This window comes from Fringilla coelebs, assembly GCF_963513975.1.
Source record: "Fringilla coelebs genome assembly, chromosome: 9".
NCBI lineage: Eukaryota > Metazoa > Chordata > Aves > Passeriformes > Fringillidae > Fringilla > Fringilla coelebs.
Window position 1 is genome coordinate 27,896,978 of NC_140067.1, and position 139,856 is coordinate 28,036,833.

The 139,856-nt window shown below is 52.0% G+C and overlaps 5 protein-coding genes across 6 annotated transcripts; 3 read left to right on the forward strand and 2 right to left on the reverse strand.

Annotated features, from left to right (window-relative positions):
* Nucleotides 1-293: 293 nt before the first annotated feature.
* Nucleotides 294-10,620, forward strand: TDRD5 (tudor domain containing 5; the record flags this gene model as incomplete). Its single annotated transcript, XM_084211304.1, has 10 exons — nt 294-628; nt 758-996; nt 1,928-2,497; nt 3,268-3,398; nt 4,942-5,028; nt 6,296-6,501; nt 7,175-7,381; nt 8,409-8,475; nt 9,411-9,611; nt 10,465-10,620. The coding sequence occupies 10 exons, from the start codon at nt 294-296 to the stop codon at nt 10,618-10,620; spliced, it is 2,199 nt and encodes a 732-aa protein (XP_084067430.1).
* A 26,213-nt stretch (nt 10,621-36,833) lies between these two features.
* FAM163A (family with sequence similarity 163 member A) lies at nt 36,834-38,107 on the forward strand (the record flags this gene model as incomplete). The annotated part of the gene is made up of 2 exons (XM_084211097.1): nt 36,834-36,926; nt 37,703-38,107. The coding sequence occupies 2 exons, from the start codon at nt 36,834-36,836 to the stop codon at nt 38,105-38,107; spliced, it is 498 nt and encodes a 165-aa protein (XP_084067223.1).
* A 3,155-nt stretch (nt 38,108-41,262) lies between these two features.
* On the reverse strand, nt 41,263-61,250 carry LOC311156961 (ADAMTS-like protein 2; the record flags this gene model as incomplete). The annotated part of the gene is given in 19 exon segments (XM_084211305.1): nt 41,263-41,381; nt 41,494-41,638; nt 42,424-42,600; nt 44,236-44,406; nt 44,785-44,940; nt 45,524-45,737; nt 46,064-46,193; nt 46,376-46,482; nt 47,242-47,650; nt 48,342-48,765; nt 49,022-49,197; nt 49,504-49,584; nt 50,844-50,967; nt 51,187-51,332; nt 52,005-52,107; nt 52,632-52,707; nt 54,790-54,927; nt 61,082-61,224; nt 61,227-61,250. Coding segments are annotated over 19 exon segments (3,063 nt in total).
* Nucleotides 61,251-65,956: 4,706 nt separating this feature from the next.
* Nucleotides 65,957-73,511, reverse strand: TOR1AIP2 (torsin 1A interacting protein 2). Of its 2 annotated transcripts, none has more exons than XM_084211220.1 (6): nt 73,371-73,511; nt 72,382-72,582; nt 70,481-70,774; nt 70,039-70,350; nt 69,572-69,670; nt 65,957-68,743 (listed from the first exon to the last, which is right to left on the reverse strand). In XM_084211220.1, the coding sequence occupies exons 2-6, from the start codon at nt 72,413-72,415 to the stop codon at nt 67,983-67,985; spliced, it is 1,500 nt and encodes a 499-aa protein (XP_084067346.1). In that variant the 5' UTR covers nt 72,416-72,582; nt 73,371-73,511; the 3' UTR covers nt 65,957-67,982. The 2 variants fall into 2 exon arrangements, with proteins under 2 accessions (XP_084067346.1, XP_084067345.1); XM_084211219.1 differs by having other exon boundaries at nt 69,506-69,670.
* Nucleotides 73,512-76,309: 2,798 nt separating this feature from the next.
* LOC311157247 (torsin-1A-interacting protein 1-like) lies at nt 76,310-86,544 on the forward strand. The gene is made up of 6 exons (XM_084211810.1): nt 76,310-76,773; nt 77,002-77,070; nt 79,911-80,012; nt 80,866-80,925; nt 83,414-83,473; nt 84,066-86,544. The coding sequence occupies exons 1-6, from the start codon at nt 76,380-76,382 to the stop codon at nt 84,857-84,859; spliced, it is 1,479 nt and encodes a 492-aa protein (XP_084067936.1). The 5' UTR covers nt 76,310-76,379; the 3' UTR covers nt 84,860-86,544.
* Nucleotides 86,545-139,856: the final 53,312 nt, after the last annotated feature.

Here is a 139,856-nt window from a genome sequence, read left to right on the forward strand (position 1 = left end):
AGACATTGCAACAGGGTGCCCAGGGAGGTGGGGACATCACCTGAAGGTGTTTAAGGAAGGACTGGACATTAACACTCGGTGCTATGGCCTGGCTGACGTCGTGGTGTTGGGTCGAACACGATCATCTCAGAGATCTTCTCCAATCGTTTCTTGGTTTTTTGGGGGGTTTTTTTGTTGTTTTTTTTTTTTTAAGAAGGCAGGAGGGGCATCCCCCAGCCGGTCCGAGGCAGCGGAAAGCCCATCCCACCTCAGCGCTGAGGGCGGTGCCGACCGCCCCCCTCAGTGGCGCAGCAATGGCGGCCCCGGCCGGCGTGAGGGAGGCGAGGACCGGCCCCGCCCCGCCCTCGCGCCCTGAAAGGCGGGAAAAGCGCCGCGCAGGCGCACGGGGAGGCCGCAGCGATGGCGCCGTGCGTGTGGGAGCGGGGGGTCCCGGCAGGGGGCTGAGGGGAGCGGGAATGTCTGTGGGGACAGAGACCCTGCGGGGCGAACCCCCGCCTTGGGGGTCACTGGGGTTTCTGCGAGGGGCGCCGGCGGTGGGTGGGGTGTCCTCGGGCAGCAGTGTGGACGTGCAGGGGTGTCTGCACTGGCGGAGGTTTAAGGGTGCGTTCAACTCCAGGGGTGCCGGCAGGTGAATACAGGGGTTGTTCGTGAACGTGCTGCCAGCTCTCAGGGGCTAAGTGGGAAAAAGGTAAAATTCCATGTGATTACGAGCAGCTGTGGTACAAGTTGTCATCTGCTTGCTTGTGTCCCCCTTTAGTACAGAGGCATCGAAGCAGGCGCAGCTGATGGAGGTGCTGAAGAAGGAGGTGAGGGCCATGCTGATCGCTGCCAAAGCAGGCTTGACGCCAGAGCAGCTGGAGGAGCAGTACATGGCCATGGTCTGCAAACCTCTCCCTCTGCGCGACCTGGGCTTCCAGTCCACCCTGGAGCTGGTGACACAAATGCCTGAAGTTGTCCAAATCTGTTCTTCTAAGAATGGTGCTTTAATCCTCAAAGGTGAGGTTTTGTTTCCAGATGGGTGGAGGAGTTGTTTGGAGCCTCATATTGGAGTGATGTTCACATGTGCATATCTGTTAATCTGTTTCTCATACGACTCTGGTTAATTTTTTGTCTTTGATATTTCTTCTTATATTTTGATCTGTCTTTTAGCACTTCTGTGCTCTTCCCTCCTGAAAAAGTCACCCATGCTTCTAGTTATTTTTGTACACTTTTTCGCTCTCCACTTGGTTTAGAAACTGACATAACATTTCCTTATGTGTACACTAGAACTGGTAAGTATCACTTTTTCCTGTAAATGCAAACTACAGCTTGACCCAAAACCAGGGATGGGGCCTCTTGAGAGAAGCTGTGAAGGTTTCTGTACCTGACCCCACAGGAATCTTAGCCTGTATCAGAAAACCTTTTTCATTTTCTTTTTCTTTGGGGAAGAGTTGTGACAATGAATGGCAGTTGCCAAGAGTTGATTGGGAAGGGTGGAATGGTGGGGGCTTTTTGAATGCTACAGTAACACAAGAAAAAGTTGTTTAGAAGCTTGGAAAAGACCTGGGCTGTTCTCCAGGGAGACCTTTGGATAGGGGGGTGCTCTGTAATGAGAGCTTACTGTGATTCTGCTTTCCCAGCAAAACTCTCAGGAGCTTGGCTTTTGTTTGTGATCCTGCATCCAAGAATTTGACCTGCCTTCCTGCTTGGTCTGAATTTCTAGGGATTAAGGTGCAAACTGGTTGCTGGCTTTTAAAAATAATTCAGTCCAGTTTGCAAAGGGCAAGGTCGCTGGAACGATGGTTTAGTGTGATTGCTTTTGAAGGAGAAAACTGCTTCTGGAAGGGGTGTGGAGAAGAGGAAAGAAAGGAATGAAGAGGAGCTTTGCCAGTGTAGAGCTTTTAATGGTTCATTGTTCTGGTTGTCTGTTTATTTCTTTCTGTTGCAGCCATTGCAGATGACTCCACCAAAGGGATTGCCAAGCTGGTTGCCAGCCAGAAAGTTAAGACACGCAAGGCGTCAAAGAAAACTGCTATGAAGGCAAATTCTACTTTACCCGCTAAGAACTCTAAGAATCCACAGAGTTTCCAGACTCTGAGTGCTGGGACTCCTGTCCTGCCAGCAGTGGTGAAGGCTGAGCTGCAGGACCTGCTGAGCTCCTCGCCACTTCTGCTGGCAGACTTGGACAAGGCCTTCCTCAGACGCTTTGGCCGGGCGTTGCAGTACAGGCAGTACGGGTTTTTGTCTGTGTTTGAAGTCCTCAGGAGCATGTCTGATTCCATTGCTGTTGAGCAAACAAAGGCAGGTTCCTTGCTGGTCCTGAGGAAGTACTTGGCAAGCAAGATAGAACAGCAAGAGGTGCCTCAAAGTGAGGCTGAGGAAGAGGAGATGCCTCAAAGTGAAGCTGAGGAGGAAGAGGAGCCTCAGGGTGAGGCTCAGGAAGAAAAGATGCCTCAAGGTGAGGCTCGGGAAGAAAAGATGCCTCAAGGTGAGGCTCGGGAAGAAGAGCTGCTGCCAGGTGAGGTGGTGTGTTTAACTGAAAGCACATAGCTCTTCCAAGCTCTGTGGCCAAGCAGCTGCCTTTCAAGTTTCTGTTGCTGCATTTCCAGTTGCTGCAGAAGTCCTGATTCCCCTGGGCTTTGGCACAGAAGGGCTGTTGAGTGCTGCAGAGGCGGCTGTCACGAGGCAGTTGTCTTGGTAGCAGAGATTTTAACGGGAAGGTTTTTGGCACTGTTTTGTGGTGTGAGGTGAAAGGAGGGCTGATTAGCCCATTCAGAGTATGGGCTTGCTGAGTGTGTGTGTGTAGGACTGGGATTTCTAGTTCTTCCAGGTGATAGGTGAAAAAGGATCTTCTCAATGTCTGCTCTGCAGGCTGGTAGAGCTTTTGCCATACACTTCTTGAGACTGAAGATTTAGCACTGGCCTGAAAGGCATGGCTACAGTGTTCCACAATAGACAGCACTGCAGATACCCTCATCATTCCCATAAAACCTGTGGGGTGGAAAATCACAGTTCCTCCCAAATTCACAGCTTTTCCAGGGAAAATACATTTTAACGTTATTCTAGCAATGGATTTTAACCTTCAGCTTGCTTACAAGAGCAAGTGATTCTTGTTTTAACTTCCTGACCCAGTGAATCCTCATTAATGTGGCTGTGATTGCTACCAGTATTGAGGAAAACAACACTAATGCTTTCAGACTTCCATTTTTTTATGTTTTCCCTTTCTGCTCAATATGCAACACTGTATCAGTCCAACAAAGAATAACAGCCAAATTATTGTCTTTGCAGCAGCATGTGCAGCTGAGATGCCTTCTTTGGAACCCACCTGTGAGACAAAGAGCTCCTACCAGGCAGCAACTCTGATGGATTCAGAGCCAGTGCAAACACAAGCAGTAGATTTGGGTGATCACCTCAAACAGGTAAGTTGCTGGAAAAATGATCTGTAGATTTTTCATGTCAGTTTCAAGGGCTGATACTCTTTTTACTATCTTTGTTTCTGTTGAGTTTGCGTTTTTTTGAGGCACCACTGCTTCCAAACATTTTTGTACCTGTTTTAGATGTCTCTGGTGGCAAGCAGACTCATAGTGACCTGGTTGATAGCTTTATGTGCCATCCAGAGTCAGTCCTTTTTTAGTCTTGAGGTCTGTCAGCTCATCCCAGGCCAGTTAGGTGTTATCTTGCTCATTTACAAGAGTGGTGATACCTTTTGATATAGTTACTTGTAACTGGACTTGGATAACTTTGTTGTGAGACCAGTTGTGTGAAATTTCCCCTGCTGCTGTTGACAGGGCTTCAGTGTCAACCGGTTTGACAGAGCTGGGGAATGTTCCTCAGTGACCTTGATTCCTGCAGTCTCAAGTCTGCTCTTTGGTAGGAAATTATCATTATTTTGTTTTGTTTAGCAGTGTGGTTTTAGAAGGGACTGGAGAATAGTGGTGCAGAGGCTTTGAACTTCCAAATCTTTTTGGCAAAATTTGTTTGTCCCTCCTTTATTTTTTTTCTTTTGAGCACCTTTAGGCCTTCTTTTTCTCAGGAAAATCCTCCTGCTTAGAGTTGTTTCCTCTGCCAAGGTTGTCTTGTGGCTATACCCAGCTGTACAATTGGAGCTTAGAGGTAGGGAAAGAATCCCAAGGGTTCTTCCTGACTTTGGTATTTTGTGTTCTAATGAGCTTGGAAGCCTGGAGCTATTAGTTGGACTTTGTGTAGCACTTGAGAGATTTTTGGCAGCCTGTTCTGATCCTTTAAAGAAATTTTAATTTGGTGTGATGAGGTCCACAGGAAATTTCCCTGGGTCAAACCACAAGTCTGATTGTGTGAAGGCAATGAAAGAGGGGATATGGTCCATGTAGCCCCAGATTGTTCCTAAGTATTGCAGAAGGAACCCATTTAAAGATCCTAGCAAGAGAAGACTTGCAAGATGTTTATACAACTCCTGTGTGTTATGAGGTGTGCTGTTTTGTTTTTAAAAAGCTCTAAAGACAAGAAAGGCAATTTAGGCTGTGTTTGTTTGGGTGTGCAATGGACATTTGTTCATCAGGATGCTGAAAGGTAGAGGGGAAAGATGCAACCTGATCCCTGCCCTGCTGCCAGGTGTCCTGGAAGTGTTTTCAGGGTCAGATGGGGCACCAAGGGCTGAGTCCATCTGCTCAGTTCCAAGAAGGATAAAGAAGACAGAGCTGCTTCTCTCAGGAGCCTTTTTTTGCTGCCATGACAGAAAGTGTCACCCACACCCCTCTTTGCAGCTGCCAGTCCAGCCTGGGGCAAGGAGTCAGCCTCTCTTGCTAGTCATACCTCTTATAAAGCCTGATTTTACACTGTGTACACTTGCTTTATCTCTTTATAGCTTTGTTGCATTTTGTGAGTTTCTTTTCAAGTGCTCATCCCCTATGTCTTTCGAAGAAATGTCTGTTGTCCCTAACAATATGTGAGCTGGCATATAAAGCTCATGTGTGCCCTTAACAGTCTGACCTGAAGAGCTTTATCAGAGCAAGATTGTCCCTTAGAAATGCCACTATTCACAGGGACTACACAGAGGAAATTTGTGAAATTGTAAGGGGAGATTTGTGAAATTGTGAGGGGTTTTTAGAGGCAGTGCTGCTGCTCAGGCCAGAATTCCCTCAGTTGCCCCTAGACTCAAAAATGTCAACTCACTGTTTCACTCAAATGTTTTAGTCAAAATTTCTAGCTCCAAAATATTGAAGTGCATTAGGCTTTACTCAGTCTGCAGAAGGAGAGACCAGGGAAGTCATAACACCAAGCCTGCCAGAATTCAAGAAATATTTGGACAATGCTCTCTGTCACATGGTGGGATTCCTGGGATGGTCTTTTGCAGGTCTAGGAGCTGGACTTTGATGATACTTGTGGGTGCCTTCTAACTCAGAATATTCTATGATTCTATGATCAGCACCTTTACAAAGTGATTAAGAGAGCCACTGTTGCAAAATCCCATTGTCTGCAGTTGAATTTAGAAATAAGGAACAGGGAGTGTGCTGGAATATGAATTGCCCACACCTTGCCTGATGTGTATTGCAGTGATAATTTGTACTGTGCTCACAATAAGTAAAATTGAAATGGTTTTGACTTTAATCATTGGAGAAGTGTTGTCTGCTGGCACAAAAGAAAGCTCTTGAGGCAGTGAAAGTAGCTGATGTTGGATTAAGGCTCCCATCCATACTACTTCAAGTGAAATAATGTTTTCAGCAGTTAGAATAATGAAAAATTGAAAGCTGTGGGAACAGCTCACTTGTACAAATTTGTCTAAAGTGAGGAAAAGAACAGAAATTGTAGATTTTGACTGCTTTTATCTTTGGGAAGTATCTCTAGTGTGAAAGTGGGATGCATTCATGTCTTCTGTCACTTCAGAATCATTTTCAGATAGTTTTGCTGGTTCAATCATGTACTTTTTCATGGTCATGGAATATAGAAATAATATCTTTCCAGTAAAATCCAGCAAAGAGGTGGGTTGGGTTTGGGGTTTGATTTTGTTTTGCTTTTTAGACATTCACTACTTTTGTCTAAATATGTGACCTGACTTCAATTCCTCTGCTTTGTTCCTTGCAAGAATATGAGCAAGGTATTTTTGTTGCACCCCTCTTAAAACTGGAGGGAAAAAATAAGAGAGTGTGAAAATGATTGTTTCTATCACAGGGAAAGTTTTCATCCAAGTTTGCCCAATTTGTTGTGATTCTCTGATATTCAGTAATTCACAAGTGCTCAGGAAAGCAGAACTATTTTTTAAATTAATGAAAAGACCAATTATGTGTGTTCAGTGCATGATGAGACATCTGAGTACCATCTCCCCCTTATCCCCTTGTAGCATCAAGGTTTTCAGCAATTTCCACTGACTCCAGAAATCCCTCCAGATGCTGTTCAGGACAGAAGCCTTTGCAGTTTGCCACCTCTGAAGAGAAGGTGCTTGGTGGGAGTCATTGTGGAATTCGTTGTCTCTCCTAGCCAGTTCTACATCCACGTCTGCAGCACAGAAGCATCCTATAAACTGCAGGATCTGATGTTTGAGATGAGGTGGGAGCATGCTGTGGCAGTGCAGTGGGTGTTTGTGCTGAGGGAGCAGGGCACCCAGCTCTTGGTGATGGTCATGCTGGCTTCATGACTTGTTAAAGAGATGCTGGTGGTGTCCCGAAACACTACTCAAAATGTGCATCCCTTTTAACTAACAAGCAGTAAGTGTGGTCACCAGCAGTTCCTGTGGTTTGTCTGTGTCCTAGCAGTTCTGAACTTTGTAAGCCTGGAAGGGTTATGGAAAGGAGCTTGGAGGGTTCTTGTGTCTTGTCTGTGCAGCTGTTGCTAATGTGCTCAGTTCAGGCTTTTACTTCCACCTCCAATACTGCACCTGGGCCAGTACTGCAGAACCTGGTTCATGAGAAATCCTGATATGACAAGGTGATGGTAAAAAAGTAATGATTAGGATGATTGTGTTTAGCCTCTGATTAATCCCCATTAATTAACTTTGTTGGACCCCAAGAGTATCATTCAAATGTTGAAAGTTTGGGGTTGCAATTTTATTTCAGTTTTAAGTGTGGCAGAACAGAGATGTAAAGAGGCTATTGAAACAACTCCTAAAAATTCATAGCATGGGGACTTTAAAAAGTCAGGATTCTTTTGATGCCCCATATATTTCTCCTTGTTCATCTCCTGCATCCTCCTAAGGCTGGTTTCTCACTGTTATCTTTTACAGACACGTTTACTCACATAAAGTTGCTTCTGATAAATACATCATGCCTGAGTCTGCAGTGAGGCCTGGGCAGCTCTGCTGTGTCATGGTCTCCAAGTGGTGGTACCGTGTGATCATCCACCGTGTGATCAATGACCAGGAGGTAGAGGTGTTCTATGCAGACTATGGGCACCTCCAAATTGTCCAGAAGTCTTGGCTGAGGTTCCTCAAGTAAGTGAATTACCCATGGGCAGCAGAATTGCAGAACAGCTGAGGTTGGATTAGGGTTCTGCCGGTCATCCTGTCCAAGCTCCCTGCTGCAGTAGGGCAGTCTAGAATAGGCTGCCTAGGACCATGCTGAGATGGTTTTTGAATGTTTCCAAGGATTACAGTTCCATGACCTCTCTGGGCAACCCATTCCAGTGCTTGGTCACTCTCCTGGTAAAAATGACACTTTCCAACTGGTTTGCACTGTGCTGATGCTTGGTGTTGTTCTTCCCCAAGTGCAGAACTTTGTTGAACTTTGTGAGGTTCCTGTCTGTTCATTTCTCTATCCTGTCAAGAGCTATCTGGATGGCAACCAGACCCTCGAGGGCATCAGCCACTCCTGCCAGTTTTGTGTTATCAGCAGACTGAGGGCAGATTCTCCCCCATCCCCCAGGTCAATAATGAAGACATTGAGCAATACTGGACCCAGCACTGGCCCCTGGGGTACACTGCTAAATCCTTTCCTCTGTCTGCCTTCACTCTTCAGTGTGTCCTCTTGCTGCTGTCTGTCTGTCATGTCGGAGCAAGCTCCCTTGTGCTCCTTCCTGGGTTGCATGAATGTGTATATCCATTCTCCTGAAGGCACATCCCCCAGGTAGCACTTGTTTGCAATGTCAGAGGTACTTTTTCTCTGCAGCTCAGCACATTTTCCCTATTTGTGTCTTCCCCCTTGTTTGCCTTTCCTTGTGCCTGGCTGTTGGCATTTTTTGGTTCAAAAGTCAGGATTTTCTATCTGTAACTTTGTCTCCACAAGGGGTTTTGATGGTAATGTCCTTGGCCAGAGAGTGCATAAGGGACCAGTTATTATTGCTGGTTTTACTGTGCCCATTCTCTGGGTATGGAGTTGCTGTTGGGTTTTAGTCGTGAGTGCACAGTCCAATGTATGCTTCTGCATTCCTAAACTGGTAGTAAAACCCAGAAGAGGAGGAAGTTCTGCTCTTCTGCTGATTAATCCCTGCTTTTGCTGTAATGGTTTTGCTTTGTATTTTAGGTGGCACTACTTGAAGCTCCCTGCCCAGGCCATCCCATGTTCCTTGGCATGGGTAAAACCTGTGCAGGTAGGTGTCCACATGCAGTTTTGTTTATTGACATATGTAGAGGAGTTATCAAGTAAAGGTTGTCTTTTTCTCCTGCCAAGGGCAAACATTTGGATGAGGTCAGGTCCTGTTGATATTTACAGCAGAATTAGTGCTGCTATGTTCAGCAGAGTGTGCTGGGTGTCTGCTCTACAGGCAATCACCCTTTCAGTGCTTTCCTTGCCATCAAAGCATTCTTGCTTATATTCTTGCAGAAGCAACACAGCAAACTTGTTCCTCTCCCTGCCAGTTGTTCCCCAAGGTTCTTCTGAAGCCTTGGTAGCTCCAACCCCCTGTTTTAAAAACTTACTCTGTAACAGAGCTTTAAGTGAGTTGGTTAGATGGCAGTTAGCACAGCCAGAGTTACAGAGGTCATAGGAAGATTTCTGTGTGATGGGAAACTTCTTGGTCAAGAAGCCAAGAAGTACAATCTCTGAAGGAAAGCATATGAGCAGAGTTGCTGCCTGTGTGTTTTTAGGGAAGTTGCTTTAAAAAAGTTATTTCCCCTGGGTTTTGAAGCTTAATAAGTTTTTCTTGTGGTGAGGCTTAGCAGCATCTTACTAACTTTTGATACTTTTAATGTTTGTAAAGTCTTGTGATTCCAGGAATTAAAAAAGAAAACCCAACAAACAACTGTATTTTAGGCAATTGGGATAAAATCACTGGTGAATGCCATGGAACTGTGTTTGGAAGTAGGTATTCAGGGTGAAAGGGCATTCCCAGTGTAATGAGAATTGCAGGCTTTGGGGTGGTTTGGTTTAGTTTCATGCTGGGAAGTTTTTTCTGCCTGACTTTCCTCTGTTTGTCACTGGCCTGGCCTAGCTCAATGGGCTTTTGACAAGTGCCCACCACAAGGAAAAGTCTCAGGTGGTGGATATTGGTCTGTTTGTGGTAATTTTAAATTGTTTCCTCTTCAGGGTACGTGGTCCAGTGCAGCAATTCTCCTGTTCAAGCATCTCTGTCGCTTCAAGGAGCTTGTGGGCATCGTGGATGAATATGTGGATGGTGTTCTGTACCTCTTCCTGTGTGACACATCCACCAAGGAGGATGTCTACTTCCACTCTGTCCTGAGGGATATGGGATATGCTGATGTCTGTGGGGAGAACATCCCTTCCCAGGTGAGGAAGGAGGCCAGTGCTGCTGAAAGGAAGGGGAAGGGAAGGATCCCTGCTTGGGTGCCTGTAAATGGGAAGATTCTTACCTTGAAGCAAGTGGTTTTGTGAAGAGCAAAACTGGTATCCCCTGCTTTCCTGTAGCTTTTCATTTTGTGACTGCATCCCAGAGTGTCTAACTCTATGTGGAGAGCTTGCTTTTTGGTTCAGGTGGAGTCTGATGGTACAGCAGAGATGTTCAGTTTAGCAGAACAAGCTGTTTTCAGCCTGTCTTCTAGCAATGGTTTAAAAGTTGATATGGAAATGGTTTTGGTTTACAAACTCTCATATTTTGCCAGTGAAATGTACAGTGCTGGATGGCATAACCATGGTAATTGCCTATTGTCACACCAGTTGTAAGCCAGATCATTTGTGCTTTAGGCTTACCTGTGGCCTTGTTTGCATGTCTCAGCTCAGTTCCAGTAAGAACTGTGTGGATTGTGCAAACCCTTGGAAAGGTACTGCCATGATTTTATATTTCAGCAGAAAGCTGAGTTTTACAGCCTGGAGTGCTTCTGTCTGTTGTATTCAGCAGATGCAGAATGCATGTTCTGGCAGGATTAGATCCTGTCATGGTATCTTTGCATGTGTCGACCCAATTTTGGGGCAGAGGGGGGTATTGCTGAGAAATTTTGCTGCTGGCAAAAGAGGAGTTGATTTTCTTAATGAGGCCATTTCTGCAAGAATTGGGAGCTAATTCTTGGGTGTTGTGCACCTTCACCCATTTGCTGACCTGTTAAGTGATTTGCTGCATCCTTTTATTTTTTGTAGTAGCTACAATGTGAAGTTTTTTTACTGTTCTGGTTTTTATTTTTTCTAGGAATTTGAGGAACTGAATCCTTCAGCCTTGTACGTTCAGCCCAGTGGAAAGCAGGGGAATGCTGAAGTGGTGGAGCCAGACCTTCGCTTGCAGCAGGAATCTCGAGATGCAGACAGGGAAACAGCAACCTTGAAGCTGAATGGGGCTGAGCTGTGACCAGGTGAGAGTTTGGCACCGCTGTCATTCCATGAAATCAGCTCCAGGGCTCAGCCAATGTGTCTTGTTTTGGAAGAAGGCAATGCGGGGAAGACTGCAGATCTTGAGTTTGTGTTTCAAATGCAGGAATCTGGAGACTTCCTTGCCTAGCTGACTAAAGCAAGATTCATAAATGTCAGACACAGGTGGTGATTTGAAGACTAGAGGAATGTAAATGCATCCTGTCCCTCAGTGGGAATGATGTGGGTGGCAAGAAGAAATAAAAATCATCTTGTAGCCTTGTCCTAACACTCATCTTTTTTCCTGCATGTTAAGCAGAGGTTTTCAGTGGGTTGCTGGTATCCAGCTGAGTAGTTGGCTAATTGGGCTCTAGTGATGCCTGTCTTGGCATCCTGTCAGCACTGAATTCCTGCTGCCCAGCCATCCTTGCTGCTGCAGGAGTGCCTCACAGTCCCCTTGTGCCCTGACAACTGAAGCAGCCTAGAGAGCAAGTACCCAGTTTTTGAACACCTGTGGTTGAATTGCTGATTGTCTATCATTTCACTAGTTTTATCCTCCATACTGAGCTAAAAAATACAAACATCTGCTCTCATCTGTGGCTGAGACATGAGTGAACATCCCTGAAATGTAAATTTAATTTGAATTCTTAAGCAAAAATGCAGAGGGGCTTCCTCTGACTCAGCTCCTGCCTCCTTGCAGAAACTCCCTCTGTCGTTGCCATCACTGGTTCTGCGTGGGGCTGCTGAGAGATGAGACAGCTGTTAATTCTTTGCTTGGATAGGGTGCCTTGTGTCTGGTAATAATCTATGGCTCCTTCCAGCTTGCTGTGGAGGAAAAGCTGCCCTTTGGCCAGGGGGACTTAATTAAGATCAGGGCAGCTAATGAGCTGAGTGTGCACTAACTGCACCCTCTCGATATTTTTTTTTTTTTGACACACATTTGCAGACACTTCATTCTCTTGCTGTCTTAGTCAAGTCAGTGGAAGACCTTTACACCTTCTTTATTTACTCCAGGCAACCAGCAGAAATGAGACAAGATGACCCAGATCAGATAGAAAGTTTTTCCAGCAGAGCCCAACTTAGTGAAGCTGTCCATCCCACTGTTGGACCATTCATGCTGTGCTCCCTTGACAGTATGAACAGATTCATCAGTCAAAACTGGCTGGCAGAAAGTTGAGCAGTCTGTTATTGTGCTGTGAGTTTTGCAGCCCCTCTTGGGTATCCTAAGGCTGGTGCTGCTGGAACAGATGGAAATGTTGGTGTTTCTGTGGGCTGGAGATGCCACAATAATAAACAGCTGGATGCAATGTATCGGGTTGACCTTTGTGCAGCAAAATGGATTTCTAGTTGCATAATGGGAATAAAATGAATTGAGGTTAGTTCTCTCATTGTTGGGTTTTGTTCTCTTTTCTAGACTTTCCGCTGCTTGCTTGCAGAAGTATTTATTTCTCCACTCCAGTGTTCATTTCATACTGAGTCTCCCAGTCTCTCAGCCATAGCATTTTGTAAACCCTGTGAGTTCCCTGTGTGGGAGCTTGTCTTCCATCTTCCAAATGATTTAAGAATTTCAACACCCATACAAGAGTTGCTCAGTTTACAAGGTGGATTAAGTGCCTTGCCAAAGGCAGTGGCTATTTATGCCTTGGAACTTTGTCTCTAGAGTTCCACAGACAAAACCTACTGACTTCACATCTGATATCCCACCTCTGGGGAAGTGGAGGTGGAGCAGCAGGAGGAGAGGGATTTTTGCATTATGCCATGTCAGACTCATCAAACAGGTGTGCACTGGCAAGTCTTCTTTCCATGACCTGGTGAGGTCCAGGCAAAAGGGATACTGGAGCTCTTGGATTTGCTTGTGTAGCTTTGATCTTTCTTTTCTGTGTTCCTTTATGCAGATGAAGAAAACATGAAGACCAACACCTTGCCAGGAGTCTCATGGTTGGCCTCTGCCGTGCTCTGGGCTCTGTGACCAAGGGCCACCTCAGGAACTGTGTGTCCCTTCTGCCCTGCTCTCTGCAGTGTTGGCAGCTGCATGATTGGCCACTTCCCATGCCTGCTTCAGTGGCTGCCCAGCTTGAGAAGGAAGGTGTGATAGGAGGGGACAAGCTGGAGCTGCTGCCAAGGAAGGATGTCTGGAGCAGCACAGGCTCTCTGTATGACCCTGCTGTCAGGGTTTTTTTGTTCAGAAACGTTTAATCCCTTGAAAAAACCTGGAGTGTGATATCTCAGGTGTGCCCAGCATGTGTGATAAATGTTAGTTTTACTTTCAGGAGAGTAGTTTGTTTTTGTTGTACCGGTGATGTACTGAGTTACTGCTCTTTAATATAATGGTTCAGGAGAACATCCAAGTGTCACATTGTGTTATGTATCCTTTAAGTTTAAGAGAGGGAAATTGGCTGCCCTTCCCTCCTTCCTTCAGTGCATGAGCTGTTTTGACATTGTGTGGGGATGTGATTTTGGTTTTGAATACAGTGGCTGCTCTACACACTCCTTGCTGTGAGGAGAGCTGAAGAAACCTCCTTTCCCAAGAAGAAGATGCTGTGATTTGTTGGATGTCATGTGTGCAAAGTGTCAGGAATCTCATCTTAAAGATATGGAATAAAATCTGTGAGGAATCCAGTGAGAGCCTGAAGCTTGACCGTGTTTGTGTAGCTCCTTGCCCGTGGCAAGTGATCCTAATGGATGTTTATGCAGAAAAAAGCTGTGAAAGCAGAAGTGCCCTGCTTAGGAATGCTGGCATCCAGCTGCTCTTCTGGTGTCTGGAGTGTTCCTCACTTCTTCAGGGACTTCAAGAGCCATTCTGTGCCCTCCTGCAGCCACACCAGAGGTATCTTCTTCTGCAAACCACCAAGAAAAGCTGAATTATACTAGCAGTAATACTGGAATGTGTAAAAGCCTAGCATAAGACATTTGTGGATTGGACTAGTTGATCTTAAAAGCTCTCTTCCAACCCAAACCATTGTATTATTCTATTCTTTCACTTTTTTTTCCCCAGCATTTAAGGGTGGTTTGGGATGTGAAACAGCTAAAAACCAAAAATCTGTGGCTGGTTAGAAAGCAGCTCCTGGGAAAGCTAATGAAGGAGATGGAAGGAGAATGCTGAGGAGCAGGGGCTGTCCAACCCTGTGGGAGCTTCAGAGGTTTCCTGACTTCTCTGCTGCCATGTTTGGGTTGGGGCACTCACTGTACATTTTTGTTATCACTGAGCTTGCTCAGAGCTCACCCTCTGCTGCAGAACCCCCTTTTGGTTTCAGGGAGGGGTTGACAGCTGGGGCCATGGTGAGGTGTCCTGAGAAGATCCCCAGATCCTCTTTTTACTCAGGCTGCCCTGGCAGTGCCAAGTGCCTCCTGACGACAGGAAAATGGGGTGATGAGTTTTGTATCCCATGGAAAAGGGCTGGGGTTTGTGACCTGTGGCCCTAAGTGGGCTGCCACCTCCTAAAATTCCAAATGGTGCAGGATGTCTCCCAGACCCCACCTGCCACCTCCCTGTGAAGCCTTGTGAAGGCTGACCTAGAGCAGAGACTAGAAGGAGTTAAAGAATAAAGTAGGGATTTATTAAGAGGCCTCAACAGATCCACCTTGGGCAGCACAACCCAAAATGGACTGCTGCTCATGGGGTCTGACGCTTTTATAAATTTTGGCTCATTTGCATATTGGAGTTAATTGTCCAGTTACAGCTTTGGCCCATCTTTCTTGTTTTTCTCTCTTCAGTCCACCGTTGTTTGTACTCTTGGGCCTGAGATTTGGATCATTTTTCCCTGGGTCCCCAGCTAGAGAAGTAATTTTTTTGTCTCCCTGCTCTGTGAAGAGAGCTCACCATCCCCTAATATGAAGCCTAGATTTCCTAATATGAAACCTATACTTGCACACTAAAGCAGAGCAGAATCTGAAAAATATAAAACCTGAGGCATCACCTGGGCTGCAGCAGGGGCCTGATCTTGGCAGAGCTGTCAGTGTGTCCCTGCTGCTGCTGGCTCACTGCTAGGTGGCAGCCGAGGCCAGTGCTCAGCAGCTCCACTCCCTGCAGCCTCAAACTCCTCCGGGGGCCTGGAAGGGCGGGGGAGGTGAGGAGCTGAAGATCATCCTGCTCAGTGGACAGGTCCTCATTCCCCACAAGAGCTGCCTCTGTCCCACTCCTTGCCTTTATCCTGCTCCCTGCCCCCAGGCCGCCTGGGCATGCAGCTGGGAGCTTTGGGGAAGGGTCCCACTGCTGTCTCAGGAAACATAGAGTGGGGAGATGCCACGGGGTCTGGAAGGTGCTGTGGGGATACTGGGAGCTTACATGTGTGCAGAAAGCTAGCAGCAAATTTGTGGGAGGGAGCCAGCACGTGTCAAACACGTTCCTGTGATTTGGGAACTCCCAAACCTGCCAGTTTGAATATGGAGGGAGCATATTCTGGGCACATCCCTCTTTTTTCACCCTGGGTGCCTGTTGAAGGTGGGCTACAGGGCCTTGCTGCTATTCCGTGTATCTTTCCTCATGCTGATCAGGATTTCTTTTTTCTTTGAGGCTTTGCCATTCACATGTTGTCTGCTAGTGTTTGGTTAGTTTTCCATTCGCTTTCAATCAACATAAAAGGTGAAGATCTGAACCTTAACCCTGAGCCTGGACTCCCCCAGCTCTTGAGGGACAGAAAACCCACCTGGAGCTGCTCCCCTGCTCTGAGTGATCTGAACTGCTCTTCCCAGCTGTGTGACGGCATCTCCCTTCCCAGAGCAGTTCAGCTCACATTCCTCATGCCCAGCAGGTCCCTGTTTGTACATTTGTTGCCTAAGGCAGTGGAAAAAAGAACAAAGATACCTCAGGGACTGGAAAGTGATGCTGTATTCATATCCTTGCTCTTGGCCACTGCTGTGTGCCAGTGCCAGGTGGTTGGGAAGGAGGGATGGCTGTGCCAGGGATAAACCTTCTTGCCAATTTTTGGGGAGCCCAGACCCACAGAGGGGTCTGATGGAAGGAGGAGGGTGCTTTGCTCGGCAACAATCCCATCCCTTCAGGTGTCATGTCCCTCCTGGAGGGATCTGGAGTCATCCCCCTTCCTCCTCCTTGTGGAGCATCTCCATGGGGCACTGGGGAGCCTGGTGTGGATCTCCCTCATCCCGGGCTGTGCATGTAAAGGGGTCCTGCTCCTCCAAAGGAGCTTGGGGTGGAGCTGCTTTCCCCTCCTTTGCCCTGGTTTCCCCCTTCCCCATAGCTGTGGGGCAGCTGTGCTGCCAGCAGAGGTGATCGACTCGGAGTCCCTGGGGAGAGGACCAAAATGTTTAGAGGAAATTAAAAATTGAAAGGCAACGTAGCTCTGCAGCTCTCCCTAAAAGCTGGGGTTAAGCCAAACAGCAGCAAGATGTGTGCTCCAGGGATTTGCTAATGGACTCGGGGACGGGAGGGTCCGGGGTCAGCCCTGGCAGGTGGAGGGAGCTGTGGGGCTGGTGGCTCTTCCCCTGCTGGGCTGGTGGGAAGCAGGTGCTGGAAATGCGGTGTTCCTGCGGCTGGGGCCACGCACGGGAGAGCAGAGCCACACCTGCCCCACCTCAAGAAGGACCCAGGTACCCCTGGCATGAGGGTGGGTCTGGGAAGGGTGAGCAGCGGTGCTCCAGGCAGGGATTTTGGTTTGGGGGGGGTGTTTATGGAAGAGTTTCTCCCTCTGCCTGGCCGCAGAGGTAATCGGGTACTTTGAGTTTTAAACGGGATGTCAGGAAGGATTTGCCTGGAGAGGAGGATGGGAAGTGACAGCTCGCTTTGGGTGAGCAACGTGCAGCAGAGGTGGCCAAACACCTCCGTCCTCCCTCCCGGCGCTGCAGCCAGGCAGGAGCGGAGCTCGGGGTTCCCTCCGGGCACACGGGCGGTCCTGCGCTGGCCCTGCAGTGGTCGCTGTGGCTGTGCCATCCCAGCGAGGGTGGCATTTTCCACATCGATGCCTCAGCCCACCCCTCCCCACCGCTCTGCGCTTCTGAGTCAAGCCATGCTTTGCAACGTGGGGTTCAGTTGAGAAAATCGTTTGGGCTTGAAAACCGAAATTGAGTGCTTCTGACCCTAAAAACATTTGTGGTTTTATTTTTAGATGGGATTTTTTTTGAGATGGAAATTGAATCTTTTCCTTGTTTGGGGAGGATAAAAGTGCATTCAACCCTGCATCAGATTGTTTCACTTGACCCACGAGTAAATGCTTTTCTTTCCTCTGACCTGGAAGGCTTTCTTTTTCTTTCCATTTGGCAAGAAAAAGGGAAAAGCCAAATCTTGGTACAGGTCACTGCAAAATAAGGTCTGGAGCTGGAGCTTTTCAGCCTAAGCGCTGTGCCAAGACCCATCAGCTCTTCCCACCAGTCCCTGGAGTGGCTCCCTTTTTCTTGCAGTAAAAAGCCCTGGTTTTGCCTTGCATTTTGCTGGGATAAAATGACTGCCAGGCAGGAGAGCAGCCTCTGGCTACTGGGTTTTGGGTGAGCAGAGATGGGGACAGTGCTTGTGCCTTGCTGGCCTGTTGGAGGACATCCCTGGGATGGCTCATGCAAGCTGGCCAGCACTGCATCTCTGCAAAGGCCCCTTTGGGTGGCTTTGGGGGAAGTGCCAAGATATTCCTGTGGCAGGAAGGAATGGGAAGGAAACATGGGGCAGCAATTCTGCTGCAGCATCCCTCAGGTGGCAAATGGGTCAGCGCTGCCTTTTGGTTGGACCAGGGCTGTGCTCTGGGGTTTGGTGTTTGCTGCAAGGATCTGTGCACACCCTGTCCCACAGAAACAGGGCTGTAGGTGTCCTCCTGAGCACCCCTTGCATCCAGGTGAGGTCTCCTGTCTTCTCTCCATCTTGGACCTAGCTGCTCAGGTGTTTCCAGTGTCAGTGGCACCACTCCAAGCACAGCATTCAAAGGAGAGGGAGAAAGGAGGGAGCTCCTTGTGGATGCTGTGGAATGTTTTGACCTCGCAGGCAGCAAGAAGAAGGGGGGCAGATGGTGTGGGCTGTTCTGCCTCCAAAGTTTAGGACAACTTGGAATTGGGACTGCTGTTGGTGAAACCCTTTGCTGGTGCTGCTGCAGGAGGGGAAGATTGGCTCCTTCCTAACTGATAATGAGTTGCCAGGGCAAGTGAAGAGGGTCTGGGATGGACGAGGTTCCCCCTGGCCCCTGCTGCCCTCACCCTGCGTGGGCGGGCTCCTCATCCCCTCCCTGCTGCCAGGAGGTTTCTTTTCTGATTCAGCTCTTCCAGGGCACAAGCTGATTGCAGAGGGGTTGCGATCTCACTTGTGCTTTTAATCCCACTGCTGTCAAGCTCCATTAGGAGGTTTGGCATCATCTCACTACCTCTGGGGCTGGGCTGCCGTTTGCCCGGCCTGAAATGAGGACAAGCCTGGGTTACGCTGGAGCGAGCAGGGGCCGGGGAGCCAGGGATGCTTTAGAGGCCGTGGCTGCCCCCACTGCTCTCCCCAGCACTTCCAGACATGGGAAGGGGCTGCAAGAAGCGTGAGACCAGCTCGTTTCGGTGGCCTGGCCGCTTTGGGAGCGGGATGGAGAGGAGCTGGGATGGCGGCAGGAGCCACTCCCCAGGCACTGAAGGTGCTCGCAAACCTTGCGGCGCTGCAGCCTCAGCCCACGCGGTGCTCCAGCTGCATTTGGGTGACCCGGGGCCGACCTCTCCCCGCTGCCGCCGCACACGTGTGGCCGTGGCCGGGCTGCGTGCGGAGCCGGGCATCCCTCCCCTGCTGCCGCATGCGGAGGGGAAGCTGAGGAGCCAGGAGCTGGGGCTGTGCGTCCTTCCCAGCCTCGCAAATTAGGCTGCAGGGCGAGGGGAAGGTGCTGTCACTCATCTCTGTCCTGGCCACCGATGCCCCATGAGTAGCTCCCTGGATTTCCAGGTCCATAGGCTGCAGGAGGCTGTTATTGATGTATGGTTAATTCATGCTATAAGTAAATATGTGTATGTATAAAATATTACACGAATCCACCGCATGCCCTTGACCGCTCCAGCCGGGCCGGGAGCATAGTCCTATTTTTATTCAATCAGTTCCCGGACGACACTAAAGATAATATCAAGTCCTTAGCTTAAGAATGAAGCCTTGCCGGGCCATGAACGTCGTCTTCCTTGAGATGATTAAGCCTTTCAAGAGAAACTGCGCCAGGAATTACATCAGTCATCCCGAAGCACCGGCACCACCCGAGTATGTGTGAAAGACAGCTATACAGACATCGAGGCACGCCTTTTGCATCTGTATGGACAATATTGGAGATGGTCGGGGTGAACCACCGGGGAAACGCTGGCACTCTGTCAGTCGGATCCAGGTTCACCCAGCGCCAAATTCTGGAGCTGATGCTGTCTTAGCTGTGGCAGATTTTTGATAATTTGTAATTAATATAATAAATCTTTGTCATTTTTTAAATTTGGCTGCAGATTCAATCATTTATAACAAGGCCATCATAGGACCGGCTCTTTCTGGGCTTGTTCTCAGCAGTTTTGAAGTTCTGTCTGCCCATGTGCTTGCAGTTACCCAGAAGGGAGCTGACATATGAGCAGAATGTGAGGAAGGGCAGGGAAGGTGGGAATGCAGAGAGCCAGAGCCTGGGAGCCTCCTGGGGGCTGTCTGGGTGGTCACTGGGGTAATAGCTCAATCTTCCCTGATCTCCCTCTCACCTGTGTCAAAGGAGAGAAGAGTCAGGCTTGGCAGCCCACGGCCAGTGCCAGGGTTTGGGCAGGCACTGCTGTCTTGATTATGGCCAGAGTGTGACTTTGAAAGGCTCCTGTGCAGCCAGGAAGGTTGGAGAGGGCTCTTCCCCCCAAAGAAAGAGGGGAGGAAACCTTCCAGTGGAGGTCTTAGCCCTGCCCTGTGCCGGGGCTTAGGAGTGCTGGTTTGGGTTGGGGTGGCACCCCTGCACCCCTTGCTCCTCACTGATGGCTCCTGAAGCTTGCCAGTATGAGCCTGGCTTTGTCCCTGTGGCTTTGTCCCGTGCTACCCTGTCACATGGATGGTCCCTGGGAGGATGTTCCACCCAAACCATGGACCTTGTGTTCCCATGAGCCTGGAGGGGTGGTTGGTGTATGTGTGGTGAGGTCACACTTGGCTGCAAGGAGTTAATTTTCTGCTCTGTCCGTCTCTCCTACTCCACTGAGCACCATCCAAACTCCCCCTTTAAGGCTGGGATGGGCTTTTCCCTGTGCCTGCTGCTGGTCCTGCTTGGAGCCACATGAACCACAAATCCCACTGGGCATGTTTTCCCCACCAGCCCAGTGCTGTGTCTGTGCCCACAGTGATTGATGGGCCTCTGCCAAGACAGGCAGGGCTGTGGCTTGGCAGGCACAGAGACCCTTCAGCAATCGATGCACCAAGGAAATCCCTGGCTCTCATGAGAGCCTCACCTCCCTGCAGCCCATCTCCCCCAGCCAGGGGAGCACTGGGGCAGGGTAAAACCTCCTTGCTGGAGAGCCCCGGGTTGCTCACAAGGTGGGGCATTTCCTTCCTGGAGCCAGGAAAAGCAGTTCAGCTCCATCAAATATTTAGGTTTCATGTTTGTGTGTGGGCAAAAGGAAAGCTGTGTCTCATGCCAGAGCTGTATCCACTAGTGATGGAAAGGGCATCAGCACTTTCCCCATGGGATCCCTGTGTTGGCTGGAAAAAATCCTGCCTCCTCACATGTGCTGGGCAAGGAGGATGAAAATCAACAGGTATTTTAATTTATCCAAGTTTTCTATGGGCACCACCATTCTCATAGCTGTCCCAGTGGATACAGCTGGTGGTGCTGTCCCTTCCCCCTTTTTTATCCCAGACTTGCCCAGACTCCATGTGAGGGAGCCTGCTCCCTTTGTGTGGCTCACTCTGTGTCTCCTGGGCAGGATGAACCAGGAGGGAGGTGTTTACTCAGCTCAGGGCAAACATCCCAGTTTTAGACTGAACAGCCCAAACTGTAATATGGGATATTTTCCCCACATCTGAACTATCTCAAGGTAAGGGAAAGTGCATCCTTAGCTCCTGGCAGGGCCTAGGAGCACACAGGTGAAGTACCCCATGGGCTACCCAGATTTACCCTCCACAGCTTTAAATCCTGTCCCTTGATCCCCCTGGGCTTTTGAGCTTCTTCCCATGCCTCTGGGATGGGGAGTCTGAGCCAGCTGAAGAGGGGAAGCAGCTCTTGCTCCCAGGCTGATGCTCTGGGAGTGCAAGGGGTTAATACTAGCCTGCTGCCTAATCACAGCCCAAAGCTGTAAACCCCTACCCCGGGGGAGCATCATTGCAGCTCTGGATGTAAAATATTCGAGCTTGAGTTTAATGATCTTTATCTTTGGGAAGGAGAAAGCATAACTCTTGGCTAATGATATTAGCCAGGGCTCCTTCTGTCTCTCCTCCAGCCCAGACGGATGGGCAGCCCTGTGTGTCCTGTGTGTCCCTGTGCAGTGTGGGCAGCCCTGGTCCTCCACACGCAGGCTGGAGTTCCTAGAGAGCTGTAGTGATGGGGAAACATCCTCTTCTGGGCAATGCACCCTCCCTTCACCAGCTCCTGCGGGAAAACAGCCATCTGCCCAATCAGTGGGTGTGCAGGTGCCACAGCACAGCTTTCCCCCACCCACTGGTTTTGGGGGGGTCTCTGCAGTCCCCCAAACCCATCAGACTGGGGGGGTGGGAGTGCAGGCACACAGAGAGCCCCCTGTGACACTGGTGCCTGGCTGTGTGTGATCCCTGAGCACATCCCTGGGCACATCCCTCGGATAAGGGAGGTGCTGAATGTTCCTTGTGTGGCTGAGCTCGTTTTTCAGTGTTTGTGCAGGCCAAAGCAAACCCACTGAGGTGTCCCATGGCTAATGAATGCACATCTGGCATGGGAAATGTGCTGCACGGGGGGAAGCTGTGCATTATGAGCTCCCCTGAGCTCTCTCCAGCGAGCAGGCAGCCTTGGGAGGCTGTGGCCATATGCTCCTGGGTGGGGATGAGAGGGGTGAAGGTCCAGCCAGGGGTGAGGATGTCACAGGATCATGCTGAGACACTGAAACCTACACATACACTCACCCCCCAATCAGAGATGCAGAAACATGCTCTGGCTGACTCCTGAGGACCTTTCCATGTGTTAATCCCCCATTTTCAGCCCAGAAGCCCTGATGTTGAGGGCACAAGGCAACTAGAGAGCTTGCAACCTGTGAGGAGCAGGCTAGATGCAGGTAAGGACAGAATTTGACACTGTCAGGCTTTTTCTGATTGATACAGCAGCCTTGGGTTCTGCTAAAATGAAAATAAAAGCAAGATCTAGCACAGAACGAAATAAATTCTCCTGCCAGCAGCTGCAGGTTCAGCTCCTGAGCATCCTCCAGCATCAGCATTTTGGGCTGGTAGAAATGCTGGCCTGAACAGGAAGGAAATGATTGATGTGCTGGAGTGCAGGGGGTGAGGTGTACCAAGGCAAGGGCACCCAGGAGCAGGGCTCTGCAGCAGGGCTGGGGCTCTGTGCACACACCTGGGTATCTCGTGGGGTTTGCATGTGCAGATATTGTGGAAGAAGCACCTAAATTGAGGATTCGCTGAGTTATTTACCTGAATGTTCATCCTCATGATTAAGGGTATGGAAAGAGAAGTCTAGGAGCTTAGATATTTTTACAACAGAGAAAAACCCAGAAGGAACCAAAAGTATTTTATGGTTTTGTTTTAAAACTAGTCAGTGAAATCCTTTCCAGCACAGGAAAGATGGAATTTCATAAAACCCACAAGAACTTCCTGTGCTGAATCAGGATTAGCTGCAACACTTAAAAGGTTTCAAGTCATTTGTGCAGTGGGTACTGCAACATCTGAGGGTGGCAGAGGGTGAGAGTCTGGCAGGCTCATGATCCCTCTATTGCCAGAGTACCTGTGTACCTGGGGCCTGGCACGCTGAGCTGTTTGTGGTGCCCTGGCAGCGGCTGATCCCGAGATGCCAACAAGGCAGGATGCTTTGCAGGTGCTTTGTGTTGCTCCTGCCCCAAAACAAACTGAAATAAGAACTTGACAAGTATTTTGTATCGAACTGCTGCTTGATTTGCCAGTAGTGCTAACCTCAAACACTTTGAACATGCCAGCTGAGCCTCCCAAACCGTGTGTTTTATTTAAAACCACATCAACTGAAAACAAAAACTTCAGCTTTAATTTTCTTCCCCGTTGCGGAGCATCTGGCGCTCCTGTTCCTGAGCTTTTCCCAGCCACCACGAAGTGGGAATCCCACCTTCTCTGTTCTGTTTGGTCACCCATGCATTGCTTTAAAAAATAATGTAACAACAATAGGAAAGACAGCTTGAGGGGGAAAAAAATGAGACCAGCATAGGAATCAGGCGAGCCGATAACCTGCTCGCTGGAGCGATGCTGCTTCACACTGGCTTTGCTGTGCTCTCCTGCAGCGCCTGCCAGCTTTGGGTGATGGAGGAGCATCATCTGGATCTGGGCACTCTCAGCTCTGTGTAAAGCCAAGTGACTCCTTAAGCCCAAAGAAACTCTTTTCCATGTCCATCTATGGAAAAGACAAAATGTCAGATCCTGAATTAGCTGTAATAATGCCTCCCATGGCCCTGGCAGCGCTTGCTGAGGGGAGAAGTGGCTCTCCCTGCATCCTGGGCTGTCATCACCTCCTTGCATCCTGCCCACAGCAGCCCAGGAAATGACTTTGTCACTTTTCCTGGCCTCCTCCTCCTTCGTGCTCGCCTGGATGTCTCTAATTCCCATCCCTCCAGCAGCTCTGAAGCCCAGCTAACGGGAAAATGCATCTCTGCTACCCTGCGCAGAAACACTCGGCGTGCTCCGTGCTCCTCTGTATTTGCCAGCCCCCTGATGTGCTGGAGTGGATGATGTGGATTCCCCCACCGGCAGGGGAGTAGGGAGGCTGTCCCTGGCCGGGCTGAGTGCAGGTGTTTGTGTGCGCCACGCAGCCCTGCATCCCACAGCAGCCCTGCATCCCACAGCAGCCCTGCATCCCACAGCCGGCAGGCGCAGAGGGTGAGTGCTGTGGCAGGATCTACTTATCTGGCCTTTGCATTTCATAATTCATCCTGCCCTTTTGCTGAAGGCACAGAGCCCTCTGCGTCCAAACGAGCGTTCATTTCCTCCTGCCTCAGCTCTGCTGCTGGATCCCGGGGAGCAATCAGCGGCTCGGGCTCCTGGCATCACAACCAGCAGCTGCAAGGGCTGGGCTGGAAGAACAGAGAAAGCAATCCGTGCCCAGCAGGATGCCCTGACGGACGGCAAGGTGACGGAGGAGAAGGTGAGTGGTGTTTTCTGCCCAGCTTTATAGCTTGCTCTGCAGGGAGGAAAAGTATCAGTGGTGTCTTGTCCTTAGGAACTGAAGCACAGGAGAGTTTGACTGCCTCGCTGTAGCAGAGGTTCTGCATTGATCCCACCAAGCTGCACTGCCTTGCCGTGGCTTTTGTGCCTGGTTGAGACCAAAATCAGAGAGAAACAGGGAGCCACATGTTCTCCAGGCACAGCAATCCTCACACTCGCAGCGGTCAGCTTGTGGTGCAAGGCATGAGATTCAATTATCTTTATCGTAGCTCGCAGCAGTGAGCAGCTCTCTGCTTCCAAAGGCAATGCCAACTGCAAGCTGTACCTTCTCCAGCTTAAACTCTTGCTTTGGAGCTACAAAGCTTCCCAGCAGCTGGAAACACTTACTGGGAACAGAACTGTTTATGTGTGTGTGGGTTCCCAGTGCCAGCATGGGCTTGGGGCACACAGCCATGGGCCAAGCTTGCAGCAAAGCCAGCAGTGCCTCTGGCCTCGCCCTGGGGAGCCAGTGTCTGCTAAGGGAGATGTGTTTTACAGGGAGTCGTGGGGAGGGGAGGTTGTTCTGTCTGAAAAATGGTGGACAAGCTTGGCATCCCCACCCCTGGGCCTGGTTTATCTCTGTGGCAGTGGTGTGTGGTGGGTTTTTCTCCCGGCTGTTTGCAGAGGCAGAATTGTAGTTGGGACATGGTGAATGGATCAAGCCAGACCCTCCGGACACCCACCATGGGGCCGAGGGGGCAGTGACATCAGGAGGCACTGTTAGGGATGGGGTGCTCAGGGGACTGCAAGAGTGGTTTTGGGGTGGCTGGGGTGCTGCAGGACCTGGGCATGGGGATGTTGCAGGTTTGACAGCGACTGGGGCGCTGCAGGGCTTGGCTTTAGGGGTAGCCTGAAGGTACCCAGGAGTTCGAGGGTGCTGCCAGCGTGTGCTCCCCCGGGAGAGGATTAGGCTTTGTGTGTGTTGAGTGGGTGTCCCCCCTCTTTCCCCTACCGTGGGGCCGGGGGCGGCGCTGGGGGCGGCAGCTCCGGCCCCGACAAACTCCTCCCCCGCGGCCGGACCCGCCTGGGCGCTCCCGCTCCACCGCTCCGGTGATTATTCTTCTTCCTATTATTTATTATTCCCGCTGTTATTGCTCTTGCCCTCCTCCTCTTCCTCCGGTCCTCCCCCGCCGTCCCGGCCCGTCCCCGCTCCAGCCGCCGCCGCGCTCCGGACCCGCCGCCGCCGCTCCTGCCCGGCCCGGCCGCCCAGGTAGGGCTCGGGCACCGTGCCGCCTTCCTCCCCCGCTCCGCGGTTCTCCAGGGGAGTCAGGGCCAGGGAAAGGCTCTGCCGGGGATTGGGGCTGCGATGGGAAGGGGGAAACCCGAGTGGTGGGGGGCGCCGAGCACAAGGGGCTGGGATGCTCGGGTGGGATGCTCCCAGCATCATCCTGCTCCCTGCATCCCGGGGCTGCTCCGGGTCCCTGCGCCACAGCTTCGTCTGGGCAAAGCTCCGGGGCTGTGGTGCCCTACAAGATCCTGACTCGTTTTCTCAGGGTTGTGTGGTCCAGCTTAGCGCTGTGCTGGGTTTGTTCAGTCCCCGTGAACTCTGATGGCAGCTCGGGTGGGTAGGACAGAGTTTTCCCGTCTCTAAACCTACTTCTTTGCAGCCACTTGAAGTTTTGGAAGTCCCAAGCCAGGGGCTTAGCCTCCTGCTCCCTCTCCTGGGGCCCAAAGCTTTGCCATTCATCAAGGACATGTCAGCCCATCAAGTCCCCAAGCTCACCACCAAACCTCTCCAGAGAAATGGTGGCTGCCTTTGCTGAAGTGGAGGAAATCAAATCCTTTTGTTTATTCCGAAGGATCTCTGTTTTATCTCTCATTGGGCTGCAGTAATTAAAGGAGACCTCTGCTTGAGCTATTTGCCTGGCTTTTGTTTTCTCTTAAGGTTATCTTGGAGGATTTTATTCCCTCCAAAAGGGCATGTGGAAACATTTAGTGTTTTCAGCTGTATTTCATTTGTGTACTATTGATTGTCTCTCCAGGAGAGAGATTTTCTAAGGGGTGGTGGAATATTCCACCCCAACGGAGGCTTGTGTTTCTGGGGCTGGTTTTTTCCCCTTCCCCAGCTTTGCCCCTTGCTTCCCTAAGCCTCAGAATTCCCTGTGATGCTGTTTGAAGGATACTGTGTGTACTGGGGCTGCTGGTTGGCGTTCAGCTTTGTTCCTGCAGGATCGAAAGGGTTCTAACCTGGGCTTTGCCAGGGGTTAGGAGAAAAGGCTTTTCCTAGCAAGGACTTTTTCACCTGTTGAAAGTCCAAGAGGGGGGAGCATCAGAAGGCTGCCATTCTGGATGTGATGGGGAATATCAGATCAGTGAGTCTGATCCTATTCCAGCACCATCTCTGCTGGGATGTGAAATCCTCATCCATCTCTTTCCAAAGTGCTGGATTTCAGCCTGGCCATGGGCCTGAGGGCAGCCAGTTCCTGCTTAGGAGAGACAGCCCAGCCCTGCAGTCTGTTTCAGCCCAAAAGACCCTTTGCAGGGTGGAAGTCAGGTGGGAAGGATTTTCCACCTTGGCAAACCCTCCTCTGTGGAGAAATGCAGAGCATCTTCCAGCCATTTTGCATGGGGAATTTTGGGCTCATGGACGGACAGGAGAGCTGGCAGCTGTGTGTGTCTGCTGGGAAGAGTCAGGATGGAGCATTGAGCTGCTCCCAGCCAGTGCAGGATCACCCAGCTTAGCCATGGGCACAACAGGAGATATGCTCCTATTTCTGGGAGCTGCTTTGTGGTCATGCCTCAAATCTGACAGCCCCCAGGGCAAGTGGCAAACAGAAATAAGGTCAGGCTGTGGTGTTCTCTTTGTTCTCTGCCTCCAACCTCTCCCCCTCCATCCTCCATCCCTGCTGCCCCCTATCGTTCCTGGCATCTCTGCCCTCCTAACCTTCCCTGTCACTGCTTTCCCACCAGGATGAAATATTTATTGTGGCTCTGTTACCCTTGTTTTCTTGAAAATGAGTTTCACACTTCATTTGCAGGAGACATTTAGAGACTTCACATTGGGTTTTCCTCCTCACTGGGTGTGTGTGGCAGTGTGTGCGTGACCACTCCGGCCAGCCCCGCTCCTGCCTGATGGGGCTGCTGAGGTGGAGCATCCTGAGTGATGGATGAGTCTGTAGCCCTGCTGTGTGATAAATCAACAAGGAAAAAAAAAAAAAAAGGTCTGAAATCCAGCAAAGAGTTTAGCTCTGCAGGGCTGGCCCACCCGTGCCTGGTTGCATTGTGGCTGCTTGCTCTGCAGGGGTGAAAGGAGTGTGAGTAGCAACTGCAGGTGAGCTTTTCCCATGGCTTTATGGAAAAGTCAGTCCTGGACCTGATCCTGAAATGCCTCCACTTGGATTTACCACAAACAGGGGGGTTTGGGTCAGATGCTGTGCCCTGTGTTTGACCCCAGAGCCAGCTGTGGCCCCAGCTTTCCCTGGTGTGTGCAACCATGGGGCTGGGGTCCAGGATCCCAATGGATGGGCCATCTCTGAGAGATGGATTCCTGGTGGCTTGGAAAGCAGAGCTGTGGCTGGGTGACCCTGTCCATCCCATGGGGTGTCTGCTTCCAGATGGGCTGTCCTCCCACAGCACGCTGTCACCATCATTGTGGGTATTGGGGTGTCTGAACTGCAGAGCAGGAAAGAGAACCCATGGCTTTCCCATTCCTGCAAGGGGCAACTTTTCAGGAGGAGAGACCCTCAGGTCAATGTGAGAGGATTCACTCTGGTGAGTGAGGGGGGCAGGAGGGGCTTCTCAGCTTGTGTCCTGAGGATGGGGATCTCTGGAGGTCAGAGTGGCTGTAAGCCCTTGTTGCCATGGGTGGTGTGGCTGCCCCTGGGTCTGCAATCCCACTGGGAAGGATGAGGTACATGGGCTCCTTGTGGGTGGTGTCAGATTCCCTGGGTTGCCAGTGGTGGGGTTTGGGCTGGCTCCCCTCCAGGCTGGCTGGTTTTCAGCCTGGCCACTTCGTGGTGCCCTCAGGATGGGAGGAGCAGCTCATCCCTGTGACATGTCCACCTCTTCTCTGCCAGGGTGACCTGCAGTGGCTCCTATGCAAATCCCACCCTGCTCCTGCTATTGCTTCCTTGGAAGCCCACGGGGAGGTTACAAACATTTGTGTTCCCAAGGTTAGAAAATGATCACCCAGAGGCCCTGGAGATGGGCATCCAAGCTCTGGGCATCCAAGCTCTGGGCATGTCATGTCTCCTCCCCAGAGCTCAGGGATGAGCAGCTGGTAGCAGCTGCCACACTGGGGAGACAGAGGCAAATGAAGAGAAGATCAGAGAGTTTTCTGGGTTGTTTTTTGGATTCTGATCACAAAGCCTCACTTCCAGAGCCAGCAGCTGGCCCTGATGTCTGGCCCCAAAAAGAGACAGTCTGTCTGCCTTGTGCTTTCGGGGAGGCTCCGAGAGCCCTCCCGACTGTAGTACTGGTGCACGTGGGAGGCTCCTCTCTCTGTATTGCTGCCTGAATGCAATTAGGCTTTAATGAGTCATTAAAATAAATCTCTGTTTCTACTCCAAGCAAACATGCTGGGGGGATGCTGACAGTCAGAGCAGCAGGTCTTGCATCATGAGGAGGAATAGGTTGCTCTTCCCCGTGCCTTCCTCCCCTGGGCTGGCACCCCCATCTCCCTTTCCCTTGGAAAAAAAGACATTTCCCAAGCATCATGCAGATTCACAGCTCCTGTGAGAGTGGAATTAAACTATGACCAGCCCTAGGGTTGGGGTTTTTGCTGGAGGAGCTGTGATCTGGGGGGTTGTCTGTTCCCTGGTGCCAAAGGGCACCTGGCCAGCTGGAAGTGGGCAGAGATGTCCCTGGTTTGTTAGAGATGTTGATGGCCATGTCCTCTTTAACCCTTACCTGGATCTGGTAGGCAACTGGAAGAGATCTCAGCTGGCCCCGTGGCTGGATGGAGATGATTGTGAGGCAAGCAGCAAAATGTGAAAGGGAAAGTGCAGTGATTCACCGATAGGGATCCACGTAGTTTTCCTAACTGTAATGTAAGTGGGATTTACAGACCACCTGAGCCAAGAGGGGTGGTGGTGGCCCCTCACCTTATGGGCAAACACAAGACTCATCTCCTGTCATTCCTCTTAACTGGCAAACAGTGCAATTACCCCTAATGATGTCTGTGCTAATTGAATCCCTCCACAGTGGCTGTCTAGCTGGCACACTTGCAGGCAGGAGGGCAGATGCTGGCAGGACACAGAGGGACATCCCCTGCGTGTCCCAGAGGAGCAGCACCTTTCAAACGCCTGTCACTGTTTCAGCCAGCAGTCCCCAGGCTGCAGGAGGGCACGGGTTAAACCCAGGGGGTGAGACAGAGAATTTATTTTGTGTTTTATTTTAGCAAAACACGTAAATTGGGTGACGCTGCGGCACAACGGATCCGCCCTGGTGTGCCCTGCCAGAGGGACTGGAGCTGATGGGATTACAGAGGCTCCAGCCTCATCCAGAGCTTTTCCCCTGGGCTTTGCTTTCGGGAGCAGAGCTTGCTGCTGCTACATGGAAAGGTTTTGCACAAGTTGTGTTTCATGTGGCAGGCTGGGAGGAACTGGGATAGGGCAGCAAGGACAGATCCGTGTGGAACTGGGAAACTGGGGAAAGAGTTTTCATGGGAATAGTAGAAATGAGGTGAGATGGCATCGATGTCCAGGGCAAGAAGGGTGACAATGAAGTGGTGCCTTGGAGAGGAAGTTGTTCTAGGGAAGCTGCTGAGAAACTGGCTTAATGGAAAAAAAATCTTTGGAGGGAAACTCACTGCTCTGCTCGGCTGGATCTTGTCAGGGATGCTCTGTGGGGTTTCTCTGAACAATGCTTCTGGGATTGATGCTCCTCTTCCACTGTGCCTGGGATGAAGATGTGTTTGGTGTCCCTGAGTCCTGGTGATTCCTGGTGGAATCCCCCCCCACTGGAGAGCAGAGCATGCACCTTCCTGTGGGGGAGGAGCAAGACAATCAAACCAGGGAGAAGATCCACAGAGTGTGTTTGCAGCCCCCAGAGAATGGAGGGATTTGGCCGAGGTCATCGTGTCCTTGCCCTGATGGGAAGAGCCCACCGGCGTGCGAGGTTGAAGGTTTCATCTTAAAGCAATGAGAGTGCTGGAGAGACCTGCCCAGGGCTGGGAATGAACAGTGGAGCATCCTTGATGGGAGGCTGGCTCCATCACACTGCTGGGGAGGGTGCTGGGAATGCTGGCTGGTGATGGGGAATACCTCTGCTGTGTTGGTGCCTTGACACAGGGTTAAATCAGTCATGGGATACCCAGAGCAGTGCAAGGTGCTGGAATCAGGGTGGAAGCAAATAAGCTTTCCTGCTCCTTTTCTACCTCACAAGGATCCATGTCTTTTGCTGGATGTTGTAAGCGCCCATTGTGACAGGGGCAACGTGGGGTGCAAGTAAGATCCAGGTCCTTGCTCTCCAGGTCTGTGTCCTCCAGGGATCCACAGTGCAGCAGGATCCAGCCTGGGCTCTGGCTCTCCTCAGGCCGTGGCCATAGGCAAGGTCCAGAGCTTTTAGCACACGTGTGTGGGAAAACTCTCCAGCTTTTTGGCGAGGGTCAGTCTCACCTGGGACACACCCAGTATCCTGGCTTGCTCCATTGCCGGCTGCTGCAGCTGCTCCTCACGGGAACGTGTGGGTGCTGGGAGGGACGGTGCCTGCAGCAGGGATGCTGGCCAGGTGCTGCCTGTGGGGATCTGACGTGCAGGATAATCTCAAAAGCCTTTCTCTGTGTGACCTGGCTTCATGCCACCGGTTTTGTCCCTGGTTATTTTGGGAGCGCGGCGGAGCGGCTCCCCAGCACACGTTCCTGGCCTCTGCCACGCGGAGCTTTTGCCAGGAGCTGCCCCGGGAGGAGCCCTGGGCACAGCGGCCGGAGATGAGCCGTGTGGATATTCCCATCCTGCATCCCGCTCTGAGCTGCCCACGTCTGACGCCTTCCCTGTGTCCGGGGCTGCTCACCACCCTTCCCGGGACTGCGTCCGCCCAGCCTGGCTCTGGGCTGGGCTGCCTGGGAGCCGGCTGAGCAAACCCAGCGGGTAGGAGACGGGTGGGGGGATGAGGAGGGAGCTGCCATTCTCCAGCGCTGGGTTTTAAGCCGCCCTGCAATGAGGAGGAGCTGCAAATGGCGTTGTAATTAGACAGAAACTTGCCTTGATCCAGGTGTAGCCCTGGCTGAGCCCACGGGGTTGATGTCTCTGTGTGTTTTTGGGGACAGGGCGGGGTGACAGTCCCTTCTGTGCCCCTGTGTCGTATCCCTGGCTGCAGTTAATCCACGCAGGCGGGATCTGAATAGTTGCTTAAGGAGATAAAGGGCAGATGAGATGCCCAAGTAACGAGATACCAGGATAATCCCTGCCTGAGACGTCCCAGCCTGCAAAGCTGCCCTTCCTCCAGGAGTCTGAGGAGTGCTGGGAGGTCTCCCAGGGAGAGGAATGCAGATGTGCCAGCTGGTCCCAGGATGTGCCAGGGCTTCACACACCTGGACAGAGGTCGGAGGGGCACGCTTGGTCCTTGGTGGCTGTAAAGACAAATTGCTGTTGGCAGGGAAGTTCTCCTGGGCACCCACAGGGCAGGATGAGGCCTGGTGTGGGAGGCAGTGAACCTGGGTGGTCAAGAAGGTGGTTTTTGGTTGAGTTTGATGGCCAGAAGAAGGGATCTCCTGGGCTTAGAGGGTCAGGAGCATAGTGTTACAGCAGGAGTGCAGCCCTTCCGCCCACCTGGGAGCTGGGGTCTGGCTGGTAACTTCCACCATTGAAGGTGTTTGATTTTTTAAAATTGAGATTAATATCTTGCCTTTTCCACAAAGCTTTTGCAAGAAAAGAGCTGGTTTCACATCCTTGGCATTTTGTCTATCCCATTCCTGGGCTGGGAAGAGGCAGTGGGGAGCCTTGGGGAGCTGGTCCAAGTGGTGGAGGGAAAGCAAGGGCAGACTTACAGCAGGGCACAGAATTTTTGGTTTTGATGACTGACTGTGACTCACTGGAGCCTCAGCTGGGGGACAGTGTCACCTCTGCAACCTGGCTGCCCTTGTGGTAGCCGGGAGCAGGGTGTTGGCTGCAGCAAAACTGCTGGGAAAACCCCACGTGGCTCAAGGCACCAAAGGCATCACAGCAGGAAAAAGCTTGGGCAGGAAATGAGCCACATAAAACATCCTTTCTGCTGGGAAAAACCTTATCTGGAGTTCTCTGCAGCAGGCAGAAATAAAAGTTTTCCCAATTGCTGCTGTGATTTCTGTCTGCAGACTGGTCCGGACTCCAGTGTAACTCCAGCAGAACCAGCAGCAGGTTCAGCTGATTGAGCTTCACAGTGACCCAGGGCAGGAAGCCTAGGGGCGAGCACTGGGACCAGAGGGAAGCTCTTGGGGGGCTGCCAGCTGCATCCCACCACACTGCCATTGCTCTGGGTAAAATTAATTTCATTTGGCTCAGCTCGTTTGTGTAGTGGGCTCTCCTTGGCTGTGCCCCCCCCATGGCTTGGTTTGTGCCCTCATGCTTTGAAGTACAGAGCACCTGACATGCAGGGAGTTTGGGGGACCCCAGCCTTGCCTGAGCACCCATCCTGCCCCGAGGCTGGGGGTTTGCAGCAGAGGGTTGATCCCCCTGAATCTTGCTGGGCTGGGTCCGTGCGGGGCAGGTCGCAGCTGCCTGGGAGCTGCCCTGTTGCTTGCTGCCATAATCTGTTTTGAAAAGGAGGCCCCTGATGCTGGTTTTTTCCAATTAGGCCCTGGGAGATGACTCTGGTGAGGCAGCGGCCGGGCTAATTTACCAGGCAGACATTTCATTGAATTATCCCGTGAGCTGCAGAGCAAAACCAGGAGAGCAGAGCTTGGGTTAGGGCAGGACTTGTGACAATGTTTGGCACGATGCTCTTGGTATATAACCGTGCCTGTCCCAGCCTGAACCTGCTCCCGAGCTCTGGTGGGAGTGCTTGACCCCTGCCGTGTGTCAGGGATGAGCAGAGGCGGTGGGGACACCCGTGCTGAGTAAGGATGGCAGTGTCTCGGCTGGGCTGGGAGTGCTGCCTGCTGGCAAAAGCCTCGCCATGGACTTGCAAACCGTGTAAATCTGCAACGGATGTCATTGAAGGAGAACAAATATAGAAGCCTGGGATGCCACTCGTTCCCGGAGTCACTTTTCATGCCCTAACTTTGAGCCGTGAGGCAACATCAATTAAAGAAAATGTATCTCTGCAGCCAGCGGAGGAGTTCGATAGAGCCACGGACCCGCCCTCCGCCCCCCCCCCCCTCCGCCCCCCCCCCCCGAGCGCCGGGGACAGAGCGACATCGCTCCGATCGCTCCCCGAAAGGAAAGGCAGGGAGTACGGCAGCGCAGCTCGTGTAAATCCTGGTTTTGTTCCCATGATCTGTGTGCTCACGCTCCCCGTGCCTGTCCCGAGGCACCCGGGAGCGGGTGAGCAGCGAGTGGCAAGGCATCTGCTCGACCTGGGATATTTAAATATTTAAATAACTCTCGACTCCCTTTTTAGAGCCAGAAGGAGAAATGGGACTGTGCCTCGGGGAATTGGATTTGTGCATCCCCCTGGGATGCCGATGTGTCCTATCCCGCCCCGGGACAGCTCACCTCACAGTGCAGACTGGGATTTACAGGATCCATAAAAATGAACGGCCTTCTGTTGGGATGGAGTGGTGGGGCTGTGTGGAGCTGAGCCAGGGAAGCCCAAAATGCTCCTTTCCCAGCAGGCTGGGATGTGCTTGGGAAGGGTGGATGGAAAAGGGGTATGGGCTGGTTCCTGGTGGCAGAGATGTGAAAAGGCTGCTGTAGTTGTCCTGCCCCTTTCTGGACATACTGAATTTGTAATTCCCAAAACCCCAGTTACTCCTGAGACTGTGGCTCTTGCTCCTTCCCTGCGAGGTGTTACATTCCCTTCTTCATCCATGCAGGAGAGAACTGTGGGCTCGAGAAAGCTATTTTATAGTCACAAATGTGGTAGGAAATGAATTTCTGTGCTGCTGGTTGGTTGGGTTTGGGGAAGGGGAGAAGGGCAGGAACTTCCTCCTCTTAAAAAACACCCCCTCCAAAGAGAAGAGGAAAGGCAGCGCTTCTCTTGTGCTTCATTTTCATTTTTGCCTTTGTTTAACATTCACTTTTTTAATAAGGAAGAGCTCAGTTCCTGAGCGGGGCTAAGTGAAATGCTGACCCCAGCATTCCCAGAAATGGGAGCACCAGAGAGGGGGCATGAGGAAATCCAGCTATCCTCTGAGACCTGAGTGTCTCAGAGGTGACCAAAAGAACCCCAAGGCCAGTCCCTCCTTACCCGGGGTCATTCTCCAGGCCTGCCTGCTCACTCCAATCCTTAGGCTAATTGGATGCTGCTCTCTGAGCTCTAAATCAAATCACAGCTCCCATGAAATGAAGTTTTCTGGATGTGAACAGCTGCCTGCATCATCCATCACCGCCCAGCTTGTGGCGTGTCCGTCTTGGGGTCATCAAAGGTCAGTGTTTGCCATTTTCAGCCGCACACTGCCACCTTCCCCTGTTAAGGAAGGCACCTGGGGAGGTGGCAACTGCACCGAAGGCTCCCTGTGTGTGTCTCCTCACACTCCTGGCAGCGGTTCAGGGTACAGTTTGGTAACAGGGAGCAGGAGCTGAGTGTGTTGGTCTCTATTATTAGCTCTGTGCTGGGTCTCCTGATGGATAGAGATATTAGCTGGGTTATGGACATATTGATTCCTTTGGGTTTTTTTTTTTCCTTTGTTTCGTGTGTGAGAGCAGCTCAAGGAGGAAATCCAATGCGTGCCCGCCTTTTGGCTTCCTACAGGAACTTGCCATGAGCTGAAAATCAGATTTGTGGCAGGCAGGATGTGCAAACCACCGCAGCAGAGTGAGGAGGGTGGGTGATTTTTTGGGGAGGAGGGTTCCACACTGTGCCTGCTGGGACGTGCAGCGGAGAGGGGCCAGGGCAGAGTTGGGAAGGTCTCTCCTGGAAGCTGCCACCTCTCTCTGTTAATTAGGGCCGCGTGGTGAGCGGGTAATTAGATCTCCTCAGCTGCAACGGGCTGGCACTTGGGCCCTATCAATTATCCCTGCTCTGGACGAGGCACAGAGGGACACGGGGGCCAGTAATGAAATGCGGCTGCGCTGCTATCGGCGGGGGTGATGGGGCCGTGGCTGCACCCAGTTGTGAAAAACATGTATTATATGATTGGCTTTTCACAAATATTCAAATGAATATTATATGTGTTATGTTAGAAAGTGGTGCTGTATTCATTTTCTTAAGTAGTGTGTTAAATATAGTTTTAGGTTATAACATAATGTTGAAACAGAAACTATGCTATGTGAGATACTTTTTTTAAAGAAAGGACTCGAACTGAGATAGCAGCCACAGGACACCTGAATCCTTCAGAGAAAGAGAATTTATTGCTCTCTTATCGAGTTCTTCCTGCCTCACTCAGTCCTGAAGATGCTGTTGGGATTAAGAGTAAGAAGGTGACACTGCCCAGACAGAATCTTGTGTTTGAATGGAATTTATGCATCATGTATGAGCTGTATGAATATGCAACAGGCTGTTGCTTTTAAGGGTTAATCCTCTGTTAACGTGAGTCCATTTTTGGGCTTATTTTGCCCAGAAAGAGGTACCTGGACTGTCAGTAACTCTTTGTTTTTATTGTCTCATTGTCCTAAATCCTAATTGTCCAAAGTTTTATCACTCTAATTATATTACTATTTTTATAACCATTTTGTTATTATTAAACTTTAAAAATTTTAAAAACAAGTGATTGGCGTTTTTCACACGCTTCTTGCTACAAGTCCCCAGTTTTGGTGAAATGGCAGATTTGGGACATGGCATCAGCCTTTCCTGGCAGCTTGCTTTACCCACCTTTGCAGCACCCACCTTTCCTGACAGCCTGCCTAAAAAAAACCAATTTATTTAGCCCCACTGCGGTGACAGAGGTGGCATTGGTGGGGATGGGGACACTGGGCAGCCCCTTTGGGAAGGGGGATGAGATGACAGTGGAGTTTTTCTCCTTGTTCTCCCTCCCAGGGCCGCTGAGTCTCCCCGTGGCCATGTGGTGCTGCCTGACCCCACCGTCCGGCCCAGGGCCAGCGTGACTGCGACATCCTGCCTGTCCTTTTCCGGGTAGGTGTCCATGGGATGGGGTGGGATGGGGTGGAGGGGGATGCTGGGCCTTGCCTGTCCTGGAGGGGATTGAGGAGAGATTTCGTTTCCCAGTGGCACCTAAAACACCAGCGCGATGATGCATCCGCCTTCCTCGTAATAAATTTTAAAGTGGAAAAGGCCAAGTGCTGACTAAGCCAGGCCTGCGCCCTGTTCCTGCAGAGCTTGGGAAATGCCTCTTTCCCCTGCTTCAAATTAGAGAAAATGGCACGGGGGTGAAGCAGGGCTTCCCACACATCCCAAATCAAGGCAAATTCTTGGGAAATGGGGAAAGGCAGGCAGGTCAAGGGTTGCTGTCAGGCTGTGTCTAACCTCTCCCTCCACTTCTTCCAGGTCCAACGCCTCGGTCACTGAACGTGAGTATCCCCTGGGTGCCATGGCACAGGGATGGGGGTGGGGGCTGCTTGGTAAGTGTCTGACAGGCAGCCAGGGTGCCATTTTTGGAGTTCAGAGACTCCCCTTTGGCTTTGTCTGGTGAAAAGTCCAGGTTTGTTCCTGCATTTTGAAGCAGAAATTGGATTTTCTGCCAGAAGTGTGGAAAGCATCCTTTTGGCTCAGTAAGGGTGAGGTTTTGCCAGTGGGCTCTGGGGTGTTTGACAAAGACCCCAAGCCAGACCAGCAATAACAGTGTGATGCTGCATCTCAGGTGTCCCCTCACTAAGAGGAGAAGGAGGAGGATAATACTGGATGATGCTTTTCCCGCTGGGTAGAAGGGAATGAGGATGCAATATTTTGGGATGCCTTGTGGGCATCACGTCCATGATGTGATGACAAAACCAGGGAAGGTGAGTTTTGTGTCCCTGCCTTGCAGAGTTTGATGGAGAATCGGTCGGATGACAGCGGGAACTGTTGTTATCACCGGGGGAATCCTAGCGGCGGTGATCCTACTGTGCATCATTGCTGTGCTCTGCTACTGTAGGCTACAGGTGAGTGTCCTCTGCCTTGCCACTCCCACCTTGCACCTGGGCAACGGGCTCCCCAGGGCACTGGTCACAGCCCCAAGTCTCCCAGGGCTTAAAAGTGCTTGGACAATGCTCTGAGGCACATGGTGTGATTTTTGGGCTGTCCTGTGCAGGGCCAGGAGATGGACTTGATCCTTCCAGCTTGGGATATTTTAGCATTCTGTGCTCCCCAGGCCAAGGTGCTGCAGTAGGAAGGGTCTGGATGGATGTCCTTTCCTCCCCTAGGTGTGCGGGGTACTGCCCTGAGGCTTTTGAGGCTCTGCAGCACTTGCTAACTGAGGTGCAGGCTTGGCTGGGTTTGAAATACCAGATGGAGATTTTTATATATTTTTTTTTTCCCCTTGTAAATTAACCGAGGAGGCTTTCAACAACGGCTAGCTACAACCTCCTGCTCTTTAAAAGTTAATGTGAAGTCTGTGCTGTGCAGCAATGCCCGTGTGATGAAAAGCACAGCGCTTACTTGGAGCAGTTTTCAGCTGGCAGGATGAAATACCTTCCCCTTGCAAACCTCACAGAGGGATGAGGGTGAGCTCCCCAGCAGGTGCCTCCTGCAGCACGCTCAGGTCCAGGTTTTGTCTGGCTCCTGCTGCTTCCCAGGACGCAGGAATGATGGAGCAGATCAGCGAGAGGCCCCGGAGGGTTCCTCTGGCAGGGGGATGAGGGGAATGGGGATGGATGTGGCAGGGCCGCCCCACCGGCTGCTCCGCTTCCCCTCACACAACCCCTTCCCTCTCCTGCAGTACTACTGCTGCAAGAAAAATGACTCCGATGAGGAAGAGGAGGAGGAAGAGGAGGAGGAGGAGGAAGAGCCCGACCTGCCCACGCACTCGCACCTCGTCATGTGCAACGCCTGCAGCTCCCGCATGGTGGACGGGCAGGGCAGCCCCGCGCCGCCGCCCGGCGAGCTCAACCAGCACGGGGCTCACACCTACTGCCCGACGTGCTCCCCCTACGGCTCCCCCTTTTACATCCGGACTGCCGACATGGTGCGCAACGGGGGCGAGAGGGTCACCTACACCCCCGCGTGCTACAAGGAGATGGGGCCGCCCCTCAACATGGCCTCCCTGCAAAGCTACACGCTGAGCCGCCACGGCCTCCTCCGCGACGGCTTCCCCAACCCGCGGGCCATCAGCACGGAGGTGTAGTCACCATTGCCGCGAGCACAGGGTGCCCCCAGCTGGCGCCCGCTCCAGGGAAGGGGCTTTTCACTTGTTTTTGAGGAGAGGAGCCCGGAGCCCAGCCCGAGGCCAGCGCGGCCCTGCTGAGGCGCCCAGCACGGCCGAGCCTCGCGGGCCAGAAGGCGAGTGAGACCTCAAAGGGCAGCGCTGAACCGGCCACCTCCAAACCCATCATAAGTGTCATTATTATCTACTCTCTCTCCCAAAGGGACTTGTCTAACGAGGGCTATGTACAGTACAACCTAATTTAATTACCCCCGGCTCCCTGAGCCCAGTGAGGCCTTCGGTGTCCCCACACAGCCAGCCGAGGTGACGCCCGCTGCCTCCGGCGCACGGAGCAATGGGCTGATCATCCGGGGCCAGCTGCCGTCCCCCGTGAATCCCAGTGCCCAGCAGGGCATGGCAGCACTCCTCAGCCATGGGGAAGGGAAGAAGGGAAGATCCAGGTCATCCTGCTCCCCTCGTACTGCGTCAGCTGCCGCTAGCAGTTAGCTTTTCTTTTCAAGTGTAAGATAGAGCACCGTCTCCCACCTGCTTCGGTCTTTGCACGTGCTGAAGAAGTTCAGGACATGAATTTAGGTCACTGCCGGGGGAGGCAAAGCTCCTCGCAAAAGAGCTCACCCACGCCGACAGGCACAGGCCAGTCCTTCTGCGGCCAAAGCCCCCACCTCCTCTATTCTTCACAAGCTTTCTTAGGAACAATTTTAACTTGGACCCATGAATATGGCAAGATTTTACTTATGGGAAGAATTGAATTTCTAAATAACCGCAGTTTTGGTCACCTTCAGCTTTCAAAGCCCCACCCTGACAGCTCTGACAGCCAGAGGAAGGTTGGCTTTAGGATGGATTTTGCTTTTGACAGCAACAGCAGAGCCCACTGGCTCATGTCTTCTTTGCAGGGCACTCCCACTGGAGAATGATCTTCAGGTGGTTGGGGTCCCCCTGCTTTTGCTTCTGGAAGAAGAGGGTGCAAGATCCAAACGTGTCTTGAACATGTTGCGAACGTGGGTTCACAGGCACTGCAGCCAGCAGTGACAGCCAGTGACTCTGCCTTTCTGCAAAAATGAATGTGGGAAAGTTTCTTCTTCCTTCATAAATCAAATTAGGTGAAAAATTACTAAAGGGACATCTCCATCATTCCCAGGCACTTCCATAGCAACCAGTGCAGAACTGCTCTGCTGAGCACTTCCCATTCACGGCAGGGAGGACGGATGGGGACAGCAATGATCCCTGCAGATGCTGTTGGAGGCAATGGCAGGAAACCCTTGCCATGCCTTTGCAATATAGGGTAGGACTGCTCAGAAATGTGAGTGGTGGGATTTTATTTTCACCACTGCGATTTGGAAATCATCCCACTGCTCACAGAAGGATTTGGACTTGACCTCCCCACTCACACACAGAAAAAGTAGGTCTCAGCACAGAGGCACACAGTGCACCAGCCTGAAATGTCCACGTTACCAGGCAAAAGGCTGATGTACACACTGGACCTGCCCCCGCCTTGACACTTCTCTGAAGAAAGGAGCCAAAACATCCCAAAACATGGTGATGATCCTTGTAACCAAACACACTGCCCCAGCCTGCGTTTTACACACACTTCTGAGCAAATGTTATGCACCATCTCCCCCACCTCCAGCCCAAAAAGACATTGTATTTCCATTATCTGGAGACTTGGTCTGGCTGCATTGCTTTTAGAGTCTCTTTCCATTCTCCAAATAGTGATAGCAGGTTTTAATGTCCTCTCACATTAAGGGCAGGCAGGAGGGAAGATGAACGTTACCAGCAGCAAAGCTCTCTGGATTCCGCTGGTCAATAGTCCATAGCTCCTCCTGCCTCGTATCCAGCCAGTTCTCCTCCCTGAAAACATGGTCTGTAACTGGAAGAAAATCTTGGCTAACTTGATAAATCCCGTTCTTTCCCACTAGAGCATCTGCTCAGCTAGGTCTCACCGTGCTGGGAGCCAGGAGAAGTTAATGTGTCCCAGCGTGGTCTCTGCCAGACGGCCCCGTGATGCCGTCCCCATGGCAGGCGCAGAGCCAGCACACGGACACGGCGGCTCCCGGCATCCAACTCTACCTCTTGGCACACAGAAAGCCTTTCCACCACCATGGCAGCGCCATGGCCTCCAGAGGGTGGGAGTAACACACTTCTGGGGGTCACCCTTGTGGTTGAAGGAAGGCCACTCCATTGTCATCTCCGTCACAAGCAAATTAAGCGTGACCTGTCGTGGGCTAACGAGGCGCCAAGGCTGGGGAGGCAGTTCCAGAGCAGCCAGATGGCCAAGATGAGGGTTGGCCTTGCAGCCAACACACACCCTGGGTCTGGCATGGTTACAGGGAAATGGGTGAGTCTGGAAGGGCTGAAAACACGGGGGATGCAGCTGAGAATTAGAGGGTTTGGGAGCTGGTGGAAGAACAGGATGGGGTAGGGGCAGGGATCCCAGGTTTTTTTCCACTTCAGATTCCTCCTGTTACTACTCTGTGTCTTTGTTGCTCAGCTATGGGTCCAAATTTAATGTCAGAAATAAATGAGGACTTTGAAATACAAACCAGGAGTGGTTTCTGTTCTTTTGGCAGGCAACACCAAAAGGGCTTTATCCAGTGCTGCCTGGAAGCTCTACTGGTGCAAGGATTTTTCCTCCCCACCCTTCCTGCTCCTGCTTTTGCTCCTCTTGTGTCCCCTGCTCCTCCCTTGGCCCTGGCCTAGGCACATGCATCCCAAATCCACAGTTTTATAGTGTATCTCTTTATTGTGACACAATTTTTCGGTGTGTTTTGGCAGTTGCCCTGGTAGTGGGAAGCCTGCAGGGCAGAGCAGAGGGATGCTGCTGTCCCTGCCCTGACGCAGGCTGGCCTCCGCACCCTCGGAGACAGTGACAGCAGGGACAGGCTCTCCCAACTCACTCCTCAGTAGCTTTCTAGGCACTGATGGTTTGTCTTGTGTAAAACCCTCTCGGTGGAGAGGGAACAGTGATGACTAAATTATAAAAATCCTTCCTTGCTGAGCAGGCTGCTCTACAGGGATTGGCTCCACAGCCAGGCCAATTGGGGTGGCTTCAAGTGGAAAGTCTGGGTTGAGGGGGCTGCTGCCCCTGAACTTGGAAGGAAAGTAGAGCCTGGCAGCGCTCAGGATGACTTGAGGCGACAGGACCAGCAGCAGGCCTTCCTGTAGTACCAGTGTGAGCACAGCTTCACCTTCAGCACCAGCACGCAGTTGGCCGTCGCTTTGTCTTCACAGGCATCTTCTGGGGAGCAGAAGCGCACACAGAAGGGATTACAAAGGAGATGTGCTTCCCCAGCATGGACATCACGGACCAGGCCGAGGGTTCCTCCACCTCCCTGCCCTCCCAGGTGTACCTGGTGCCTCTGTGGGGCACGGCTGGAGTTGGCACGCCTGCCTGGCCTCTGGCTTGGCAGAGGGGTCACAGCCCTGAGCCAGTGCTTCCCCCTGGTAGCACTTCACCTCCCGCAGTCGCACGCCAGCACCACACGTCTTGCTGCACTGTCAGGGTCAAGAAACAGCAGAGAGAGCATGAGAGGCATTTTCTGTTTTTCTACAGCTCCCAGGTTCTATGCTCTACTGAGGTCTCCTAGTCTCTGCTTTGGATCCATGGTCTTGAGGAGGTTTGGGCCAAATGCCACACTCATCTCAAACTTGCTCTCCCTTTTTTTTTTTTTTTGCTGGAGGAAAGCATCCCTGAGTTGGGGTTGGGGCAGAGCAAGGGAGAGTTTGCTTTTCATCTCTTTGCTCCAGCTCAGAACTATTTTTGTTTGGAGTATTGATGCTGTGACAGAAAATGGAGAAAATGGAGAAAGTGGCTGCTATAAGCCAGACACAGCTCCCCAGTCTTTCCATACCCAAAATGTTCACCAGTTACTATTAAGGGAAAGAGGGAAAGACAAAACTGGCAGTGGAGGCTTCTGGCAGTAGAGCAGACACAGCTTTATCCTGCATGCTTGGAGTGTGGTGCATGATCTTCTTGAGGCAATAACCCCCATGCTCCAAGATGTTGTCCAGCCTGCATGTGCCAGTCTCTCATCCTGCTGCCTGTTCTGCAGAAAAGCAGAACTTGGGGTCCCATTGAGACCTGGCAGACCCTTGGGAGAGCAGAACTTGGGGTCCCATTGAGACCTGGCAGACCCTTGGGAGAGCAGAACTTGGGGTCCCATCCAGACTTGGCAAATCCTTGGCTGAGCAGGCTGCCAGAGAGCCTCAGCACAGGTCCTGCTCCACCAACCAGGGCTACGGAGCCTCCCCTGCCCCTTCCCCACCACCCCCAGCCCTACCTGGGACCAGGAGGTGGTGAACCACGTAGAACACGGCCTCCTGAAGCAGACAGCTTGTTCCTCAGGCTTTGGAGAGGTCTCACAGCGTTTCTCAGGGTACTCCCTGTACAGCCCGTTCTCCAGGCCCACGCACAGCACCAGCCGGGTCTTCACCCCTCGCCCACAGCTGGCGTCACACTGCGAGGGAACAGAGCAGCCTGGTGACAAATGATGCTCCAGCTTCAGGCAAGAGGGCATTCTGCTCAGAAGGAAGGCTTAATGCCTGTGCTAACACCAGTCTAACAGAGGGAAGTGCTGCCCAGGCCACAGGAGCAGGGAATGTCTCCAGATTTCCCAGGGAGCAGGGACAGATGCTGGTAATTAGTGTTCAGCTGAGTTCACCTTGGCTGGCCTCGAGAGCAGCTACCACAGGGCACCTGGAGCAGCCAAGCTAAGACTGCAAGAGGCTGTTCCTGTCTTATTTTATGTGTAGCTCTGTTCTGAAAATCCAGATAGCAAATGCATGTAGCAATCTGCATCTTGGAGTCCTGCCAGGCTTTCTGTGGGCCCAAGGGGACCCAAGTGGTGCAGTGCAGGTGATGTGCACAGACACACACTGCTGAACCCAGAGTTATGCAGGCTGAGCTGGGAGAGTTCTCTCCCTCAGGACACCAGCAGGAAAAGCAGCAGGAGGCAGGATCTGCTCCCTGATGCCCATGCAGGCAGTTGCCAATTTGAGATTTCACTGCTTTGAGTCTTTTTTTCACCACAGTAGGGCCAGCACAACTGGATTGCATCCGCCCTTAGTCATCCTGAAAACTCAGAACTCATCAGTGGAGAGAACACAGCAAAGAAGCTGGCATAGGCAGAGGTGGGGAGCTCAGCTGGCCTGTCAAAGCTCTGACAAGTTTCACAGCCAGGTCACAGCTGAAAATGGTGCTTCATGACTGTGTGTGACCCACATGGAGGGCTACAGAACAGCCAGGTTTAACCAGCCCGTGCTTGTTACTGGTGCTGGAGGAGGCCTAGCTGAATGCAGTCAGCAGCTATAAAGGGAGCAAAGTGAGAAGAGAGGCTTAGCCATGATTGGAGGGAAGAGGGTTTGGCTGCTTCCCTTATTTCCTAGAAACCTTCTTCCTTAGTGCTATATGGATCCCTGCTTTGCTCAAGACTTCAAAGAAAAAGCCCAAGCCTCACAACTGACTCAATGTGTTTCTTTGGGTATTCTGGGATTTGGATCAGCATGTATGGCAAAGCATAAAGTCTTCTGGCCTTGAGCAACAGAAAGAGAGTAAAAAAATGTGCAGAGACTGAGTGTTGGGTGGAACAGAGTACCTGGACCACATTCACTGGATAGTAATCCCTGAAGCAAATATACTTTTATGGTCTGGATGTGACTTCCAGCACGGGGATCTGGGCTGTAGCTCAGGTTTACCTTTGGCTGTGACTTATCAGAGATGAAGCCGGTTTTGTTCAGACTTTCTCTTTACTGGTGTGAAACTCGTGTCCTCTGTGGGGGTGAGTGAACACGGCTCTGCTGAGGAGCCGGGGGGAGAGCAGTTTCCTCAAAGTATTGCTGCCCTCCCGTGGAGCTCCTTGGGAAGGCAGCAAATGCCACAAACTTTGGGGTTTTTATGGGGTACGGCAGGGACAAGCTGGGATATTCACTACTCCTTCCCCCTTTCTCAAAGGACCTGGGGCAAGGATACAGATCCATGTCTGGAGGTCACGCTGTACAACTGTGCCCTGCCAAGGGAACCAAGCTCCCACCACATCCTGTGGGATATGGGGTGAAAAGGAGCTCTGAGGACACAGGGCTGGGCTGGGCTTTACCTGCTCCCACTCCTGCTCCACCCAGTGTGCGGGGCAGTTCTTGTCTCCACACGGGTGGACAGCCAGGGGCTTGGTGGCCGGGTCACACTGCGAGCTGGAGATCACCTTGCCCTCCAGGTTGCGACACGCGATGAAGCGGCTCATGCGCCCCTCGCCACACGAACCTGAGCACTTGGAGAGCAGAAGGCATTTAGACACATCAGAAAGCAGAGAATTGGACAGGTCAGGGGTGGTGGTGCCAGTAGAGTCCAGAGTCCAACCCTGACACTGGGACTGTTGCACTGGATCCCAAGGGGCTTTAGAGGTTCATTTAGTCAGGGGCTTCTATTCTCCAGGTGCTGTGAGCTTCCCAGATTATTGACTAGAGCTCAGCTCACACTTAATCAAAATATACAGCAAGGAGAGCCAAAACCAGGGGTTATTTTAGTTTCTGTAGCTTGGCTCTGCCCGAAGTGAGCCGACAGACATCTATCTGCAGCAGATCTGCCCAGCCGCTCCCACCCTCCAGCCCGGCGCTGGGTGCCAGAGGCGCAGCACGCCTGGACTCACGGGGCCCCAGTCGGAGGCGGTCCAGCGGCGGTCGCAGGGCGGGCCCGTGCACTCCCTCTCGCTGCTGGGCTTGCGGGACTCGTCGCACAGCGGCGCTTCCACGGAGCAGCGCACCTCGCGCTTCATCGTCCCCGCCATGCCGCACCGTGCCGAGCACTGCAAGGGCCACAGCGAGTCAGCTCCGGCACTCAGAGCACAGAACAAACTGGGGAAGCGGCTGTGCCGCCTCCTGATTTCCTCCTGCTGCTCCAGGAGGGAGGGGAAGGGCTCCAGCCGGGATGGAAAAAGGTGTGTCTACCTCTACCTTTGCTGCTCATTTCTTTTGGGACCTAGAGCTTCAATGCATCAATGTGCTGATGCTTAAACTGCTGTTCAAAGTCACTGGGCTACAAGCAGAGCAGTGAGTCAAAGGGACTGCAATGGGCTTTTAGTTTTTTTATATCTCCATGGTACTGTTTCCCAATTGCCCCTCAGTTTGGATCCTCCAGAAGAGGAAGCTTCTTGCTGGCAGGGCTTTCACTTGGTCACTGTCCCACTTTAGAAGTGACCTTAGAAAAAACGTTTTGCAGTGGGCTTTGGCTGCTAAGCAGTGCTAGAACAGGGCGGCCACAGATAAAGACACTCCTTGTTTCCCCAGGGTGCAGTTGGCCAGGGGCTTCTTCAGCACCCAACACCTGCCAGCCACCTTCCTCCAGGCCTCCCCCAGCCCTGGCTGCTCAGCTCTGGGAGCAAAGCCTACCTCGGACCACTCGGAGAGCTCCCACTGGGGCCCACAGGCCTTGTTCTTGCAGGCTTTCCTCTCCATGGGCCTGGCCAGCCCCGCTGCCTCGCAGAGGTCATCGTAGACGGAGCTGTCAAAGCCCGGCGCCAGCATCTTCCAGCAGCGCACGGTGCGGTACTGGGAGCCCTCGCCGCAGGTCCGGGAGCACTCGCTCCACCGGCTGGTCTCCCACCTCCACGAGCAGAGAAAGCACAAAGGAACACCCAGGTAAGGGGGACCGGGGGCATGGGGTGGCAGAAACACAGGGCTGCACACCCAGGGCTCCCTCACCCAGCAGCTGCTGCTGTGGCTCTGCTCATCACATCTGAGTAAATGTGGTTCTGCCCTTTAGCTGGCAATTTGGGTCCCAGATTCTTCCCCTCTTTTTGCTTACAAGGGGATATGAGGTCTTCTTAATTTAAGAATACCTTTCAGCCCAAAAATGGCTGTATGCCTTGAGCAGAAAATGATCCTTAGAAAGATATCTCCCTGTGGACAGCTGATGTCACTTCCACTCACCTAGGCTGGCAGTCTCTCCCTGTGCAAAATTCGTGGGTAGGTTCTGGTCGGGTCAGGGCATCACAGTAGGATTCATCCACTTCCACTCCATCATAGCGCACGCACATGGCATAGGAGGTGCTGATACCTGCTGGGCCAGCAACACCCTCAGCCGTGCTCCATCAGAGCCAAGAGCCTCCTCCCACCAGCATTAAACAGCTGGAGTGCTCACTGCATCTGAAACTCTCCCTGTCATATAAAGAAATAGCAGGATTCTCTCCCTCAACAGCCCAAAAGGACCTCACGTGATCAGTCACCTGAAGCCAAACCTACCTGAAGTGCAGGTGGAACTGCAGGGGGCATAAGCTGAGACTTTCCACCGATACATGTCAGCCAAGCTGATGTCGTCGTGGCCCATGGGGCTCACATCAAACTCATTGCTGTGGAAAAAGGAGGTGGTGTGAGCTAAAAATGAAAAAATTAGCTGCAAACATGCAATATAGGGAAATTCCTCCTTGCTGTCTTTGAAGATGGAGAGAAAGCCAATGTTTCTGCTTTCCATTTCCCCCACCTTGGGCAAGGCAGACCGCTGATGAACAGACAGTGCAAAGCCTTGATCCACCTCCCGAATTCAACTAGCAAGGAGGAAGCATCATTCATAGTGAGTCTCGTGTATATATATCATGGTTTGCCAACCACGGGGGTGTCCTCAGCCTCAGCTTGTACCTCACCTTGAGGCATTATTTGAGTTGGAAAGGGAAGCTCAAGCAAGGTCCCTCTCATATCATATAATGTGGTGGGGAGAGTTCATATGTGGCTTGCCAGAAATATTTAAAAGCTGGTCCTCAAGTCTCCCACCAGATGTTTATAGATGCTTCAGAAGCTTATGTGCCTGGAGGAATGGGACAGGGAGGGTATGACAGGATGGTATATGTGTATATGTGATATGCCTTATGTGTATATGTGACATGGATTCCTGGCCTTGTTTACAGTCACACCAGGTCCTTCAGCACCATTTAAATGGACCTGAAATATATTCCAGGAGCTCCATGTCAGGCCAGTCGTAACAATCAGTCCTTGGAGGAAACACCTACAGCAGCTTCCATGGATAGACACTGGTGAATGGGGACATCAAGGACAGCAGGGGACTGGCTCGGCCCTCCCTCCCCAGCCAACCATGCTGGAAAATCAGGTGCCACCTTTCAGTGCCAGGGGCTCGCAGAGGCTCTGCCTGGCTGCTGTTGGCAGTCGGGCTGGCCCCGAGCAGAGGGCTCTGCGCAGATGCCATCGTGCTGTAGTTGGCTGCTTCCCCCTGACTCCCAGCAAACACCTCCACCTTCAAGCCCTCCAGCGAGTTCTTGCGAGCCAGGGCTCTGTGGAGGCCCTGGGGCCAGTGGGGCCAGAGTCTGGCTGTGGAGTTCCTGGGGACCAGCCTGGCTGCCAGGGGCTGCAGCTCCCTGCAGAAGGCATCGTTGTGGGGGTCTCGCTGACAGAGGCGCCTGAAGAGACGGAGCCTGGAGGACGTCCCACGGCTCTTCTCCGACAGCTCGGGTCTCCTCATGCTGTAGGGCATGGCTGTGCTGATGGAGATTTGGTTGAATCTGAGAGCTGGAATTAAGATACAAGCTTTAACTATATGGGATGGCTTGTATTTCAGCGTGTGGCATTTAACAAGGCAAAAATCATTCCGTGTTCAGCCTAAAAATCAAAGATTTCTACCAGGGAACATCAGCAGGCTTTAATTACTCTGGCCAAGCCCTCACTCTGTCCGCCCACTACTCTGGAGCCCTATTTAAGCTCCAATCTGGGCCTTCAGTCCTGGGCTGCACAGTGTTGCACGTGTTCTTTGCTCCTGAATTGTTGTATGGTTCTCCCAGATCAACCTCGGGTTGGACATTTGACTTGTCCCCTTGCTGTCCCCTGATGATCACTGGACTGTTGCCAGGCCCTGTTGCTGTCACGGCCCTGCCTGCCATGCTCAGGCCCCGAGTGAGTGCCCTGCCTAACTTGTGTTACAGGATCACAGAACCACAGAATGAACCAGATTGGAAAAGACCTTTGAGATCATCAAGTCCAACCTATGACCTAACACCTCCTCACTATGGCCTCCCTCTCGCAGCCTCCCCTTCCCTCATAGAGCTGCTGGCCTTTGCTGCTCCCTGATAATCTCCACCCCACTATTTACCATCCTTCCCTCCTGTTTCACCCTGATGCTAAAGCCACCTCAGATTTCAAGAATCACTGCAGAATGTCTGCTTCCAGTCAATAAAATGGGGGAAGGAAAAACAAAGCAACCAACCCAACTCTGCTTCTCCACCAACCGCTGCTGCTTCCTCCTCCTCTTCCTCTCCTGCTGTGTTTGCATGGTAGACCTGTCTGATCTGAAAGTCGTACTTCTCTTCACTTTGTTCCCAGCCCCAGTCCTGGGTCTGACTGGTAGTGTTGGTCTGGAAGAAGTGCGGGGGACCAAAGTCTAAATCTTCTTGCCCTTCCCTTAGAGGAAGTTGTTCACTGGTGTCATCTGGTGACAGGGAGAGCCACGTGGCATTGAAGTCTGTCTGGGCAGCTCTGGAGTTGGCTGGAATGGGATGGCTCTGGCTGGTCACTGGTAGGTGGTGATAGAGAGGCCTGGCAAGAGCAGGGGCTGCAGTTTGGAGGGGCGGTGTCCGTGGCACGGTGTAGTCGTAAGTTACGTGAGGCATTTTCCCATTGAAGTTATAGTACTGGGGGAAACGGGGAAAGAAAACAAAACTGCTTTTAATTAAGGGTATGAATTTCCCAAAAGCCTTTTCTAGCCACATCTATTTGGTGATGGTTGTTAAGAGGAGACAGCATCCTCATAAATCCAAAAGGAAAGCCCCCACCCACCTGTCTGGCTTCCTCAACCCACCTACACCCAGGTTTGGCAACCAGGTTATATTCCTGTTATCTGAGGGAGGCAGGCCAGACAGGAGAGCCTAAAGCTGGTTCCCCACATACCATGGCATTCAGAGACTGGTTAGTGGGCCCATGAGCTATGATATACTCCAGCCCATCCGAGTTCAGGCTCGGGGGCCGCCGGTACTTGAAGACGGTGCCGGCCACCCTGAAGTTCTGAGGGTTGTCAATGGCAGAGTTGCCGTTGAAGAAGAAATGTCCAGATTCATCAGCAAGTGCTTCAAAGAGAGAGAAAACAGACAAATGGGACATTCTGCAGAGCTCTGGCACTGAGGAGAGCAAAGAGCCCACAAATGAGGAAAGCGCAGCAGAAACAGAACCCCAGGCCCTGCCCATAGCAAACTTGAGTTCCAAATGTCTCTCCTAGCCTCGGTTTTTGGCGAGGTGAAGCACCCATGTAGCTACCCTGGAGGAAATGGCTCTCAGTAGCTCTCTCACAGCACAGGTGGGAGTTCAGAGAGCCTCCTCCCAGCTCCCAGGCAGCTGCACTGGGGTCTCCACACCCATCCAGCTCCTCTGCTCACCCAGGATGTTTTCTGTTTTCCTGCGCTCAATGATGAGGATGTCTGTGGCACCAGCAGGGATGTTGGTGATGAACACATAACCTGAGGAACAGAACAGAGCGTGAGGAGACCCCCCCAGGGCAGAATAGAAAGGTCTGGGTGGGGAGAGCAGCTCATGGGACAAATGTGTTTGTAGGGAGGCAGCACTGCCCTTCAGGAGCAGGGTGCCAAGGACCTAAATGCACATTGCACCAGTCTGTGAGCTCTCATCCCAGATCTCCTCCGAAATCCCATTAACAGATCACCATTTCGGATGTCAGTCTGAGCACTGCTGGGGTTGGAGTCGGGAAGAAGCTGCACAAGGAAGCAGTCTGGCTTTGGGGGTGTGGATGAATGTGCTTTCACACTCTTTCTGGCAAGAGCACAGAAAAAAAGCTTAGGAGTGATCAGGGCTGATGCTGAACAGAGGGTGGAAAAAGAGCATAGGTCCCCTCAGCTCCTGACTCCATGGAATTTGTCTCAGGAGTAACGTAAAAATTGACCTTTAAAGGGAGAGGAAATCAGAGGCTTTTAAAGTTTCATGGTTTGGCAGTTTGTGTTTCCCGCTGGAAACACAGGTCCTGTCTGTTCTGTAAGATATTACGAGGGCTGGAATGGGAGCCCAAAACTGTACCCATACTGCTACAGGGGGTAAGACCATTACTCCTGTCCTGGACAGGGGCCTGAGTGCTTTCCTAGGCTGCTGTTTGTAGGGAGTGAGGCAAACTAGTGAAACAACATCAGTGTGAAATGTTGCTCCAAAACATCCTCAAACCACCGTTCATTAATTACTTATGAGCACACCGCAGTCCATTCCTCCTGTGGTTGGAGGACAGGGCCACCAGGCTGCAGGGAACCTCAGCCCAATTTCAGAGAGGTATGTCCCTCAGCTGTGCCAGCCACAGGACTGGAGAAAGCAGGAGATTAAATGCAGGTTGAAAAAATGCTGAGACCCTCATCGTAGCTGAAGTTTCAGATGAACACGTAGCACAAATAAAAGAAGATGCATTGATCTCTTCACATTATCTGAGGTGGGCAAGATGCCAAAATCAATAGGAACAAATAGATCCCCAGCTACTTCCTATTCTAAACAGGTGAAGGGAAACCTTACCAGCCTAATATAGAGCACATTAAACCAATCTCCTCTGATGATTAAGTGAGAAGGACAAAACACAGGCATTTGGGCAGGGGTGGTGGCACTCCTCAACTTTTTCCACCAAGCAGCTGGGAAAGCTCCTACCCACGTTCAAGCCAGTCCCCCTCCATGCCAGCTGATGGTGAGAAGTAGCAGGTGAAGTCTCCAGACTGGTAGCAGGGAGTACCTATCTGTGAGATTGCCTTTCGGAAGGTGCCCGAGACACGGTGGCAAGTGCTGCCGTCCCCTCCACACACCCTGCATCTGTCCATGGTCCGGGGCGAGTACAGGCTCCCATCGCACCCAACTGGCTGCAAAGGACAAAACAACAGAGGGTTTCCTGGGCCAGCTTATCTCCACAGGGGCAGGGTCTTTCCCTGTGTGCTCTTTCAGGGAGGTTCTGGGGGGTAGTAATGAATGAATCCAAGGCGAGGCCTCTGTTTCAATTCCCCTTGGCTTTGTGATGACCAGAAGGTCCAGCCAAGCAAGTAAAATCCCAATTTCTCTATTGCTTCCTGCCAGGGCCTCACCTCACACTTCCCATTGATGCAGACCCCTTGGTAGGTCCTGTCCTTGCAGGAGGTGCCATCCTGTGCTCGGGCCATCAGCTGCCTCTCTCCACTGCGGGTGGTGCACTGGAGGTCACACGGCTTGTTGGAGATACTGGTGTAGTCATCTGCAGGGACAGAGGCACAGGGTCACCAGGCAGCTCAAGGTGCCCAGAGATGGGCAGCAAGGAGGGGGACCTTCCCCTTGTCCCTGCTGATGGTTTGATGTCACCCTGGATGTTCCTGCCACTCGCAATGACGCCCCAAGGCCACAGATTTTACAGCAGGGAAGGAAGGGGTCACGGCGTGAGGCTGCACTGGGGACTGTGCCAAACAGAAATAATTCCTGCTGGCAAACCCTCTTCCTTGCCATGCCCTTGTAGTGCCATCGCTGTGCCCAACATGGGAATGTGCATCAGCAGATCCCAGCCTGCACATAAATGCACCAGAGTAAAAAAAGGGCTGTAAGAGGGGCACTGACTGTGTGGAATAGTGGCCAGCTCTGCCCTGTCCACCTGAGCAGCTGCAGGTGCAGATGTTCCATGTCCCCTTGGCAGCTAATGGAAAAACAGGTGAGTCCAGAAACAGGGTAATATCTAACTCAGTCTGGGCCTTAAGGGACAACTGGACACCCATGTGAAGTCACTGTGTAGGAAAAGGATGAGCATCCTGTTCAGAGCAGCCCAGAGCAGCCAGGAGCATCCATCTGTTGTCCCCTAGGACTTTACTTTTCTGTGCCCAAGGAGATTCTGTGGCTGTTTTCTGACCCTCACCCCTGGTATGAGGTTGTGAAAACCCACCTGGATAGAGTGGCATCCAGTGGTAATAGTGCTTCCCAAAGGCTTTGGCATTGAAGCTGGAGCACTGCTGCTGCTTGAAGCTTGCTGTGTTGGCTGGGCAGGGCTGTGGAGGGAATAAATGCAATCAAAAAGCTCCCTATCTCACAGCCATTCTTGTGACAGCTGCTTGTCCCTGCTCCATCCTTGCAGGATGAAAATGCCCTGTCCACCCTGGAAGGAATTGGTGATGGACTTGGAGGTCCCCTAAGAGAGGCAGAAAGGCCAGGCCTTCATTGCCAAGGGCCTTTCAAACAGCCGCATTTAACAGCCCTGCAAAAATTCCTTCCAGCAATGGGAAAAGCAGCAACAGGAAAAGCACACTGGAAAAACTTAATCCCTCCCCTCACCCCACAACAAATGTGCTTTTACATCCTTTTGTCCCATCACCCAGTCCCAAAGAACAGAGCCCATCTTCCACATCCCCAAAGGCACACCGTGCACCTCCCCAGGAGAGGATCATACCTCTTTTCTCCATCCTCTGAGGGACCAATCCCACCCCCAGTGCTGGTGATTTTGCAGCTCCAAGTAGGACCCCCTGAGTCCCACACCCTCCAGCAAGGACCAGGCAGAACTGGAAGTGGTTCTCACCTGCTGCTGGCACAGTTGGTAGTGCTTGGCTTGACCAACACACATGGTGCTATTTGTTCCCTGAGGCATCTGGAGCCTGAAAAGCAGAAGTTTCCAGACATGAGCTGGAGGTCTATGAAGTACCCAGGTACTGAGGATGACACAGGAGTCATGCCTGACTTAAGTGGGAGGAACAAGGCAAGTGTTTCACCAGAGCAGAGCTTTCTGGATCTAGACTGGCCAACATCTCCTCTGAAACACATCTTCAGTGCTTTTAGGTGGGCTGTGATTTTAGGCTGGTCTTGTTTTGGGGTAGGTTGAGCAGACAGGGAGCAATTGCAGCATTGGCACCCCTGTGTCCCTTCACCTCTGAGCTCCAGAAGGGCTGATGTGACCAATAGACAATAGAACCTGATGGTCCATCATTCCTAAGGACGTGCCCAGGACTTGCAGTGACTGGGGAGGTGATTTCAGAATCCACTGTGCAATAGGCAGAGAGATGGTGCCTGTCAGGGGGACTGGCCACCCCAACAGATTATTAGAGAAGGCTTGGTACAGGTGATGAGCCAAAACCATAGGAATTTCTCAACACTTGAATCTTTCACTCTGGCCAGCGTGAGCCCTCCAGGAGATACTGGGCTGATGCAAAGACAGAATTAATTCTTGAAAGCTGTGCAGATATATGGAGAGTGGCTGAGAGCACAGGTTAAGGCAATGCAGTAACGATATGCAAAATAATTTAGGCAATGTGTAAAGATCTGCAGCAGACAATGTGTTAACAGCACTGAGAACTGAGGATACAAGATCACCATAAGCACATTCAGGCTGGCCTGGCTGGAGGTACAGCAGCTGTCCCTCCAGTGCAATGCTTTACATCACACAGGCAGAGCCTAAATTTGCAGGAAGACTTCAGAAGTACCATGCCTTTCAGAAGCAGAGGTTTCGTGCAGACTCAGACAGAAATTGTTTCATGGCCATACCTGGCTCACACTTAAGCCATTCACCTTAAAGCTGCAAAAACCTTTGGGCTGGGATTTCTCTTCTTTTTTTAAATTCAGATTTGATCCCTGGACTAAAACACCACAGCAAACTCTTCCCTCCCTGGCTGTGCAGTCAAAGATAGAGCTGGCATCAAATGGAGAGAAAAATCTCTCTTCTAGAAGCAGGCAAAGGGCAGAAGGGCAGCTCTGGCTGTAGGGGTGCAGGACTGCCCCAGGCTCCCTCCCTTCCCACTGCTTTCCCAGGCTGCTGGAGAGGAGGAGGAGCAGCAGCAGAGACATCCAGAGGGAAGGTCCTGCAGCACATCTGGACCTCCACCATGCTGTCAGCCAGCTCACCAAAAAGAAGTTTTCTGCTGCAGGAAGGAGGGCAGGCTGGGGCCCTGCTCTGAGCTCGCTCGGCTCAGGAGTGCATTCACGCAGAAGGGAAAGCTGGCTGTGCTGCAGGGTGCCTGCTCTCATTAACAGCCCACCAGCCCGGGGCAGCAGGGTACAGAGGTGCTGGAGGATGAGGGGGAATTGGTGTCAAGGTAGCCCAGAGAGGACAGCAGAGGCTGAGGCAGCTGTAGTTCCCTGCTCTCCCCACTCCCACAAACCCAATCCCGCTGATCCCAGCACCGTTACAGCTGTAGGGACAAATGCAGATGCTGTCAGGTGACAGCCAGATAAATGACAGAGGGGAAAAAACTTGCCAGTTCTGCAGGGAATAAAGAGAGGAAACTGCTGAGATGTGGCTGAGCTGGCTGCTGCCAGGAGTAAATCAAGTCCCCATAAGGTGTCTGGCAGTATGTGCCCACATCCATCCTGAGCACAGGAACTGGCCACAAATCAGGGCTGGGCTGGTCAGAGCAGCCATGGCAGTGAAGGTTTGTGAGGAAAGGAGAAGAGGAACAGGGCCAGCCCATAACCCTGTCCTCTGCAGGACTCCAAGAGAGGACCAACCCCTTGCTCCCCATCAGACAAGTCAAGCTGAGTGGGTGCTATGTTCAGGGAACCTGTCACCTGCCCGCTGCAGCGTGCTTCTGCTGTCACCACTGCCCACACACAACAGCTGCCTTCCTTTCTCAGAGGCCACAGATGAGGGAATGGCTGACCCTGCAAACCCAGGAGGTTCAGCCCCAAAACACAGCTCTGGGGCACCCCACTGCCCTGGCCACAGGCTCAGGCTGGCCACAGCTCACCTCTGTCTCAGGCAGTGCCTCTCCCGGGACGTGACTCCCCCTCCGCAGGACCGGGAGCAGGTGGACCAGGAGCTCCACTCTCCCCACCACTTGGTGACTTCTTCATCCCAGGTGCCAGCTCCATCTGCTGCCTCACTACTGTCCTGACAGAAACAGAGCATTGTTAGCTGGAGAACCTGACTCTTCACCACCAAAGGCAGCTGCCCTGTCGCCTGGATGCCTCCTGAAGACCCAACAGTGGGACAAACGTGCCAGGGTCTGAGTCCTGTGGGGCCACACCAGGATCTCAAAATTAAAACTTAGCATCACTCCCAGCACAGCTCACACCTGGCTCAGGAGAGAAGAGGGAGAGCTGCAGTTCTTGGCTGTGCAGGGAAGCTGGGAGTACACAGGTGTCAATCCTCAGAGCTGCATTCCCATGAATAACCTTCCATTTGTGACTAAAGCAGCTCAGATCCAGGCTCCTCATCCCCCAATAATTTTCAAGAGAGCTTCAGAATCAGAGCCTCTCCCCACAAGCCCCGCTATGTTCAGAGGCGGAATGCTCCCTCTCCCAGCACACCTTGCTCGTTCTCAACCTTTAAATTTGGCAGACCTGAGCTCCTCTGGCCCCAGCAGGGTCCTTACAGTAGGCTGCTGCTGGCTGTGCCTCCACAATTCCCAGCAGGTACGCAATTCCGTGGTTTAGTTGTTTTTTTTTTTTTTTTCTGGCAGTATTTTCCTGTTTAGTGTCTGATGGTCTAAAAGCTCCCAGGGACTTTGGCAAACTTGCCTGTGCAAGAACTAATCTGCTGTTTAGTGAAACACAGCCACGAGTAGTGTTGAATGCAGCCCTGAGTTTAACACAGGACAGTGACTGGAAGGGATTTATCCAGCTAAAATGCCAAGTGTTTAAATATTAATGAACAAAAATTAACACTCTGTGTGTGTGAAGTGTGCTTTCTTAAAGCAAGGGCTCAGGGAAGTTGTATCAGTGCTACTGTTAGCAAAACATGCTGGGTTTAGTTGCTCCTGTTCTAAACAACCCTCTGCAAAGCAGAACTGATGGATGGGAGAGAAAACTCTGCACGGTTTGCTCATCTCTAAATGTGCTCTGCTCACTGCTTGGGCTGTCTCTTGGCTTTTATGCTCTTTCAGGGTGTAATAAAGCCAGAGTGCTCTTCTTTCTGTCGAGTAATTCCTGCCTGAGAACTTGTGTTTCCTCAGTGCCTGCCAACAGAACAGCCTCTGGGCAGAGGAGATGCAGCTGCTTTATGCAAATGGTTTTAAGTTGTAACTTAAATGGTTGAAAAGCACATAGTGCCTCTTTCTGATGGCCAACTCTGCTGCAAAAAAAAGCACTGTGCTACCTGATGCTTGGCTCTCCAGTGACTGCAATAACTGATTTCAAAAACAAGATAACAAAACTGTTGCACTTCGGTGTTCTGGCTGGAGCTGACAGGGACCAAATGCTGTGGCCAGCAGCTGAGCTGCTCATTAGGAAAGTGAAATTAAAAGAAACAGACACATTTTCAAAAATACCTTTTTCTGTTCTTCCAAACTATCATCTTAACTAATTTCCTATGAGAGTTTTTGTCTCACTGTGTATTATCAGACTGTAAATGGAAATTCTGACTATGCAGCTTCCACATTTACAAAGGAAATAAACCAAAAGTCTCTCATAGTAAGGGATTTTCAGCTAAAATCTTGCCCTGACCACTCCTATGCTTCTTTGTGACACATATTTCAAGGCTGGGGTGGAAAAGCTCTTCACAGCTGTCAGGAAGGAGCATTCTAGTGATTTATCTGGTGTCTGAGTGGAGAGCTCAGCACAAAATTGATTCTCCCATAGCTGGAGGAAAACCCAAAGCTGGTGCCTTACCCCTTCCATGAGGCACATGGACTGCCTGGACAGCAGATAAAAACATGAGTAGCTGTAACCTACAGGGTAGTGCTGCCCTGAGGATCTTGTGATCCCAACAGGTGAGAAGGGGCAGGAGGAGAAGGTGAAGTGAAATAATCTGCTCTGCTGATCTACCCCACATACAAAGCAGGGTTTGTGTGTTTGGAATGGAGAGAAGCTGCAGGCTCCTTTCCAGGGTTCCTGTTCTTGGGGTGCTTTGCCTGGGTGCAAGGAAATCAGGGATGTGGGGGCACAGCTGAGGTTTGGGGGAGGTCAGCATCCCTGCCTTTGTGAGCTTCTTTCTGTGAGAAATAGGATAGGACACATCTCTGCACTGCACCTCCCTGACAGGATGAAGATTTATTGAAAGATGCTGGTCAGGAAGATTTGTTCTTTTAATAGAATGTGTTCTCCCATATCCATAATCCCTGCTCCTGCTTCCTCTCTGGGCTGGAGGAATCAATCACTTTTTAAGTAGATTGATTTGGCTCTCAGGTTTTCCATGACCGAGCTCCCTCACCAGACCTTCCCTAGGAGCATTTATTTTCTTGTGTAAGCAAGGACAATGCTGAGCTGTCCCCTTGGCCATGTCCCTTATGGCTTGACTGCATTTGAGTCCTAGACCTGGACTAGGAGTGGGACCTTCAGGTACTTAGAGCTGGGGCAGCTGGTTCCAATCTCTGCTGAATTTATTGTATTGTCAGAAATAAGTCTGCATTGACCACAACACACAAACGGTTCTTGTTTTTAATTGAAGATATATGCATTTTCCAAAAGTCTAGATAATAAATTAAGGACTGTGGAACAGACTCCAGATTAGATTAACTCCTAGCTTCAGTTTCCCAAGCCTCTCAACAAATCCCAACAGTGAATTCTGGACAAATGAATCCCCCTACCCACCTACTCCTCACAGAGGGAGAAATAAAAGGGGCTGAATTTTGAACTCTTTTGCACTGTCCTGGTTATGGGAAATGCTGGAGCTGCTCTAATTTGCACTCTGCTGCAGAATCATGGAAAAGGAGCAGGCTAGAAGCACCAGAGCACAGGAGATGCACATGGGTCCAGCCCTTGATAAGGCTGGCTCTGGCCAAGGGCTCTGCCTAAAGCAGCTACGATTCCTTAGGTGATGGGAATTTCCATCCCTAGAAAAGACAGACCATATTCCAGCTCAGCCAGGTGCTCCCCACAAGAATTCCCCTGCGGTGCCTGCGGTTTGGCACCTGGTGGTTGCAGAGCTACAGCTTTTCCTCTCTGAGGCTGACCAAGGAATTCCTGTGCCTGCACACCTGTGGGAGGGCTGCCCTCCCATCCCCGCACTGGGGCAGCAGGGCTGGGAACCCAAACCTGCAGGGAACTTTTCCAGGATAAAATGCCTGTCCCCAGACTTGCCAGTATCAAAGGAACTCCACTCTCCAAGCCAGTGCTACTGAAAGCTCTTTCTGCCCAAGCCAAGGCCCAGCAGCTGCTTCCCCTCTCCCCCCTGCCAAACAAAGGCTGCCACAAGCAAAAAATGCTTCAGCCCTGCACTGAAGGGTGGGCCTGGCCTGACATCCTATCGGATTTCCAGGCGGCCTTTCTGAAGTTTAAAGGGATAAAATAAATTCTCCACTGCCTCTCTGTCATGCCCTGGGCCAGCTCAGAGTTACTCTGGGTTTCCCAGAGACCTGGGAATAGCTGCAATTACCGTGTCGGTGGCCCAGTCCCCTGTGTTGCTTATTGTTGTGCCTAATCTTGAGATTCATTAGAGCCTGGCTCCTGGAAAAAAAGCTGTCTGGGAAGAGAGACCACAAACATGCCTCCTTAATAGAGGAGCTGGGGGAAAAGGCTCTCCCTGCAGCCTTGAGGGCTGGGCCACCACTGAAGGGCACAGTAGCTGTTGTAAAATGTTCTGCTCAACCCTGTCTGAGCGCGCAGGACAACTCGAAACAGCAGCTGAAAATGAAATAAATTCTTCCCAGACCTTTTCTGAGGCTGTTAACTGTATGTCCTCTACCAAAAATTTCCACTATCCCTTCACTGAAGGGCTTCTCTCTACAGCAAACCCCACCACTTAGTGAAATACTAAGTAGCTTCAGATGTCTGAATGCCTGGAATGAATGGCAGATTATTATCCGGGAATGAAAGACCGTGTTCAACGCCCCTGGTTTGGGTTCCCCATCTCATTCTCTGACTAAAGCTGTGGTGCTACACTCCACCAGAGCCCTGAGAAAAAAAAACAATAGCAGTTGCAATTATGCCCCGATGTTTCACAAAAGAAATGGGGTTTGTATAAAGCTATTTCTCATCCTGTCATTGTTTTACGCTGTTTGTGTAGACTAAATAGTCTGTGTGAGAGATTCAATACTGGAAGCAGACACAAACCCAAAGTTTCTCTAGAAAAGCTGAAACGAGGTATCTGAGGAGTTTTTCATAGGGGCAGGTATCTGAGGTAAAACAAGCAATGCAGAATAATTTTTAAGGGATCAGGAAGAACAGTAATCTGTGGGAAAATGGAAGCTTGTAAACGATGTGGAATTGCAGCAGATAAGTAACAAAAATCTGGACATGTAATGAGGCACAGATGAAAAGCAAATTAGAAAACCAGTGAACAGAAGTCAGTGGAGAAACTACCAAGTTCTGTTCATAATCCTGCCATGACAGAAAGTTCACAGACAAGTGCTGCACGTCATTACAAAACACTGGGTCCAAGTCAGTTAGGTCATTCCCTGCAAGCAGGACAACTCTTATCCTGGGGCAAGCTGCTAGAAAGGATAGAAAACTGGGGAGGGAGAGGAGGGAGCAAACATGAGACACGTCTATCACCAGGTTTTGCACAAGCGTTGAATGCAGTTAGGAAGGAAGTTAGTTCGGAAGTTGCTTGTCCAAATTATGGGTTGAGGTTTTCTGATGGTCTTTGTAAAATGTTTTATATGGACAACGGGAGGGCAGGGGGAACCACGGGTTAGTTCCCCAGTGGGCATTTTGTGTGCTGCCTTGCACTGGAGACCGACAACGATCAGTGCCGGCAACCGGGACAATTCACAGCACATCATCTGTGATCAGAGTGCACTTGGGGAGCAAGGGAATCTTCAGGGCAGAGCTGCACACAGCGCTGGTGTGTGCTTGTCCTGGGGAGCCCTCCTCCCACCTGGGGATGCCCTTGTCTGAGGTGTTGTGCAAACACAGCTGCCGGGGCAGGGAGTGCACGCGTGTTGATGCAGCAGTCCATCCTGGTCGGTCCCGAATGAAGGATTTCACATCTGTCTGGCTTGACCTGGCTTGCTCTGCCTGAAGCTCCTGACTTAGCCCTGCAGCTCAGGGTAAACAGAACAGGCAGCAGATGTGCAGGGAGGTAAAAACAAAGTGGGGATGAGACACTTGAGCATCAAAATTAAGACAAACCCCAGAACAGGAGACACTGCTGCTCCTCAAACCTGAGTTATCTCCAGTAAATCTGCAGTGTCTGGTCTTCTCTGTGTCTGAAATGGCTCACGTGGGATTGCTTTATCCCAGCCATGAGTCTGGGGGTGGGAAACACAACCCAAAACCCTCTTCCTTTAGCAGAGCAGAATTCCTTAGGCAGCAAAGAAATCCGGCCGGGTTCCCCTCGAGGAAACGGGAGCGCCGAGGCACAATGCAGGCAGTGACCCGTGGAGCCAGGGGCACTGCCGGCGCCCCGCGAAGTCGGGATTTCTGCCGGGAACACGGATTTCTGCCGGCCCTGCCACGGGAACGGGGGCCATTCACCCCGGCTGGGCCTCGGGAAGGAGACGGGACGGGCACAGGGGTCTCGGTGCTGCGGTGAAACAAGTGCCACGGGAGGAGGGCCAGGTTGAGGGGTCCTTTGTGGAGGAGAGAAGAGATGAGGGCAGCGCGGGGCTCTTGATGCCTGGACAGGCACCCCATGGTAGTGGGGAAAGCAGCTGCCTGAAGCCGTGCTCGGGCTGGCGGGGGGCGACAGGGAAGGGAGAAATCTGTTTGTTTCCAACCCTAAACTTGAGCCAACCGTCTGCCAGGGACGAAGGATGGGAGGGATGAACGTGGTGGGCAGCTTCGGGCGAACCCCCAGGCGAGGAAAGGCGCCGCGCCCCCGTGGTCCCTCTGGTGATGCTGGGACCCTCTTGGTGCATCCTCACACCCCCATCAGCCTTTTGTTAGTGCCAGGCACGGCAAGCGGGCAAAGCCTCGGGGTCAGCCTGGGGGACAGGCGACGAAACCCCCTCGCCGAGCAGCACACGAGTGCGGGAGGGAAGCGCGGGGTTCCCGGAGCACGGGAACCTGAAACCTGCGGGGAAGGGCGAGGGGCCGCGGGTCGGACCCCTCTCCGTCCCTGCCCCGCCGCGGCTCCCCGAGGGGAGGGAGGACGGGGAGGAAGGCAGGAGGGAGCGAGCGAGGGAGGGCGCGGGGGGAGGCTCGGCGGCCGCCGCTTACCTTATCGCCGAGGGGGGCGGCGGCGCGGAGGAGGAGGAGGAGGAGGAGGCGGCGGGGAGCGGCGGCCATGCCGCGCTGCTGCTGCCGCTGCCGCGGAGGAGGAGGCGGTTCGGCGGCCCACCAGCGGCGGCTGCGGGCGCGGCGGGGCCCGCGGAGCGCGGCCCGGCATGGCTGGGGGAGTTAATGACTTTACAACCTGCCGGGTGGCGGGCGGCGACCCGCGGCGCGGCCGCTCGGCGGGGGAGGGATGGAGGGATGGGGTTGTGATGAGGATGGGATGGGGGCCGGACGCTCCTCGGGCCCCGCCGCGCCCCGCCTGCCCCTCGCACCGCCCTGCCGCCGCCGCGCCCGGGGCTCGGAGCTCTCTCGGCGCTCTGTGCGATCCTTTCCGAGCCCCCGCGGCGGCCCCGGCACCGAGAGGTCCCTGCGGAGCCACCCGCGCTGCCCCTCGCTCTCGAGCGGAGCGCTCCGCTCGTTTCCCCCCGCACAAACCTCTTTTGCTGCCCGATTCCTCCTTCCTGCCCTCTGTAGGCAAGCTCTGCTTGCCGGGGCATCCCTCTGCCCGCGCTGGAGCAGCCTGAGCTCCGTGCTGGGACAGAACGCAGCATCCCCCCAGGACACGGGGAGCTGCTCTTGCGGGGTGGTGGTTGAATTACAGAATCCTAGAATGGTTTGGATTGGAAGGGACTTTAAATACCATCTTGTTCCACCCCCTGCCATGGGCAGTGACAGCTTCCACTATCTCAGCTTGCTCCAAGCCCTGTCCAACCTGGCCTTGGCACTTCCCGGGATGGGGCAGCCACAGCTTCCCTGGGCAACCTGTGCTAGGGCCTCCCCACCCTGACAGGGAAGAATTTCTTCCCAACATCCCGTCTCACCCTGCCCCCTGACAGCTTCACCCCATACCCCCTTGTCCTGCCGCTCCATGCCCTGAACCAAACCTCCTTCTCCAGCTCTCTTGGAGCCCCTTCAGGCACTGGAAGAGGCTCTCCGATCTCTTGCCCTTTCCTTTCTGGGTCGCTGTGCTGGTGGTCAGAAGGCAGCTTTTGGCAGGATGCTGCCAGGGGCCGTGCTGGCACACCTCGGCCCTCCCGGGAGCTGCCTGCTGTGATCCGTGGCCACAGGCTGTGCAAGAAATGGCATCAGGTGTCCCCGGCCGGGGCGGGCAGCGGCGGCTGCTGCCTGCCAGATGTGCTGTAATTAGTGCGGGGAGGCGATCGAGTCCTCAGCGCTCCCTCACCGGGGGTTTCAGCCTCCAGGTGGAGGGAGGGAGGGAGGGAGGGAAGAGGAAAGACAAGGATGTCAGCAGGAGGACTCCTGATCAAAGCTGTCTGCCGGCCCGAAGGGGCAAGGGGAGGAGGAGGCGATCTGCCTCTGACCCAGCCGGGGAAAATGAGGGAGAGAAGCACTGACAAAGAACACGGTTGTGCCTGCAAAAGCAGGGAGAGGAGAAAAGCTTCAGTCCTGCCCTGCTGCAGCCCCGTGTCATGTTCCTCCGGAGCCAGCTCCTGCCCCGCAGATAAGAAAAACTGTGGAGGGGCAAGGAGGTGGGGGAGAGGCTGTGCCTAAGCAGACGAAGGAGCTGGCTGGCTCCAGCTGAGCGAGTTTCATCAGTTTTAGCTCATTTTCAGCATCTGATTTTCTTCAGCCCCTCTCCAGAGCAGTGTCCGAGAGGAGCCCTGGCAGGCAGGAGGAGGCTGTGCAGCACGGATGGTTTGGACAGGGGGATCTGCCTGTGAGGCTCTGCGGGAGCCTGGCGGGGCAAATCCAGGTGGCCTCCGGTGCTCTCCCCTCCAGGGCCCCTCCGTGCCCCTCTCTCCTGACCCTTCTTGCTAGTCCTGCTTTCATCCCCTTTCATCACTCCTGAGCCTCCTGTGCTCACAGGGGTGATGCAAGTGCAGTGTGGAAGGCAGAAGGACAGTGTTTAAAATGCGGCTCTTGTCATTTCACATCCTGAATTCAGGCAGTGTGGTTGTTTCCTCGGGGTGCAGAGGAGGTTTTGAATACTCCCAGCCAATGTGGGAACAAGGATAGAGGAGATAAGGGTCCCCTTGTAGTCTTGAGACACCCCCAACATTAACCTGTGTCTGGGCAGGTTTGATAACTCAACAGATTAAATACATCTTAAATCTTGTTAACAAAGCCACCACAACTTACTCCCAGCCTCCTACTAATTTCCAATCCAATTCTGTCAATTAATTTTTTTTTCCCTACTGTCTTTATTCAGACCATAAAGTAAAGCTGCCACTTTGCAATTGGGCCAGCTGGTTCTGCTGTGGGATAAGTTATGTGTGAGCAGACTGAGCCTGGCAGATGCAGCAGCCCTTTGTGGCCTTGCATTCAGCTCTGCCATCACAAGAGGCTTTCCCCTTGTTGCTTTCCAGTTTCATGTGTCCTGTTAACAGAGAGCAGGTCAGTCCTGCCACCAGGCAGGGTTTAAAGATTCATGAGTTTGAGGATCTCCCCATGGTTTCATCCCAGCTGTCTCTCCATAGCCAGTTTTCCATTATGGGATGCCAATCAGTTTGGGACTGATTCACACTCATCCCCTGCCCTCTGGAAGTTGCCTGGGATTATTTCAACCTCTTGTTTCATTGAATTTGGTTCCGTCAGCCAACAGTTTCCCAAAAAATCTTCCAAACACAATCAGGAAGGGAACCACAGGCCTCTGGAATCGAGAAGCTGCATTTGTGGCTGCTGTTGCATCAGGTCCTGATGCATTCTGCATTCCCAACTCACCTGTCACAGATAGCAGCTGCCTTCTCATGGGGAAAGTCTAGGGATCATAATTATAGAGGTTGAGAGTTAAGAAAGATGTATGTGAGACTGGCCTGGTGTGGGGAGGTCTTTAGGCACCTCTTTATTTCCCTGTGTGTGCTCCTGCTGCTGCCCAGCCTGCTGGAGGGAGCCTGGTGCTTGCCCCAGGGCAGGAACAATTTGGACTTTTCTCTCCCTGTGAGGAGGGACCTGTGTGATCCAGGCACTCTGCAGACACAAGCTCTGCCCAGGACTGTGGCTGATCCTTGTTTCTACTGCTCTGAGCAGCCTTAAGGATTCAGCTCTGTTAACACAGACATCAGGGGCTTCCTTCAGCTCAAGCTGTCATTGTCTGGCCAGGTCTGCTCCCCTGTGGACATTGCCTTGTCCTGGTTTTTGTTTCCCAGAGGGGTCTGAGTGGTCCCTGGGCTGCTGGGGCAGGGGATGGAGCAGACCTCAAAGGACTGTGAGCTTGTGGAGGCTGTTTCCATCCCTTGTGCTGTGCTGTCCTGGTACCTCTGCATTGGCTCCAAGAGGATCCTCAGCTCTTGAGTGCCCTCAGGAGGGATCTGCAGAGCCTCTCCTCAGCCTCAGCACAACTGCACAGTCCAGCTACAGCAGGGAGAGGCCAGGGGGATGCCTGCCATGGCTTAGCCCCCTCCCTCTGTGGGGAACACACTTCTAAGCTGCATTCTTTGAGCCTTTTCATGAATCCACGTCCCACAGGCTTTGTGTGATTCATTGTACAGCTACTTCCCCTGCAGAGACTGAGGTGGGAAATAAACACAGCTTCCAGCTCCCAATATCTGCAAATCTCAATTACAATGGAAGTTCTGTGGGCCAGAAAGTGGCCCCCGAGGGAGCAGCCCTGTGCATGGAGCTGCAGGAGGGGTAAAGCTGCAGATGAGCTCACAAGAGAGATGTGGCAGAACTGGGTTCACTCCTCCTCCTCCTCTTTGTACCCTGCCTTCTTCCAGCTCCAGCCCATGCTGATGCAAAAAGGTGAGAAAGGGTGTGGCAGGAGTGTCCCTGTGGCAGGGGCAGGGGTGCTGCAGGGTGCCCAGGGTGATGTGCCACTTGGCTTTAAACGCTGAGGAGGACAAAGCTGCACCAGCTCCAGGACAGCAGCACGTGCACAGGGATAATCAGCACTGATTTTGTGGTGGAGGAGACCAGGCTGGCCTTGCAGGACTGGTTTTACCCCTCAGTTGCGCTTCTGTGTCATTTTCAAGGTAATTTTTAGGATTGTTGAGCACCTCGTGGCAACACATCCTTTCCTGCAGATTGGGACTCAAAAAACCCCAGCAGTGCACCTTTCTGCCTCTGAGTTTGTTCAGCTGCTCTCTTTGGACTCACTTTTGGATTCATTTGCAAGATTTAAAAAAGCAGCCTGGTTTTTGCATCAAAAAACAGTGCTTTTGGCATAAAAAAGCAGCATTGCTGTACCTGGGGACACTGGATTTTCATGTCAAGCTGTGGGGTAAGACCAAATCTTCTGCTCTGGCATCAAACAGGAGATGGGTGATGTTGACTTCTGGCAATCAATCACATGGACATCCATGTGAAGGCAAGTGCCACTGTTATGGGGACTGAAGAAAATCCAAACCAACAGGGTAAATCCTTTCTTTTCCAGACCTCTCTCTGTTTAGGCTAGAGCTGGGCAAAATAATTTATCACAAAAGTAAAAGTTTGAGTGTGCTGAAGTGGTGGAGTATCAAGTGGAACCAATCTGTTGAAATGAGAAATATTTGCTTTTCTTATTTCTGAAACATTTCAGTTGTCAGTGGATTTCAGCTTCATTTATTATCATTAAACATTATGCAAACCCCAGTGTACTTCAGCCTGGGTTGAATCCAGCAGCTCTTTGGGGGTTTGTTTTTAATTTTGCCTTGGTTGAAAAAGCTGCAAATATTTGCCCCCAACAACTGAGAAAAACATTGTTTAGAGTTTTTCCAGGAAAAGCAAATATTCACTTTGTTTGCACAGCTACAACCTTGATCTAAAGAAACCTTTCCCTAATATGATGATCTCTTTAGCTTAACGAAAATACCTGAGAAAAAAGAATGGAATACAGTCAGACTCCAGTCTCACTTTGCTGGCTTCTTTCACAATCTCACCATTTATTTTTAAATAGAAATCCAGAAGCAAGCAGATATTTGTCTTTAGAAGGCCATAAAAATATCTCTGTATTGGAAGAACTCAGGTGGGTGACACTTTCAGCAAGGGGGAGTTGCCTTTACATACCTGGGCTATGCACTGCAAACACAGTATGCAAAATGGAGAGAGAGAACAGTAAAATACAGATTTCCACCAAAATACTGGCATAGCATGATTAATGCTCTGCTGGGTCTTGCATCAACACCCTGCAGAGCAGGATACAGTGTTTTCTCTCACCAAAGTAGTGTACAGCAATAGAAGAGAGGGAGAGGAGGAAGCAAGCTCTATCTTGGATCAAACCGTGCCCTGGGCTCCAGCAGGTGGTTCTCACATTTAGCCCAGTGTTTATCACAGTTAAAACCCCTGTGCTCTTGTCTTCACATCCCCAACCCACCAAAAAGTCTGTCCTTTGGCCAGAACACGAACAAATAACCCTCCCTCTTCCTTCATTTTGTCCCCTCCTCCAAGTTAAGGGCCAATAAGCTCCTTGGACAGGTGAAGGCACACGGCAGGGGGAAAGAAAAGAGACAGGCTGTGGTTTTTAGGGTGCAGGGCTGCACCTCCCCAAGCCCTTGGTGGGGCAGATGAGCAAGGCACTGTTGGCAGGAGACCCATCCAACACCAGGGTCCAGCTGCTGTAGGGAGCACCGTGATGTGCAGCTGCTAAAACCCACTGTGGTGCTGTGGATTTGTTCTTGTTTGGACACAGAGCCTGGCTCTGCAAGGCCACCATCTGCCACAGCTGCACAGGCACACGGGGCCGGCCCCTGGGGCTGCCCTTGGGTTACAATAAATGCTGTGACCTGCACCTGCCCCTCCAGGTGTTCTGAGGTGGCTGCCCTGCCCCGCAGCAGCTGCAAAAACACAGTGTGTGGAGAAGCCACAGTGCTTCCAGGACTTGGATTTCTCTTCCTAGGATGCAAAAGAGGAGGCACAGAAAGAAATTACCCTGCTTTGTCAAGGAATTTTAGTGTTAATGGCAGAGATTTGGTCTTTACCAGCTAACCCAGCTCTTCTCCTACTTGCTTTGGGAGATGCCAGAGCTCCATCTGCCTGGCAGGGAGGCAAATGTACCCTTGGAGGGCAAGGACCTGGTGTGCTAGCCTGTCTGGTTTGAAATACCAACGTTAACATCGACATTCATCAGTAAAGTCACCTGGGCAGAGGCTGGGACAGGCTGCCAGCCCTGCACACAGACCAGAGACCCAGGGGAAGAACAAGCTGTTGTGTGGGACCAAAGCATTAGCCTGAGGAGAGAGTCACAGCCTTTCTGTAGCAAAGGGATTGAGTGGACTTGTTTTAGAGAGGAAGCATTACATTACATTGTATTATTCATATTTTTACCTGTGTAATCCCTTGAGGTTTCACACTGTCACTGTGACAGCAACTGTTTCATTGCTCTCTGGTTTTCTGGAGCTTGTTCTCTGGCACCTGGGAACCCCTCATGGGATCCCTGCCATCAGGGTAGTGTTCAAGTGCTGACAACCAGGAATTCCTGGTAATTGATGTTTAGGGGACCTCTGAATTGCAGGTTGGGCCTTGAGGAATTTGACCTGTGTTCCAGCAGCTCCCTGGATAAAATATATTGTGAGACTGATGTACACAACTTTAGCAAGCTGAGGGGCAGGGGGGGATGAAAGAGCTGCTGAATCCCAGCATCTTTCTGTCATACTAACTGTGAACATGATTTGTCTATTTCTTGATAGAAACGCTACCTGTCAGGCCCTGTGTTCCCTCCTGCCTCCCCACACATTGATGTTCTCTTGTGGAACCCTAAAACACCCCCTGTTCCCATCTGCCAGAAGGAAGTGTGTGTATCACCTCCAGGACTCAGCCGCCCAAATATCCCGGATCACCTGTCAAACTCTTCCCAGGAACCCACAAGAAACAAACTGAAGAGAAGTAACACCGGTGGTGCCTCTGCCTACACCAGAGCCAGCCAGGACCATCTTTCCAACCCTCCTCGGGGCTCTGGCCCCTTCTGTCCCTAGGCTTTGGCAGAGCAGCCTCCTTCCTCGATGGTCTGCACCGGGTGAATGGGCAGGACCAGGTGGGAGATGCGGCTCCACAGCCCGCTCAGCTTGTCAGAGTCCATGCTGTCGTAGGAGCCGGGGCTCCTGGTGCCGGTGAACTTGGCCCAGAGGAAGTCCCGGACCCTCTCCTCCACCTGCTGGAGGCTGATGCGGCTCTCCAGCACCTCCTCCTCCAGCAGCACCGTCAGCAGCAGGGCCACGTCCTTGAAGGCGGCGGTCTCGTGGTCGCAGTACTTGTAGAAGATGAGGGTGGCCCCGGCGGGCAGCAGCTCGAAGCGGTGAACCACCGCCGCCCGGCCGCCGGCCTGGAAGGCCGCGCTCAGCTCCGAGTCCACCTGCAGCTTGGCCTGGTCGCTGTGGAGCCCGGCCTTGTCCCTGCCCTCCACCTGCACCGTGCTGCCGTGCAGGGCGGCCGAGTAGCAGTCGGCCAGGCGGGCGCTGAGGCAGCGCAGGGTCCGCTCGGCGCGGCGGGCGGCCGTGAGGATGATGATGGCCGGCTGCGTGGGCCGGGACGCGTTCAGGTGCTTGCGCAGGAACTTGCGCCCGCGGAGCCACAGGTCGGGGCTCTGGCCCGGGAAGCTGAGCTGCAGCTGGTCGAACTGGGACAGGAATGCCTCCACCGTGGGGTTCTTGCGGGGCTGCTGGGAGCTGGAGGTGGGGCTGCCGAAGCAGAATATGCAGAAGCCCAGCACTGTGAGGCCCAGGATGAAAAGCCCTGTTCAGCAGGGAGAGACACAACACGGGGAACAGGAGTCAGTCCCAAGTGACCCGCAGTGACATGCTGGAAAGTAGCTACAATGGCTATTTCTCCCCTCTCAGAGCTTCCCCCCTGCACTAGGAAAGGGGAGCAAGTTGGTCAAGAAAGGTGAAAGGGCTGCTGGCTCCCACTCCAATATGCCAGGTGAGGAGGCTGCAGCTCCAGGGATGAGGGCAAGGATTGTGCAAACCTTCCTGAGGAAACTGCAGCTGCCCACAAGCTTTCTTCTTTCCTCCCTCTGCTGTTCTCTTTAGGTTTGTGGCTGTTCAGAGCACCACATATAGAGTGTCTCACCCAGGTAAAGTGCTGCTTTCACTGCCCTCCCCCATGCTATGAGTGAACAAAGGCCACCGTGCTTCTGCTCAGAAAACAGAAGGTCCAGACACAATGCCTTGTGTCCCTCTCCATGGCAAAGCAAAGTCTCCTTCTAACAGGAGAAATGTGTTGATGCAGATGTTCCTGCTTAGAGCCCCAGGACAGAGCAGGGCTGGGGAGGGAGACCCTCAGCATAGCAGACCCCCAGACCTCCCAGGACATCCCAGGGCACTCACAGCATGATGACCACAACGTGCCAGCTTTTGAGGCTGAAGAGCTGGAGGGGAAGCTGCCACTATAGGCTCAAATTGACCCTGTATTTAAGGGGATGTTTTATCTCTCAAACCCTCAGAAGAGGCTGTGAAAGGTCTCGAGAGAGAAGAGTAATTAAATGTGCTTCATTACTTGCTCCTGGAGGATCAGTGCCTTCTGGTCGATGAGTAACATGCAAGGGAAGCTTCTTTTCCTCACCTTTCCACAGGAGGGACTTTTTGGCCTTCTCCTGCTCTGTGTTTTGGGTGGTGATGTTCTGCAGGGAAGACAGAGTCTCTGGGTTTGGGGCTGTGTCCCCTGCAACAGGAGAAAAGAAAAGTGCCACTCACTGCTGAGGAAACAGGTAAATTGAGCTGTAGTAAGCAAAGCAGGAGCTCCCAGCTGAGGAAATACTGCTTTGGGTTAATACTGCCCTGAGTCTTGGCTCTCTCCTCTTGGGCTGGGCAAGGAGAAAGACAATGCAGAGTGCAGTGTGGCCTCATGTCTTTCAAAGCACAACAGGAGCAAAGGCAAGAGAAAGAGAGAAGCCAATTAATTTCTTATACCTTCTTTGCTGCTTGACTCCAGGAAAGTGACAATGGCTATGAGAGATCTCATCCCATTGTTCCAGTGCCTGTGGGAAATGTAGGAAGAGGAAGAGCAGCAGTGTGCAGCCACCAGCTCACCTTTTGGTCTTTTCCTTAACGTGCCTTGGGACTCGCTCTCCTGTGTTTCTTGCCCTCTGTGTGCCTCTGGCTCCCAGCCTGGGACAGTGGCACTGCTCCTCTCTGCCAAGTGGCCCCTGGGGACATCTTCCATGCCAGTCACGTCCAAATGTGTCATTTCACTGTCAGAGCTCTGTGCCTTGCTTGTTGACGAGGTATCTTCATCTTCCTTCCAGAGACTTTCATGCTGCCCAGTTGTCTCCTGGTGCTCCCGTGTTTCCTGGTGGACAGGGCTGTCTCCTTTGCTTTCCACATTCTCATGGCCCAGCCCAGCTGTGGGGAATAAAATTCACAGACCTACACTTCGTCTCTTTTAGCCCAAGAACCAACAACTCTTTCTCCTGCTCTGCCTCCTCTAAGCCAAGGCCCAAGTTATCAGGCCCAAGGGTGGGGAGAGACTCACCTTCATCCAAGTCCTGTTTTTTCAGGGGTCTTTCTGAGACACCTTTTCTTGTCTTGTCAGATTCTTCTGGCAATACTTCAATTTCCTGGGCAGGTTTCTCCTTTGGTGTGGGACCAGCTGGACCCAGGAGTGTTGTCTCTTCCCCATCAACAGCTGATTCACACACTGAAGAGTCCTCCTCTGGTTTGCAGGATGTCTCAGGGCCCCTGCTTGTCCCTTGGTGCTCAGGTGTTTCCTGGGCGGGCTGCACAGGATGCTCTGCTGTGTTCCCCACCTCACCCTGGGCTGGTCCAGCTGTTGGGATCAGAGTTCACAAGCCCAGTGAGCCACACAGGAGTCAATAATGCCCAGTGCTTTACCACCACTCACACAACTCCCAGTTCTGGCACTGCAGAAACATTTAGCCCCAGTGAGATGGGAGAGAAGAGAATGACCAGAGGTGAGAAAACTCTTGGGTTGAGATCCAGACAGCTGAGTGAAGGGAAGGAGGGAATCAGGATGCAAAGGCACTCACTCACCACCTCCTACAAGCAGACTGATGCCAGGCCAGTCTGCAGCAATGGCCACCTTGGAAGCCACCTTCCCTTGCCCCAGTTTTTGTTGCTGAGCACGATGCTATATTGTGTTCAACAGCCCTTTTCCCACCTTGGCTCCCTGCCCAACCTTCTGCCCACCCCAGGGTATTTGCTGGGCAAGGGCAGAAAGCCTTGATGCCGTGTTCAGCAATAGCCAAAACACTGCTCTGTTTTCAACATTTTTTCCTCTAAACCCACAAATTCAAACCACAGACCTTACAGCTGCCATGCTAAAGCTTGGCAACCCCAGCTTATGTCCTAAGTGGGATGGGCAGGGAATTCCTTCCTTCAGTGGTAGGATATGTTACCACATCTTCCACAGACAGTGGATTTTCACAGATAGTGATGGATTTGAAGAATTCCTAAGGCTGTTGTTGAGTACAGTTATGCCAATGCACTTCAAGCATCTGTCTGAATGTAAATGATAGTTCTGCTCATGCTCTGTCTCTGTGTTTCTGTCCTGGACCTGCTCTCCCAGAGAGCTATGGCAACATTTAATTAGAAACAAACACTGGAGCATAATTCAATAGAGAGACTCTGCGACTGAACAGTGTTTGTGACATATTCTGACTCTCACAGAACCAAAGTGCAGCTCAAATTTCAAGCACTATTTGTGAAAAATTGCTTATGAATGATCAAGCACTACATAAATGATTATGCTATAATTAGAATAAACACTGATTAAAAGGGCGAGGAACTCCCTTCTAATTTGAAAACAGAGAAAAAGCTGCACTTGTCACTTGTCAGAACATGATTTTTACATTTTTTTGTTGCTGATTATTACAGTGACACTTCTGACTATCTAGGACAGACCTGAGCTGGTGATGCCATCACTTTATCACTGACCCACTCATAGGTACTAGTCATAACAATGCTCCCACAGAATGTAAGTACATAGCAGAAACTGAAACATGAGGAACTTGGAGATATCCTGCTGTTCAAGCTGGGCACAAACTACTCCCTGCCCTGCCTCTTCCAGAGTTTTTCCAACCAGAGGTGGTGGAAAACTGGAGTATTATTTAAGCATCTGCTGATGGGAAGCACAAGGATGTAGAGAAGAAAGCTCTTCCAGTCTGGATCTCTCTCTTCAGCATTCCTTGTGCTGCCATCTTGGGACACAGAGTCTAAACCTGTTTCAGATCAGAATCTAAAACTGAAAGTGACTTGTTCGCCTCTCATCCTTTAAAAAATGATGCTTTCCTTGGCCTGGAAAAGATGGGATTCTTTTACTGGTTTCTTTTTCTTCTGCGCAGATTTCTCATGTCACTGCTGAAAACTGGCAGCAAAAGGATTTTCCTAGATGGAGTGAGCAAAGGATTCACTTACCTCCAAGCAGATCCACGCTTGGATTCCCTTCCATGTTTCTTTTCCCCTGGAGCTCTGGCTTCGGCACTGTTTGGTTTCACTTTCTCCGACGTTCATAGGGAGCTGTACCTCCCTGCTGTTCCGGAGGTTGACCGAGTCCTGCCCTCCTCACAGCCACCATCCCGTCCTGGTCCGGCCAATTCCAGCTACACGCCCACAAAGCTGATAAGCAGAAACACGGGAGCCGTGAATCACGGTGGAGGAGGCTCCTCCTCCGTGATTCCCAAGGTGAAAATGGGCGGATGTCGGCCCTAACCATGAACCTTCAGCCCGTGGGCTGTCAGCTATTTTGCTTCCCGTCAGTGCAGGGGTTAATGCAAGCCGCAATTATCTTGGGACATGCCAGGGGGGTGAGGCACTGCTGTCTCATCCCGGCGGACGCCAAGCCAGAGTCTGGGGCTCGGCAGGCTGCCCCTTGAGCTTTTGGGCACCTGGTGGCTCGCAGCCAGGCCGACACGGAGCAATGACCCTGCTCCTCCTGTCGCTGCCCCCGCCTGTCCCCAGCGTGTCGATCGGGAGGCGATCCGGCAGAACCACCCCGAGGGCTCAGCCGGACCCGGGGCCGCAGCCGGAGCCCTGCACGCCTCCAGCGATGATTCCCCCCGGCTAAAGCCCTTTGGGACAGGGCACAGACGGAGATGGGCTCGCCGGTATAACCCAGGCGTTCTCAAGCACAACTAAGAGGATGGAAAACTCCCAAGAAACTTTCCCCGCTGGAGAGCGGTCCGTGCGGTTTTCCGTACAGGAACCTCCAGCCCAGCCTCCGAAAGCAGCAGCATTTCGGCACCGGGGGACCCCTCGCCCCCCAGAAGTGTCTCCACACACGGTTTGGGGCTGGGGGTGCATCGCCGCCCCGCCGCCCGGAGCTCGTCCCTCCCCTCCCTGTTCCCCGTGCCAACGCTCCGGCAGGAGAAGGAGATCAGCAGAACAAAGTGGAGCCGGACGCTTACCCAGGCAGGTTAAGAGCTGGTCAGGGCGGCGATCAGGAGCAAAAAGGTTGCAGGAGGAGGCCAGCGCTGGCCTTTCCCCTCGTCCTCCGTCCCACAGGCCCTTTGGTGGCAGGACACCAGCGCACACCCTGAATCCTCCGCTGGAAACGTGACGGTGAACCCTGCCCTTCCCAGGCTCCCGGCTGCCTGCTGGGAGCTGTAGTTTTCCTTCCCGCAGTCATTCTCGGGAGCCTTCAAGAAACATTAACTTCCTTTTTTCGGCTGTGTTTCCGCGACTCTGTGGCTCTGCTCTTTTTTTCCAGGCGCTCTGTATGACCGGCGGGTTCCTGCATTCAGTAACAGTGTTGCTGACTGAAGCAAGGAAACGATAGTGAAAGGAGGGAACTGGTCTGAGAGTTGATTTAGGAAAGGTACTACAAGAAAAGTAACCCAAACACACAGGCAGCAGAGTCCAGAGTGGAAATGTCACGTTGCCAGTGCAGGGAGGCTGGGGAGGATGTGACATGGAGGGCGTTCAGCATCAGCCTGGGGGGAAAGGGATGCGGAGCCCGCCCGCTGTCCCCTGAAGTGGGGAGAGGCTGCAAAGCAGGGAAAGGTCTGAGAGAGAGAGTGTGTGTGTGTGTGTGTGTGTGTGTGTGTGTGTGTGTGTGTGAGCCCTTGGCCTCATTTAGGCAAGACTTTTCCAAAAAAATCCTGTTCTTACTTGTGAAAAAGGCCAAGCACATGTTTTCGAAATTTTAAAAGTTTAATAGTACTAAAATGGTTATAGAAATAGCAATACAATTAGAGTAATAAAAATTTGAACAATTGAGATTAGGGCAATATGAGGCAGTAAAAACAAAGAGTTACTGACAGTCCAGGAACCTCTTTCTGGGCAAAATAAGCCCAAAAAAGGACCCACATTAACAGAGGATTAACCCTTAAAAGCAACAGCCTGTTGCATATTCATACACCTCATCCATGATGCATCAATTCCATTCAAACACAGGATTCTGTCTGGGCAGTGTCAGCTTCTTCCTCTGAATCCTAAAGGTGTCTTCAGGGCTGAGCAAGGCAGGAAGAAGTTCATTTCTTCTGATAATGGAGCAATAAATTATCTTTCTCTGAAAGACTGAGGTGTCCTGTGGCTGCTATCTGGTGCAAGTACCTCATTCCTTTCTTAAAAAATATCTCACATACATAATTTCTATTTTATGCTGGCCACTACACCTCACTTCTGACAGTGGCTTCCTCTGTCACCCAAAGAGCCTGGGAGGAGACAGTGGCCATGGAGACTCAGCACATTCTCTTGTCATGATCAACCTCTCACCAGGTACAGCAGAGGCTGTAAAACCAGGAGAATGGAAAAGCAGGAAGGAAAAAGTCAGCGTGGCTGATTCATGGGGGCCAAGGTCACCTTGAGGGCCCTGCTCCTGGCTGCCGTCAGTCTTGCACCACGATTTGATCTCCCTCAGTAAGGAACAGCAGAGAGGAGCTGCAGGTGGCAAGGGTTTCATGAAAATCCAGGCATTTTCTATCCCTCTGTCCCTAAAACCATCCAGTCCCTTCAACACAGTGGGGGCTGAGGGGCCGCCCCTTTCCACGGAGGCACAAGTGTCACAAAACTGGTGGCAAGTGTGTGACTAAGGGGGGCAGGCTCCCTTCAGCCTCTCCAGGTTGAGAACCTGGTTCCCAAAAAGTCATTTGGCGGGAAAATTAACTGGCTGGCCTAAGTCATCACAAAACAGTTACCAAAAAGGATCTTGCCATTGTTTTGTTGATTTTCTTTTCCTGATGTCGTAATTGTTACATCCTCTTTAATTTTTGCTTTAGGAAACAATGATCAATGTGTGTGTTCTGCTTTTGGTACTGAAAAGAATAACAATATTTAGTGCTGGTACAGTAGGAGGTATGTATAACTAATCTCACAAATATTCACTTGCTTTTGGGTGAGACTGCAATACTTACGGTGTGTTAGTAAAGAACTTAGGGTATTTTTTGTTATGAAATCTTTGTACAGAGAAAGCACAGAAGTGGAGGCTGAGTGGCACTTCCCTCATCCAGCCTTCCTGCTGGATTGCGCAAAGTGCCAGACTCTCCTCAGTGACCGGACAAGGAGCAGTGGCCATAAACTAAACCACAAGAATTCCACCTAAACATGAGGAAGAATTTCTTTAAATTGAGGGCGGCAGAGCACTGGGAAAGGCTGCCCGGGGGGGGGGTGGGGAGTGGAGTCTCCCCCTCTGGAGACATTCCAAACCCACCTGGATGTGCTCCTGTCACCTGCTCCAGGTGACCCTGCCTTGCCTGGGGGGGTTGGACTGGATGATCTCCAGAGGTGCCTTCCAACCGGAACAATTCTGTGATTCTGTGAATTTGTAAAAAGGTCTCTGTTTGCTTAGCAACTCATCTCCACGCTGGTCTTGAGCTGCTAGGGAGGGAGTCTAGAGGAGACCTGGTAGTCCCAACAAATTGCATCTTGAAAACTTCCAGCCATAGGAACTCTACCACATGCCTGGGTAAAAAAGCTTTATCAAGAATGCAATCAAACAACCAGTTCATCAGTAACTAAACTGAACAAAGAGCTAAGATAAGTGAAATGCCTAGTGAGATATTCCAGATGTGATTAACCAAAATGATTCCCACACTAAGGAACAGAGTAGTGCAACATTATCAGTGCCACAGTATCTCACGTCCCCCGAAGTACCTTCAAGTTTCCTACTCTCTGCTACCCAGCTGCTATTTGTGCTTATTTTACAGCCTTTTCTGCCTGCGAGAAATGCAAAACCATTTTTTGCGCTACGATCGGGCCGCACATATAAAGTCCGGCGGTGGGCAGCGGAGGCGCCGGGCCCGGGCTGCCCTCAGGGGCCGCCCCCGCGGGGCCCCGCGCCCGTCCCGCATTTTCTTCACTGGGGGGCAGCAGCCGCGGGGCCGCCGGACGGGCGTTGCAGGGGCGGCTCCCGCCGGGCCCGATCCCGATCCGGGCGCCGGTGCGGGCCCCGCGGGCGGTGCGGCGGAGCCGGGGCCATGGCGGACCGGCCGCGCTACCACGTGACGCCGCGGCGGCCGCTCCGCGCGCGGGCGGAAGCGGAGGGCGCGGGACCCGCCCCGCGGGAAGTGAGGCCCGCGGAGCCGCCCCCGCCGCCGCGGGAAGGCGGCGGCTGCAGGCCCGAGCAGGCGGCGGCGGGCGGACGGGGAAGAGGACGGGGACGGGGTCGGGGCAGGCGACGCGGCGCGGCGGCGGGCGGCATGGTGGGCAGCGGCGACGACGAGGCGGCTCCGCCGGACGGTCCCGGGTTGGCGCCTCCGGACGGCGCCGGGGTGAAGCGGCGGCGGAAGAGCCCGCGGCTGGCGGCGGCGGCGCGGCCGGAGGAGCTCGGGGACGAGGTGGACAGCGCGGCCCAGCACGGCGCGCTGCAGGGTGAGCGGCGCGGGCGGGCGCAGCGGCCCGCGGTGGATCATGTGGTTGAGGGCGCGGATGGGCGGCGCGAAGCGGGGCGGGCGGGCGCCGTGTGGCTCCTCCAGGGGTGTCGGGACGGGACCGCGCCGCTGGAAACGTCCCGGTGAGCCTGGTGCTCCTGGAAGGCTGTCAGGCCGGTGGGCTTGAGCTGAGTTGCCGGCTGTGCTCCTCACCCGTGTCTCGTTTCAGGGGACGAGCATCACTTCGGGACCCCAGATTCCCTGACGCGACCCCCTATAAAAGCGTACAGATCGCCAGGTAGGCTCCGATCCCCGAGCTCCCGGAGGGGCTGGAATGGCCCATGCTCAGGGAAATGTGGTTTGTTGGGTTCTAGCTCCTCGGCAGGTGTTACCGTGGCACATGGGTGAGGAAATCCCGCTGTGGCTCTTACCCCATAGGCGAGGAATGGGAGGAGAAGCGATCCTTTTCAGCAGGGCACCCCGAAACCCTCCGGTGGCTGTTTTCTCCTAGGGCATCACTTAGAACAGTACCACAGCACTCAAATTTTACTAACACTGCTTGGTTTTGAAAGGCAGGATTTAAATAAGATGTGCTGAGCTACAGGAATCGATCCCTCAGTGGCTGTGCTGTACTGGGAGCAGCATTGTTTAGGAAAAAATGCATAACTGGGGTTTTCCTTCCTTTGAAACACCAAGGATGCTCTGGGACTTGCTGTAGGACACTGGGCTGGACAAGCTGCTGTGCTAGCGATGTGTGGCACTCGCTTGTTGCTTTAATTGGTGAAACTTGTGTCTTTCTCCAAGCTGTAGAAACATGCTAGCTAACTCAGTGTAACATAGTCATGTGGCTTTAGCCTGTCATTCCATCAGGAAACTGTGAATAAATTGTACTTCCTTCCTCTTTTCTCTGTTTTGGAGTGTGGCAGTGCTCAGGGCTAGCCTGGGACTGTTCTGCATTCCCATCTGTGTTTTTGTCACCAAGAGCTGTCTGCCTGTATTCTGCTCCAGAAGCACAATTTCCAGGAGACATGGAAAAAAACCCAACTCTTTTCTTGAGGAAGGTTATGACTATTTCTTTAGGCAAGTACAGAGGTTTGTCTATTAAAAAAGCTCTTGCTTCCACATGGTGGCTAACAGGGTACTGTAGGCTCAGTGTTTCAAACGTGGCTGTGCTGCTTCAGAAGGTACAGCTGAAGGTTGGGTTTTTAATTAGATGGCTCTAAAAATGAGGCTCCTCTCCCTCCCACCCTCCCCAGCTCTTAACAGCTGTATTGGATTATAGGCACAACAGGTGTAACAGTATGATAACAGACTCTTCATTGTTTATATAGCAGCAGAGGATTAGTTTCCCCCCGCCCCCATCTGTAGATGTGCAGTATTTTGCTTTTCCTGCAGAGTTTAGGGGATGGTCAGTGAGGCAGGGGAATAAGCAGGCTGGGTTGTTGGGGGAGCAGAATTGTCCTGCTTCCCTGAGAACTGAATGGAAGCAAAACCACACCTTGAGAAACTGGTTCCTGGCTTCTGCTAAGGGGTTTTAAATACAGGTTGGGCAACTTGCCTGGGGAGCTGGAAAGCTTTAAGAAGAGCTTGCAGAGTTTTAAGAGCCTAAAACCCCCTGCCTTGAATTAGGGCAGCTTCTAGATCAGTGAGCTGAAGATACATGCTAGCATTCTCCGTGGAAGTTGTCTTACATTGACCTTTCTTTTCTACAACTTCTAAGAAGTCTCTGTAACACAAAAAATCGTGATTGATGCCAAGAAGGGGAGAGGAATGAAGAGTAGGGACTGCTTGAGTAGCCCTCTTTAGATTCATAAATCTTAGTGGCCTTCTGGCCACAATTGCTTAGGAGGTTTTCCTTGTAAAACCTGGGTACATGGTGAAATAATATGGATAGGTAGCTTGGCATTCCTGAAAATAAGTTAGTGAGAAGCTTTGTGGGAAATCAGTCACTTAACAGCTTTTTAAATGGGTTTAAAACATAGGGCCCCATTAAGCATGTGCAAATACTTAACTGTTCTACCTGTGACTTATCATAGTTCAAAACTTTCAGCTTTTTCCCATTTTTTGTGGTTTGGATGGGTCTGGTGGTTTTGTTTTTTCTCCTTGGTATGTTTGACACACACTGATTTGCTGAAGCTGCCAGAACACATTAGAAAAAGGCTGTTTCCTTAGTTGAAGTAAAATTAATAAACACTAGGTGGCAAGCTTTGCATTGCCCTTGGCATGTGGTAAAAGAGCTACAGAAACACACTGAACCCAGCAGGAACCTGGGCTGTTTAAAGAGTAAGAGGGCCCAGGGTGAATGTTAGAAAAACATTACCAATTGCGTTCTTCCCTTTGCTGTTTGCTGATAGCTGTGCCACAATCTCTGCTCCCCAGCTGTTCTACAGCTTTTTATTCTCTACCTGAGCTTTTTCTTGTCAGCCCCTTGGTTCTGGCATTGCACGTTATCCTTTCCTGCATTTGGTTTCCCAGCCCTGACCTTTCCTCTGTGACCTCTGATACCCCACAGGGTTTACTCTTTCTAGTCAGTGACATTAACCAAGCTGGGTTTCACAGGTGAGTGACTCTCTAATTTGGCAAACAGCTGAAAGATGTTGGCTTACATTCTTCCCACCTACCTGAGGACTGAAATTAGGTTGCTGTTATGGATTAGAAGAGAATGAGACCTAACTAAAGGATGGCTTGGACTCCACTAATAGGGAACTTATTTTCTGTACCTGCTTCTGTCTCTGATTTCCCCTCTGCCCAATGCTGCATAAGACAGCACAGTTATTGTTGGTAGGTTGTGGGAAAAACTCTCTGTACTCCCATGGTGCTTACACTGAATCCCCTTGGTGTAAGGAATTTCTTGGCTCCTAATATTCATGTTTTTAAGCCAAGAACTCCTAATTTATTTTTTTTTTTTAAGAAAAAATGGTGTGGTGGTGTAGACAGCTGTATTTCTAGTGAACTCAAATTTACCATAAGCATTTCAAGTCTTAGTTGCTTTTTGTTGCACTTAGAGAGAGTAACTTCTGGGAGTTCACAACTTGGAAAATCACTGATTTAGGTAATGGATGTTCTGAAACTACAACTTGGTCCTTCAGATTTATGTCCTTGCCAATCCTGTTTTTATTCTTTTTTTGCTCCTGACAGGTGGTACTACAGTTTACTTTGAAGAGAATCCAGTAAAGGAAAATGCAAAGGCTCATGACAGTAACAGAACTGAGAAACCAACCATTTCTGCACCATTAAAAGGTAACAGCTTTTACCAGTACTTCCTCCATGGTGTAACAAATGATTGCTTAAATGTATTAAAATGAGTCATTCAGTTCCTTTAGAAAAGGGAGAGTTTTTGAGTTGAAATCTGAATGGATGAAAAAGGGTTTCTTTTAAAAAAAATGAAGTTTCAGTGTGTACTCCTGCCTGAGCCAAAGTGAAACTGGTTATAATATTATGATAATCTGCTTGGGTGAAAAACCTTAAAGTTCAAGAAAAGGCAGATTTCAACTTTGATAAATATCCAACTGTGTGGTTTTTGAAAAGCAAAACAAAAAGAAGAGTAATATCATACCTGCTTCAGAAAACTTATGAGAGTGGATCTTGAATTGCCCCAGGCAAAGAAAACCAAAACTCTTCTTTTTCTGAAGAGGTGAATTATCTTTGACTGTAGCAGGGAGAATGACTATGCCAAGTAATTTCAAGGTGAGGGAGCACTTTGCTCATTGCTCAGAGAATTTTCTCCATGTGTATTATAGAAGCAATGGGGAGATAAAATAAGAAAAAAATTGGATAATTTTTAGCCTCAGAAGGAAGTTACATGTCTTCTAAAAAGAAGCCATAGGAAGAATGATTTGTCATATTGGCAGAAGCCTCGGGGTGAAGTGCCCAATTAAACCCTTTCTAATAGATAACAGTAACTTTCTTCAGCTCAGAGGGGTCCGAGGGGCTGTGCACAGGCTGCAGGCTTGGTTTGGCAGCACAGCATATCCTCCTGCCCTGATTAGCCTTGAGGATTTCATAGAAAGAGCTAGAAGCCTGTATGGCTGGTGTGTCCTGTTCTGACCTCTGATGTGGTAACTGGGTTCTTCTGTTGGTGCTTTGCTTCCAGAAATAAGGGCTGACTTCCTTGAGAAAAATCAAGAGTGCTGCTCAACTTCTGTACCACAGAGTAAGTAAAACAAGAGAACCTGGTCTTTCCCTGTCATTAGATGAAAAGTTATTTTCTTTTCCTCTGCTTCTGGTTTTTCTTGTGCTCCTGGGACACTGTCTGGGAAGATGGGCATGCACTCAGGAGGCAGATTCAAACAGAAACTGGAGAAGGCAGCATATTCCAGTCAGAGCCTTTCTGTGAGGTTATTCAGCTTGCTGACCTCACAAAATGCTCCACTTTCTCTTTCATTTTTCCTTTTGGAGTTGACTCATGGGACAGTAAGTGCAGAGCATGGAGTAGAGGCATTGTGTGGGGTCAGCTGAGGAGGGGAACAAAGCCTTCACCTTTTGGTGGCAGTGAATGTTAGCTTGTACACAAACCTTCCCTTGGATCCTTTCCCTGAGAAGTGGTGGCTTGCTGTGATTGAATTAGTTGTCCTATACTCTTGAAAAGGAGCAGCATTTTTCCTTTGCTGGCAAAATCCAGTCTGCTCATCTAATGACCAGCTCCCAGTGTTTCAGACTTTTGGAGTTTTTTTTGGATTTGCTTTTTTGTTGGGTTTTTATTCCCCCAGTTGGTAGAATACTTGAAAGAAGAATCAGAAAATGTTCTGAATTCTTAGTAAAATCTTGGTGCTTGTTTTTATCCTCAACAGGTATAGATACAGATAAATGAAGTTTTCTAAATCAGATTTCAGTCTGAACAACCTGCAGGGTACTTGTTTCTGTTTGGTTTTGTTGTTTTGGTTGTTTGGTTTTTTTTTTTAAAACCATGGTGCTGTCAGGAAGAGAAGTTCATCTTGTGGTAGCTGCACATCTGTGAAAGGCCTTTGAAAAATTAATTGGTGCAGAGAGTTCTATCTTGTCTGATAATTCTACTTTTTTGTGTCACTCTGGGTGCTGCAGGAGTGCTTAATTGTGTGTAGGGTGAAGAACTTTGGAAGATCACTTAAAACTGTGAAATCTTTAAGTTGTCTACAGAAGTTAGACTTTTTGAATTAAGCAAGACAAAATTTACTGGGTCTTTTTGCAAATTGTGTTGTAAACAATGCACAATTCTTAGGCAGAGTAAGATTTGGTTTTGGACTGTTCGTTGAATTATTTTTTCCTTTACTGTATGAGTGACAGCTGCCACCTAAATATGAAACCTGCTCTGTGCCAACAGAGCTGCACTGTGATGTATTACAGAACTGAGGTGATTTTGAGCTGTTAACTCTTAGAAGATTGAGGCAGGCTTAGCCAGGACAAGCTTCATGGCTGTGCCCTTTTGGGGTAGGGGGTTGAAATTACAGAATAGGGCAGTTCATTAAGCCAGCTAAGCCCCAGCTTAAACCAGAGCTGCTTTTAGCACCTTCTGCAATTACATTCATACAGAAACAAGGTTATGGAGTTTATTTCAGTGTCTTTAAATAACTACTGCAGGGTATGTTTGTTCAATTTATTCTCAATAGTGCCATTGACAGTGTCTTGATTTGGTTATATACTAAAGAGCCTTCAGCTTTGAACCAGTTGCTGTTCAAAAAGGAGCCATAAATTCTCCTGTCTTTTTAATTAACTGGCTAAATGTAGAAAACATGCTGACTAAAAATTACACAGTATATATTCATACTGATCTCTTGGGAAAGTTGTTCATAAAACTTCATGGATAATGCCTCTTGTACTTTTCCCATTTAAATAGACCAAAAGTATATTTTGGAAGTTGAAAGCTTTGCTTTAAAAGCATAATTCATCCCAAGAAACTGACTGCTGATGAAGCAGGCCTCCAACCCAAGCTACATGGAGAGGGAAAAGAAGACTGAGCATTTCACATTTTGCTTAGTTTTTTCTATTTCTATCTTGCATTACGTTGTTTATCTATTGTGTCCATTAATGAAGTTTCCATTTTTATGCCTCTCAAATTCTTGAGCAAAATTGGGAAACTTAATTGGGTCATGGAATCCTCGTGCAGAAAATAACAGCTTGTTAAATCTCTTCCATTTTATCACCCTGTACTCGAAATTGAGTTTTATTTGCGTAATTCTTCAAGAATTGGAAATCTTTGGGGGTGATTTGTGGTAGGCTGGGGACTTGTGCTTTCTAGGCAAGGTTGTGAGGATGGCTGGGGAACTGGCATTTGGCAAAGAGCAGAGGTTGAGATTTGCTCTGACATTTGAGTGAGACTTCTTAGGCTGGTGGCAGTGGTGAAGGTGTTGTTTTCCTTGTTCGAGATGATTCTGTTCAGCACAAGGGGGAGAATGATCTGGAAAGGAACTGAAAATCCTGAACTTGACCCTGCCCCACCTGGGGGTGGGGGTGAGGTGACAGCCTCACCTTTGCTCCAGCTTAGCAGGACTGGGTTTGGTTCAGCAGGGTGCTTTGTTACCCTTCCTGTAAACTCTGTGGAATTCTGCATGTAAAAGTTTTCCTTGAAAATAATGCAGTTTGGTGATTTCAACTCCCTGCTGGAAGATTGGTCATAATTGTTGTCCTAGTGTTCTTCTCATGTTCCTTTCCTAATTTCTTAACAGGCAGAAGTAAATCTCGGTATCAGTCCAGTACAGAGAAGCAGTCACAGCCTTTGGCCAAAAGTAAGACTTCTGCTTTCACTTCTGTTTCATGCTTGTGTAACGTTTAACCATTTTTATGCCTTTCCAAGTATTTCAGTTCCTGGCAGTTGGTGTTAAGCTGAGGGTCTTTGCTAGAGCAGATGATTTGCATGCTTAGGATGTGTCATCAGCATGGAGCAAAGGAAGGGTGTTGTATAATGGATAACATTTTCACCTGAATTTGAGGTCCTTTCTGCAGGCTGTAAATGTAGGAGAAGCTTTGACCTTTTTCAGAAACATTTTAAGCTCTTAGTTTGGATTGAATGGAATACTGGTGAACTTTTACAGCTCCTTTTTCAGGAGAAGGTCTGATTTAGTCTCAGTCAATGTGAAAACATGTAAAAATGTTCTTTTTTTTAATGTTGTCACTTCACAAAGGGGCTTGAGTTCAGAACTGTGTTCTCTGTTTTGTGGTTTGGTTTTTTTTAACTAGATTATCTTTTCTGTGCTCTTCAACTACTGTACCAGTATTGAGAATGGGGTCACTTCACTGTTTCCTCTTATTTTCCTTTCACTTGTTGACTTCTGATACCTTTTAAAACATTGTTTTCTTGTTTGCTCCATCTCTCTATAGATGACAGTGAAACACAGAATGGATTTCACAAGATGTGGACTTTGTTACCAGTTCTGTTAATTTGTGTCCCACTGCTTTATGTCCTGTGGAGTGGAATTCAAGATGGAACCTCCTCAAGGAGAGATGCTGAAATTCTGCAGGAGTTTCGGGCCCGGATGGAGAAACTAAAAAATACTTACCAAAGCCAGGACCCCAGACTGTGGAGAAAAGCCCGTGTGTCCCTTGAGAAGCGTCTTAACTCTTCCCATGTGCATCTGGAGCCTGCTATCCTGCTGCTCACAGCTGGCCAGGAAGCTGAGAAGGCCCTGAGGTGCCTGAGCAACGAGATTGCCAATGCTTTTGCCTCGTCCCAGAATGCCACCACAATCAGCATTGACGGGGTGGACAAGGCTGTGCTGGACAGTGACATTGTCAAGCTGGAGGTGGACACAGAGCTCAGCTCTGGGTTCAGTGGAGGCAAGAAGGTGGCAGTGGTGCATCGATTTGAGTCCCTGCCTGCAGGCTCCACCCTGATCTTTTACAAGTACTGTGACCATGAGAACGCAGCGTTTAAGGACGTGGCCCTTGTGCTGACAGTTCTCCTGGAGGAGCAGTCGCTGAGAAAGGGCCTCACCTTTCAAGAAGTGGAGGAGAAAGTCCGGGATTTCCTCTGGGCAAAGTTCACCAGTTCAGATGTTCCTAGTTCTTACAATGGCATGGACACAGATAAGCTGAGTGGACTGTGGAGTAGGATATCTCACCTTGTGTTGCCTGTTTGGCCTGAAAAGGGCCTCCCTCTAGAGGGGTGCACATAAAAGTTGCTGGAGAGCACCTGGGGAAGGAGGAAGACACAAAATGTGTGTTGCAAGGCAGAACAGGGAAGATCTTAGTGTGGCTGCCGAGCTCAGGCAGCAGCAAACCAGTCCTTTCTGTGCAGAGCCTTTGCACCAACTGGCAAAGTTGTTTCTGCCAAAGTAACTGGGACTTCTCTAAGTAAACTACAGAGTGTAAGCAAGGAACTTACTGGTTGCTGGTAAATTGTGTTCAGTGATGCTTTCAGCCTTGGTGTCCTGGAGCTGAGCATTGCTGTGCCTCAGTTCAGAGTCACTCATCTGCCTCTGAACCTGTGTTGAAGCACTGTTGGCTTTGCTGTGAGGATCCTCCTCTGGTGGTGCATGAAGGTGGTATCACATTTGACAAGGTAACAGAATGTAAAACCATCACCTTCATCTCCCAGAATTGCTTACTTTACTTCTAACATAAGAAATAAACTGAAAATGACGATAAAGTGATGTGAGTCTAAGCACAAGCTTCTTCCTGATCCACTGGATCACAACATCAGTGTCAGCTATCTCTGGCCACTTGCAGAAGTAGCAAAATTGCTTGAAAGATCTGTGACCTGTAGAGAACTATTCAGCAAGCATTTCTTCCTTAAATGAGCCTGCCCCAAACAGTTCTGGGGAAAGAGAAAAGATGAGGTACAAAGGTTGCTTAAATTTGGTAGTAAAGTCAGTTAAATAATTCCTCAGTACCTCTTTGCCTGGCTGCCTGCAGGAGTTGTCTACTCTTTTTCAAAGTTTTGCAAGTCGTAAAATTTGGATGGAAATGATAAAATGTCATCCCCGTGTACATACTATCTCCTTTCCAAACAAAACTTTAGGAAGACATAGTTTATTTCTCCTTTTACTGAGATAATTATTTTTGCATTGAGAGAATCTATTTATTTGTGGTACTTGATATCCTAAAAAAAATAACTTCTGCTTGCTGTAAAAATAACTGGCTGCTTGCTGTGTAAATTTCTAGCAAAGAACAGATTTGCAGAGCATGCTTTTAAAATGTTTTTTAGTCTGTCATGTCAAGAGTTCCTCACAACAAGTACCTGTTTCTATTGTTAAGTACTTTGTGTAAAAAAATAAAGAGAATAGCAGCACTTCTATTTCATTGCTGTTACTTCATGCTCTGAGCTGTTGGTCCATGTCCATTTGGTTTTACTGAGTATGAAGGAATGTGCGAAGATGCTCTCAAATTAATAATTCTTGAGGCAGCTGAGAGATTTGGCCCATCCTTCATGCACAAGCCCTTTGAACTGTCCTGTTGCAAAAATAAAGGAAAAAATAATTTTCAACCAGGAAAACCTGTGGAGGAGCTGGAGCTTCTTTCTGCTAGGCAAGGTTGGGGGTGTTAAGTAGAACTGACCAAAATCACCTGAAGCATATAGAAGAGCAGAGTTTGGGAGACACAGAGCTGTGGCCACTTAAACCAGAGGTGGATTTGTTCTAACAAATTCTAATTCTAATTGAGAGCCAGCGATGGATAATGCTTCCTGTTTGGGTAGAAATAAAAACAGCAAGAAGACGGGGAAGTGCTGGTGTTCTGGATGTTTAATAGCTCAGGAAGGAAAAGATGGCATTTACATTTTGAACATTTCACTGGACAAATGCTTTTTATTAAAAAAAACAAAAAACAACTGTGACTTATTTTCAAATTTGTCTTCATAGCATATTGGTTTGTATATTATGTATACTATTTTAGTATTGATTCAAAATAAACATAATTGTTTGTTTTATAAAGCTGTTTTAAGACTTGAATTTTAAGTGGTCACACTTTTTTTCCCCCATGTTTAAATTGCTCATTTCACCTTTGACCAACTACAGACGCCTAAAATACAACCTTCTGCAAAATTCAGAACTTTTAAGAAACTTGAGTGGAGTGGTAGACACTGGGATGCAGATGCATGCATTTCATAATATCAGGGCTTTTGTCTGACAGGGAACATGCCAGGAAATGCCTGTGAATTGTCTTTTACTTGGTGTTCCTGTACCAATTCCCCAGTTCTGATTTCAGCTGGAGCTAATGATAAGATATGGTTCACTTGTTTCATTAGCCCAATGCAAGAGTCAGCAGCTGACAAAAGGGATGACTTCATCCTTGTTCCACTCCTAGCTGCATGTTCTGTACTTTTGGTGTACAAACCAGTGCACTAGGAACTGATTGGAGAGACAGTCTTACTGAAAAGTAACTTAAAAAAAATTATCAGAACTGGCCACTGCAAAGAAGAAGACGAAGTTGCAAGGCGAAGACAGGAGATTGCACACATATACAATTAAAACATTTAATACAGGTTATTTTCTGTTTCTTAAACTTCTCTTCCTTGTGGGTATTGAGAATTATTAAAGAGGTATTCCTGGTTCAAGAGAAAATAGGAAGGTGTGTGGAAACTGAAGACTTAATGTTGTGCTAGCCAAAGGAAAATTGTGTTGTTGTGAACTGTGGGGAAAGCCTACAAAGCTGTACTTCCAAATACGTTGTGCTGCTTAGTCTGAAGAAAATTAAAAATAAGATTATATAGTCAATTACCCCTTCCCTAGGAGGGGGAAAGGCTCAGGATTACAAGACTCTCCCTGCTCTTTTGTAGCTGACTGTGGCTTTGTCCTTAAAAGGCTCTCATTAAATATCCACAGGTACTTAATGCAGATCTCATTAAGCACCTCCTGCTCAGCCAGAGGTGAAGAGTAATGTCTGTCTGTGTTCCTCACAGGCTGCTTTATCCCCCAGCATCGCGATATTGGCTGAGAGCAGGGTTAGTGAACCACCAGGAATTTTTCCCCAGAACATCAGGAGAAATCTCCCACTGAAATGCCAGTGCTGGAGATTAAATTTAGCCAAGAGGCACAGCGGGTAAGATGTTTGCCCTGACAGAAGGCAGCCATTCTTTCTTGCAGTGCCTCTGTTCCATGTTTGATCACTTTTAGGAAAGACTCCAGGAATCTGCCAACATCTTGTAAATGTCTAATTACCTGGGGTTCCACAAACACTTAATTTGGTGCCTAGCTTCCACAGAGTGACAAATACATTGAGGTGCACAGGAAGATCTGCTTGTTTCAGGTTAAAGTACTTAACAAAAGTACTTAACACTCTCGTGTTAGGATGCAAGCCTTTGTGGGGAGCAAGCAGAGAACACATTCCTGCCTCAGTGGCTCAGTTGTGTCAGCTGGACTCCAAGAGTTCACCCACAGGGCTTGGCAGCCTGGCTGAGCACCTCCAGCCATCATGCTGGAAGTCACCCAGGGGCCCAGGGAGGGAGCCATGGCAAACTCCAGGGGCTGCAGCAGGACCAAGAGGCAGCTGTGAGGGCAAGATCAGATTAAAGCTCTGCCTCAGTTGACCAACCCAAGGCAATGGGCATCAGTTCACGCAGAATTTGTGTTGTTGACATTTGCACGCTGCCCACTGATCAGCCCACTCTGGGGATCTGCCACCATCCTCCCTGTCATGAAATGGGACCTTAATTCTCTGCAGTTTTTGATCCTTAGATTTAAGGATTTTTCTTTTACAATAAGTAAACAATTCTCATACATTTCAGCTATAAATGTCTCCATAAAGTAGGGCACCCATTAAAATGATTTGTTGTATGTGATTTTTTCAGAGCAAAGGCACTGGTGGAAACTCACAGAGTCCCAATGCTTGAAGCTGTCAAGGCAATTACCCCTGAAATCCCATCCAGCTCAGCCCTTGCACAGACAGAACAGTAGCTCTCTTTGACTTGGCTTAAAAAATTCCTGTGGCTACTGATGTAGTTGGCAGAATGCAAGCCAGGCCATGGTGTGTCTGGGTGGTGAGCATCTCCCAGACTGCTCTACAGCTGTGGGCATCAGTCTCTATGGCTTTATACAGCCCCAGCCCCTGAACCACAGGCTTCCCCACAGCCACCAGGCACAGAGCCACTGCTGGCTCTCTGAAGTCCTCTCTGCCTGCCTGGAGGCTGGACCAGTTCTCAGGAGAGGACATCACTACACCCTGAGGTGGATGGATCAGGACTGCCTGCCAGGGGGTGGGAGTCAGAGGGAATTATCCCCACACTAGGATGTCTCTGCTCCAGGGGGAGGGATACCCATCATTTCAGGAGGTATCTCAAGAACTCATCCAGCTGGCAAATCCAGGATAAGTACATTCCAAGTAGCAATGCTCTGTTTGAACTGCGTGGGACAGGCATGGAAAAGTGGCATCAAAAAGGGTGGTTAAATGTCTTGACACTCCAGGCCATACCTTGAAGCTTGGCTGGGGGGATGCAGGAGAAGGAGCATCTCTGCAGGTAGGTGGTCCCCAGGGGGCAGGAGAACTCGGCGTAGTTCACGTGGGACTGGTCGGGGACACGGCAGTCAACAGGGGCACAAGTCACAGATCTGTCCCACTGTCCCCAGCTGCACGTCAGCACCACCTCCTGCTGCAGAAAAAGCAAAGCTCCATCAGACTCCTGAGGAGAGCTTTGATCTACAGCTGTGCCACCACAGCAGAAAGGTCCAACCAGGCTTCAGGACGAGGAGAGCTCTCCAACATCTTTCCTTCCCCCCCGTGCCCTTTCTCCCCACTCTGGACAGTGAATCGTGAAGCACTGACCAGTTCACAGGGAGATGTGTGGGGTGTGAGAGCAGGAAATGTGCCTTGGGGTAACAATCCAGCCACTGTGCATGCCACATTGTGCAGAACCAGCCCCCACTAGGGAAAAAAGGAAATTCCCTTCAAGATTCACTGAAACCTCTTGGGCTCGGCTGTTTCCAGCTGTATGTGCTGCAATTTCCTCCCCTAAAAGATCAAGTCTTACTTCAACTGTTGTCAGAGAGCTCTTCTGTTGATTGTTTTTCCCCAAATGTACCAATTCCCTCATGCCTCAGCCCACAGACCCCAATGAAATTATATAACCTCATTTAGAAATCCTAATTATACAGCCCTTCTTAATCAGAACTGCCCAAGATCAGAAACCACCATGGTCCAACCACTAAATGTGGTCAACACGTGCTACAGACTTCATCAAAATTGAGGGGGGGACGATGGTTTGCTATGAGCAACCTGGTTTAGTGGGAGGTGTTCCCAGCCACAACAGGGGGTGTCAAAGACATATGTTATGAAAAATCCATTTGCAAGGATCTTGTCTTCTGAGAAGCTCAGAGGTTTCAGAAACGAAGCGTAAACAATAATTACCAGATGGCTGAGGAATGTGGTCTGGAGATGTTTTACAACAGGTGAATCTTGGATACGTCTAATGTGGTTGTTTTCAATTAATGACCAATCAGAGGTACAGCTGTGTCAAGCCTGTGAGCAGTTAAAAGATTTCATGATTCATTCCTCTGTTTGCAAGCCTTGAGAGGTCTCCTATCTCTGTTTCTTAAGATTAGTTAGTGTTAATATATAATTTTATAAAAATAAAAGATAAAATGTAAAAAACAAGTCAGGCCTCAAAAACAAGAAGTAGAGATTCTCACCTCCACCTCATCCTGGGTACGCATAAAACACCACCACGGGACCAGGGAGGGTAAAGAGGCATCCTGGGGAATACAGAGAGTCAGTAAGCTGCCGGAAATTCAGGACCACAGACAACTAAAAAAAACTTTTAGCCTATTTCCCAGGAAATAAAATTCACCAGACCAAGCTCCTGGTGCCAGATTCTAACAGGCACTAGGGACAGTGAAAAACCGCCAGGTTGGCACGGGGACCACCTTGCGACTGAGAGGCATCCTGGAGGGAAAGGAATTCCAGTAGTCAGCCGGCCATTTTTGGCCTCAGGCCCCTGAACAACTGTTCACACCTTTTCCCTAGAAAACAAAACTCACCAGACCAGGCTCCTGGTGCCAGATTGCAGAAGCCACTTGGCACTATCAAACCAGCCTAGGTTGGCATGGGGGCCATCTTGCGTCTGAGAGGCATCCTGGAGTATAAGGAATTCCAGTAGTCAGACGGCCATTTTTGGCCTCAGGCCCCTGAACAACTGTTCACGCCTTTTCCCTGGAAAACAAAACTCACCAGACCAGGCTCCTGGTGCCAGATTGCAGAAGCCACTTGGCACTATCAAACCAGCCTAGGTTGGCACGGGGGCCATCTTGCGTCTGAGAGGCATCCTGGAGTATAAGGAATTCCAGTAGTCAGCCGGCCATTTTTGGCCTCAGGCCCCTGAACAACTGCGCTGCCATTTCCCAAGAAAACAAAACTCACCAGACCAGGCTCCTGGTGCCAGATTGCAGAAGCCACTTGGCACTATCAAACCAGCCTAGGTTGGCACGGGGGCCATCTTGCGTCTGAGAGGCATCCTGGACTATAAGGAATTCCAGTAGTCAGCCGGCCATTTTTGGCCTCAGGCCCCTGAACAACTGTTCAGGCCTTTTCCCCAGAAAACAAAACTCACCAGACCAGGCTCCTGGTGCCAGATTGCAGAAGCCCCTTGGCACTATCAAACCAGCCTAGGTTGGCACGGGGGCCATCTTGCCTCTGAGAGGCATCCTGGACTATAAGGAATTCCAGTAGTCAGCCGGCCATTTTTGGCCTCAGGCCCCTGAAAAACTGTTCACGCCTTTTCCCTGGAAAACAAAACTCACCAGACCAGGCTCCTGGTGCCAGATTGCAGAAGCCACTTGGCACTATCAAACCAGCCTAGGTTGGCACGGGGGCCATCTTGCCTCTGAGAGGCATCCTGGAGTATAAGGAATTCCAGTAGTCAGCCGGCCATTTTTGGCCTCAGGCCCCTGAACAACTGTTCACGCCTTTTCCCTGGAAAACAAAACTCACCAGACCAGGCTCCTGGTGCCAGATTGCAGAAGCCACTTGGCACTATCAAACCAGCCTAGGCTGGCACGGGGGCCATCTTGCCTCTGAGAGGCATCCTGGAGTATAAGGAATTCCAGTAGTCAGCCGGCCATTTTTGGCCTCAGGCCCCTGAACAACTGTTCAGGCCGTTTCCCTGGAAAACAAAACTCACCAGACCAGGCTCCTGGTGCCAGATTGCAGAAGCCACTCTGTACTATCAAACCAGCCTAGGTTGGCACGGGGGCCATCTTGCGTCTGAGAGGCATCCTGGAGTATAAGGAATTCCAGTAGTCAGCCGGCCATTTTTGGCCTCAGGCCCCTGAACAACTGCGCTGCCATTTCTCAAGAAAACAAAACTCACCAGACCAGGCTCCTGGTGCCAGATTGCAGAAGCCACTTGGCACTATCAAACCAGCCTAGGTTGGCACGGGGGCCATCTTGCGTCTGAGAGGCATCCTGGAGTATAAGGAATTCCAGTAGTCAGCCGGCCATTTAAAGACTCAGGCCCCTGAACAACTGTTCACGCCTTTTCCCTGGAAAACAAAACTCACCAGACCAGGCTCCTGGTGCCAGATTGCAGAAGCCACTTGGCACTATCAAACCAGCCTAGGCTGGCACGGGGGCCATCTTGGGTCTGAGAGGCATCCTGGAGTATAAGGAATTCCAGTAGTCAGCCGGCCATTTTTGGCCTCAGGCCCCTGAACAACTGCGCTGCCATTTCCCAAGAAAACAAAACTCACCAGACCAGGCTCCTGGTGCCAGATTGCAGAAGCCACTTGGCACTATCAAACCAGCCTAGGTTGGCACGGGGGCCATCTTGCGTCTGAGAGGCATCCTGGACTATAAGGAATTCCAGTAGTCAGCCGGCCATTTTTGGCCTCAGGCCCCTGAACAACTGTTCACACCTTTTCCCCAGAAAACAAAACTCACCAGACCAGGCTCCTGGTGCCAGATTGCAGAAGCCACTTGGCACTATCAAACCAGCCTAGGTTGGCACGGGGGCCATCTTGCCTCTGAGAGGCATCCTGGAGTATAAGGAATTCCAGTAGTCAGCCGGCCATTTTTGGCCTCAGGCCCCTGAACAACTGTTCAGGCCTTTTCCCCAGAAAACAAAACTCACCAGACCAGGCTCCTGGTGCCAGATTGCAGAAGCCACTTGGCACTATCAAACCAGCCTAGGTTGGCACGGGGGCCATCTTGCGTCTGAGAGGCATCCTGGACTATAAGGAATTCCAGTAGTCAGCCGGCCATTTAAAGACTCAGGCCCCTGAACAACTGTTCAGGCCTTTTCCCCGGAAAACAAAACCCACCAGACCAGGCTCCTGGTGCCAGATTGCAGAAGCCACTCTGCACTATCAAACCAGCCTAGGTTGGCACAGGGGCCATCTTGCGTCTGAGAGGCATCCTGGACTATAAGGAATTCCAGTAGTCAGCCGGCCATTTTTGGCCTCAGGCCCCTGAACAACTGCGCTGCCATTTCCCAAGAAAACAAAACTCACCAGACCAGGCTCCTGGTGCCAGATTGCAGAAGCCACTTGGCACTATCAAACCAGCCTAGGTTGGCACGGGGGCCGTCTTGCCTCTGAGAGGCATCCTGGAGTATAAGGAATTCCAGTAGTCAGCCGGCCATTTTTGGCCTCAGGCCCCTGAACAACTGCGCTGCAATGTCCCAAGAAAACAAAACTCACCAGACCAGGCTCCTGGTGCCAGATTGCAGAAGCCACTTGGCACTATCAAACCAGCCTAGGTTGGCACGGGGGCCATCTTGCGTCTGAGAGGCATCCTGGACTATAAGGAATTCCAGTAGTCAGACGGCCATTTTTGGCCTCAGGCCCCTGAACAACTGTTCACGCCTTTTCCCTGGAAAACAAAACTCACCAGACCAGGCTCCTGGTGCCAGATTGCAGAAGCCACTTGGCACTATCAAACCAGCCTAGGTTGGCACGGGGGCCATCTTGCGTCTGAGAGGCATCCTGGAGTATAAGGAATTCCAGTAGTCAGCCGGCCATTTAAAGACTCAGGCCCCTGAACAACTGCGCTGCCATTTCCCAAGAAAACAAAACTCACCAGACCAGGCTCCTGGTGCCAGATTGCAGAAGCCACTTGGCACTATCAAACCAGCCTAGGTTGGCACGGGGGCCATCTTGCGTCTGAGAGGCATCCTGGACTATAAGGAATTCCAGTAGTCAGCCGGCCATTTTAGGCCTAAGGCCCCTGAACAACTGTTCAGGCCTTTTCCCCAGAAAACAACACTCACCAGACAAGGCTGCTGGTGCCAGATTGCAGAAGCCACTTGGCACTATCAAACCAGCCTAGGTTGGCACGGGGGCCATCTTGCGTCTGAGAGGCATCCTGGAGTATAAGGAATTCCAGTAGTCAGCCGGCCATTTTTGGCCTCAGGCCCCTGAACAACTGTTCAGGCCTTTTCCCCAGAAAACAAAACTCACCAGACCAGGCTCCTGGTGCCAGATTGCAGAAGCCCCTTGGCACTATCAAACCAGCCTAGGTTGGCACGGGGGCCATCTTGCGTCTGAGAGGCATCCTGGAGTATAAGGAATTCCAGTAGTCAGCCGGCCATTTTTGGCCTCAGGCCCCTGAACAACTGTTCACGCCTTTTCCCTGGAAAACAAAACTCACCAGACCAGGCTCCTGGTGCCAGATTGCAGAAGCCACTTGGCACTATCAAACCAGCCTAGGTTGGCACGGGGGCCATCTTGCGTCTGAGAGGCATCCTGGAGTATAAGGAATTCCAGTAGTCAGCCGGCCATTTTTGGCCTCAGGCCCCTGAACAACTGTTCACGCCTTTTCCCTGGAAAACAAAACTCACCAGACCAGGCTCCTGGTGCCAGATTGCAGAAGCCACTTGGCACTATCAAACCAGCCTAGGCTGGCACGGGGGCCATCTTGCCTCTGAGAGGCATCCTGGAGTATAAGGAATTCCAGTAGTCAGCCGGCCATTTTTGGCCTCAGGCCCCTGAACAACTGTTCAGGCCGTTTCCCTGGAAAACAAAACTCACCAGACCAGGCTCCTGGGGCCAGATTGCAGAAGCCACTCTGTACTATCAAACCAGCCTAGGTTGGCACGGGGGCCATCTTGCGTCTGAGAGGCATCCTGGAGTATAAGGAATTCCAGTAGTCAGCCAGCCATTTTTGGCCTCAGGCCCCTGAACAACTGTTCACACCTTTTCCCCAGAAAACAAAACTCACCAGACCAGGCTCCTGGTGCCAGATTGCAGAAGCCACTTGGCACTATCAAACCAGCCTAGGTTGGCACGGGGGCCATCTTGCCTCTGAGAGGCATCCTGGAGTATAAGGAATTCCAGTAGTCAGACGGCCATTTTTGGCCTCAGGCCCCTGAACAACTGTTCACGCCTTTTCCCCAGAAAACAACACTCACCAGACGAGGCTCCTGGTGCCAGATTGCAGAAGCCACTTGGCACTATCAAACCAGCCTAGGTTGGCACGGGGGCCATCTTGCGTCTGAGAGGCATCCTGGAGTATAAGGAATTCCAGTAGTCAGCCGGCCATTTAAAGACTCAGGCCCCTGAACAACTGTTCACGCCTTTTCCCTGGAAAACAAAACTCACCAGACCAGGCTCCTGGTGCCAGATTGCAGAAGCCACTTGGCACTATCAAACCAGCCTAGGCTGGCACGGGGGCCATCTTGCGTCTGAGAGGCATCCTGGAGTATAAGGAATTCCAGTAGTCAGACGGCCATTTTTGGCCTCAGGCCCCTGAACAACTGTTCACGCCTTTTCCCCAGAAAACAAAACTCACCAGACCAGGCTCCTGGTGCCAGATTGCAGAAGCCACTTGGCACCATCAAACCAGCCTAGGTTGGCACGGGGGCCATCTTGCGTCTGAGAGGCATCCTGGACTATAAGGAATTCCAGTAGTCAGCCGGCCATTTTAGGCCTAAGACCCCTGAACAACTGTTCAGGCCTTTTCCCTAGAAAACAAAACTCACCAGACCAGGCTCCTGGTGCCAGATTGCAGAAGCCACTTGGCACTATCAAACCAGCCTAGGTTGGCACGGGGGCCATCTTGCGTCTGAGAGGCATCCTGGACTATAAGGAATTCCAGTAGTCAGACAACCATTTTTGGCCTCAGGCCCCGGAACAACTGTTCAGGCCTTTTCCCCGGAAAACAAAACTCACCAGACCAGGCTCCTGGTGCCAGATTGCAGAAGCCACTGGGCACTATCAAACCAGCCTAGGCTGGCACGGGGGCCATCTTGCCTCTGAGAGGCATCCTGGAGTATAAGGAATTCCAGTAGTCAGCCGGCCATTTTTGGCCTCAGGCCCCTGAACAACTGCGCTGCCATTTCCCAAGAAAACAAAACTCACCAGACCAGGCTCCTGGTGCCAGATTGCAGAAGCCACTTGGCACTATCAAACCAGCCTAGGTTGGCACGGGGGCCATCTTGCCTCTGAGAGGCATCCTGGACTATAAGGAATTCCAGTAGTCAGACGGCCATTTTTGGCCTCAGGCCCCTGAACAACTGTTCACACCTTTTCCCCAGAAAACAAAACTCACCAGACCAGGCTCCTGGTGCCAGATTGCAGAAGCCACTTGGCACTATCAAACCAGCCTAGGTTGGCACGGGGGCCATCTTGCCTCTGAGAGGCATCCTGGAGTATAAGGAATTCCAGTAGTCAGCCGGCCATTTTTGGCCTCAGGCCCCTGAACAACTGTTCAGGCCTTTTCCCCAGAAAACAAAACTCACCAGACCAGGCTCCTGGTGCCAGATTGCAGAAGCCACTTGGCACTATCAAACCAGCCTAGGTTGGCACGGGGGCCATCTTGCGTCTGAGAGGCATCCTGGACTATAAGGAATTCCAGTAGTTAGCCGGCCATTTTGGGCCTCAGGCCCCTGAACAACTGTTCAGGCCTTTTCCCCGGAAAACAAAACTCACCAGACCAGGCTCCTGGTGCCAGATTGCAGAAGCCACTTGGCACTATCAAACCAGCCTAGGTTGGCACGGGGGCCATCTTGCGTCTGAGAGGCATCCTGGACTATAAGGAATTCCAGTAGTCAGACGGCCATTTTTGGCCTCAGGCCCCTGAACAACTGTTCACGCCTTTTCCCCGGAAAACAAAACTCACCAGACCAGGCTCCTGGTGCCAGATTGCAGAAGCCACTTGGCACTATCAAACCAGCCTAGGTTGGCACGGGGGCCATCTTGCGTCTGAGAGGCATCCTGGAGTATAAGGAATTCCAGTAGTCAGCCAGCCATTTTTGGCCTCAGGCCCCTGAACAACTGTTCACGCCTTTTCCCCAGAAAACAAAACTCACCAGACCAGGCTCCTGGTGCCAGATTGCAGAAGCCACTCTGCACTATCAAACCAGCCTAGGTTGGCACAGGGGCCATCTTGCGTCTGAGAGGCATCCTGGAGTATAAGGAATTCCAGTAGTCAGACGGCCATTTTTGGCCTCAGGCCCCTGAACAACTGCGCTGCCATTTCCCAAGAAAACAAAACTCACCAGACCAGGCTCCTGGTGCCAGATTGCAGAAGCCACTTGGCACTATCAAACCAGCCTAGGTTGGCACGGGGGCCATCTTGCCTCTGAGAGGCATCCTGGAGTATAAGGAATTCCAGTAGTCAGCCGGCCATTTTTGGCCTCAGGCCCCTGAACAACTGCGCTGCAATGTCCCAAGAAAACAAAACTCACCAGACCAGGCTCCTGGTGCCAGATTGCAGAAGCCACTTGGCACTATCAAACCAGCCTAGGTTGGCACGGGGGCCATCTTGCCTCTGAGAGGCATCCTGGACTATAAGGAATTCCAGTAGTTAGCCGGCCATTTTTGGCCTCAGGCCGCTGAACAACTGTTCAGGCCTTTTCCCCGGAAAACAAAACTCACCAGACCAGGCTCCTGGTGCCAGATTGCAGAAGCCACTTGGCACTATCAAACCAGCCTAGGTTGGCACGGGGGCCATCTTGCGTCTGAGAGGCATCCTGGAGTATAAGGAATTCCAGTAGTCAGACGGCCATTTTTGGCCTCAGGCCCCTGAACAACTGTTCACGCCTTTTCCCCAGAAAACAAAACTCACCAGACCAGGCTCCTGGTGCCAGATTGCAGAAGCCACTTGGCACTATCAAACCAGCCTAGGTTGGCACGGGGGCCATCTTGCGTCTGAGAGGCATCCTGGAGTATAAGGAATTCCAGTAGTCAGACGGCCATTTTTGGCCTCAGGCCCCTGAACAACTGCGCTGCCATTTCCCAAGAAAACAAAACTCACCAGACCAGGCTCCTGGTGCCAGATTGCAGAAGCCACTTGGCACTATCAAACCAGCCTAGTTTGGCACGGGGGCCATCTTGCCTCTGAGAGGCATCTTGGAGTATAAGGAATTCCAGTAGTCAGCCGGCCATTTAAAGACTCAGGCCCCTGAACAACTGTTCACGCCTTTTCCCTGGAAAACAAAACTCACCAGACCAGGCTCCTGGTGCCAGATTGCAGAAGCCACTTGGCACTATCAAACCAGCCTAGGTTGGCACGGGGGCCATCTTGCGTCTGAGAGGCATCCTGGACTATAAGGAATTCCAGTAGTCAGCCGGCCATTTAAAGACTCAGGCCCCTGAACAACTGTTCACGCCTTTTCCCCAGAAAACAAAACTCACCAGACCAGGCTCCTGGTGCCAGATTGCAGAAGCCACTTGGCACCATCAAACCAGCCTAGGTTGGCACGGGGGCCATCTTGCGTCTGAGAGGCATCCTGGAGTATAAGGAATTCCAGTAGTCAGCCAGCCATTTTTGGCCTCAGGCCCCTGAACAACTGTTCAGGCCTTTTCCCTGGAAAACAAAACTCACCAGACCAGGCTCCTGGTGCCAGATTGCAGAAGCCACTCTGCACTATCAAACCAGCCTAGGTTGGCACAGGGGCCATCTTGCGTCTGAGAGGCATCCTGGAGTATAAGGAATTCCAGTAGTCAGCCGGCCATTTTTGGCCTCAGGCCCCTGAACAACTGCGCTGCCATTTCCCAAGAAAACAAAACTCACCAGACCAGGCTCCTGGTGCCAGATTGCAGAAGCCACTTGGCACTATCAAACCAGCCTAGGTTGGCACGGGGGCCGTCTTGCCTCTGAGAGGCATCCTGGAGTATAAGGAATTCCAGTAGTCAGCCGGCCATTTTTGGCCTCAGGCCCCTGAACAACTGCGCTGCAATGTCCCAAGAAAACAAAACTCACCAGACCAGGCTCCTGGTGCCAGATTGCAGAAGCCACTTGGCACTATCAAACCAGCCTAGGTTGGCACGGGGGCCATCTTGCCTCTGAGAGACATCCTGGACTATAAGGAATTCCAGTAGTTAGCCGGCCATTTTTGGCCTCAGGCCCCTGAACAACTGTTCAGGCCTTTTCCCCGGAAAACAAAACTCACCAGACCAGGCTCCTGGTGCCAGATTGCAGAAGCCACTTGGCACTATCAAACCAGCCTAGGTTGGCACGGGGGCCATCTTGCGTCTGAGAGGCATCCTGGAGTATAAGGAATTCCAGTAGTCAGACGGCCATTTTTGGCCTCAGGCCCCTGAACAACTGTTCACGCCTTTTCCCCAGAAAACAAAACTCACCAGACCAGGCTCCTGGTGCCAGATTGCAGAAGCCACTTGGCACTATCAAACCAGCCTAGGTTGGCACGGGGGCCATCTTGCGTCTGAGAGGCATCCTGGAGTATAAGGAATTCCAGTAGTCAGACGGCCATTTTTGGCCTCAGGCCCCTGAACAACTGCGCTGCCATTTCCCAAGAAAACAAAACTCACCAGACCAGGCTCCTGGTGCCAGATTGCAGAAGCCACTTGGCACTATCAAACCAGCCTAGTTTGGCACGGGGGCCATCTTGCCTCTGAGAGGCATCTTGGAGTATAAGGAATTCCAGTAGTCAGCCGGCCATTTAAAGACTCAGGCCCCTGAACAACTGTTCACGCCTTTTCCCTGGAAAACAAAACTCACCAGACCAGGCTCCTGGTGCCAGATTGCAGAAGCCACTTGGCACTATCAAACCAGCCTAGGTTGGCACGGGGGCCATCTTGCGTCTGAGAGGCATCCTGGACTATAAGGAATTCCAGTAGTCAGCCGGCCATTTAAAGACTCAGGCCCCTGAACAACTGTTCACGCCTTTTCCCCAGAAAACAAAACTCACCAGACCAGGCTCCTGGTGCCAGATTGCAGAAGCCACTTGGCACCATCAAACCAGCCTAGGTTGGCACGGGGGCCATCTTGCGTCTGAGAGGCATCCTGGACTATAAGGAATTCCAGTAGTCAGCCAGCCATTTTTGGCCTCAGGCCCCTGAACAACTGTTCAGGCCTTTTCCCTGGAAAACAAAACTCACCAGACCAGGCTCCTGGTGCCAGATTGCAGAAGCCACTCTGCACTATCAAACCAGCCTAGGTTGGCACAGGGGCCATCTTGCGTCTGAGAGGCATCCTGGAGTATAAGGAATTCCAGTAGTCAGCCGGCCATTTTTGGCCTCAGGCCCCTGAACAACTGCGCTGCCATTTCCCAAGAAAACAAAACTCACCAGACCAGGCTCCTGGTGCCAGATTGCAGAAGCCACTTGGCACTATCAAACCAGCCTAGGTTGGCACGGGGGCCGTCTTGCCTCTGAGAGGCATCCTGGAGTATAAGGAATTCCAGTAGTCAGCCGGCCATTTTTGGCCTCAGGCCCCTGAACAACTGCGCTGCAATGTCCCAAGAAAACAAAACTCACCAGACCAGGCTCCTGGTGCCAGATTGCAGAAGCCACTTGGCACTATCAAACCAGCCTAGGTTGGCACGGGGGCCATCTTGCCTCTGAGAGACATCCTGGACTATAAGGAATTCCAGTAGTTAGCCGGCCATTTTTGGCCTCAGGCCGCTGAACAACTGTTCAGGCCTTTTCCCCGGAAAACAAAACTCACCAGACCAGGCTCCTGGTGCCAGATTGCAGAAGCCACTTGGCACTATCAAACCAGCCTAGGTTGGCACGGGGGCCATCTTGCGTCTGAGAGGCATCCTGGAGTATAAGGAATTCCAGTAGTCAGCCGGCCATTTTTGGCCTCAGGCCCCTGAACAACTGTTCAGGCCTTTTCCCCAGAAAACAAAACTCACCAGACCAGGCTCCTGGTGCCAGATTGCAGAAGCCACTTGGCACTATCAAACCAGCCTAGGTTGGCACGGGGGCCATCTTGCGTCTGAGAGGCATCCTGGAGTATAAGGAATTCCAGTAGTCAGACGGCCATTTTTGGCCTCAGGCCCCTGAACAACTGCGCTGCCATTTCCCAAGAAAACAAAACTCACCAGACCAGGCTCCTGGTGCCAGATTGCAGAAGCCACTTGGCACTATCAAACCAGCCTAGTTTGGCACGGGGGCCATCTTGCCTCTGAGAGGCATCTTGGAGTATAAGGAATTCCAGTAGTCAGCCGGCCATTTAAAGACTCAGGCCCCTGAACAACTGTTCACGCCTTTTCCCTGGAAAACAAAACTCACCCGACCAGGCTCCTGGTGCCAGATTGCAGAAGCCACTTGGCACTATCAAACCAGCCTAGGTTGGCACGGGGGCCATCTTGCGTCTGAGAGGCATCCTGGACTATAAGGAATTCCAGTAGTCAGCCGGCCATTTAAAGACTCAGGCCCCTGAACAACTGTTCACGCCTTTTCCCCAGAAAACAAAACTCACCAGACCAGGCTCCTGGTGCCAGATTGCAGAAGCCACTTGGCACCATCAAACCAGCCTAGGTTGGCACGGGGGCCATCTTGCGTCTGAGAGGCATCCTGGACTATAAGGAATTCCAGTAGTCAGCCGGCCATTTTAGGCCTAAGGCCCCTGAACAACTGTTCCGGCCTTTTCCCTAGAAAACAAAACTCACCAGACCAGGCTCCTGGTGCCAGATTGCAGAAGCCACTTGGCACTATCAAACCAGCCTAGGTTGGCACGGGGGCCATCTTGCGTCTGAGAGGCATCCTGGACTATAAGGAATTCCAGTAGTCAGCCGGCCATTTTAGGCCTCAGGCCCCTGAACAACTGTTCAGGCCTTTTCCCCAGAAAACAAAACTCACCAGACCAGGCTCCTGGTGCCAGATTGCAGAAGCCACTTGGCACTATCAAACCAGCCTAGGTTGGCACGGGGGCCATCTTGCGTCTGAGAGGCATCCTGGACTATAAGGAATTCCAGTAGTTAGCCGGCCATTTTTGGCCTCAGGCCCCTGAACAACTGTTCAGGCCTTTTCCCCGGAAAACAAAACTCACCAGACCAGGCTCCTGGTGCCAGATTGCAGAAGCCACTTGGCACTATCAAACCAGCCTAGGTTGGCACGGGGGCCATCTTGCCTCTGAGAGACATCCTGGACTATAAGGAATTCCAGTAGTTAGCCGGCCATTTTTGGCCTCAGGCCCCTGAACAACTGTTCAGGCCTTTTCCCCGGAAAACAAAACTCACCAGACCAGGCTCCTGGTGCCAGATTGCAGAAGCCACTTGGCACTATCAAACCAGCCTAGGTTGGCACGGGGGCCATCTTGCGTCTGAGAGGCATCCTGGAGTATAAGGAATTCCAGTAGTCAGACGGCCATTTTTGGCCTCAGGCCCCTGAACAACTGTTCACGCCTTTTCCCCAGAAAACAAAACTCACCAGACCAGGCTCCTGGTGCCAGATTGCAGAAGCCACTTGGCACTATCAAACCAGCCTAGGTTGGCACGGGGGCCATCTTGCGTCTGAGAGGCATCCTGGAGTATAAGGAATTCCAGTAGTCAGACGGCCATTTTTGGCCTCAGGCCCCTGAACAACTGCGCTGCCATTTCCCAAGAAAACAAAACTCACCAGACCAGGCTCCTGGTGCCAGATTGCAGAAGCCACTTGGCACTATCAAACCAGCCTAGGTTGGCACGGGGGCCATCTTGCCTCTGAGAGGCATCTTGGAGTATAAGGAATTCCAGTAGTCAGCCGGCCATTTAAAGACTCAGGCCCCTGAACAACTGTTCACGCCTTTTCCCTGGAAAACAAAACTCACCCGACCAGGCTCCTGGTGCCAGATTGCAGAAGCCACTTGGCACTATCAAACCAGCCTAGGTTGGCACGGGGGCCATCTTGCGTCTGAGAGGCATCCTGGACTATAAGGAATTCCAGTAGTCAGCCGGCCATTTAAAGACTCAGGCCCCTGAACAACTGTTCACGCCTTTTCCCCAGAAAACAAAACTCACCAGACCAGGCTCCTGGTGCCAGATTGCAGAAGCCACTTGGCACCATCAAACCAGCCTAGGTTGGCACGGGGGCCATCTTGCGTCTGAGAGGCATCCTGGACTATAAGGAATTCCAGTAGTCAGCCGGCCATTTTAGGCCTAAGGCCCCTGAACAACTGTTCCGGCCTTTTCCCTAGAAAACAAAACTCACCAGACCAGGCTCCTGGTGCCAGATTGCAGAAGCCACTTGGCACTATCAAACCAGCCTAGGTTGGCACGGGGGCCATCTTGCGTCTGAGAGGCATCCTGGACTATAAGGAATTCCAGTAGTCAGCCGGCCATTTTAGGCCTCAGGCCCCTGAACAACTGTTCAGGCCTTTTCCCCAGAAAACAAAACTCACCAGACCAGGCTCCTGGTGCCAGATTGCAGAAGCCACTTGGCACTATCAAACCAGCCTAGGTTGGCACGGGGGCCATCTTGCGTCTGAGAGGCATCCTGGACTATAAGGAATTCCAGTAGTTAGCCGGCCATTTTTGGCCTCAGGCCCCTGAACAACTGTTCAGGCCTTTTCCCCGGAAAACAAAACTCACCAGACCAGGCTCCTGGTGCCAGATTGCAGAAGCCACTCTGCACTATCAAACCAGCCTAGGCTGGCACGGGGGCCATCTTGCCTCTGAGAGGCATCCTGGAGTATAAGGAATTCCAGTAGTCAGCCGGCCATTTTTGGCCTCAGGCCCCTGAACAACTGCGCTGCCATTTCCCAAGAAAACAAAACTCACCAGACCAGGCTCCTGGTGCCAGATTGCAGAAGCCACTTGGCACTATCAAACCAGCCTAGGTTGGCACGGGGGCCATCTTGCGTCTGAGAGGCATCCTGGAGTATAAGGAATTCCAGTAGTCAGCCGGCCATTTTTGGCCTCAGGCCCCTGAACAACTGTTCACGCCTTTTCCCTGGAAAACAAAACTCACCAGACCAGGCTCCTGGTGCCAGATTGCAGAAGCCACTTGGCACTATCAAACCAGCCTAGGTTGGCACGGGGGCCATCTTGCGTCTGAGAGGCATCCTGGACTATAAGGAATTCCAGTAGTCAGCCGGCCATTTTTGGCCTCAGGCCCCTGAACAACTGCGCTGCCATTTCCCAAGAAAACAAAACTCACCAGACCAGGCTCCTGGTGCCAGATTGCAGAAGCCACTTGGCACTATCAAACCAGCCTAGGTTGGCACGGGGGCCATCTTGCGTCTGAGAGGCATCCTGGACTATAAGGAATTCCAGTAGTCAGCCGGCCATTTTAGGCCTAAGGCCCCTGAACAACTGTTCACGCCTTTTCCCCGGAAAACAAAACTCACCAGACCAGGCTCCTGGTGCCAGATTGAAGAAGCCACTTGGCACTATCAAACCAGCCTAGGTTGGCACGGGGGCCATCTTGCGTCTGAGAGGCATCCTGGAGTATAAGGAATTCCAGTAGTCAGCCGGCCATTTTTGGCCTCAGGCCCCTGAACAACTGTTCACGCCTTTTCCCCAGAAAACAAAACTCACCCAACCAGGCTCCTGGTGCCAGATTGCAGAAGCCACTTGGCACTATCAAACCAGCCTAGGTTGGCACGGGGGCCATCTTGCCTATGAGAGACATCCTGGACTATAAGGAATTCCAGTAGTCAGCCGGCCATTTTAGGCTTAAGGCCCCTGAACAACTGTTCAGGCCTTTTCCCTAGAAAACAAAACTCACCAGACCAGGCTCCTGGTGCCAGATTGCAGAAGCCACTCTGCACTATCAAACCAGCCTAGGTTGGCACGGGGGCCATCTTGCCTCTGAGAGGCATCCTGGACTATAAGGAATTCCAGTAGTCAGCCGGCCATTTTTGGCCTCAGGCCCCTGAACAACTGTTCACGCCTTTTCCCCAGAAAACAACACTCACCAGACGAGGCTGCTGGTGCCAGATTGCAGAAGCCACTTGGCACTATCAAACCAGCCTAGGTTGGCACGGGGGCCATCTTGCCTCTGAGAGGCATCCTGGAGTATAAGGAACTCCAGTAGTCAGACGGCCATTTTTGGCCTCAGGCCCCTGAACAACTGTTCACGCCTTTTCCCCAGAAAACAAAACTCACCAGACCAGGCTCCTGGTGCCAGATTGCAGAAGCCACTTAGCACTATCAAACCAGCCTAGGTTGGCACGGGGGCCATCTTGCCTCTGAGAGGCATCCTGGACTATAAGGAATTCCAGTAGTCAGCCGGCCATTTTTGGCCTCAGGCCCCTGAACAACTGTTCAGGCCTTTTCCCCGGAAAACAAAACTCACCAGACCAGGCTCCTGGTGCCAGATTGCAGAAGCCACTTGGCACTATCAAACCAGCCTAGGCTGGCACGGGGGCCATCTTGCCTCTGAGAGGCATCCTGGAGTATAAGGAATTCCAGTAGTCAGCCAGCCATTTTTGGCCTCAGGCCCCTGAACAACTGTTCAGGCCGTTTCCCTGGAAAACAAAACTCACCAGACCAGGCTCCTGGTGCCAGATTGCAGAAGCCACTTGGCACTATCAAACCAGCCTAGGTTGACACGGGGGCCATCTTGCCTCTGAGAGGCATCCTGGAGTATAAGGAATTCCAGTAGTCAGCCGGCCATTTTTGGCCTCAGGCCCCTCAACAACTGCGCTGCCATTTCTCAAGAAAACAAAACTCACCAGACCAGGCTCCTGGTGCCAGATTGCAGAAGCCACTTGGCACTATCAAACCAGCCTAGGTTGGCACGGGGGCCATCTTGCGTCTGAGAGGCATCCTGGAGTATAAGGAATTCCAGTAGTCAGCCGGCCATTTTTGGCCTCAGGCCCCTGAACAACTGCGCTGCCATTTCTCAAGAAAACAAAACTCACCAGACCAGGCTCCTGGTGCCAGATTGCAGAAGCCACTTGGCACTATCAAACCAGCCTAGGTTGGCACGGGGGCCATCTTGCGTCTGAGAGGCATCCTGGAGTATAAGGAATTCCAGTAGTCAGACGGCCATTTTTGGCCTCAGGCCCCTGAACAACTGCGCTGCCATTTCCCAAGAAAACAAAACTCACCAGACCAGGCTCCTGGTGCCAGATTGCAGAAGCCACTTGGCACTATCAAACCAGCCTAGTTTGGCACGGGGGCCATCTTGCCTCTGAGAGGCATCTTGGAGTATAAGGAATTCCAGTAGTCAGCCGGCCATTTAAAGACTCAGGCCCCTGAACAACTGTTCACGCCTTTTCCCTGGAAAACAAAACTCACCCGACCAGGCTCCTGGTGCCAGATTGCAGAAGCCACTTGGCACTATCAAACCAGCCTAGGTTGGCACGGGGGCCATCTTGCGTCTGAGAGGCATCCTGGACTATAAGGAATTCCAGTAGTCAGCCGGCCATTTAAAGACTCAGGCCCCTGAACAACTGTTCAGGCCTTTTCCCCAGAAAACAAAACTCACCAGACCAGGCTCCTGGTGCCAGATTGCAGAAGCCACTTGGCACCATCAAACCAGCCTAGGTTGGCACGGGGGCCATCTTGCGTCTGAGAGGCATCCTGGACTATAAGGAATTCCAGTAGTCAGCCGGCCATTTTAGGCCTAAGGCCCCTGAACAACTGTTCCGGCCTTTTCCCTAGAAAACAAAACTCACCAGACCAGGCTCCTGGTGCCAGATTGCAGAAGCCACTTGGCACTATCAAACCAGCCTAGGTTGGCACGGGGGCCATCTTGCGTCTGAGAGGCATCCTGGACTATAAGGAATTCCAGTAGTCAGCCGGCCATTTTAGGCCTCAGGCCTCTGAACAACTGTTCAGGCCTTTTCCCCAGAAAACAAAACTCACCAGACCAGGCTCCTGGTGCCAGATTGCAGAAGCCACTTGGCACTATCAAACCAGCCTAGGTTGGCACGGGGGCCATCTTGCGTCTGAGAGGCATCCTGGACTATAAGGAATTCCAGTAGTTAGCCGGCCATTTTTGGCCTCAGGCCCCTGAACAACTGTTCAGGCCTTTTCCCCGGAAAACAAAACTCACCAGACCAGGCTCCTGGTGCCAGATTGCAGAAGCCACTAGGCACTATCAAACCAGCCTAGGCTGGCACGGGGGCCATCTTGCCTCTGAGAGGCATCCTGGAGTATAAGGAATTCCAGTAGTCAGACGGCCATTTTTGGCCTCAGGCCCCTGAACAACTGCGCTGCCATTTCCCAAGAAAACAAAACTCACCAGACCAGGCTCCTGGTGCCAGATTGCAGAAGCCACTTGGCACTATCAAACCAGCCTAGGTTGGCACGGGGGCCATCTTGCGTCTGAGAGGCATCCTGGAGTATAAGGAATTCCAGTAGTCAGCCGGCCATTTTAGGCCTCAGGCCCCTGAACAACTGTTCACGCCTTTTCCCCAGAAAACAAAACTCACCAGACCAGGCTCCTGGTGCCAGATTGCAGAAGCCACTTGGCACTATCAAACCAGCCTAGGTTGGCACGGGGGCCATCTTGCCTCTGAGAGGCATCCTGGACTATAAGGAATTCCAGTAGTCAGCCGGCCATTTTTGGCCTCAGGCCCCTGAACAACTGCGCTGCCATTTCCCAAGAAAACAAAACTCACCAGACCAGGCTCCTGGTGCCAGATTGCAGAAGCCACTTGGCACTATCAAACCAGCCTAGGTTGGCACGGGGGCCATCTTGCGTCTGAGAGGCATCCTGGACTATAAGGAATTCCAGTAGTCAGCCGGCCATTTTAGGCCTAAGGCCCCTGAACAACTGTTCACGCCTTTTCCCCGGAAAACAAAACTCACCAGACCAGGCTCCTGGTGCCAGATTGAAGAAGCCACTTGGCACTATCAAACCAGCCTAGGTTGGCACGGGGGCCATCTTGCGTCTGAGAGGCATCCTGGAGTATAAGGAATTCCAGTAGTCAGCCGGCCATTTTTGGCCTCAGGCCCCTGAACAACTGTTCACGCCTTTTCCCCAGAAAACAAAACTCACCAGACCAGGCTCCTGGTGCCAGATTGCAGAAGCCACTTGGCACTATCAAACCAGCCTAGGTTGGCACGGGGGCCATCTTGCGTCTGAGAGGCATCCTGGACTATAAGGAATTCCAGTAGTCAGCCGGCCATTTTAGGCCTAAGGCCCCTGAACAACTGTTCAGGCCTTTTCCCTAGAAAACAAAACTCACCAGACCAGGCTCCTGGTGCCAGATTGCAGAAGCCACTTGGCACTATCAAACCAGCCTAGGTTGGCACGGGGGCCATCTTGCCTCTGAGAGGCATCCTGGACTATAAGGAATTCCAGTAGTCAGCCGGCCATTTTTGGCCTCAGGCCCCTGAACAACTGTTCAGGCCTTTTCCCCAGAAAACAACACTCACCAGACGAGGCTGCTGGTGCCAGATTGCAGAAGCCACTTGGCACTATCAAACCAGCCTAGGTTGGCACGCGGGCCATCTTGCGTCTGAGAGGCATCCTGGACTATAAGGAATTCCAGTAGTCAGCCGGCCATTTTTGGCCTCAGGCCCCTGAACAACTGTTCACGCCTTTTCCCCAGAAAACAAAACTCACCAGACCAGGCTCCTGGTGCCAGATTGCAGAAGCCACTTGGCACTATCAAACCAGCCTAGGTTGGCACGGGGGCCATCTTGCCTCTGAGAGGCATCCTGGAGTATAAGGAATTCCAGTAGTCAGCCGGCCATTTTTGGCCTCAGGCCCCTGAACAACTGTTCACGCCTTTTCCCCAGAAAACAAAACTCACCCAACCAGGCTCCTGGTGCCAGATTGCAGAAGCCACTTGGTACTATCAAACCAGCCTAGGTTGGCACGGGGGCCATCTTGCGTCTGAGAGGCATCCTGGACTATAAGGAATTCCAGTAGTCAGCCGGCCATTTTAGGCCTAAGGCCCCTGAACAACTGTTCAGGCCTTTTCCCTAGAAAACAAAACTCACCAGACCAGGCTCCTGGTGCCAGATTGCAGAAGCCACTTGGCACTATCAAACCAGCCTAGGTTGGCACGGGGGCCATCTTGCCTCTGAGAGGCATCCTGGACTATAAGGAATTCCAGTAGTCAGCCGGCCATTTTTGGCCTCAGGCCCCTGAACAACTGTTCAGGCCTTTTCCCCAGAAAACAACACTCACCAGACGAGGCTGCTGGTGCCAGATTGCAGAAGCCACTTGGCACTATCAAACCAGCCTAGGTTGGCACGGGGGCCATCTTGCGTCTGAGAGGCATCCTGGACTATAAGGAATTCCAGTAGTCAGCCGGCCATTTTTGGCCTCAGGCCCCTGAACAACTGTTCACACCTTTTCCCCAGAAAACAAAACTCACCAGACCAGGCTCCTGGTGCCAGATTGCAGAAGCCACTTGGCACTATCAAACCAGCCTAGGTTGGCACGGGGGCCATCTTGCGTCTGAGAGGCATCCTGGAGTATAAGGAATTCCAGTAGTCAGCCGGCCATTTTTGGCCTCAGGCCCCTGAACAACTGTTCAGGCCTTTTCCCCGGAAAACAAAACTCACCAGACCAGGCTCCTGGTGCCAGATTGCAGAAGCCACTTGGCACTATCAAACCAGCCTAGGTTGGCACGGGGGCCATCTTGCGTCTGAGAGGCATCCTGGAGTATAAGGAATTCCAGTAGTCAGCCAGCCATTTTTGGCCTCAGGCCCCTGAACAACTGTTCAGGCCGTTTCCCTGGAAAACAAAACTCACCAGACCAGGCTCCTGGTGCCAGATTGCAGAAGCCACTTGGCACTATCAAACCAGCCTAGGTTGGCACGGGGGCCATCTTGCCTCTGAGAGGCATCCTGGACTATAAGGAATTCCAGTAGTCAGCCGGCCATTTAAAGACTCAGGCCCCTGAACAACTGTTCACGCCTTTTCCCTGGAAAACAAAACTCACCAGACCAGGCTCCTGGTGCCAGATTGCAGAAGCCACTTGGCACTATCAAACCAGCCTAGGTTGGCACGGGGGCCATCTTGCGTCTGAGAGGCATCCTGGAGTATAAGGAATTCCAGTAGTCAGCCGGCCATTTAAAGACTCAGGCCCCTGAACAACTGTTCAGGCCTTTTCCCCAGAAAACAAAACTCACCAGACCAGGCTCCTGGTGCCAGATTGCAGAAGCCACTTGGCACCATCAAACCAGCCTAGGTTGGCACGGGGGCCATCTTGCGTCTGAGAGGCATCCTGGACTATAAGGAATTCCAGTAGTCAGCCGGCCATTTTAGGCCTAAGGCCCCTGAACAACTGTTCCGGCCTTTTCCCTAGAAAACAAAACTCACCAGACCAGGCTCCTGGTGCCAGATTGCAGAAGCCACTTGGCACTATCAAACCAGCCTAGGTTGGCACGGGGGCCATCTTGCGTCTGAGAGGCATCCTGGACTATAAGGAATTCCAGTAGTCAGCCGGCCATTTTAGGCCTCAGGCCCCTGAACAACTGTTCAGGCCTTTTCCCCAGAAAACAAAACTCACCAGACCAGGCTCCTGGTGCCAGATTGCAGAAGCCACTTGGCACTATCAAACCAGCCTAGGTTGGCACGGGGGCCATCTTGCGTCTGAGAGGCATCCTGGAGTATAAGGAATTCCAGTAGTCAGCCGGCCATTTTTGGCCTCAGGCCCCTGAACAACTGTTCACGCCTTTTCCCTGGAAAACAAAACTCACCAGACCAGGCTCCTGGTGCCAGATTGCAGAAGCCACTTGGCACTATCAAACCAGCCTAGGTTGGCACGGGGGCCATCTTGCGTCTGAGAGGCATCCTGGACTATAAGGAATTCCAGTAGTCAGCCGGCCATTTTTGGCCTCAGGCCCCTGAACAACTGCGCTGCCATTTCCCAAGAAAACAAAACTCACCAGACCAGGCTCCTGGTGCCAGATTGCAGAAGCCACTTGGCACTATCAAACCAGCCTAGGTTGGCACGGGGGCCATCTTGCGTCTGAGAGGCATCCTGGACTATAAGGAATTCCAGTAGTCAGCCGGCCATTTTAGGCCTAAGGCCCCTGAACAACTGTTCACGCCTTTTCCCCGGAAAACAAAACTCACCAGACCAGGCTCCTGGTGCCAGATTGAAGAAGCCACTTGGCACTATCAAACCAGCCTAGGTTGGCACGGGGGCCATCTTGCGTCTGAGAGGCATCCTGGAGTATAAGGAATTCCAGTAGTCAGCCGGCCATTTTTGGCCTCAGGCCCCTGAACAACTGTTCACGCCTTTTCCCCAGAAAACAAAACTCACCAGACCAGGCTCCTGGTGCCAGATTGCAGAAGCCACTTGGCACTATCAAACCAGCCTAGGTTGGCACGGGGGCCATCTTGCGTCTGAGAGGCATCCTGGACTATAAGAAATTCCAGTAGCCAGCCGGCCATTTTAGGCCTAAGGCCCCTGAACAACTGTTCAGGCCTTTTCCCTAGAAAAAAAAACTCACCAGACCAGGCTCCTGGTGCCAGATTGCAGAAGCCACTTGGCACTATCAAACCAGCCTAGGTTGGCACGGGGGCCATCTTGCCTCTGAGAGGCATCCTGGACTATAAGGAATTCCAGTAGTCAGCCGGCCATTTTTGGCCTCAGGCCCCTGAACAACTGTTCAGGCCTTTTCCCCAGAAAACAACACTCACCAGACGAGGCTGCTGGTGCCAGATTGCAGAAGCCACTTGGCACTATCAAACCAGCCTAGGTTGGCACGGGGGCCATCTTGCGTCTGAGAGGCATCCTGGAGTATAAGGAATTCCAGTAGTCAGCCGGCCATTTTTGGCCTCAGGCCCCTGAACAACTGTTCACGCCTTTTCCCCAGAAAACAAAACTCACCAGACCAGGCTCCTGGTGCCAGATTGCAGAAGCCACTTGGCACTATCAAACCAGCCTAGGTTGGCACGGGGGCCATCTTGCCTCTGAGAGGCATCCTGGAGTATAAGGAATTCCAGTAGTCAGCCGGCCATTTTTGGCCTCAGGCCCCTGAACAACTGCGCTGCAATGTCCCAAGAAAACAAAACTCACCAGACCAGGCTCCTGGTGCCAGATTGCAGAAGCCACTTGGCACTATCAAACCAGCCTAGGTTGGCACGGGGGCCATCTTGCCTCTGAGAGACATCCTGGACTATAAGGAATTCCAGTAGTTAGCCGGCCATTTTTGGCCTCAGGCCGCTGAACAACTGTTCAGGCCTTTTCCCCGGAAAACAAAACTCACCAGACCAGGCTCCTGGTGCCAGATTGCAGAAGCCACTTGGCACTATCAAACCAGCCTAGGTTGGCACGGGGGCCATCTTGCGTCTGAGAGGCATCCTGGAGTATAAGGAATTCCAGTAGTCAGACGGCCATTTTTGGCCTCAGGCCCCTGAACAACTGTTCACGCCTTTTCCCCAGAAAACAAAACTCACCAGACCAGGCTCCTGGTGCCAGATTGCAGAAGCCACTTGGCACTATCAAACCAGCCTAGGTTGGCACGGGGGCCATCTTGCGTCTGAGAGGCATCCTGGAGTATAAGGAATTCCAGTAGTCAGACGGCCATTTTTGGCCTCAGGCCCCTGAACAACTGCGCTGCCATTTCCCAAGAAAACAAAACTCACCAGACCAGGCTCCTGGTGCCAGATTGCAGAAGCCACTTGGCACTATCAAACCAGCCTAGTTTGGCACGGGGGCCATCTTGCCTCTGAGAGGCATCTTGGAGTATAAGGAATTCCAGTAGTCAGCCGGCCATTTAAAGACTCAGGCCCCTGAACAACTGTTCACGCCTTTTCCCTGGAAAACAAAACTCACCAGACCAGGCTCCTGGTGCCAGATTGCAGAAGCCACTTGGCACTATCAAACCAGCCTAGGTTGGCACGGGGGCCATCTTGCGTCTGAGAGGCATCCTGGACTATAAGGAATTCCAGTAGTCAGCCGGCCATTTAAAGACTCAGGCCCCTGAACAACTGTTCACGCCTTTTCCCCAGAAAACAAAACTCACCAGACCAGGCTCCTGGTGCCAGATTGCAGAAGCCACTTGGCACCATCAAACCAGCCTAGGTTGGCACGGGGGCCATCTTGCGTCTGAGAGGCATCCTGGAGTATAAGGAATTCCAGTAGTCAGCCAGCCATTTTTGGCCTCAGGCCCCTGAACAACTGTTCAGGCCTTTTCCCTGGAAAACAAAACTCACCAGACCAGGCTCCTGGTGCCAGATTGCAGAAGCCACTCTGCACTATCAAACCAGCCTAGGTTGGCACAGGGGCCATCTTGCGTCTGAGAGGCATCCTGGAGTATAAGGAATTCCAGTAGTCAGCCGGCCATTTTTGGCCTCAGGCCCCTGAACAACTGCGCTGCCATTTCCCAAGAAAACAAAACTCACCAGACCAGGCTCCTGGTGCCAGATTGCAGAAGCCACTTGGCACTATCAAACCAGCCTAGGTTGGCACGGGGGCCGTCTTGCCTCTGAGAGGCATCCTGGAGTATAAGGAATTCCAGTAGTCAGCCGGCCATTTTTGGCCTCAGGCCCCTGAACAACTGCGCTGCAATGTCCCAAGAAAACAAAACTCACCAGACCAGGCTCCTGGTGCCAGATTGCAGAAGCCACTTGGCACTATCAAACCAGCCTAGGTTGGCACGGGGGCCATCTTGCCTCTGAGAGACATCCTGGACTATAAGGAATTCCAGTAGTTAGCCGGCCATTTTTGGCCTCAGGCCCCTGAACAACTGTTCAGGCCTTTTCCCCGGAAAACAAAACTCACCAGACCAGGCTCCTGGTGCCAGATTGCAGAAGCCACTTGGCACTATCAAACCAGCCTAGGTTGGCACGGGGGCCATCTTGCCTCTGAGAGGCATCCTGGAGTATAAGGAATTCCAGTAGTCAGACGGCCATTTTTGGCCTCAGGCCCCTGAACAACTGTTCACGCCTTTTCCCCAGAAAACAAAACTCACCAGACCAGGCTCCTGGTGCCAGATTGCAGAAGCCACTTGGCACTATCAAACCAGCCTAGGTTGGCACGGGGGCCATCTTGCGTCTGAGAGGCATCCTGGAGTATAAGGAATTCCAGTAGTCAGACGGCCATTTTTGGCCTCAGGCCCCTGAACAACTGCGCTGCCATTTCCCAAGAAAACAAAACTCACCAGACCAGGCTCCTGGTGCCAGATTGCAGAAGCCACTTGGCACTATCAAACCAGCCTAGTTTGGCACGGGGGCCATCTTGCCTCTGAGAGGCATCTTGGAGTATAAGGAATTCCAGTAGTCAGCCGGCCATTTAAAGACTCAGGCCCCTGAACAACTGTTCACGCCTTTTCCCTGGAAAACAAAACTCACCAGACCAGGCTCCTGGTGCCAGATTGCAGAAGCCACTTGGCACTATCAAACCAGCCTAGGTTGGCACGGGGGCCATCTTGCGTCTGAGAGGCATCCTGGACTATAAGGAATTCCAGTAGTCAGCCGGCCATTTAAAGACTCAGGCCCCTGAACAACTGTTCACGCCTTTTCCCCAGAAAACAAAACTCACCAGACCAGGCTCCTGGTGCCAGATTGCAGAAGCCACTTGGCACCATCAAACCAGCCTAGGTTGGCACGGGGGCCATCTTGCGTCTGAGAGGCATCCTGGACTATAAGGAATTCCAGTAGTCAGCCAGCCATTTTTGGCCTCAGGCCCCTGAACAACTGTTCAGGCCTTTTCCCTGGAAAACAAAACTCACCAGACCAGGCTCCTGGTGCCAGATTGCAGAAGCCACTCTGCACTATCAAACCAGCCTAGGTTGGCACAGGGGCCATCTTGCGTCTGAGAGGCATCCTGGAGTATAAGGAATTCCAGTAGTCAGCCGGCCATTTTTGGCCTCAGGCCCCTGAACAACTGCGCTGCCATTTCCCAAGAAAACAAAACTCACCAGACCAGGCTCCTGGTGCCAGATTGCAGAAGCCACTTGGCACTATCAAACCAGCCTAGGTTGGCACGGGGGCCGTCTTGCCTCTGAGAGGCATCCTGGAGTATAAGGAATTCCAGTAGTCAGCCGGCCATTTTTGGCCTCAGGCCCCTGAACAACTGCGCTGCAATGTCCCAAGAAAACAAAACTCACCAGACCAGGCTCCTGGTGCCAGATTGCAGAAGCCACTTGGCACTATCAAACCAGCCTAGGTTGGCACGGGGGCCATCTTGCCTCTGAGAGACATCCTGGACTATAAGGAATTCCAGTAGTTAGCCGGCCATTTTTGGCCTCAGGCCGCTGAACAACTGTTCAGGCCTTTTCCCCGGAAAACAAAACTCACCAGACCAGGCTCCTGGTGCCAGATTGCAGAAGCCACTTGGCACTATCAAACCAGCCTAGGTTGGCACGGGGGCCATCTTGCGTCTGAGAGGCATCCTGGAGTATAAGGAATTCCAGTAGTCAGACGGCCATTTTTGGCCTCAGGCCCCTGAACAACTGTTCACGCCTTTTCCCCAGAAAACAAAACTCACCAGACCAGGCTCCTGGTGCCAGATTGCAGAAGCCACTTGGCACTATCAAACCAGCCTAGGTTGGCACGGGGGCCATCTTGCGTCTGAGAGGCATCCTGGAGTATAAGGAATTCCAGTAGTCAGACGGCCATTTTTGGCCTCAGGCCCCTGAACAACTGCGCTGCCATTTCCCAAGAAAACAAAACTCACCAGACCAGGCTCCTGGTGCCAGATTGCAGAAGCCACTTGGCACTATCAAACCAGCCTAGTTTGGCACGGGGGCCATCTTGCCTCTGAGAGGCATCTTGGAGTATAAGGAATTCCAGTAGTCAGCCGGCCATTTAAAGACTCAGGCCCCTGAACAACTGTTCATGCCTTTTCCCTGGAAAACAAAACTCACCCGACCAGGCTCCTGGTGCCAGATTGCAGAAGCCACTTGGCACTATCAAACCAGCCTAGGTTGGCACGGGGGCCATCTTGCGTCTGAGAGGCATCCTGGACTATAAGGAATTCCAGTAGTCAGCCGGCCATTTAAAGACTCAGGCCCCTGAACAACTGTTCACGCCTTTTCCCCAGAAAACAAAACTCACCAGACCAGGCTCCTGGTGCCAGATTGCAGAAGCCACTTGGCACCATCAAACCAGCCTAGGTTGGCACGGGGGCCATCTTGCGTCTGAGAGGCATCCTGGACTATAAGGAATTCCAGTAGTCAGCCGGCCATTTTAGGCCTAAGGCCCCTGAACAACTGTTCCGGCCTTTTCCCTAGAAAACAAAACTCACCAGACCAGGCTCCTGGTGCCAGATTGCAGAAGCCACTTGGCACTATCAAACCAGCCTAGGTTGGCACGGGGGCCATCTTGCGTCTGAGAGGCATCCTGGACTATAAGGAATTCCAGTAGTCAGCCGGCCATTTTAGGCCTCAGGCCCCTGAACAACTGTTCAGGCCTTTTCCCCAGAAAACAAAACTCACCAGACCAGGCTCCTGGTGCCAGATTGCAGAAGCCACTTGGCACTATCAAACCAGCCTAGGTTGGCACGGGGGCCATCTTGCGTCTGAGAGGCATCCTGGACTATAAGGAATTCCAGTAGTTAGCCGGCCATTTTTGGCCTCAGGCCCCTGAACAACTGTTCAGGCCTTTTCCCCGGAAAACAAAACTCACCAGACCAGGCTCCTGGTGCCAGATTGCAGAAGCCACTTGGCACTATCAAACCAGCCTAGGTTGGCACGGGGGCCATCTTGCCTCTGAGAGACATCCTGGACTATAAGGAATTCCAGTAGTTAGCCGGCCATTTTTGGCCTCAGGCCCCTGAACAACTGTTCAGGCCTTTTCCCCGGAAAACAAAACTCACCAGACCAGGCTCCTGGTGCCAGATTGCAGAAGCCACTTGGCACTATCAAACCAGCCTAGGTTGGCACGGGGGCCATCTTGCGTCTGAGAGGCATCCTGGAGTATAAGGAATTCCAGTAGTCAGACGGCCATTTTTGGCCTCAGGCCCCTGAACAACTGTTCACGCCTTTTCCCCAGAAAACAAAACTCACCAGACCAGGCTCCTGGTGCCAGATTGCAGAAGCCACTTGGCACTATCAAACCAGCCTAGGTTGGCACGGGGGCCATCTTGCGTCTGAGAGGCATCCTGGAGTATAAGGAATTCCAGTAGTCAGACGGCCATTTTTGGCCTCAGGCCCCTGAACAACTGCGCTGCCATTTCCCAAGAAAACAAAACTCACCAGACCAGGCTCCTGGTGCCAGATTGCAGAAGCCACTTGGCACTATCAAACCAGCCTAGGTTGGCACGGGGGCCATCTTGCCTCTGAGAGGCATCTTGGAGTATAAGGAATTCCAGTAGTCAGCCGGCCATTTAAAGACTCAGGCCCCTGAACAACTGTTCACGCCTTTTCCCTGGAAAACAAAACTCACCCGACCAGGCTCCTGGTGCCAGATTGCAGAAGCCACTTGGCACTATCAAACCAGCCTAGGTTGGCACGGGGGCCATCTTGCGTCTGAGAGGCATCCTGGACTATAAGGAATTCCAGTAGTCAGCCGGCCATTTAAAGACTCAGGCCCCTGAACAACTGTTCACGCCTTTTCCCCAGAAAACAAAACTCACCAGACCAGGCTCCTGGTGCCAGATTGCAGAAGCCACTTGGCACCATCAAACCAGCCTAGGTTGGCACGGGGGCCATCTTGCGTCTGAGAGGCATCCTGGACTATAAGGAATTCCAGTAGTCAGCCGGCCATTTTAGGCCTAAGGCCCCTGAACAACTGTTCCGGCCTTTTCCCTAGAAAACAAAACTCACCAGACCAGGCTCCTGGTGCCAGATTGCAGAAGCCACTTGGCACTATCAAACCAGCCTAGGTTGGCACGGGGGCCATCTTGCGTCTGAGAGGCATCCTGGACTATAAGGAATTCCAGTAGTCAGCCGGCCATTTTAGGCCTCAGGCCCCTGAACAACTGTTCAGGCCTTTTCCCCAGAAAACAAAACTCACCAGACCAGGCTCCTGGTGCCAGATTGCAGAAGCCACTTGGCACTATCAAACCAGCCTAGGTTGGCACGGGGGCCATCTTGCGTCTGAGAGGCATCCTGGACTATAAGGAATTCCAGTAGTTAGCCGGCCATTTTTGGCCTCAGGCCCCTGAACAACTGTTCAGGCCTTTTCCCCGGAAAACAAAACTCACCAGACCAGGCTCCTGGTGCCAGATTGCAGAAGCCACTCTGCACTATCAAACCAGCCTAGGCTGGCACGGGGGCCATCTTGCCTCTGAGAGGCATCCTGGAGTATAAGGAATTCCAGTAGTCAGCCGGCCATTTTTGGCCTCAGGCCCCTGAACAACTGCGCTGCCATTTCCCAAGAAAACAAAACTCACCAGACCAGGCTCCTGGTGCCAGATTGCAGAAGCCACTTGGCACTATCAAACCAGCCTAGGTTGGCACGGGGGCCATCTTGCGTCTGAGAGGCATCCTGGAGTATAAGGAATTCCAGTAGTCAGCCGGCCATTTTTGGCCTCAGGCCCCTGAACAACTGTTCACGCCTTTTCCCTGGAAAACAAAACTCACCAGACCAGGCTCCTGGTGCCAGATTGCAGAAGCCACTTGGCACTATCAAACCAGCCTAGGTTGGCACGGGGGCCATCTTGCGTCTGAGAGGCATCCTGGACTATAAGGAATTCCAGTAGTCAGCCGGCCATTTTTGGCCTCAGGCCCCTGAACAACTGCGCTGCCATTTCCCAAGAAAACAAAACTCACCAGACCAGGCTCCTGGTGCCAGATTGCAGAAGCCACTTGGCACTATCAAACCAGCCTAGGTTGGCACGGGGGCCATCTTGCGTCTGAGAGGCATCCTGGACTATAAGGAATTCCAGTAGTCAGCCGGCCATTTTAGGCCTAAGGCCCCTGAACAACTGTTCACGCCTTTTCCCCGGAAAACAAAACTCACCAGACCAGGCTCCTGGTGCCAGATTGAAGAAGCCACTTGGCACTATCAAACCAGCCTAGGTTGGCACGGGGGCCATCTTGCGTCTGAGAGGCATCCTGGAGTATAAGGAATTCCAGTAGTCAGCCGGCCATTTTTGGCCTCAGGCCCCTGAACAACTGTTCACGCCTTTTCCCCAGAAAACAAAACTCACCCAACCAGGCTCCTGGTGCCAGATTGCAGAAGCCACTTGGCACTATCAAACCAGCCTAGGTTGGCACGGGGGCCATCTTGCCTCTGAGAGGCATCCTGGACTATAAGGAATTCCAGTAGTCAGCCGGCCATTTTAGGCTTAAGGCCCCTGAACAACTGTTCAGGCCTTTTCCCTAGAAAACAAAACTCACCAGACCAGGCTCCTGGTGCCAGATTGCAGAAGCCACTCTGCACTATCAAACCAGCCTAGGTTGGCACGGGGGCCATCTTGCCTCTGAGAGGCATCCTGGACTATAAGGAATTCCAGTAGTCAGCCGGCCATTTTTGGCCTCAGGCCCCTGAACAACTGTTCACGCCTTTTCCCCAGAAAACAACACTCACCAGACGAGGCTGCTGGTGCCAGATTGCAGAAGCCACTTGGCACTATCAAACCAGCCTAGGTTGGCACGGGGGCCATCTTGCCTCTGAGAGGCATCCTGGAGTATAAGGAACTCCAGTAGTCAGCCGGCCATTTTTGGCCTCAGGCCCCTGAACAACTGTTCACGCCTTTTCCCCAGAAAACAAAACTCACCAGACCAGGCTCCTGGTGCCAGATTGCAGAAGCCACTTAGCACTATCAAACCAGCCTAGGTTGGCACGGGGGCCATCTTGCCTCTGAGAGGCATCCTGGACTATAAGGAATTCCAGTAGTCAGCCGGCCATTTTTGGCCTCAGGCCCCTGAACAACTGTTCAGGCCTTTTCCCCGGAAAACAAAACTCACCAGACCAGGCTCCTGGTGCCAGATTGCAGAAGCCACTTGGCACTATCAAACCAGCCTAGGCTGGCACGGGGGCCATCTTGCCTCTGAGAGGCATCCTGGAGTATAAGGAATTCCAGTAGTCAGCCGGCCATTTTTGGCCTCAGGCCCCTGAACAACTGCGCTGCCATTTCTCAAGAAAACAAAACTCACCAGACCAGGCTCCTGGTGCCAGATTGCAGAAGCCACTTGGCACTATCAAACCAGCCTAGGTTGGCACGGGGGCCATCTTGCGTCTGAGAGGCATCCTGGAGTATAAGGAATTCCAGTAGTCAGCCGGCCATTTTTGGCCTCAGGCCCCTGAACAACTGCGCTGCCATTTCTCAAGAAAACAAAACTCACCAGACCAGGCTCCTGGTGCCAGATTGCAGAAGCCACTTGGCACTATCAAACCAGCCTAGGTTGGCACGGGGGCCATCTTGCGTCTGAGAGGCATCCTGGAGTATAAGGAATTCCAGTAGTCAGACGGCCATTTTTGGCCTCAGGCCCCTGAACAACTGCGCTGCCATTTCCCAAGAAAACAAAACTCACCAGACCAGGCTCCTGGTGCCAGATTGCAGAAGCCACTTGGCACTATCAAACCAGCCTAGTTTGGCACGGGGGCCATCTTGCCTCTGAGAGGCATCTTGGAGTATAAGGAATTCCAGTAGTCAGCCGGCCATTTAAAGACTCAGGCCCCTGAACAACTGTTCACGCCTTTTCCCTGGAAAACAAAACTCACCCGACCAGGCTCCTGGTGCCAGATTGCAGAAGCCACTTGGCACTATCAAACCAGCCTAGGTTGGCACGGGGGCCATCTTGCGTCTGAGAGGCATCCTGGACTATAAGGAATTCCAGTAGTCAGCCGGCCATTTAAAGACTCAGGCCCCTGAACAACTGTTCAGGCCTTTTCCCCAGAAAACAAAACTCACCAGACCAGGCTCCTGGTGCCAGATTGCAGAAGCCACTTGGCACCATCAAACCAGCCTAGGTTGGCACGGGGGCCATCTTGCGTCTGAGAGGCATCCTGGACTATAAGGAATTCCAGTAGTCAGCCGGCCATTTTAGGCCTAAGGCCCCTGAACAACTGTTCCGGCCTTTTCCCTAGAAAACAAAACTCACCAGACCAGGCTCCTGGTGCCAGATTGCAGAAGCCACTTGGCACTATCAAACCAGCCTAGGTTGGCACGGGGGCCATCTTGCGTCTGAGAGGCATCCTGGACTATAAGGAATTCCAGTAGTCAGCCGGCCATTTTAGGCCTCAGGCCTCTGAACAACTGTTCAGGCCTTTTCCCCAGAAAACAAAACTCACCAGACCAGGCTCCTGGTGCCAGATTGCAGAAGCCACTTGGCACTATCAAACCAGCCTAGGTTGGCACGGGGGCCATCTTGCGTCTGAGAGGCATCCTGGACTATAAGGAATTCCAGTAGTTAGCCGGCCATTTTTGGCCTCAGGCCCCTGAACAACTGTTCAGGCCTTTTCCCCGGAAAACAAAACTCACCAGACCAGGCTCCTGGTGCCAGATTGCAGAAGCCACTAGGCACTATCAAACCAGCCTAGGCTGGCACGGGGGCCATCTTGCCTCTGAGAGGCATCCTGGAGTATAAGGAATTCCAGTAGTCAGACGGCCATTTTTGGCCTCAGGCCCCTGAACAACTGCGCTGCCATTTCCCAAGAAAACAAAACTCACCAGACCAGGCTCCTGGTGCCAGATTGCAGAAGCCACTTGGCACTATCAAACCAGCCTAGGTTGGCACGGGGGCCATCTTGCGTCTGAGAGGCATCCTGGAGTATAAGGAATTCCAGTAGTCAGCCGGCCATTTTTGGCCTCAGGCCCCTGAACAACTGTTCACGCCTTTTCCCCAGAAAACAAAACTCACCAGACCAGGCTCCTGGTGCCAGATTGCAGAAGCCACTTGGCACTATCAAACCAGCCTAGGTTGGCACGGGGGCCATCTTGCCTCTGAGAGGCATCCTGGAGTATAAGGAATTCCAGTAGTCAGCCGGCCATTTTTGGCCTCAGGCCCCTGAACAACTGCGCTGCCATTTCCCAAGAAAACAAAACTCACCAGACCAGGCTCCTGGTGCCAGATTGCAGAAGCCACTTGGCACTATCAAACCAGCCTAGGTTGGCACGGGGGCCATCTTGCGTCTGAGAGGCATCCTGGACTATAAGGAATTCCAGTAGTCAGCCGGCCATTTTAGGCCTAAGGCCCCTGAACAACTGTTCACGCCTTTTCCCCGGAAAACAAAACTCACCAGACCAGGCTCCTGGTGCCAGATTGAAGAAGCCACTTGGCACTATCAAACCAGCCTAGGTTGGCACGGGGGCCATCTTGCGTCTGAGAGGCATCCTGGAGTATAAGGAATTCCAGTAGTCAGCCGGCCATTTTTGGCCTCAGGCCCCTGAACAACTGTTCACGCCTTTTCCCCAGAAAACAAAACTCACCAGACCAGGCTCCTGGTGCCAGATTGCAGAAGCCACTTGGCACTATCAAACCAGCCTAGGTTGGCACGGGGGCCATCTTGCGTCTGAGAGGCATCCTGGACTATAAGGAATTCCAGTAGTCAGCCGGCCATTTTAGGCCTAAGGCCCCTGAACAACTGTTCAGGCCTTTTCCCTAGAAAACAAAACTCACCAGACCAGGCTCCTGGTGCCAGATTGCAGAAGCCACTTGGCACTATCAAACCAGCCTAGGTTGGCACGGGGGCCATCTTGCCTCTGAGAGGCATCCTGGACTATAAGGAATTCCAGTAGTCAGCCGGCCATTTTTGGCCTCAGGCCCCTGAACAACTGTTCAGGCCTTTTCCCCAGAAAACAACACTCACCAGACGAGGCTGCTGGTGCCAGATTGCAGAAGCCACTTGGCACTATCAAACCAGCCTAGGTTGGCACGCGGGCCATCTTGCGTCTGAGAGGCATCCTGGACTATAAGGAATTCCAGTAGTCAGCCGGCCATTTTTGGCCTCAGGCCCCTGAACAACTGTTCACGCCTTTTCCCCAGAAAACAAAACTCACCAGACCAGGCTCCTGGTGCCAGATTGCAGAAGCCACTTGGCACTATCAAACCAGCCTAGGTTGGCACGGGGGCCATCTTGCCTCTGAGAGGCATCCTGGAGTATAAGGAATTCCAGTAGTCAGCCGGCCATTTTTGGCCTCAGGCCCCTGAACAACTGTTCACGCCTTTTCCCCAGAAAACAAAACTCACCCAACCAGGCTCCTGGTGCCAGATTGCAGAAGCCACTTGGTACTATCAAACCAGCCTAGGTTGGCACGGGGGCCATCTTGCGTCTGAGAGGCATCCTGGACTATAAGGAATTCCAGTAGTCAGCCGGCCATTTTAGGCCTAAGGCCCCTGAACAACTGTTCAGGCCTTTTCCCTAGAAAACAAAACTCACCAGACCAGGCTCCTGGTGCCAGATTGCAGAAGCCACTTGGCACTATCAAACCAGCCTAGGTTGGCACGGGGGCCATCTTGCCTCTGAGAGGCATCCTGGACTATAAGGAATTCCAGTAGTCAGCCGGCCATTTTTGGCCTCAGGCCCCTGAACAACTGTTCAGGCCTTTTCCCCAGAAAACAACACTCACCAGACGAGGCTGCTGGTGCCAGATTGCAGAAGCCACTTGGCACTATCAAACCAGCCTAGGTTGGCACGGGGGCCATCTTGCGTCTGAGAGGCATCCTGGACTATAAGGAATTCCAGTAGTCAGCCGGCCATTTTTGGCCTCAGGCCCCTGAACAACTGTTCACACCTTTTCCCCAGAAAACAAAACTCACCAGACCAGGCTCCTGGTGCCAGATTGCAGAAGCCACTTGGCACTATCAAACCAGCCTAGGTTGGCACGGGGGCCATCTTGCGTCTGAGAGGCATCCTGGAGTATAAGGAATTCCAGTAGTCAGCCGGCCATTTTTGGCCTCAGGCCCCTGAACAACTGTTCAGGCCTTTTCCCCGGAAAACAAAACTCACCAGACCAGGCTCCTGGTGCCAGATTGCAGAAGCCACTTGGCACTATCAAACCAGCCTAGGTTGGCACGGGGGCCATCTTGCGTCTGAGAGGCATCCTGGAGTATAAGGAATTCCAGTAGTCAGCCAGCCATTTTTGGCCTCAGGCCCCTGAACAACTGTTCAGGCCGTTTCCCTGGAAAACAAAACTCACCAGACCAGGCTCCTGGTGCCAGATTGCAGAAGCCACTTGGCACTATCAAACCAGCCTAGGTTGGCACGGGGGCCATCTTGCCTCTGAGAGGCATCCTGGAGTATAAGGAATTCCAGTAGTCAGCCGGCCATTTTTGGCCTCAGGCCCCTGAACAACTGCGCTGCCATTTCTCAAGAAAACAAAACTCACCAGACCAGGCTCCTGGTGCCAGATTGCAGAAGCCACTTGGCACTATCAAACCAGCCTAGGTTGGCACGGGGGCCATCTTGCGTCTGAGAGGCATCCTGGAGTATAAGGAATTCCAGTAGTCAGCCGGCCATTTTTGGCCTCAGGCCCCTGAACAACTGTTCACGCCTTTTCCCCGGAAAACAAAACTCACCAGACCAGGCTCCTGGTGCCAGATTGCAGAAGCCACTTGGCACTATCAAACCAGCCTAGGTTGGCACGGGGGCCATCTTGCCTCTGAGAGGCATCCTGGACTATAAGGAATTCCAGTAGTCAGCCGGCCATTTAAAGACTCAGGCCCCTGAACAACTGTTCACGCCTTTTCCCTGGAAAACAAAACTCACCAGACCAGGCTCCTGGTGCCAGATTGCAGAAGCCACTTGGCACTATCAAACCAGCCTAGGTTGGCACGGGGGCCATCTTGCGTCTGAGAGGCATCCTGGAGTATAAGGAATTCCAGTAGTCAGCCGGCCATTTAAAGACTCAGGCCCCTGAACAACTGTTCAGGCCTTTTCCCCAGAAAACAAAACTCACCAGACCAGGCTCCTGGTGCCAGATTGCAGAAGCCACTTGGCACCATCAAACCAGCCTAGGTTGGCACGGGGGCCATCTTGCGTCTGAGAGGCATCCTGGACTATAAGGAATTCCAGTAGTCAGCCGGCCATTTTAGGCCTAAGGCCCCTGAACAACTGTTCCGGCCTTTTCCCTAGAAAACAAAACTCACCAGACCAGGCTCCTGGTGCCAGATTGCAGAAGCCACTTGGCACTATCAAACCAGCCTAGGTTGGCACGGGGGCCATCTTGCGTCTGAGAGGCATCCTGGACTATAAGGAATTCCAGTAGTCAGCCGGCCATTTTAGGCCTCAGGCCCCTGAACAACTGTTCAGGCCTTTTCCCCAGAAAACAAAACTCACCAGACCAGGCTCCTGGTGCCAGATTGCAGAAGCCACTTGGCACTATCAAACCAGCCTAGGTTGGCACGGGGGCCATCTTGCGTCTGAGAGGCATCCTGGAGTATAAGGAATTCCAGTAGTCAGCCGGCCATTTTTGGCCTCAGGCCCCTGAACAACTGTTCACGCCTTTTCCCTGGAAAACAAAACTCACCAGACCAGGCTCCTGGTGCCAGATTGCAGAAGCCACTTGGCACTATCAAACCAGCCTAGGTTGGCACGGGGGCCATCTTGCCTCTGAGAGGCATCCTGGACTATAAGGAATTCCAGTAGTCAGCCGGCCATTTTTGGCCTCAGGCCCCTGAACAACTGCGCTGCCATTTCCCAAGAAAACAAAACTCACCAGACCAGGCTCCTGGTGCCAGATTGCAGAAGCCACTTGGCACTATCAAACCAGCCTAGGTTGGCACGGGGGCCATCTTGCGTCTGAGAGGCATCCTGGACTATAAGGAATTCCAGTAGTCAGCCGGCCATTTTAGGCCTAAGGCCCCTGAACAACTGTTCACGCCTTTTCCCCGGAAAACAAAACTCACCAGACCAGGCTCCTGGTGCCAGATTGAAGAAGCCACTTGGCACTATCAAACCAGCCTAGGTTGGCACGGGGGCCATCTTGCGTCTGAGAGGCATCCTGGAGTATAAGGAATTCCAGTAGTCAGCCGGCCATTTTTGGCCTCAGGCCCCTGAACAACTGTTCACGCCTTTTCCCCAGAAAACAAAACTCACCAGACCAGGCTCCTGGTGCCAGATTGCAGAAGCCACTTGGCACTATCAAACCAGCCTAGGTTGGCACGGGGGCCATCTTGCGTCTGAGAGGCATCCTGGACTATAAGAAATTCCAGTAGCCAGCCGGCCATTTTAGGCCTAAGGCCCCTGAACAACTGTTCAGGCCTTTTCCCTAGAAAAAAAAACTCACCAGACCAGGCTCCTGGTGCCAGATTGCAGAAGCCACTTGGCACTATCAAACCAGCCTAGGTTGGCACGGGGGCCATCTTGCCTCTGAGAGGCATCCTGGACTATAAGGAATTCCAGTAGTCAGCCGGCCATTTTTGGCCTCAGGCCCCTGAACAACTGTTCAGGCCTTTTCCCCAGAAAACAACACTCACCAGACGAGGCTGCTGGTGCCAGATTGCAGAAGCCACTTGGCACTATCAAACCAGCCTAGGTTGGCACGGGGGCCATCTTGCGTCTGAGAGGCATCCTGGACTATAAGGAATTCCAGTAGTCAGCCGGCCATTTTTGGCCTCAGGCCCCTGAACAACTGTTCACGCCTTTTCCCCAGAAAACAAAACTCACCAGACCAGGCTCCTGGTGCCAGATTGCAGAAGCCACTTGGCACTATCAAACCAGCCTAGGTTGGCACGGGGGCCATCTTGCCTCTGAGAGGCATCCTGGAGTATAAGGAATTCCAGTAGTCAGCCGGCCATTTTTGGCCTCAGGCCCCTGAACAACTGTTCAGGCCTTTTCCCCGGAAAACAAAACTCACCAGACCAGGCTCCTGGTGCCAGATTGCAGAAGCCACTTGGCACTATCAAACCAGCCTAGGTTGGCACGGGGGCCATCTTGCGTCTGAGAGGCATCCTGGAGTATAAGGAATTCCAGTAGTCAGCCAGCCATTTTTGGCCTCAGGCCCCTGAACAACTGTTCAGGCCGTTTCCCTGGAAAACAAAACTCACCAGACCAGGCTCCTGGTGCCAGATTGCAGAAGCCACTTGGCACTATCAAACCAGCCTAGGTTGGCACGGGGGCCATCTTGCCTCTGAGAGGCATCCTGGAGTATAAGGAATTCCAGTAGTCAGCCGGCCATTTTTGGCCTCAGGCCCCTGAACAACTGCGCTGCCATTTCTCAAGAAAACAAAACTCACCAGACCAGGCTCCTGGTGCCAGATTGCAGAAGCCACTTGGCACTATCAAACCAGCCTAGGTTGGCACGGGGGCCATCTTGCGTCTGAGAGGCATCCTGGAGTATAAGGAATTCCAGTAGTCAGCCGGCCATTTTTGGCCTCAGGCCCCTGAACAACTGCGCTGCCATTTCTCAAGAAAACAAAACTCACCAGACCAGGCTCCTGGTGCCAGATTGCAGAAGCCACTTGGCACTATCAAACCAGCCTAGGTTGGCACGGGGGCCATCTTGCGTCTGAGAGGCATCCTGGAGTATAAGGAATTCCAGTAGTCAGCCGGCCATTTAAAGACTCAGGCCCCTGAACAACTGTCCACGCCTTTTCCCCAGAAAACAACACTCACCAGACGAGGCTCCTGGTGCCAGATTGCAGAAGCCACTTGGCACTATCAAACCAGCCTAGGTTGGCACGGGGGCCATCTTGCCTCTGAGAGGCATCCTGGAGTATAAGGAATTCCAGTAGTCAGCCGGCCATTTTTGGCCTCAGGCCCCTGAACAACTGTTCAGGCCTTTTCCCCAGAAAACAAAACTCACCAGACGAGGCTCCTGGTGCCAGATTGCAGAAGCCACTTGGCACTATCAAACCAGCCTAGGTTGGCACGGGGGCCATCTTGGGTCTGAGAGGCATCCTGGAGTATAAGGAATTCCAGTAGTCAGCCGGCCATTTTTGGCCTCAGGCCCCTGAACAACTGTTCAGGCCTTTTCCCCAGAAAACAAAACTCACCAGGACCAGGCTCCTGGTGCCAGATTGCAGAAGCCACTTGGCACTATCAAACCAGCCTAGGTTGGCACGGGGGCCATCTTGCGTCTGAGAGGCATCCTGGACTATAAGGAATTCCAGTAGTCAGCCGGCCATTTTTGGCCTCAGGCCCCTGAACAACTGTTCAGGCCTTTTCCCCAGAAAACAAAACTCACCAGACGAGGCTCCTGGTGCCAGATTGCAGAAGCCACTTGGCACTATCAAACCAGCCTAGGTTGGCACGGGGGCCATCTTGCGTCTGAGAGGCATCCTGGAGTATAAGGAATTCCAGTAGTCAGCCGGCCATTTTTGGCCTCAGGCCCCTGAACAACTGTTCACGCCTTTTCCCTGGAAAACAAAACTCACCAGACCAGGCTCCTGGTGCCAGATTGCAGAAGCCACTTGGCACTATCAAACCAGCCTAGGTTGGCACGGGGGCCATCTTGCCTCTGAGAGGCATCCTGGAGTATAAGGAATTCCAGTAGTCAGCCGGCCATTTTTGGCCTCAGGCCCCTGAACAACTGTTCAGGCCTTTTCCCCGGAAAACAAAACTCACCAGACCAGGCTCCTGGTGCCAGATTGCAGAAGCCACTTGGCACTATCAAACCAGCCTAGGTTGGCACGGGGGCCATCTTGCGTCTGAGAGGCATCCTGGAGTATAAGGAATTCCAGTAGTCAGCCAGCCATTTTTGGCCTCAGGCCCCTGAACAACTGTTCAGGCCGTTTCCCTGGAAAACAAAACTCACCAGACCAGGCTCCTGGTGCCAGATTGCAGAAGCCACTTGGCACTATCAAACCAGCCTAGGTTGGCACGGGGGCCATCTTGCGTCTGAGAGGCATCCTGGACTATAAGGAATTCCAGTAGTCAGCCGGCCATTTTTGGCCTCAGGCCCCTGAACAACTGCGCTGCCATTTCTCAAGAAAACAAAACTCACCAGACCAGGCTCCTGGTGCCAGATTGCAGAAGCCACTTGGCACTATCAAACCAGCCTAGGTTGGCACGGGGGCCATCTTGCCTCTGAGAGGCATCCTGGAGTATAAGGAACTCCAGTAGTCAGCCGGCCATTTTTGGCCTCAGGCCCCTGAACAACTGCGCTGCCATTTCCCAAGAAAACAAAACTCACCAGACCAGGCTCCTGGTGCCAGATTGCAGAAGCCACTTGGCACTATCAAACCAGCCTAGGTTGGCACGGGGGCCATCTTGCGTCTGAGAGGCATCCTGGAGTATAAGGAATTCCAGTAGTCAGCCGGCCATTTAAAGACTCAGGCCCCTGAACAACTGTCCACGCCTTTTCCCCAGAAAACAACACTCACCAGACGAGGCTCCTGGTGCCAGATTGCAGAAGCCACTTGGCACTATCAAACCAGCCTAGGTTGGCACGGGGGCCATCTTGCCTCTGAGAGGCATCCTGGAGTATAAGGAATTCCAGTAGTCAGCCGGCCATTTTTGGCCTCAGGCCCCTGAACAACTGTTCAGGCCTTTTCCCCAGAAAACAAAACTCACCAGACGAGGCTCCTGGTGCCAGATTGCAGAAGCCACTTGGCACTATCAAACCAGCCTAGGTTGGCACGGGGGCCATCTTGGGTCTGAGAGGCATCCTGGAGTATAAGGAATTCCAGTAGTCAGCCGGCCATTTTTGGCCTCAGGCCCCTGAACAACTGTTCAGGCCTTTTCCCCAGAAAACAAAACTCACCAGACCAGGCTCCTGGTGCCAGATTGCAGAAGCCACTTGGCACTATCAAACCAGCCTAGGTTGGCACGGGGGCCATCTTGCGTCTGAGAGGCATCCTGGACTATAAGGAATTCCAGTAGTCAGCCGGCCATTTTTGGCCTCAGGCCCCTGAACAACTGTTCAGGCCTTTTCCCCAGAAAACAAAACTCACCAGACGAGGCTCCTGGTGCCAGATTGCAGAAGCCACTTGGCACTATCAAACCAGCCTAGGTTGGCACGGGGGCCATCTTGCGTCTGAGAGGCATCCTGGAGTATAAGGAATTCCAGTAGTCAGCCGGCCATTTTTGGCCTCAGGCCCCTGAACAACTGTTCACGCCTTTTCCCCAGAAAACAAAACTCACCAGACCAGGCTCCTGGTGCCAGATTGCAGAAGCCACTTGGCACTATCAAACCAGCCTAGGTTGGCACGGGGGCCATCTTGCCTCTGAGAGGCATCCTGGAGTATAAGGAATTCCAGTAGTCAGCCGGCCATTTTTGGCCTCAGGCCCCTGAACAACTGTTCAGGCCTTTTCCCCGGAAAACAAAACTCACCAGACCAGGCTCCTGGTGCCAGATTGCAGAAGCCACTTGGCACTATCAAACCAGCCTAGGTTGGCACGGGGGCCATCTTGCGTCTGAGAGGCATCCTGGAGTATAAGGAATTCCAGTAGTCAGCCAGCCATTTTTGGCCTCAGGCCCCTGAACAACTGTTCAGGCCGTTTCCCTGGAAAACAAAACTCACCAGACCAGGCTCCTGGTGCCAGATTGCAGAAGCCACTTGGCACTATCAAACCAGCCTAGGTTGGCACGGGGGCCATCTTGCGTCTGAGAGGCATCCTGGACTATAAGGAATTCCAGTAGTCAGCCGGCCATTTTTGGCCTCAGGCCCCTGAACAACTGCGCTGCCATTTCTCAAGAAAACAAAACTCACCAGACCAGGCTCCTGGTGCCAGATTGCAGAAGCCACTTGGCACTATCAAACCAGCCTAGGTTGGCACGGGGGCCATCTTGCCTCTGAGAGGCATCCTGGAGTATAAGGAACTCCAGTAGTCAGCCGGCCATTTTTGGCCTCAGGCCCCTGAACAACTGCGCTGCCATTTCCCAAGAAAACAAAACTCACCAGACCAGGCTCCTGGTGCCAGATTGCAGAAGCCACTTGGCACTATCAAACCAGCCTAGGTTGGCACGGGGGCCATCTTGCGTCTGAGAGGCATCCTGGAGTATAAGGAATTCCAGTAGTCAGCCGGCCATTTAAAGACTCAGGCCCCTGAACAACTGTCCACGCCTTTTCCCCAGAAAACAACACTCACCAGACGAGGCTCCTGGTGCCAGATTGCAGAAGCCACTTGGCACTATCAAACCAGCCTAGGTTGGCACGGGGGCCATCTTGCCTCTGAGAGGCATCCTGGAGTATAAGGAATTCCAGTAGTCAGCCGGCCATTTTTGGCCTCAGGCCCCTGAACAACTGCGCTGCCATTTCCCAAGAAAACAAAACTCACCAGACCAGGCTCCTGGTGCCAGATTGCAGAAGCCACTTGGCACTATCAAACCAGCCTAGGTTGGCACGGGGGCCATCTTGCCTCTGAGAGGCATCCTGGACTATAAGGAATTCCAGTAGTCAGCCGGCCATTTTTGGCCTCAGGCCCCTGAACAACTGTTCAGGCCTTTTCCCGAGAAAACAACACTCACCAGACGAGGCTGCTGGTGCCAGATTGCAGAAGCCACTTGGCACTATCAAACCAGCCTAGGTTGGCACGGGGGCCATCTTGCGTCTGAGAGGCATCCTGGAGTATAAGGAATTCCAGTAGTCAGCCGGCCATTTTTGGCCTCAGGCCCCTGAACAACTGCGCTGCCATTTCTCAAGAAAACAAAACTCACCAGACCAGGCTCCTGGTGCCAGATTGCAGAAGCCACTTGGCACTATCAAACCAGCCTAGGTTGGCACGGGGGCCATCTTGCGTCTGAGAGGCATCCTGGAGTATAAGGAATTCCAGTAGTCAGCCGGCCATTTAAAGACTCAGGCCCCTGAACAACTGTCCACGCCTTTTCCCCAGAAAACAACACTCACCAGACGAGGCTCCTGGTGCCAGATTGCAGAAGCCACTTGGCACTATCAAACCAGCCTAGGTTGGCACGGGGGCCATCTTGCCTCTGAGAGGCATCCTGGACTATAAGGAATTCCAGTAGTCAGCCGGCCATTTTTGGCCTCAGGCCCCTGAACAACTGTTCAGGCCTTTTCCCCAGAAAACAACACTCACCAGACGAGGCTGCTGGTGCCAGATTGCAGAAGCCACTTGGCACTATCAAACCAGCCTAGGTTGGCACGGGGGCCATCTTGCGTCTGAGAGGCATCCTGGAGTATAAGGAATTCCAGTAGTCAGCCGGCCATTTTTGGCCTCAGGCCCCTGAACAACTGTTCAGGCCTTTTCCCCAGAAAACAAAACTCACCAGGACCAGGCTCCTGGTGCCAGATTGCAGAAGCCACTTGGCACTATCAAACCAGCCTAGGTTGGCACGGGGGCCATCTTGCGTCTGAGAGGCATCCTGGAGTATAAGGAATTCCAGTAGTCAGCCGGCCATTTTTGGCCTCAGGCCCCTGAACAACTGTTCACGCCTTTTCTCCAGAAAACAAAACTCACCAGACCAGGCTCCTGGTGCCAGATTGCAGAAGCCACTTGGCACTATCAAACCAGCCTAGGTTGGCACGGGGGCCATCTTGCGTCTGAGAGGCATCCTGGAGTATAAGGAATTCCAGTAGTCAGCCAGCCATTTTTGGCCTCAGGCCCCTGAACAACTGTTCAGGCCGTTTCCCTGGAAAACAAAACTCACCAGACCAGGCTCCTGGTGCCAGATTGCAGAAGCCACTTGGCACTATCAAACCAGCCTAGGTTGGCACGGGGGCCATCTTGCCTCTGAGAGGCATCCTGGAGTATAAGGAATTCCAGTAGTCAGCCGGCCATTTTTGGCCTCAGGCCCCTGAACAACTGCGCTGCCATTTCTCAAGAAAACAAAACTCACCAGACCAGGCTCCTGGTGCCAGATTGCAGAAGCCACTTGGCACTATCAAACCAGCCTAGGTTGGCACGGGGGCCATCTTGCGCCTGAGAGGCATCCTGGAGTATAAGGAATTCCAGTAGTCAGCCGGCCATTTAAAGACTCAGGCCCCTGAACAACTGTCCACGCCTTTTCCCCAGAAAACAACACTCACCAGACGAGGCTCCTGGTGCCAGATTGCAGAAGCCACTTGGCACTATCAAACCAGCCTAGGTTGGCACGGGGGCCATCTTGCCTCTGAGAGGCATCCTGGAGTATAAGGAATTCCAGTAGTCAGCCGGCCATTTTTGGCCTCAGGCCCCTGAACAACTGCGCTGCCATTTCCCAAGAAAACAAAACTCACCAGACGAGGCTCCTGGTGCCAGATTGCAGAAGCCACTTGGCACTATCAAACCAGCCTAGGTTGGCACGGGGGCCATCTTGGGTCTGAGAGGCATCCTGGACTATAAGGAATTCCAGTAGTCAGCCGGCCATTTTTGGCCTCAGGCCCCTGAACAACTGTTCAGGCCTTTTCCCCAGAAAACAACACTCACCAGACGAGGCTGCTGGTGCCAGATTGCAGAAGCCACTTGGCACTATCAAACCAGCCTAGGTTGGCACGGGGGCCATCTTGCGTCTGAGAGGCATCCTGGACTATAAGGAATTCCAGTAGTCAGCCGGCCATTTTTGGCCTCAGGCCCCTGAACAACTGTTCACGCCTTTTCCCCAGAAAACAAAACTCACCAGGACCAGGCTCCTGGTGCCAGATTGCAGAAGCCACTTGGCACTATCAAACCAGCCTAGGTTGGCACGGGGGCCATCTTGCGTCTGAGAGGCATCCTGGAGTATAAGGAATTCCAGTAGTCAGCCGGCCATTTTTGGCCTCAGGCCCCTGAACAACTGTTCACGCCTTTTCCCTGGAAAACAAAACTCACCAGACCAGGCTCCTGGTGCCAGATTGCAGAAGCCACTTGGCACTATCAAACCAGCCTAGGTTGGCACGGGGGCCATCTTGCGTCTGAGAGGCATCCTGGAGTATAAGGAATTCCAGTAGTCAGCCGGCCATTTTTGGCCTCAGGCCCCTGAACAACTGTCCACGCCTTTTCCCCAGAAAACAACACTCACCAGACGAGGCTCCTGGTGCCAGATTGCAGAAGCCACTTGGCACTATCAAACCAGCCTAGGTTGGCACGGGGGCCATCTTGCCTCTGAGAGGCATCCTGGAGTATAAGGAATTCCAGTAGTCAGCCGGCCATTTTTGGCCTCAGGCCCCTGAACAACTGCGCTGCCATTTCCCAAGAAAACAAAACTCACCAGACCAGGCTCCTGGTGCCAGATTGCAGAAGCCACTCTGCACTATCAAACCAGCCTAGGTTGGCACGGGGGCCATCTTGCGTCTGAGAGGCATCCTGGACTATAAGGAATTCCAGTAGTCAGCCGGCCATTTTTGGCCTCAGGCCCCTGAACAACTGTTCACGCCTTTTCCCCGGAAAACAAAACTCACCAGACCAGGCTCCTGGTGCCAGATTGCAGAAGCCACTTGGCACTATCAAACCAGCCTAGGTTGGCACGGGGGCCATCTTGCCTCTGAGAGGCATCCTGGAGTATAAGGAATTCCAGTAGTCAGCCGGCCATTTTTGGCCTCAGGCCCCTGAACAACTGTTCAGGCCTTTTCCCCAGAAAACAAAACTGACCAGACCAGGCTCCTGGTGCCAGATTGCAGAAGCCACTTGGCACTATCAAACCAGCCTAGGTTGGCACGGGGGCCATCTTGCCTCTGAGAGGCATCCTGGAGTATAAGGAATTCCAGTAGTCAGCCGGCCATTTTTGGCCTCATGCCCCTTAACAACTGCGCTGCAATGTCCCAAGAAAACAAAACTCACCAGACGAGGCTCCTGGTGCCAGATTGCAGAAGCCACTTGGCACTATCAAACCAGCCTAGGTTGGCACGGGGGCCATCTTGCGTCTGAGAGGCATCCTGGACTATAAGGAATTCCAGTAGTCAGCCGGCCATTTTAGGCCTAAGGCCCCTGAACAACTGTTCAGGCCTTTTCCCTAGAAAACAAAACTCACCAGACCAGGCTCCTGGTGCCAGATTGCAGAAGCCACTTGGCACTATCAAACCAGCCTAGGTTGGCACGGGGGCCATCTTGCCTCTGAGAGGCATCCTGGACTATAAGGAATTCCAGTAGTCAGCCGGCCATTTTAGGCCTCAGGCCCCTGAACAACTGTTCAGGCCTTTTCCCCAGAAAACAAAACTCACCAGACCAGGCTCCTGGTGCCAGATTGCAGAAGCCACTTGGCACTATCAAACCAGCCTAGGTTGGCACGGGGGCCATCTTGCGTCTGAGAGGCATCCTGGACTATAAGGAATTCCAGTAGTTAGCCGGCCATTTTTGGCCTCAGGCCCCTGAACAAATGTTCAGGCCTTTTCCCCGGAAAACAAAACTCACCAGACCAGGCTCCTGGTGCCAGATTGCAGAAGCCACTTGGCACTATCAAACCAGCCTAGGTTGGCACGGGGGCCATCTTGCCTCTGAGAGGCATCCTGGAGTATAAGGAATTCCAGTAGTCAGCCGGCCATTTTTGGCCTCAGGCCCCTGAACAACTGCGCTGCCATTTCCCAAGAAAACAAAACTCACCAGACCAGGCTCCTGGTGCCAGATTGCAGAAGCCACTTGGCACTATCAAACCAGCCTAGGTTGGCACGGGGGCCATCTTGCGTCTGAGAGGCATCCTGGACTATAAGGAATTCCAGTAGTCAGCCGGCCATTTTAGGCCTAAGGCCCCTGAACAACTGTTCAGGCCTTTTCCCCAGAAAACAAAACTCACCAGACCAGGCTCCTGGTGCCAGATTGCAGAAGCCACTTGGCACTATCAAACCAGCCTAGGTTGGCACGGGGGCCATCTTGCCTCTGAGAGGCATCCTGGAGTATAAGGAATTCCAGTAGTCAGCCGGCCATTTTTGGCCTCAGGCCCCTGAACAACTGCGCTGCCATTTCCCAAGAAAACAAAACTCACCAGACCAGGCTCCTGGTGCCAGATTGCAGAAGCCACTTGGCACTATCAAACCAGCCTAGGTTGGCACGGGGGCCATCTTGCCTCTGAGAGGCATCCTGGAGTATAAGGAATTCCAGTAGTCAGCCGGCCATTTTTGGCCTCAGGCCCCTGAACAACTGTTCACGCCTTTTCCCCAGAAAACAAAACTCACCAGACCAGGCTCCTGGTGCCAGATTGCAGAAGCCACTTGGCACTATCAAACCAGCCTAGGTTGGCACGGGGGCCATCTTGCGTCTGAGAGGCATCCTGGAGTATAAGGAATTCCAGTAGTCAGCCGGCCATTTTTGGCCTCAGGCCCCTGAACAACTGTTCACGCCTTTTCCCCAGAAAACAAAACTCACCAGACCAGGCTCCTGGTGCCAGATTGCAGAAGCCACTTGGCACTATCAAACCAGCCTAGGTTGGCACGGGGGCCATCTTGCGTCTGAGAGGCATCCTGGACTATAAGGAATTCCAGTAGTCAGCCGGCCATTTTAGGCCTAAGGCCCCTGAACAACTGTTCAGGCCTTTTCCCCAGAAAACAAAACTCACCAGACCAGGCTCCTGGTGCCAGATTGCAGAAGCCACTTGGCACTATCAAACCAACCTAGGTTGGCACGGGGGCCATCTTGCCTCTGAGAGGCATCCTGGAGTATAAGGAATTCCAGTAGTCAGCCGGCCATTTTTGGCCTCAGGCCCCTGAACAACTGTTCACGCCTTTTCCCTGGAAAACAAAACTCACCAGACCAGGCTCCTGGTGCCAGATTGCAGAAGCCACTTGGCACTATCAAACCAGCCTAGGTTGGCACGGGGGCCATCTTGCCTCTGAGAGGCATCCTGGAGTATAAGGAATTCCAGTAGTCAGCCGGCCATTTTTGGCCTCAGGCCCCTGAACAACTGTTCACGCCTTTTCCCCGGAAAACAAAACTCACCAGACCAGGCTCCTGGTGCCAGATTGCAGAAGCCACTTGGCACTATCAAACCAGCCTAGGTTGGCACGGGGGCCATCTTGCCTCTGAGAGGCATCCTGGAGTATAAGGAATTCCAGTAGTCAGCCAGCCATTTTTGGCCTCAGGCCCCTGAACAACTGTTCACGCCTTTTCCCCAGAAAACAAAACTCACCAGACCAGGCTCCTGGTGCCAGATTGCAGAAGCCACTTGGCACTATCAAACCAGCCTAGGTTGGCACGGGGGCCATCTTGCCTCTGAGAGGCATCCTGGAGTATAAGGAATTCCAGTAGTCAGCCGGCCATTTTTGGCCTCAGGCCCCTGAACAACTGCGCTGCCATTTCTCAAGAAAACAAAACTCACCAGACCAGGCTCCTGGTGCCAGATTGCAGAAGCCACTTGGCACTATCAAACCAGCCTAGGTTGGCACGGGGGCCATCTTGCGTCTGAGAGGCATCCTGGAGTATAAGGAATTCCAGTAGTCAGCCGGCCATTTTAGGCCTCAGGCCCCTGAACAACTGTCCACGCCTTTTCCCCAGAAAACAACACTCACCAGACCAGGCTCCTGGTGCCAGATTGCAGAAGCCACTTGGATCTATCAAACCAGCCTAGGTTGGCACGGGGGCCATCTTGCCTCTGAGAGGCATCCTGGAGTATAAGGAATTCCAGTAGTCAGCCGGCCATTTTTGGCCTCAGGCCCCTGAACAACTGCGCTGCCATTTCCCAAGAAAATAAAACTCACCAGACCAGGCTCCTGGTGCCAGATTGCAGAAGCCACTTGGCACTATCAAACCAGCCTAGGTTGGCACGGGGGCCATCTTGCGTCTGAGAGGCATCCTGGACTATAAGGAATTCCAGTAGTCAGCCGGCCATTTTTGGCCTCAGGCCCCTGAACAACTGTTCACGCCTTTTCCCCAGAAAACAAAACTCACCAGACCAGGCTCCTGGTGCCAGATTGCAGAAGCCACTTGGCACTATCAAACCAGCCTAGGTTGGCACGGGGGCCATCTTGCGTCTGAGAGGCATCCTGGAGTATAAGGAATTCCAGTAGTCAGACGGCCATTTTTGGCCTCAGGCCCCTGAACAACTGTTCACGCCTTTTCCCCAGAAAACAAAACTCACCAGACCAGGCTCCTGGTGCCAGATTGCAGAAGCCACTTGGCACTATCAAACCAGCCTAGGTTGGCACGGGGGCCATCTTGCCTCTGAGAGGCATCCTGGAGTATAAGGAATTCCAGTAGTCAGCCGGCCATTTTTGGCCTCAGGCCCCTGAACAACTGTTCAGGCCTTTTCCCCGGAAAACAAAACTCACCAGACCAGGCTCCTGGTGCCAGATTGCAGAAGCCACTTGGCACTATCAAACCAGCCTAGGTTGGCACGGGGGCCATCTTGCCTCTGAGAGGCATCCTGGAGTATAAGGAATTCCAGTAGTCAGCCGGCCATTTAAAGACTCAGGCCCCTGAACAACTGTCCACGCCTTTTCCCCAGAAAACAACACTCACCAGACCAGGCTCCTGGTGCCAGATTGCAGAAGCCACTTGGCACTATCAAACCAGCCTAGGTTGGCACGGGGGCCATCTTGCCTCTGAGAGGCATCCTGGACTATAAGGAATTCCAGTAGTCAGCCGGCCATTTTTGGCCTCAGGCCCCTGAACAACTGCGCTGCCATTTCCCAAGAAAACAAAACTCACCAGACCAGGCTCCTGGTGCCAGATTGCAGAAGCCACTTGGCACTATCAAACCAGCCTAGGTTGGCACGGGGGCCATCTTGCGTCTGAGAGGCATCCTGGAGTATAAGGAATTCCAGTAGTCAGCCGGCCATTTTAGGCCTAAGGCCCCTGAACAACTGTTCAGGCCTTTTCCCTAGAAAACAAAACTCACCAGACCAGGCTCCTGGTGCCAGATTGCAGAAGCCACTTGGCACTATCAAACCAGCCTAGGTTGGCACGGGGGCCATCTTGCCTCTGAGAGGCATCCTGGAGTATAAGGAATTCCAGTAGTCAGCCGGCCATTTTTGGCCTCAGGCCCCTGAACAACTGCGCTGCCATTTCCCAAGAAAACAAAACTCACCAGACCAGGCTCCTGGTGCCAGATTGCAGAAGCCACTTGGCACTATCAAACCAGCCCAGGTTGGCACGGGGGCCATCTTGCGTCTGAGAGGCATCCTGGACTATAAGGAATTCCAGTAGTCAGCCGGCCATTTTAGGCCTAAGGCCCCTGAACAACTGTTCAGGCCTTTTCCCTAGAAAACAAAACTCACCAGACCAGGCTCCTGGTGCCAGATTGAAGAAGCCACTTGGCACTATCAAACCAGCCTAGGTTGGCACGGGGGCCATCTTGCGTCTGAGAGGCATCCTGGAGTATAAGGAATTCCAGTAGTCAGCCGGCCATTTTTGGCCTCAGGCCCCTGAACAACTGTTCAGGCCTTTTTCCCAGAAAACAACACTCACCAGACGAGGCTGCTGGTGCCAGATTGCAGAAGCCACTTGGCACTATCAAACCAGCCTAGGTTGGCACGGGGGCCATCTTGCGTCTGAGAGGCATCCTGGACTATAAGGAATTCCAGTAGTCAGCCGGCCATTTTTGGCCTCAGGCCCCTGAACAACTGTTCACGCCTTTTCCCCAGAAAACAAAACTCACCAGACCAGGCTCCTGGTGCCAGATTGCAGAAGCCACTTGGCACTATCAAACCAACCTAGGTTGGCACGGGGGCCATCTTGCCTCTGAGAGGCATCCTGGAGTATAAGGAATTCCAGTAGTCAGCCGGCCATTTTTGGCCTCAGGCCCCTGAACAACTCTTCACGCCTTTTCCCCGGAAAACAAAACTCACCAGACCAGGCTCCTGGTGCCAGATTGCAGAAGCCACTTGGCACTATCAAACCAGCCTAGGTTGGCACGGGGGCCATCTTGCCTCTGAGAGGCATCCTGGAGTATAAGGAATTCCAGTAGTCAGCCGGCCATTTTTGGCCTCAGGCCCCTGAACAACTGTTCAGGCCTTTTCCCCGGAAAACAAAACTCACCAGACCAGGCTCCTGGTGCCAGATTGCAGAAGCCACTTGGCACTATCAAACCAGCCTAGGTTGGCACAGGGGCCATCTTGCGTCTGAGAGGCATCCTGGAGTATAAGGAATTCCAGTAGTCAGCCAGCCATTTTTGGCCTCAGGCCCCTGAACAACTGTTCAGGCCGTTTCCCTGGAAAACAAAACTCACCAGACCAGGCTCCTGGTGCCAGATTGCAGAAGCCACTTGGCACTATCAAACCAGCCTAGGTTGGCACGGGGGCCATCTTGCCTCTGAGAGGCATCCTGGAGTATAAGGAATTCCAGTAGTCAGCCGGCCATTTTTGGCCTCAGGCCCCTGAACAACTGTTCAGGCCTTTTCCCCGGAAAACAAAACTCACCAGACCAGGCTCCTGGTGCCAGATTGCAGAAGCCACTTGGCACTATCAAACCAGCCTAGGTTGGCACGGGGGCCATCTTGCCTCTGAGAGGCATCCTGGAGTATAAGGAATTCCAGTAGTCAGCCGGCCATTTAAAGACTCAGGCCCCTGAACAACTGTCCACGCCTTTTCCCCAGAAAACAACACTCACCAGACCAGGCTCCTGGTGCCAGATTGCAGAAGCCACTTGGCACTATCAAACC

What these genes read in the sequence shown, in the direction of transcription:
- LOC311157247 (XM_084211810.1), top strand. Translation starts at nt 76,380, where the DNA reads ATGGCGGACCGGCCGCGCTACCACGTGACGCCGCGGCGGCCGCTCCGC. An exon ending in AAAAGCGTACAGATCGCCAG is followed by an intron (nt 77,071 to 79,910) that starts GTAGGCTCCGAT and finishes TGCTCCTGACAG; the next exon opens with GTGGTACTACAGTTTACTTT. An exon ending in CTCAACTTCTGTACCACAGA is followed by an intron (nt 80,926 to 83,413) that starts GTAAGTAAAACA and finishes ATTTCTTAACAG; the next exon opens with GCAGAAGTAAATCTCGGTAT.
- TOR1AIP2 (XM_084211219.1), bottom strand. Translation starts at nt 72,415, where the DNA reads ATGGAAGGGAATCCAAGCGTGGATCTGCTTGGAG. An exon ending in GTTAAGGAAAAGACCAAAAG is followed by an intron (nt 69,671 to 70,038) that starts GTGAGCTGGTGG and finishes CTCCTGTTGCAG; the next exon opens with GGGACACAGCCCCAAACCCA. An exon ending in CACTGATCCTCCAGGAGCAA is followed by an intron (nt 68,744 to 69,505) that starts GTAATGAAGCAC and finishes CCTGCTGAACAG; the next exon opens with GGCTTTTCATCCTGGGCCTC.